Source organism: Neomonachus schauinslandi, chromosome 10, assembly GCF_002201575.2.
Source record: "Neomonachus schauinslandi chromosome 10, ASM220157v2, whole genome shotgun sequence".
NCBI lineage: Eukaryota > Metazoa > Chordata > Mammalia > Carnivora > Phocidae > Neomonachus > Neomonachus schauinslandi.
In genome coordinates, this window is record NC_058412.1 from 113,699,153 (window position 1) to 113,842,038 (window position 142,886).

The 142,886-nt window shown below is 44.6% G+C and overlaps 3 protein-coding genes and 1 non-coding gene across 10 annotated transcripts; 2 read left to right on the plus strand and 2 right to left on the minus strand.

The window, feature by feature from the left end:
- Positions 1-3,773: 3,773 nt before the first annotated feature.
- On the minus strand, positions 3,774-3,880 carry LOC123326046. The gene has a single exon (XR_006540836.1). It is a non-coding gene; the product is annotated as a U6 spliceosomal RNA (small nuclear RNA).
- Positions 3,881-21,838: 17,958 nt separating this feature from the next.
- Positions 21,839-101,948, plus strand: RALY (RALY heterogeneous nuclear ribonucleoprotein). Of its 5 annotated transcripts, none has more exons than XM_021688907.1 (10): positions 21,839-22,132; positions 57,011-57,093; positions 94,145-94,409; positions 95,561-95,633; positions 95,827-95,874; positions 97,812-97,978; positions 98,687-98,800; positions 98,959-99,137; positions 100,356-100,404; positions 101,597-101,948. In XM_021688907.1, exons 3-9 carry the CDS (start codon positions 94,154-94,156, stop codon positions 100,398-100,400), a joined length of 882 nt encoding a protein of 293 aa, XP_021544582.1. In that variant the 5' UTR covers positions 21,839-22,132; positions 57,011-57,093; positions 94,145-94,153; the 3' UTR covers positions 100,401-100,404; positions 101,597-101,948. The 5 variants fall into 5 exon arrangements, with proteins under 5 accessions (XP_021544582.1, XP_021544584.1, XP_021544583.1 ...); XM_044918483.1 differs by lacking the exon at positions 21,839-22,132 and adding an exon at positions 22,616-22,876 and having other exon boundaries at positions 101,597-101,942; XM_021688909.1 differs by lacking the exon at positions 95,827-95,874 and having other exon boundaries at positions 101,597-101,942.
- Positions 101,949-113,200: 11,252 nt separating this feature from the next.
- On the minus strand, positions 113,201-132,959 carry EIF2S2 (eukaryotic translation initiation factor 2 subunit beta). Of its 3 annotated transcripts, none has more exons than XM_021689037.2 (9): positions 132,745-132,959; positions 127,372-127,549; positions 125,798-125,901; positions 121,201-121,336; positions 120,293-120,393; positions 119,297-119,445; positions 116,593-116,649; positions 114,305-114,390; positions 113,201-113,673 (listed from the first exon to the last, which is right to left on the minus strand). In XM_021689037.2, the coding sequence occupies exons 1-9, from the start codon at positions 132,757-132,759 to the stop codon at positions 113,498-113,500; spliced, it is 1,002 nt and encodes a 333-aa protein (XP_021544712.1). In that variant the 5' UTR covers positions 132,760-132,959; the 3' UTR covers positions 113,201-113,497. The 3 variants fall into 3 exon arrangements, with proteins under 3 accessions (XP_021544712.1, XP_044775011.1, XP_044775012.1); XM_044919076.1 differs by having other exon boundaries at positions 121,201-121,327; positions 132,745-132,884; XM_044919077.1 differs by lacking the exon at positions 116,593-116,649 and having other exon boundaries at positions 132,745-132,884.
- An 8,628-nt stretch (positions 132,960-141,587) lies between these two features.
- LOC110579571 (homeobox protein NANOG-like) lies at positions 141,588-142,600 on the plus strand. The gene has a single exon (XM_044918910.1). It carries the CDS (start codon positions 141,588-141,590, stop codon positions 142,518-142,520), a length of 933 nt encoding a protein of 310 aa, XP_044774845.1. The 3' UTR covers positions 142,521-142,600.
- The last annotated feature ends 286 nt before the right edge of the window (positions 142,601-142,886 follow it).

A 142,886-nucleotide genomic window follows, 5' to 3' on the forward strand; every position in this document is an offset into this window, starting at 1 on the left:
CCAGTAAGAGCATTCATGAGTGCTCAGGGCTCATGGTGGATTGCCTCTTCCAAAAAATCACACCCATGGATATCGCAGTTACAAGCCCCACGACCCAGATCAGATAGGTTAGGAAGTGTTGTGAGGTCCCACTTCCTTTTTTTTTTTTTTTTTAAGATTTTATTTATTTATTTGAGAGAGTGAGAATGAGAGAGAGTACATGAGAGGGGGGAGGGTCAGAGGGAGAAGCAGGCTCCTCGCTGAGCAGGGAGCCCGATGCGGGACTCGATCCCGGGACTCCAGGATCATGACCTGAGCCGAAGGCAGTTGCTTAACCAACTGAGCCACCCAGGCGCCCGAGGTCCCACTTCCTAAACTCCACCATTCTTTCTCCAATTTCTGAAACCATAGCATAAGGTCAGCAGGTAACGGGGGCAGGGGCAGGTGATTATATTATAGTGCTCACCTTGAGTCCTGATCAGTAATAATAAAATCAGTTATAATAAAAGGTAAAAGGTTCACTGACTTTAGGATTTTAACTTATGTTAGTAAGATAACCCAAATGTTACCTGGGTTCACCAGTTTGCATGTTCAAGGGAAATCACATTAATGTCTTGTATCAGTTAGCTCTTGTTATAGCAACGCCACAGAACAATCAGCCTCAAACACTCAGTGGCGTATGACATTTGGTTTTTAGTTTTGGGTTTCCTGATCAGCTGAATGGCTCCCTTTCACTCAACAAGTTGGCTTGGGTGGCTCTACTCCCATGTGTCTCTCATTCTTCCCCTAAATCCAGGGGGCTAACCGGAACATATTTCCTTCCTTCTGAATTGTAAGAGAGCATGCCCAACTACACAAGTATATTTTAAGCCTATTAGCCGAAGGAAGTTTAACGGCCAAGCACAAAGTCAGGAGGTGAGGAGGTATAGTCCACGCACGGAGGTAGAGGGCAAGGGTGGAGATATTCTGACAACAATCTAATCTCTCATCAGTCAAAAGCCCATGGTTCCTCTTGTTGTTTTTTACTCACACAGGACCTCAAGCCCCCTTTGCAAAGCCTTCCCCATATTTTCCCTTCAATCCCAAAGTATCAGCATACAATTAAGCCTCAGACAATAAACATTCACACAGTGGCTTCTTCCCGCACCTTCCTGAACGGGCTTTAAAAACACTTACATTCACTTTTCTCAATTAACCAACATTTCTTCCCAATAATAAAAAAGAAATAAAACATTGGTGCCAAGTTTATGCTTCTAAGCGCCCTCCTCTGCCCACCAGGCTGGGGCCTGCTCCTGAAGGAATTGACAAATAACCCCAGTGCTTTCTGTTCAAGCTTTCACATGCACACAAGGCCTTCTGTTTGAGAGGAGATACATACACATTGTGCAGTTCTTCATAAAGAATGGATCTGTTCTAGTTTTTATGGCTATTTAAAGTTATAAAAGGGAATACATTAATTTAGAAATGCTTCAGAAAAGAGAGCGAGAATAAGAGTCACAACAATAGGTAGGGGCGCCTGGGTGGCTCAGTCGTTAAGCATCTGCCTTCGGCTCAGGTCATGATCCCAGGGTCCTGGGATCAAGCCCCACATCGGGCTCTCTGCTCAGTGGGGAGCCTGCTTCTCCCTCTCCCACTCCCCCTGCTTGTGTTCCCTCTCTTGCTGTGTTTCTCTCTGTCAAATAAATAAATAAAATCTTTAAAAAACAAAACAAAACAAAAAAAACAATAGCTAATGTGTCTAGTTTTTCTGCTGCCTTATATAGTTGGAACATACCTAGGAGCTGGGCTTTACAAGGGGGTGAGTAAGTACCTGACTCAGGGTATTCTGTTATGGCGGTACCTTTTCCTTAAAGCTCTTTTCCCCCTTTAGCCCTGGTGTGTGTGCGCGCATGTGTGTGACGGTGTGTGTGTGAAAAGAATTATGTATATTCCCCAGCAGGTATTTCCTATATGCTTAAAGACTAGCCATTGGCAGTCATCTCTATCTGGCCCCTCCTCTGTTGTCCTAGCCCCTGACTGTGAACCTCTGTTGCCTGGGAGGCCACCTGAAGGCTCCTCATCTTTTTTTTTTTTTTTAAAGATTTTATTTAGTTATTTGACAGAGAGAGACAGCGAGAGCAGGAATACAAGCAGGGGGAGTGGGAGAGGGAGAAGCAGGCTTCCCGCTGAGCAGGGAGCCCGATGCGGGGCTCGATCCCAGGACCCTGGGATCATGACCTGAGCCGAAGGCAGACGCCTAACGACTGAGCCACCCAGGCGCCCGAAGGCTCCTCATCTTTTCCATTGCTAGGGATGTCTGTATTAGTCAAAGAGTCTTTGTTGGAAGTGGTAGGAACCCAACTCTAACTAGTTTGAGCACAAAAGGGGATTTATTGGCTCACATGACCAAACCATGGACAGCACAGGGTAGAGCTGATCTAGTGATGAGCGGATTCAGATATCCAAATGCTGTCAGGCTCTTCTCTCCCTCACTTTTCTCCGCTGCTCTATGCTTGTTGGGGCCATTGTTGCTTATCACAGATGGGCTTTCTCCCCAGGGAGGGGAATGTGGCCTCTAGCAACTCTAGAATCGCAGCCTTTCAGCTTCAGCAGCTCATGGAGGATAAAGTCTCTCCCTTAGCTCTGGTGTAAGCAATTCCAGGAGATGTCTCTAATTGGCCTGTTTTTTGTTTGTTTGTTTGTTTTAAGATATATTTATTTATTTTAGAAAGAGAGAGAGAGCACACAGGGGGAAGGGCAGGGAGAGGGAGAGAGAACTTGGGGCCCGATCTCACAACCTGAGCCAAAACCAAGAGTCGGATGCTTAACTGTGCCACCCAGGTGAACCCCCCCTTTTGTTTTTTTTAAACATTTATTTATTTGGGGGGGGGCGGAGGGAGAGAGAATCTCAAGCAGACTCCGTGCTAAGCGTGGGGCCCAACACGGGTTTGGATCTCAAGACCCTGAGATCACAACCCCAGCGGAAACCCAGAGTCCGGTGCCTAAATGCCTGTGCCACCCAGGTGCCCCCTAACTGACATGCTTTGAGTCACATGCTCATGGCCTGGACTAACCACCAGGACTTCATTTCCAGAATAAAGGTGGGGAGCACTGCATGGCCACTGGGGAAACCATTGGGAACCGTGAAACCACTTTAGTTTGCATGAACTATAGTGCTCCTTATGAGAACTGTAAAGTTGGTAACAAACCCTTTCCTTAATCTGTACCTTAGGAAGCCCATCTATACACTGGCAGGGGGTGAGGTGATCTGGAAGACTTCCCATATGGATGTCCTGTGACCCTGTTATAAAATAACACACTATTCTGGAAGGCAGTTCTAGCTCACACTCCCTTTGAGGGCCCTCTGTATTTGATCTCTGTGGGTCACTGGCTGGGGCAGGTTAAACACCACCAGGGTAGCTGTCCTGGGATGTGAAACTGGACTGGACAGTAATTGCCCACCTCTTTGGGGTAGTGGTGCTGGGAAATATGGTTGCCCACTGTCCCTGGGCCCCTGGGAGGGCTCGTTCCTGGCCAGCTTCCCTGTAATCGTGACTGCTTGAAGCTTGGGGTCATTTCGACCTTAACATGAGGGTTGGAACTCACAGCCTTGAGTCCTAGAGCTGGCTCTGACATGCCGCCAGTTAATTCCCTTCTGTCATCCCGTTGCCTCTTCAAGTTCTCTCCAGGTATATCTCTACTCACCCTGAAGCCTTCGTGAGTAATGTTGAATTTTCTTTAAAAAAAATTTTTTATTAACATATAATGTATTATTTGTTTCAGGGGTACAGGTCTGTGGTTCATTAGTCTTGCACAAAAATATGGAATGCTTCACGAATTTGTGTGTCATCCTTGTGCAGCGGCCATGCTAATCTTCTCTGTATCGTTCCAATTTTAGTATATGTGCTGCCAAAGCGAGCACTAATGCTGAATTTTCTGAAGATTGGTCCTCTGTCAAAAGATTGGCATCTGGGGCACCTGGATGGCTCAGTCATTAAGCGTCTGCCTTCAGCTCAGGTCAAGCCCCGCATTGGGCTCCCTGCTCAGCAGGAGTCTGCTTCTCCCTCTCCTGCTCCCCCTGCTTGGTTCCTGCTCTCACTGTCTCTCTCTCTGTCAAATAAATAAATAAAATCTTTAAAAAAAAAAAAGATTGTCATCTGTACATTTATTTATTTTAGACCAAACGAAAATGTTTGAGGTATATATGTATCATATGTTATAATTAATCCACATTTGGACTAATATTTTTGATGCACTGATCAAATATCTGTCTTGACAGCATGAGATAAAGGGGCTTCTGCTATATTGGCTTATTATCTATCATCACCTAATATGACATTTAAAAGCAATTAAATGGATGGTGCCTTAGGGTTTGCTCATTGTAGACCTTGGGACAAGAATTTGAGACCAAGTAGTTAATTTGGGGAATGATCTCAAGAAACACTGTTGGTAGGGTGGGGAGCAAGACAGCGAAGGAAAGGCTGCCAATGAATTATGTGTGATCATGTAATTTACCACTGTGGGCAACTGGAGCTAATCCCACTGGGGAACTCTGGGAGACAAGAACACCCTTCTGAGTTGTCCCACATGATGGGTGAGGATGCTGGTAGCCATCAACTTCCCATCCGTAATTGGTTGAAGGATATTGGGCATCATCACCAGTAATGCTGCGTTATCTGGTGCGTGGGCCAAGCGTGCTCCTGTAACTGAGTCTTGGGTCATAGCTGTAGTAATCATCTTGGACTATGGAGGTGAATGCTGAGGAGATATGGGAGGCTCTGGCTTTTGGCTACGGATGGGTCTTCCTTCCTCTATGCCCTGGTATCCTGGGGTTTCCCACCCTCCCACTGAATCAGTGGGGAGGGGAGGATGGGCCACATATGGGTCCACATACTGTCTCCCGACCTGTTAGGTAACTGTCCCAGAGAATAGCACAAGGATCCATGTATGGACTGGCTGACACCCATATGCCACCTTGAGTTGAGGAAGGGGTAGGCGTCAAAAGAAAGATGAGCCCTTAACTCAAAAGATACTAAATACTTACATGAGACTGTTTTCAACTGGCAGAGACTAAGGTACTGTTAATAACCAAGTTTCTATTTTACTCTCTTAATAATAGGGGAGACACGAGAAAAAAATTAAGTCACTTATAAAAAGCAACATATACTTCTTGTGTGTGTGTGCCTATGAGTTATAGAGGGTAGATTTCAATCCTCCTACAAATATAATCTCCATGACGGCAGGGCCTTTACCTGCTTTGGCCTTTGCCATATTTATAGTTTATGGCACTGTGGCTGGCACATAAAAATGCTAATTAAATATTTGTTGAATGAATAGATACTCTATATTTCCCTACCGGTGTCCCATTGCCTTCTGAGATCCAAGCCATTTAATTTCAATTAGTTTATTGCAGCTTTGCCCAGAGCTGGGCAGGACTGCTGGTATTTTCTCTCGGACAATTAAGCTCTTTAGTAGAGAGTCAGTGTGAGGGGCCGCTCTCTGCACCCCACGCAAGCATAGTTGGACTTACAGAGAAGAGTGAGGCTGTCAGAGCACTGGCTGGTAACTGAAGAGCTATGTGCGTCCCTTCAATTTAATGCCCTCTAATATAAATAATGGCTGGGTTGTCACTTGCTGCCACTACATTTCTGTCTTCAAGGCTCATTATGATCAGGGATGAACAGCCTTCCTCCAGCCTCTATGTCCCCATAGTTATGGAGTAGAGCTCCATGGATCCCAGGCCCAGCCCTGCCCCTTTCTAGTTGGATGACCTTGGGCGAGTCATGTTCCCTCTCTGAGCCTTGGGTTCTTCATCTGGATGGGGCAGCAACCTTGAGGATGGTTCAAGGCTTTTTTCTTTGCATAGCCTCTCATCATGATGCAAATATATGTGACTCTTCAACATTACAGGCCACACACCTCTTCACCCACAGGGATCCCCTTAATGATGTGGGTCTGGAGTCATCCAGACATGGGTCCAAATCCTGGATTCAAATTTACCACCTCCTCCTAGCTGTGTGGCTTGAGACAAGTCACAACTTGTATGAGCTACATTCTTTTTTTCTAATTAAAACACACACACACACACACATGCACACCCCCCCCCCACACACACACACACATCCCCAGATGCCAGGCACTGCCCTAAAACTGCTGAGTTCAAGTCCTGGATCTGCTACTTGCTAGCTGTATGACCTTGGGCAAGTCTCTTAACCTCTTTGCTCTCAGTTTCCTCATCTGTTAGGTGGGAATAATAATAACATTTTCCTCCAGGGATGCTGTAAGGAGTGAGTTAATACTTGTGAAGCACTTAGAGCTGTGCCAGGAACATAGCAAATGCTGATAAATGTTTGCTGTTATTATGGCTACCCATTTCATTGAAACTTCATAACCCACTCTGGGAAGAGGTCTTTCTCCCTTCTAAACTGAGGGTAATAATACTCACAGCATAGAGGTGACTGGATGGTTCAGTCGGTTGAGCATCCGACTGTTGGTTTTGGCTCAGGTCATGATCTCAGGGTTGTGAGATTGAGCTCTGCATTGGGCTCTGCGCTCAGGGCGGAGTCTGCTTTAGAGTCTCTGTCCCTCCCACTCGCACTCTCTCTCTCAAAAAAATAAATAAAATCTTAAAAAATAATACAGCATAGGTGGTTATGATTATAAAAAGTAACATAGGCAAAATAACAAAGGTAGTGTTTATTGAGTACTACAATGAACCAGCTATGCTGTCTGAGTCAGAAGTGCTTGGTGGCAAGAAGCAAAAATCAGAAGTAACAGTGGCATGAATATATCGGGCTTCATTTATCTCGCATAAGAAGTCTGGAGGAACCCAGGCTCTTTCTGTTTTTCTGCTTTATCATTCTTATCAAGTCAGTCTTTGTTCTCAAGATTTCAGGATAGCTTCTATACCTCTGCATCACACCTGTGTTCTAGGCAGAACACAGGGTAAGTATGAAAGGCTGAAGAATGCCAGTTGTCTGGCTCTAAAAAAAAAGCCCACAACTTTTCTGGAAGTACACTTTTCGTGATGAGCACTGACTAATGTATAGATCTGTTGAATCATTATATTGTGCACTTGAAACTAATATAACGCTGTATGTTAATTATCCTTGAATTAAAAAAATACTTATCAGATAAGTAACACCAAGCAACTTTCACTTACATATCACTAGCCAGAACTCTGTCACCTAGGTTGTATGGGCAACCCTACCTCCTAGGGACCCTAGGAAATCAAGGCAGCCTTCCTGGCAAGGGAGGCTGTAAACAATTTGGGAGTAGCCAGCTCACCATATGTGCCACATATAATTTTTCTGTTTAATTCGCACCAAAGCCTTGAGAGACTGGAAACGTTAAGATTTCTGTTGTAAAAAAAGAGTAAACTGAGGCCAGGAGAGGCAAGGGATAAGCCCAAGGATACATAATTCACAAGTGGCAGAGTCAGGATTCAAACCCAGGTCTGTTTGGGTGTGAAGGTCTGGGCTCGTCACCATTTTTGATGCTGCCGAGCGTCTGCTGTAATGCCTAGCACACAGTTAAGTACTGAGGAGATGTTATTTCCCTTCTACTCCTAGCCCTCTACTGAGGTTCTACCCATTTTAGGCTTTGGAGGCTAGGCCTTTGCACCTCTTTCCCTGCAGCAGAAGTATGGGCAGGCTGGACTCCATGGAAGAACATGGTGGCCACACCCAAGGCTTTCTTGCTCTTCAGGCTCTATGACGCAAGTGGGATAGATGGAAATGTTATGTGTGTGTAGGGCAGAAGCAGGACAGGTAGGCATCTTTATTTGATGATCGTGTAAACTCTGGCAGGGCATTTTGGGTTGGTTTTTTTTTTTTAAGATTTTATTTATTTATTTGAGAGAGAGCGAGAGAGAGCATGAGTAGGGGAGAGGGGCAAAGGGAGACTGAGAAACACACTCTTTGCTGAGCAGGGAGCCTGCCGTGGGGCTTGATCCCAGGACCCTGGGATCATGACCTGAGCTGAAGGCAGACATTTAACTGACTGAGCCACCCAGGTGCCCCTGGCAGGGCATTTTGAAGTAAAGTGGTCAAAATTTCAAAAGAACAGCCCAAAGACTAAATGAATATAATTTTTTTGTTGTTGTTCCACATATATATATTTTTTAATTCAAATGAATTCGTAATATTTTAACATTGGGAAACTTCACATTATAACCTGCATTGGGCTCTGCAAATATCCATAGATATTTCCTATCTCTCCAAGGGGAAAAGAAATCAGGCAATCTGCCACACCGGGCCCAGATTCCACATGGTAACACTGCTGGAGCTGGTATGTGTGCTCACCGACCACCACAGCCCCAGCCTGGCCTGCTTCCCTTGTCTGTGATTTGCCTGGTTCCTATGAGCTTCTGAGTTTTCCCCTTCACTGAAACATTGGAAAGACTGAAGCTTAGACAGGGAAGTGATTTGAGTTGTCTAAGCTCATACAGCCAAGCAATTGTCAACTTCAGACTGGGCCACTGTGACTCCCAGTCCAGTGCTTCTTCTATATGACACCTCCTTCTGCTGCTGTTGATACATTTATCCATTTGGATAGAAGTTATTGCAGTGGGAAATGCAGTGGAAGGAGCTGACTCAGAAGTGTATGAGTGGGGGCGCCTGGGTGGCTCAGTCGTTAAGCGGCTGCCTTCGGCTTAGGTCATGATCCCAGAGTCCTGGGATCGAGTCCCACATCGGGCTCCCTGCTCAGAGGGAAGCCTGCTTCTCCCTCTCCCACTCCCCCTGCTTGTGTTCCTGCTCTCGCTGTCTTTGTCAAATAAATAAATAAAATCTTAAAAAAAAAAAAGAAGTGTATGAGTGAGGCAGCTCACTTTCTGCGTGGCTGGGGCTATTATTTCCCTTTTTTGGGCCTCAGCTTTCCCATCTGTAAAATGAGGTTATTAACACTCCCACTCTCTTAGGTGTGGGAAGGTTTTGAGAATTTTGTGGAGCTAAGAAAGGTTATTGAACATTATTGCTGATTTGATTGTCTATTGCTATGTAAAAAAAGCACCCCAACTTAATAGTTAAAAACAACCATTTTATTTTTTCATGACTATGCAGTTTAGGTTTGGCTCAGGTAGGTGGTTTTTTCACTGATCTTGCTGGTGATCACTCCGGTGGTTGTAATCAGGGGGCAGATTGGTTAATGGCTAGGATTCTGACTCTCCTCATTTGGTCTCTCTAGTCATTCTTACATTGTTGTTCAGGGCGCAAAGGAACGAGCATTCCAAGAGGATAAGCCAGTGTGAAAGCATTTATTAAGTCTCTGCTTGCACTGTGCTTACTAATGTCCCATTGGCTAAAGTTTATCACATGGCCAAGCCCACTGTCAATATGGGAAAAGACTATATAAGAGTGACCATTGGGAAGTGTGGCTCATTGGGGACCATCAAAGTAATGGCCTAGCATAATTATTTCATGGTGTCTGACCAATGGCTAGAATAGGGAGAGTGCGCTTTTACCTGCAGCATGGAATTTGATGGTCCATGAATCTCCCCACTCGAAATTCTCCCTCCTGATAAATTGGCCTCGAATCTTTTTTTTATTCTTAATAAATCTTTATTTAAAAAATACCTTCAAACCCAAAATCTTTATATAAGAAGAGTGCCAGCTTTTTTACATTGTTTTAGAGCATGACTGGGTTTTTTGGTTTTGTTTTGTTTTTTTGGGTTTTTAAAATTTAAATTCAATTAATTAACATATAATGTATTATTTGTTTCAGGGGTACAGGTCTATGATTCATCAGTCTTATAAAATACCTAGTGCTCATTACAACACATACCCTCCCCAATGTCCATCACCCATTTGCCCCACCCCCTTATCCCTCTCTGTTCCAGCAACCCTCAGTTTGTTTCCTGAGATTAAGAGTCTCTTATGGTTTGTCTCCCTCTCTGGTTTCGTCTTGTTTCATTTTTCCTCTCTTCCCCTATGATCCTCTGCCTTGTTTCTTAAATTCTACATATCAGTGAGATCATATGATACTTGTCTTTCTCTGATTGACTTATTTTGCTTAGCATAATACCCTCTAGTTCCATCCACATTGTTGCAAATGGCAAGATTTCATTTTTTTGATGGCTGAGTAATATTCCATTGTATATATATACCATATCTTCTTTATCCCTTCATCTGTTGATGGACATCTGGGCTCTTTCCATAGTTTGGCCACTGTGGACATTGCTGCTATAAACATTGGGGTGCAGGTGCCCCTTTGGATCACTACATTTGTATCTTTGGGGTACATACCCAGGAGTGCTATTGCTGGGTTGTAGAGTAGCTCTATTTTCTTTCTTTCTTTCTTTCTTTTTTTTTTTGGTGGGCAGCAAAGCAAGGTTTATTGAGCAATAGTAAAGTGATTGTACAAAGCTGCCGATGATGTGGGAGAGCAAGGTTCTTGTCTCATGGAGTTGAAGAATGAATCTCGCAAAGGAGAGTGAGTAAAGCGATAGAAGTTTATTAAGTAAGGATACTGAAAAAGCTCTCAGGAGTGAGAGGGGTCCCGATAGGGTTGCCTGGGTAGCTCTATTTTCAACTTTTTGAGGAACCTCCATACTGTTTTCCAGAGTGGCTGCACCAGCTTGCGTTCCCACCAACAGTGTAGGAGGGTTCTCCTTTCTCCACATCCTCGCCAACATCTGTCATTTCCTGACTTGTTGATTGTAGCCATTCTGACTGGTGTGAGGTGGTATCTTATTGTGGTTTTGATTTGTATTTCCCTGATACCAAGTGATGTCGAGCACTTTTTCATGTGCCTGTTGGCCATTTGGATGACTTTTTTGGAGAAATGTCTGTTCATGTCTTCTGCCCATTTCTTGACTGGATTATTTGTTCTTTGGGTGTTGAGTTTGATAAATTCTTTATAGATTTTGGATACTAGCCCTTTATCTGATATGTCATTTGCAAATATCTTCTCCCATTTTGTCAGCTGTCTTTGGTTTTGTCAACTGTTTCCTTTACTGTGCAAAAGCTTTTTATCTTGATGAAGTCCCAATAGCTCATTTTTGCCTTTGTTTCCCTTGCCTTTGGAGACGTGTCTAGCCAGAAGTTGCTGCAGCCGAGGTCACAGAGGTTGCTGCCTGTGTTCTTCTCTAGGATTTTGATGGATCCCTATCTCACATTTAGGTCTTTCATCCATTTTGAGTCTATTTTTGTGTGTGGTGTAAGGAAATGGTCCAGTTTCATTCTTCTGCATGTGACTGTCCAATTTCCCAACACCATTTGTTGAAGAGACTGTCTTTTTTCCATTGGATATTCTTTCCTGCTTTGTCGAAGATTAGTTGACCATAGAGCTGAGGGTCCATTTCTGGGTTCTCTGTTCCATTGATCTATGTGTCTGTTTTTGTGCCAATACCATACTGCCTTGATGATTACAGCTTTGTAATAGAGCTTGAAGTCCGGAATTATGATGCCACCAGTTTGGGGTTTCTTTTTAACATTCCTTTGGCTATTCAGGGTCTTCTCTGGTTCCATACAAATTTTAGGATTATTTGTTCCAGTTCTGTGAAAAAGGTTGATGGTATTTTGATAGCGATTGCATTGAATGTGTAGATTGCTCTAGGTAGCATAGACATTTTAACAATACTTGTTCTTCCAATCCATGAGCATGGAACATTTTTACATTTCTTTGTGTCTTTAATTTCTTTCATGAGTATTCTATAGTTTTCTGAGTACAGATCCTTTGCCTCTTTGGTTACGTTTATTCCTAGGTATCTTATGGTTTTGGGTACAATTGTAAATGAAATCGACTCCTTAATTTCTCTTTCTTCTGTCTCATTGTTGGTGTATAGAAATGCAACTGATTTCTGTGCATTGATTTTATATCCTGCCACTTTATTGAATTCCTGTACGAGTTCTAGCAATTTCTGGGTGGAGTCTTTTGGGTTTTCCACATAGAGTATCATGTCATCTGCAGAGTGAGAGTTTGACTTCTTCTTTGCTGATTTGGATGCCTTTTATTCCTTTTTGTTGTCTGATTGCTGAGGCTAGGACTTCTAGTACTATGTTGAACAGCAGTGGTAATAGTGGACATCCCTGCCATGTTCCTGACCTTAGGGGGAAATCTCTCAGTTTTTCCCCACTGAGAATGACATTCGCTGTGGGTTTTTCTTTTTTTTTTTAATATATATTTTTAAAGATTTCATTTATTTGAGAGAGAGAGAGAGAGGGAACACAAGCAGGGGGAGTGGGAGAGGGAGAAGCAGGCCTCCCGCCTAGTAGAGAGCCCAATGCGGGGCTCAATCCCAGGACCCTGGGATCACGACCTGAGCCGAAGGCATATGCTTAACTGCTGAGCACCCGGGTGCCCCTTTGCTGTGGGTTTTTCATAGATGGCTTTTATGATTTTGAGGTATGTACCCTCTATCCCTACACTGTGAAGAGTTTTAATCAAGAAAGGATGCTGTACTTTGTCAAATGCTTTTTCTGCATCTATTGAGAGGATCATATGGTTCTTGCCTTTCTTTTATTTATGTAATGTATCACACTGATTGATTTGTTGGATGTTCAACCAACCTTGCAGCCCAGGAATAAATCCACTTGGTCGTGGTGAATAATCCTTTTAATGTACTGTTGGATCCTATTGGCTAGTATTTTGGTGAGAATTTTTGCATCCATGTTCATCAGGGATATTGGTAATTCTCCTTTTTGGTGAGGTCTTTGGTTTGGGGATCAAGGTAATGCTGGCTTCATAAAAAGAGTTTGGAAGTTTTCCTTCCATTTTGATTTCTTAAAGCAGCTTCAGAAGAATAGATATTAATTCTTCTTTAAATGTTTGGTAGAATTCCTCTGGGAAGCCATCTGGCCCTGGGCTCTTGTTTGTTGGGAGATTTTTGATTATTGCTTCAATTTCCTTGCTGGTTATGGGTCTGTTCAAGTTTTCTATTTCTTCCTGGTTCAGTTTTGGTCATTTATATGTCTCTAGGAAGGCATCCATTTCTTCCAGATTGTCTACTTTGTTGGCATATAGTTGTTCATAATATGTTCTTATAATTGTTTATATTTCTTTGGTGTTGGTTGTTATCTCCCCTCTTTCATTCATGATTTTATTTATTTGGGTCCTTTCTCTTTTCTTTTTGATAAGTCTGGCCAGGGGTTAATCAATCTTATTAATTCTTTCAAAGAACCAGCTCCTAGTTTCGTTGATCTGTTCTACTGTTCTTTTGGTTTCTATTTCATTAATTTCTGCTCTAATCTTTATTATAATTTCTCTTCTCCTTCTGGGTTTAGGCTTTATTTGCTGTTCTTTCTCCAGCTCCTTTAGGTGTAGGTTTAGGTTGTGTATTTGAGAACTTTCTTGTTTCTTGAGAAAGGCTTGTAGTGCTATATACTTCCCTCTTAGGACTGACATTGGCCTAGAATCTGATGTTACCTTTGCTTTGCAGCTTTGGCCTGGCAAGACTAGGCTTTCAGAAACCAAATTAGTTTTCAACCCATGGTACCAATTCAAATAATTGATATGGTTGCCATGTGTGGAGAAGGATTCCATAGTGAGCATGGGGACAGAATGTTCAGGCCAGGGTCAGGTGCCATCACCAGAGCCAGGGGAATGGGGTTAGCCCATTCTGAACTAATAATAGTAATATTAATAGGAGATGACATTTAGTGAGTGTTTACTGTGCGTCAAGTACTCTTCTAAATACTTTAAGTGAATTAACTCATATAATCCTCCCAAGAACTCTGTGAAGTAGATATTATTCTCTGTATTTCTTGTATGAGGCACAGAGACATTAAGGAACGTTCCCAGGTTTCACACAGCTAGTAAAGGGCAGAGCCAGGATTCAAATCCAGTCTGTTTGATTTTTTTTTATTTTAAGATTTTTTATTTATTCATTTGAGACACAGAGATACAGAGAGAGAGAGCATGAGCAGGGGGAGAGGCAGAGGGAGAGGGAGAAGCAGGCTCCCCGCTGAGCAGAGAGCCTGATGTGGGGCTCAATCCCAGGACCCTGGGATCATGAGCTGAGCCGAAGGCAGACGCTTAACCAACTGACCCACCCAGGCACCCCAAGATTTTATATAGTGAAGATCATACTTTAAAGATGCCAGCCTGTCTACTGTTTGATAAATTTGGAGACCTAGTAGTAAGGCAGAGAGGAGAGCTAGGGCTCTAGGACTGAGCCAGTGAGGAATGAGAGACAAACAACCTTCCATTAACCTATATGAGAGCTTCCCCATAACCTTGAGCCACCAGTAGCAGGGGTGGGGACCATATGCTCCAGCCCTGCTATCTGCTGTCATGGGGGGGGCCTTCTGATTCTGCCACATGCACCTCCTCCCTCCCAGCTAGGATGGCCCAAAGCTGGTGGTCTCACAACAGCATGGATGTGACCTGAGCTCAGCACTGCAGTGGGATGGAGCAGATGGGGTAGAGATGGCAGAGCAAAGTTCAGGGGAAGGTGGACACTGTCACAGCTTGCCCACTTTCTCTCCTCCTCTTCCTTTCTAACAAAGGGAGTTCCTTTGTTCAGGAAAGATACGGATTTATGTTCTCCAAGAGAAGAGCCTCAGGAACAATTCTTTTTCCTTTGAAAAATCAGAGCTTTTTTTTTTTTCCCCCCCCAGAGCTCTTGTTTTTTTCATCCTCTTTATCATCAACAATCATTAGAAGAACTTACTATTTCTTGAGGACCTTCTATGTGTCAGGGACACTATACACATTATTGCTAGTCTTCCCAACTTTTAAGGTAAATGTAATTTTTACCCATTTTACAGAGAAGAAAATTGGGGGCTTAGAGAACCTGAGAAACTTGTCCAGTAAGAGGCAGTGTTGGGGTTGGAACCGAGGCCTGTTCATTTGATATCTGGCTCTATCTGGCTCTGATGTCATCAATTACTGAACACTAGGGAGGTTTGGGCTCCTGGCTAAGATTTGCCAATGGGTGCATCCAAAATGAGGTATCCCTTCTATTCTTTTCAGATGTCCCTATGGGCAAGGATTAAACACAGAGATTAATCTGCCCTGGACTAGAAGTCAAGATGAGCGGTCTCCAGCCCTGGTTCTGCAACTCTTCTGATGGACAGCTTTCAGCATTCATGACATGTGAGTTACCCTCTCTAGGTCTCATTTCTCTATCTGTAAAATGGGTGAGTTGGATTAAACACCTCCAAGGATCAGTTCAGTCCAATCCAATCTGACAGCACTTAGGGGGGCTTCTTGTTTGACTGTGTTGCAAGGATACAAAGATTGACAAGACATGCCTCCATTCTCTAGGTAAGCTGGATGTGTGTTCTCTAATAGTTATAAAGGGCAACAAAGCTTGGAGAGTGGAACCTTTCATTTAAACTTAGCTAGTGGCAAGACTGCATGGCAGGGGTGATGAGGTAAGCCTCACTGAGGAGAGAAATGCTCCTCCCCTTCTCTGACCATGTGGTTCTAATGGGGGCTGCCATCTTTTTATCCATCTCACATCCCTATTGACAATGATTGGTTACAGAGTGGGCACCTTGCTCAAGCTGGGCCAGTCACAGTACCTGAGCCCACCAGCAGTGGATAATTGGTCTCAGGATGAGCACCTACTCATGTTGGGCCAAAGTCCTTGCTTAAAATTCTGTCATTAAGACTGGAAGCAGAGGGCGCCTGGGTGGCTCAGTTGTTGAGCAACTGCCTTCGGCTCAGGTCATGGTCCCAGGGTCCTGGGATCGAGTCCCATATCGGGCTCCCTGCTCAGTGGGAGGCCTGCTTCTCCCTCTCCCGCTCCCCCTGCTTGTGTTCCCTCTCTCGCTGTGTCTCTGTCAAATAAGTAAAAAAAAAAAAAAAAAAAAAGACTGGAAGCAGAAAGCTTCAGGCTGTCTGATGGAGCAGCTGAGAGTTGCGAGTGCTGAGAGCTGTGGCAGCTGTGTCCAGCCTTGAGCAGAAAAGCTTACATGCAGAGAGAAGGAAAGACAAGGACTGGGGAGTTCTAGCAACATCTGTGTCCCTGGTCCTGGCACCTCTGCTCTCTGAGATCGCAGTACCCTCCAGATAAATTCCTTTTCTACTTCTGTAAGCCTGAGTTCATTCCCCACCCCCACTAGTTGGCCACCATCAACCCTGGCTATATCCTGGGGCTTTGGGTTAATGCTAGGGGGGCTACTTCTTACCCCAATCAGGGAATCACCAAAAGAGAGTTTATTCTCATCCTGGTGGACAGGAAGGAGGGAGCGCCATTCCTACTGGAAACTACATTAGCATGGAAGGCAGGAATCCCTTCCTGTCACTGAAACTTAGGCAAATTTCTATGCCTTCCTGAGCCTTAGTTTCCATATTTGTAAAATGGGACCTGGAATATAATGATGATTCTCAAACTGTGTTCTGTAACACCCTGGAATTTTGTGGAGGGACTACAGCTTAAGGAGGGTGGTTTGTGGCTGGGGGGCTGGGAAGGCCTAGTAGGCCAGACTCTGGGTTTCCCTCCCTTACTCAGAGCCACCTCCCTCCCCCATCTGTTTTAGTCACTGCCTTTCTGTGAAAGGTCTGGCTTAAAAGAGGGTTCTATAGCTTAATTGGTTTGAAACCCCCTGGACGAGATGTCTTTGAAGACCTTTCTAGTTTATCTAGTTCATGATTTCATGGGTTACAGGAAAACAAATAACCTTCACAGTGATGATAAAATTATTTTGAATGTTTGCTTGCCCTTGGTCAGGTACTATGCTAAGTGGTTTACATACATTTATTTTTAAAAATCCTTACAGCAACCCTCTAATGTGCGGAATTAATTGTCCCCATTTTGCAGATAAGAACCTGGGACTTCCGGGGCACCGGGGTGGTTCAGTCGGTTAAGCGTCTGCCTTCGGCTCAGGTCATGATCCCAGGGTCCTGGGATTGAGCCCCACGTTGGGCTCCCTGCTCAGCAGGGAGTCTGCTTCTTCCTCTTCCTCTGCCACCCCCCTAACCCCCTGCTTGTGCACACATGCTCTCTGTCTCAAATAAATTAAGAAAAATCTCTCTTAAAAAAAAAAAGGAACCTGGGACTTCAGAGGTGAAGCCATTTGCTCAAGAGCACACAGCTGGTAAGTAGTGAAGGGGGTTTGGACCAAAATTGATTAGCAGGCACAAACTAGCAGCTCACAGGCCGAACTCAGCCCTAAGGTGTGAGTCTTTTGGCCAGGACAGTGCTCTTTTAATTTTAATTAGGTGCCAGCACTTAAAAACCAGATGATTTCATATAAAAATCTGGACTTGCAGGGTTTTTTTTAAAATTGTTTTTGTTTTTTTAACACCTGGCAACTGGCAATAATCCTGGGCATCTCTATCCCACATGACTTGTGTAGTAGTTGCCTCCTCTAGAAGGAGCATGAGCTCCCCAGCTTACTACAGACCCTTTACTCTTTATTATCTTACCCACTTTGCTCATTTATGGTCCCTGCCTGGCCCTGAGGCATCTGACTTTTCAACCCCTGTTCTAATGACAAGCCTGTGTCTTCCTCAATGACTTCTTATATCCCTCCATTTCCATTTGCTCCTTCTCCACATCCTGCTGATTCTCCCTTACCACCTTCTCCCTCATTTGTCCCTTCCTCCTTATTCACCTGCCTTCCTCATCTGCCCTCATTCCTTGCCTCCAATGAAGACACCTGCTGGGGCCTTCTACTCTCCTATCTTTCACATCCATCTTCCTCATCCTAGCTCAGGTAGCTCTACAAACCTCATGGTCAAATCTTTGAAGAGAGATTCACCCATTCAGGGTGGGCTCACAGGGCAGAATTAGTGGTGGGGAGAGGAAGAGGTTGAATGTATGCCTTGGGGCTCAGCTGGCCCTGGGTTCAAATCCGGATTCCTTTGCCTCCCATCTGTGAGGCACTGGCAGTGTCACATTGAAATGAAGACAAAACAACTCAAAGTTGAATCAGATTACTTCTAAAGTTAGTTCTGATCTTGACACTTTATCATTCAAGCAACCTCTGCTCAAAACTTTTCAGTGATTCCCACTATCTACCAAGTGTAGAAACCAGTTCCTCTAGATACTAGTTCTAGCCTATCTTTTATATCTCATCTTTCCCAACTCAGCTCATACCTTGTGCTAGTTCTTACATTCCTGCCTTTATACTTGCTATTCCCCCTATCTGGAATACCCTTCAGCATTCTGTAAACAAACTCCCCATAAAAATGTGAGGCATTATACCTCCACCTGTTGAACCCTACTCATCTGTTAGGAAATTTGTTTTCATTGCAAGTTACAAAAACCCCAACTAAAGCTACTCAAACCATAAAGACATATTGGTTCATGGAAAAGTCCAGAGGTGGGTCAAGCTTCAGGTATGGTTTTATCAGGTCTCTGGCTCATTTTTTCTATGTTTTCTTAATCCTACCCTCCTCCATGTGATGGCTTTATTTCTCTGGCTGGCTTTCCCTCGTGGTGGCTGTGATAGTCAATTTATGTGTCAAGTTGACTGGGCTAAGGCATGCCCAGATAGGTGGTAAAACATTTCTGAGTGTTTCTGGAAGAGATTAGCATTTGAATTGGTACACTAAGATCACCCTCACCAATGCAGGTGGGTGTCATCCAATCTGTTGAAGACAGATTAGAATAAAAAGGCAAATTTGCTCTTTGCTTGAACTAACATCCGTCTTCTCTTGCCCAGGACATTGGACATCACTGCTCCTGGTTCTTGGGCTTTTGGACTTGGACTGAATTATACCACTAGCTTTGCTGGTTCTCTAGCTTGCAGATGGCAGATCATGGGACTTCTTGGCCTCTATAACCAGGTGAGCCAATTCCTATCCATCTATTCTTTTAAAATTTTTTTTAAAGATTTATTTTTTTGAGAGAAAGAGAGAGAATGTGCACACAAGCGGGAGGGGCAGGGAGAGGGGGAGAGAATCCCAGGCCGACTCCACCCTGAGCATGGAGCCCAATGTGGGGCTTGATCTCAAGACCCCAGATCATCTTCCTTCATGCTTTAATCTTCAGGGATTCTTCTAGACAACACAGAATATTCCTAACACTTCTCTGTTTAATTCATAGTCATTCATTCAACAAATATTCATTCTAGGGACAAGGAATGAGCAAAACAGACAAAATCCTGTCTTTGTGAAGATCACAAAAAGTGTAGTAGAAGGTGGAGACAGGAAAGAGACAACAAATGAACAAATAGTATTTCAGGTGGTAATAAGTGCTATGGAGAAAAATCCAGCAGGAAAGGGTACAGAGAAGTAGGGTATTGCTATTTTATTTTTTAAAGATTTATTTATTTTTAGGAGAGTGAGTGAGTGAGCAGGAGCGGCAGAGGGGGAGGGAGAGAATCTCAAGCAGACTCCGCCCTGAGCGCAGAGTGAGATATGGGGTTCAATCGCAGGATCCTGAGATCATGACCTGAGCTGAAACCAAGAGTTGGATGCTCAACCAACTAAGCCACCCAGGCACTCCAGGGTGTTGCTATTTTATTTATTTTTTAATTTTTAAATAAGATTTTATTTGACAGAGAGAGAGCAAGCACAAGCAGGGGGAACAGCAGGCTGAGGGAGAGGGAGAAACAGGCTGAGTAAGGAGCCTGAGAAGGGCTCAATCCCTGGATCATGACCTGAGCTGAAGGCAGATGCTTAACCGACTGGGCCACCCAGGCGCCCCATGGTGTTGCTATTTTAAATGTGGGTCAGGGGAGGCCTCTCTGAGGAAGTGGCATTTGAGTGGAAGCCTGAAGGAGTGAGCCATGCCCACATCTGGGAGGAGAGCATTTGAGGCAGACACAACAGCAAATGCAGAGGCCCTGAAGTTAGCAGTATGCTTGGCATGTCAGAAGAACAGCAAGGCCAATGTGGCTGGAGCAGAGTAAGAGGAGGTGAAAGCAATACAATAGGGGATAAGGTCAGAATGGTAGCGGAGGGCAGATCAGGACCTTTGAAGCTATGAATATAATCCTCAGTGCCAGCAGGAAGAGGATTATCACCTGCATAGGCAGGTTTTATAATCAAGGCTATGAACAGGGAGGGGTGAACACCTGGTGGTGGGGCCGATGGGAGGAGGAGGTAGTTCCTGAGCTGAGTTTTGAAGGATTAACAGGAGGCATCTAGGCAGAAGGGGAGGAGCAGTCCAAGTAGAGAATGCTATAGCAGAGGGTGCTGAGAGACTGGGGTGTATTCAAGTACACATGGTTTTAAGGCTGGTACAAAGGGAGGGAGGCCAGTATCCAGGAGTGGCCAGAAATAGAGCAGAGGAGATTGGCAGGGACCTATTCCTTAATTGGTTGATTGGCTGATTCATTCACTCAAGTGTTTACTGAACGTTAGGTCTATACCAGCCATTGCACCAGGTCTGGTAACAGTAATGGACTCACAACCAAAGATTTTTGGTCTCATGGAACTTACCTTCTAGTGGGGACACAGACAAAAACACACAAACAGACCAAAAAATGACAAGACTAAGAAATGCCATGAAGGAAATGAACAAGAGGCCAAACTAGAGAACATCTTTAGGTGGGGTGTTCAGGAAAATCCTCTCTGAGGTGATATTTAAATAGAGACTTGAGGCATAAGAAGGAACCAGAGTTAGAAGAGGTAGGGGAAGAACGTTCCTGGCCTTGGTCTCGGTGTCACTATCTAATTTGATTTCTCGTCCTCTGAAGGAAGACACGGAGGTCATCAAACAACACAAGCAGAGTTGTAACTGTTGGTCTGGCAAGGCCAGGATTCCATTCAGACTCTGCGGTTTTTAGGACTCGCGTCTCTTAGGCAGGTTCTGGAGGTAGCAATGTGAAAAATACAATCATGAAATCACAGGTCGGCTGCATGGAGAATCTGAACAGTTCCCAGCCCTCAAGGAAGTCTATAGCTGAGGACTGAAGGGCAACGGTCTCTGAGTACTCTTGGAAGACCCCTCCGGCTGTTCGTGGAGCCTGGAACACTGATTTGGGTGAGTTTCCGACAAGAGAAATATTCAGTAGAGAGGACCACCACCTAGATCGGGTTATAAAACATTTCCCGCACCCTAGAAAGGTAAAGGTACTTGAATTTAACCTCCTTTGTAGGTGGGAGTGCCACGTCCTCCGCAAACCCAACCCAACCGCGGCCTCTCCGCCCAGTCCTAGCCTAGCCTGCGAGGAGCTATCCTCGCCCAGTCCACGCACCTGGTTCCCTGAAAGTGAAAAGACCTGCAGCTCCTTCCTACTGCGTCCCTCACGCACTCCTCGGGCACCGCCCCCCGCCAACGTGTTTGGGTCCCATCTCCAGGCCCCGCCCACCTCCAGCATCAACCTCGCGACCCACCTTTGGGTCACGCCTCCTTCCGGCTCATCCCCAGAGTGGCCACCTTTGCGCCCCCTCCTCCCTGTTCTGCTTCCGGGCCCGCCTCCTTCTGTCCCGCTTCAATTTTTCCTCCCTTCTGGATCTCTCTTCGGCCCCATCTCCCGCCCCCTCCTCTAAGGGCTTCGCTTCTCCCAGTTTCGCCTCTGTCTCCCTCTACCCTTAACTCCTCCTACGGGCACGGCCTCCGTTTAGCCCCACCCACAGCCCCTCCTTTCAAGCGCAGCCCTGGCTCCTGGCTCCGCGCGGCCTCCACGGTCTTCCATACCTGCCTTGCGCTTCTCTCGTCTCTGGCATCACCACCCTGTCAGCCCTGCCCCGCCTTCGGCTCGCTTATTGGTGTAGGGGAGTCCCTCTCTCTCTCTTTTTCCCGACCTCAGCCCCGCCTCCCCAGGCTCCCTCCTCAGTCCCTCCTCCCTGGCAGGCCCCGCCCTGGCCCCGCCTTCCTCTTCCTCCCCGCCGAAGCTCTGGACCTTTCCAAAGCGAGGCTGAGGGGGTGGGGAGAACCCATGCGCTCGGGAAGTCGGACTGTGTCAGGGTGGGGCTGAGGACTCCTAGCGCTTGTGTCACTGTGTCCTTCTCTGGAGGCAGAGTCGGGGGTGTGGAGGGAGGGCCCGGGCCCGGGGCTGGAGCGGCGGGCGGGGCCAAGCTGAGGAAAGCCGTTCAGGGCGCCCCCACCCCCGCGCGCTTCAGTGGTGCCGGCCGAGGGAAGGACTCGGGGGCTGCGGGGCTCGCGCCGCTGTCAGTGCGGCGGGGCGCGCGAGCGGCGCGGGCTCAGGGCGGGCACAGCCGAGAGAAGCTGAGGGGGCGGCGGCGGGGGCGACTCCCGCGCGTGTGTTCAGCTCGTCACGCCGCGGCCGGGGCCGCCTTCTTCCTCCTTCTCTCCCTCCCTTCCGCCCCCGAGTGCGGCGGCACCGCCTCCTTCTGCGCCGCGCGGCTTCCTCCAGACCTCTCGGCGCGGGTGAGTGGGGGCCACGGGCGTCTCCTTGGGGGTGCGGGGGAGTGTTCCTTGTTCCTTTTCGGCCGCCCACCTCTTCGCAGGGGTTGCTGCCTATTTTTAGAAACTCTTTTTTCGGCCATTCTGGGCGTCCCGGGAGCGGGACTAACTCCCGGCCCCCTCACCCCGCGCACCCCCCCCCCCCTCCAAACCCCGTGTCGCTGGCCCAGCCCATCCGCGCCTGCCCCCGGCCGTCTGGCGTTCCCTGGCCGCTTCCTCCTCGCGGGCCGGGCCTGGGCCAGGAGTTGGCGGGGTGGGCCGGCGTCCGCTCGGAAGTTAGAGTCTTTGTGCTCGCGCCCCGCCCCGCCCCGCGAGGGGAGGAGGGAGGGGAGTGGAGGCCGCGCCGGGAAGGCCTGGGCGGGCCGGTCCCGGGCTCTAGCCCCGGCCCGGGCTTCTTCCGGCTCTCCCTCCCGGGCTGGGTCTGCCGGCTCCCCGAGGCGCGTAGAACTGGCCCTGCCTCGCTCCCCGCGGGCTTGAGCGCCGCCTCGGCCCCCACCGCTGCCGTTGCTGGGCTCGTTGCACTCTTGGGGCTCGGAGAGGAGCAACAACGCGCCCTAGAGCTGGGGCGGTGTTCCGCACTTCACGCATCCCCCTGTGCGGCGGAGCTTCAGTTTGCCCCTCTGTAAGATGGGGGAAAGAAAGTCGCTTCGCAGGATGTTTGTGGATTTAGGGAACTAGTTATGTGAGAGAAGTGTTTAATACCAACAGGTAACATTTAATGGACTTGACTAGGAACTTGTAAGCTTTATTTCATTTAATTCTCAGGATGGCCTTCTGGGGATTATCCCCCTTTACAGAAGCAGAAGTCAAGGCGCAGAGAGTTAAAATAATTTGCTTCAAATCACAGTAGCCACAGGAGTGTAAAGCCGTGGTACTAGTACTTGTTATTTATTTCTTAGTGTCAGCTTGTGTAATCTCTTAGTGCAGAGAGGATTTTGACTTATCCTTGGGTCACTCCGTTTTCCCTGACTCCTAGGCTAGTGTCCACTGTACTATGGATGAAATCCCATTCTGTGGATAGGGGAGGTCCGAGGGGAAGGAAATTACTATGAATTTCTTGCTAGTATTGCCCGTTAGAATTTGATGAATGTGGCGGACTCCAGATCTCAAGCACAACTGAAGTTCTCTGGGGTTTTGGCTCATGGAAGGCTTAAGTCATTATAACAGTGAGGTCTCTATTTTATTTACGGCATATTCTTTCCCCGCCCCCCCCCAACTTTGCGTGTTCTCTATAGTGTTTAGATTTATAGCTCCTACTTGGGGGAGGAGAAGCAGGAGTGGCTCAAGTCAACTGCTTCAACTCCCTGCCTTCAAATAGGGTTTTATTTTTCCCATTTCAGATAAGATCAAGAGGGGTAAAAGTGAACTAAAATTAACTTTGGCAAGTTTCTAGTTTTCCAGTGTGTTTGATCCCTATTGTGGGGAGTGTCTAAAAATCAGATAGAGTTCCTAGGCCACATCTTGAAGGAGTCTCCTAATGTTTGCATTAGTTCTTTGGAGTCTGGAGGTCTGTTGTGCTCTCTTTCCAAAATTCTGGATTTAGGAGTTGTGGTAGGTAGGACCTGGAAGGGGTCTTACCATCTGGTCTAACTTTTTTATCTGCCTTGTTCCCCCTATCCTGTTAACACTGGAAAGGGCAAGTACATTGTCTAAATTCACAGACTGCCTTAGTGACAGAATTAGAACTCCCAGTCTTCTGCTTAGCAGTCCAGTAATAGTTTTATTTCTGCCATCCCTTGCCACCTTTTGAAGGGACACTAAATTACTTATTCAGGCCTTAACAGAACAGGAATCCTGAGTAAATTGAAATCTTGAGAAAGTTGTTTAGTTCCAGCCACTCTCCATGCCTTAGGTTTAGCATTAAAAGGTCAGATTTTGTGCACAGGTGTACCCAGTTCTCATTAGTCATTACTTTTATCGTATGGTACTTTATGGTTTATAGTACTCTTCTGGAATCATCTGATTTCTAACCCAGTTCTGTGAGGGAGTTCTTAGAGTTTGCTTTACATCTCCTTTTTACAGGTGTAATTGAGAATTGAGACACAGCAAGGTTGGGGCACTTGCCTTACTTAGGTCACCAAATTAACAAGTGGTGGGGACAGAACACCTTTCCTGGGCAGAGGATTTGATGTAGCATCATTAACCGAGCCACTCATTGTGGCTCTGTGAACCTGTTTGTGTGGGGACTGTGAAAAATGGCTGTGAAAGTCTATTGTAGTAGTAGAAATAATAACTAACATTTATTAAGTACTTACCAGGTACCAGTTCTTGGACTAAGGACTTTCTGTGGGGTGTCTCATTTATTCCTCAGAGCCGAATGTATGAATTAGTTATTATCCCTGTTTTACAGAGGAAGAAAGAAACAGGCTTAGAGAGGTTATATGACTTGCTCAGGATCATGTAATTGATAACTGCAGACAATATAACTTTAAAGCCGGTGTGGGTTTGTTTTTTGGTAAAAATATACATGAGGTAAAATTTGCCATTTTATTTTTTATTTATTTTATTTATTTATTTTTATTATTTTTTAAAGATTTTTATTTATTTATTTGACAGAGAGAGAGAGTACAAGTAGGCAGAGAGGCAGGGAGAGGGAGAAGCAGGCTCCCCGCTGAGTGGGGAGCCCGACGCGGGGCTCGATCCCAGGACCCTGGGATCATGACCTGAGCTGAAAGCAGCCGCTTAACCAACTGAGCCACCCAGGCGCCCCAAAATTTGCCATTTTAACCACTTTTAAATGGACCGTTTTCTGGCATTAAATACATTCACACTGTTGTCCAACCATCACCACTAACCATTGTTGTCAAGAACTTTTTCATTTTCCGCAACTGAAACTCTGTTGCCCTTAAACACTAACTCCCTATTCCCCTCTCCCCCCAGCCCCTGACGACCACCATTTTATTTTCTGTCTCTGAATTTGACTACTTTAGGTACCTCATATAAGTGGAATCCTACATTCTTTTGTCCTTTAGGGACTGCCAAAGCTGGCACTTCTAGTGCCTCCCTTGAACTCAAGGTGCTTTGTAAGTGCAAAATGGTTAGTCCTCTGCAGTAGGGTGTGGCATGCAGCCCCACAGCAGGAACAGAGGCCTGGTTGTACCTCTGGCTAAGCTCTTTTCCCCCTTTTTCCTCTGCTCTGTGGATTGAAGTTCCTTATCACCGAAGCCTTTTCTGGAGATCTGTGCTGGCCCCTTTTGTGTCTTCGAAAGGGACCTCCTACCCTTGAAATAGAACCCAGAGGACTCTCCACCCTTGCTTCTTTGCACTTGCTTTTCCGACTATCCGGGGTTTGGGAATATCGGGCTGCAGTGATCAAGAATAGCAGTGCTATGACAGCAGCTCGGATCAAAACTACTCAGAGGATGATTAGATGGATTACCTTTATGAAATGCATTCTCTCTGCCCTCCTCTTTCCATAAAGTCACACAAGTAGGATTAGTTTTGGGTTCCTAGAGGGTGTTTATGAATACTCATTGCTTGCAGGTGGTTAAGATGGAGTTAAATGCATTTAGCTTTTCAAAACTCCTTTAGGTTTGACTGCTTCTGTTTCTGTATGTTTGGAAGGTGGTGGAATATGGTGTTTTTGAAGGGTAGTTGGAATTTTGTCCTGATACCAACAGGGGGTGGGGGTGGGAGGTGTTCCAGAGATGGATAATGGGGCAGCAAACAGATCTGAACACGTTGCACCTTCCTTAAAGATCTGATGGCCTAACATTGCCTAGGTATTAAGTCCAAACCCCTGAGTGCAAAGTGAGGTCTGAATGTGTTGAATTGTTTATTGGATAGAATCTTGTAGTTGAAGGGCTTTTAAAGTCCTGTCGACCAGCTAGCCATCTGGCCAACGTTTGAATTGGCTACTTGCTGAGATTCGGTTTCATTGGACACTTAATTATTAGAAAGTTTTCCGTTTACAGAGAAATTATTAAGCATCTGCCATGCACAGTCCTAAGCTTGGGGATTTGAGTCTGTACAGCCTCGTGGGGAAGGCAGGCAAGTAAACAGGCAATGTGAGAAGTGTTGTGAATAGGGATAAACAATATTACAGCATAGAGAAATGGTAACTAACCAAGCCTTGGAGGTTTCTTCAGAGAAGTTGGCTAAGCCCAGATCTCAAGAAAAACAGAGACATAAGGCAGGAGGAAAAGAAGAGATTTGGAGAGTTGAGACAAAGATAAGACTAGGCAGAAGGAATAGCAAGTCTATTGATGGTGGTGGTGATAGTTGAGACTTTTGGCCATTTCCTATATCAGGTGCTACTCTAAGCATTTAACATGTGTTAATTTTTTCCTATAACCACCCCGAAAAGTACATACTATTGTTATTCCCATCCTGTAGGTGAGGGGTTGCATTTAACCCAGAGGGGTAAATACATCTCTCACATTTCTCAAGATTTCTGGGTGGAGCATAAAGCAAAAGATGGGGGGATATGGCAAGAGATGAGATGAGACTGGTAAAGTAGGTAGAGCAGAAGCCAAGTCATGAAAGGGCCTTGTTGTCCCGGTTGACGAATTTGGACTTCATTTCCAGGTGAAGGGGGGGCCATGCTCCTATGGGCATTTTAGAAGGATATCTCTAGCTACCTGTTTGGGGAGTGGTTTGGAGGTCTAGAGCACCATGGGCAAAAAGACCAGTTAGAAGGAGGCTGTTGTGGTAATACAGGTAGGAGATGATGGTGTTTCCAGTGAAGGATGTGTATGTGTAGAAGGACTTGAGCAGTGAGACACAAAGATTACTGGTGTGGAGAGTCATCAAGGATGACTTCTAGATTTCTATCTGGTGCAGTTATAGAGATGGGGATGCTGATTATTGAGGTGAAGACATAAGAGAGGAGGTGGATTTCTCATGCAGGTTCATCTTACGTCTGCTTTCATTTACCTTCTAGTTATTGATCCTAGTTGTCCAAGGGGAGGGTTGGGGGTGGGAAGCATGGGTGAGGGACAGTATTGCACAACACATCTGGTAACTATTCCTGGCTAAACTGGATGATGTAAACATCAGTTTAGAAAAGGAGGAAATATTAGATCCCAGACATTTAGGCCCTGCATAGCCCTGAAGACTGCTTATGTTAAGCCAAGGAAGGCTTACATTTTTTCTAGACAACGCCTTTGGTGCTGAGACTCTCCATCTGCTTATGTGGCCCTCTGTAAGTCACCTGTGTTTACTACCTGCTAGGCACTGGGAAAACAAAGGTAAGTAAGCTGTAGCTTCCGGAGCTTGCATCCAGAAAGGCAGCAGATCTCAGTAGCTTAGATAACAGTGGTGGAGGTGGGGCAGGTCAGGGTGGGACAGGAGGGGGAGGGACCATGGGGGATTTTTGTTGGGACAGGAGTCAGGAGACCCTGCTCTGTACTCCAGTCTTTTTGTCAGGTGGCGAAGGTCCCGGTTTACTCATCTGAATAATGATAGAAAATAATGACTAGATGACTATGAGGGTCCCTTCTAGCAATAACATTTTATGATTCTAGATCATGATTTAGATAGTATATCTCTTGGAGAGGCATTTTCTTTCCTCCTTTCTCTCTTCCCTTTTTTTTCTTAGGCATTGGTAGGGGGAAAGGGTATATAGACATGAATGTCTATAAAAACCTAGTTTTTTTTTTTTTTCTCTTTTAGCTTCATGTATAAAATGTATAATTGGAAGGGGAGATGACTAGTAATGTTAGCCTGCTGACCTACAACTTCCCACTAGGTTCTGTAAGGAAAGTTTTAGACCCGAGGTGGCATACAGCTCCTAGACTCTCAGGATTAGAGAGAGGGGGGCAGTGGGATAAACTGGGAAACCCAGTCATGAGCCTGAGGATCATTCTGTCTGGTTCCTGCTACTAACTCAGTCTGTGGGCTTGGCCAACTCCTTTCCTTCTCTGGCCGGCCTCATTTCATCATAAAATAGTCTAAGACCTCCCTTAAGTTTTGTAAAAGACCAAAAGGGTGGGAGCCAGAGACAAAAAGGTTTGGAGGTCCTTCTCTACTCATTTTCGTCTCCCTGCTTACGTGAATAACTAGAGATAGGCATCTACCCAAGTATTAATTAGTTACCTATTTATTTATTTTTAAAGATTTTTTTTTTTTTTAAGATTTTATTTATTTGACACAGAGAGAGAGAGCACAAGTAGGCAGAGCGGTAGACAGAGGGAGAGGGAGAAGCAGGCTCCCTGCTGAGCAGGGAGCCCAATGTGGGACTTCCATCCCAAGACCCTGGGGTCATGACCTGAGCCAAAGGCAGAAGCTTAACCGACTGAGCCACTCAGACGCCCTATTATCTTTTGTTTCCACAGCCCCTTCTTTTTCTTTGGTTTTAGTGTCTCTTTTACTTCATAATGGACTTGATGTGAATAAGTGGGCTGTACCTCATCAGAGGAGGGGGGGGAGGGTGGAATATTATCACTGGGTTCTAGTTTATATTCCCAAAAGGTCATTTAGGCTGTCCACTGCCCCCTGCTCTCCATGCAGGGGTAAGGGTAGGGAGATTGTGGTTAAATATGTAGATTTTTCTGAGGCTCAGACACATGTATTTGGAGTGCTTCACTGACTGAAGTGCAAGTCTGGCCATTCTCCCCACATGCCCAGTGTGGTTCTACTGGCGGAAACAGCAGGCATTTGATGCTTGCCAAAGACATGTAATTATAATTACCTGATATTCTCTGGGATCTCAGTCTTTCTAAAACAACAGGGTTGGACTAGATAATCTTGAATGATATTTTTACCTCTTAATAGTATGAATTACGGTTCTCAAGCTGTAAGTGGCTTGAGAATTCGTCTCTGGAAGGAGCATTGAGAGTATGTCAGAGGGCTAAATTCTGGGTTCACAGATACCTTTCGGTATATAAACAGATGGATATTGCTTTTTAGAGTGGACAGATTGCTGAAAAATTGTGAGATGAATTTATCAAATTGTCTGCCGAGTTCCATTATAAACTTGGAGCTGTTGTCCCATGGACAAACTTGGAGTCTAAGACTATAAAAAATTATATTTAAATATGTAGCAAACTGTTTAAAATCATAGAATAAAGAGAACATTAAAAAAAAAAAAAAACAACACTATAAGATACCCAAACAGTACTAGGGCTGGAAAAAACACTAGACCAGAAATTTGCATTTCCTTAGAGCTTTAGCTTTATGAGGTAGATACCTCTGCTGAGTTTACCTGGCCCTTGAAATGCCGTCGGTAGAGAGTGAATAGTTCTGTTTATTTGTCAAGGTAAGAATCGTTGCTTTATTCCAAGTACGTATTCTGTTTTAGAAGGCCAGGCTTATAAGCTTAATATTATTGGCCAGGTTTTCTTCATTCCAGAGGCATTTATCTGGTATTTAGCAGTCTCCTGTTTGTTTTATTAAGGATTTTACTAAGCCTAGTTAAAGGTATTGTTTGCATGGTGTCTGTTGATCTGTTTGTCTAGTTTCTTTTGTAATTATTTGTGCCAGTGAAAGCAAGCTCAGCAGTAGATTTAAAAGAATCATTTCCATAACTCATTATTTCTCTAGGTCTGGGTTTCCTTTCTGGAAGTATGATCATGCTACACTGAGAAGTCAAATGTTGTTCCCTGCTTACACAGACCATTTTAAGACTTTGGGACTTTGTTCTTCCAGATAGCTGTAAGCTGACACTGAATGACGGTTTTGTCAATATAATAATTACAGTTATGCCTGAATCAGTTGAACACAAGAATATCTTTTCTTCAGACCTTAAAGACTCACCCTAAATTGATTTTCATACCAATTAAAAGACTAAAATTAGGGTCTTGGTAGAGTTACCATGCTAAGTAGGTTACCTAGTTGCTGTAGCATGATTATGCTCGGGTAGCTGCTTTCCATCCCAAAGTTCAGTCATTCATTTCCAGGTATTTGGAGTACCTGCTGTATTCTCTCTATGGAGAACATAAAAGCAAGCAGTACATAATTCCTGCCCTCAAATTATTTTCAGTGTTGAGAGGGAGACAGAGAAGTACAGTAGATCCTAGCTGCTGCTTATTCCTGCTTCCTTGGCCCAGATATTTGGGTTGAGGGTTCAGACTAGAAATAGAATTGATGGATGTATCACTAGGCAAGGAGACCTGTTTGAATGTGACTTCCAATGTTTAGAAAGAGTTAACTTATTTTAGAGAGAGCACACGCACACACACACACACATCTGTGAACCCAAAGTTCACTCGAGCAGGGGGAGGGGCAGAGGGAGAGAAAGAATCTTGAAGCAGACTCCCCACTGAGCAGGAGCCCAACATGGGGCTTAGACCCTGAGATCATGACCTGAGCCGAGATTATGACCTGAGCCAAAATCAAGAGCCCCAAAATCAAGAGCCGGGTGCTTAACCAACTGAGCCACCCAGGTGTGCCCTCCCCACCTTTATTTTCCCTCCCTTTATCCTCTGTTGCTGAGGTGTCCCACATGCAGTGTTTTGTAAAGTGAAGAATGTGAGGGTAGGGGACAACATTGTCCTTCAGGTTTGGGTGTCCAGACATCTGCCTAGTGCTTTCCCTGTTTTCCTCACATCAATTCTCTGGCTGGCTTCCAGAAAGATTTGATATTGTCTAGGTTCTTATTTAGGAAGGAAGAAAATTAAGTTTTATATTGAATTATTTTAAGTTTTATTATACTCAGTTTTGAAATAAGATAGTTCTCTATTTTGCTTGCAAGTGAATTATTTTAGGTGTGGTTTCTGGCATTTGCTCAATTTGTGACTTACTAGTTGTGATTAAATTGTGGTTCTTGAAGCCCACTGCCACTGTCTGTACCAGCCGCCTTTGACTCTTTGCAGCACAGATCCCTTAGGAAATGGAGGGACTGTTGAACTTACCCTGATCTTGAAGGGGTCTTCCTCTTTCCTGGTCTCTACACTCAAAAAAGTTCTTTGGGATGCTGTGTTGTGTTCATAATTTCTTCCAGCAATTAATTTAGCATTGCCTATGAGGTCTAGAAGAAGAGGAAATATGTCTGTGCCTGTTCTTGAAGATTGTGGACAATATTGAAATCAGTCATCCAAACTGTATGGAGCCCATAGGTGCCTTCTTGGTGCTGTGAGGGATGTAAACATGTATAGCATATTGTTGCCTTCAGGAAACCCATGGTCTCTTTGGGGAGATAAGATTATCATGAATATGTATCTGACAGTAAGGCAGTTTGGTGTAGATAGCTTGGTTTGGAAGACTAAGGTCTACTCTTGTTCCCTGGCACGAATTTGGCCAGGTAAACGGAAATAAGTCATTTTTCCTCTTGGAACCTCCTTTTTGTCATCTATAAAAGGGGATTAATACTCCTTATCTTAACTTCCTCACAGTGTTATTGTGAGGAGCAAGTTAGATAATGTTACTAAAAGTAAAAAAGTACATTATAAAACCAGATGATGAAATTTATATGTGAAGAATACATGGGCCATTTGTCAAGAGTTAATAGGTAAATGGCAGAGTTTTCCATAGAAGAGGAGATCTCTTTGGGCTGGAGTGACCAGGAAGAGTGGTCTGAATCAGCCTCTAGGATTGGAGAAAAGAATGATGGAAGTATTTAGACAGGGGCAGTGATGTGGCAGAAGGCTAGGAAAAACTTCAGGGGGTCAGGGGGGAGCAGTTAGTGTTCTCCAACCTCAAGCCACAGGGTAGGCGTATGTTCAGCTTTAGTAGTTACTGCCAAACACTTTTCAGAGGCATCCCAGATCACACTGCCATCAGTGGTATATGAGAGAATTCCTGTTGCTCCATGTCCGTGTCAACACTTAGCATTGTCTATATTTTTCATTTTAAGTCATGCTGATTGGTGCGTAGTTACAGAAGTGAATTTTAAGAACCATAATATGAATTCTCAGCAGTACCATAAAAAGGAAAAGAGATTGGGATTTCAGAGGGGGGAGAGACTGCTGCATTTTTGGGGGGGTGGTACCCAGGGAACATTTATGGAGGTGTGAGCATTTCACTGGGTTTTGTAGGATAAAGATAGTGACTGTATATTATCTGGGACCACTTCAGTTTTTTGTATTCTGTCTGTGCTTATAAATTGTGAACCGATATTTCTTTTCTATAAGTATATATATATTTGTGTGTGTGAACCAGTATTTCTGTGTTTGGACTATATCTCCCAGACTACTCAGAGGCAACACCCAGATATCCCTTCTCAGTTGCTGTGCCCCTGTCCCTTCTCCTCCCTTTTTTCCCAGAAAGTATGGTCACAGGAGATTTTAGGCTGTAGAGATAGAGGACATTCTGTATGTGACGGGAACATCTTGAACAGAAGCATACGAGTGACTAAATTGAGTGGCATCCCTATTCCTGCTAATGAGCTGAGGTGGAGGGGGGGAGGATGTGTCTCATACTTTAAGGGTGGGATGCCTTCTCATAGCCTTCTGGAGCAGGTGGAAAAGGTCTGTTCCCAAGCCAATTTGTATTTAAACTGGATAGAAGGATGAGAATGACTCTTTTCCTATAATTACATCATTTCAGGGAATAAATTAATCCAGTGAACAGTCCTACTTGAAGTATGTTGAGAGTTTGTCTTCTCTTAAAAGAAGGGGGAGGGGGCAAGATGGGAATGCCAAAACCTAAAGAGCTTAGTCTCTCTGAGCTCATCTATTACTTGTATATTTGCTCAGGGAAAAATTGCCATTTCTTTGTCAGCTTTTATCCTGCTGGGTCGACCCTAGCTGGGTGTTTATTTTCTGTAGTTTTACCAAATCACTTTGAAGGCTGGCATGAACATTGATCATTTCTTAGAGCCTTTCCTCTTTGTTCTGTCAGCAAATATTAGAAAATGTACCCTAAATTATCTGGTTGGGGGAAATAAGGTGGCCCTGCCTGCTCCCAGAGAGCAGCACTTCCATGTTAAACATTAGTCAGGTCCTGATCCTGTGTCAGGTCCTGGGGTATTTGTCAGGAGAGACTGGGGATGTTAGAGCTGCCACTGGGAACATTTTTGCCAGAGGGTATTTCGGCTTTCTGTCGAGGAGACTAGTTGAGTACTTGATTAAAAATCTGACCTAGGTTCTAAACCTAAGTCTGTGTTTCATATTAATAATTGCTGCCATGTATTGGGTGCCCACTCCGTTGAGATACCATGCCTGGTACCTTGTGTTCATACTAACAGGGCTGATGTTTATTGAAAGTTACTATGTGCTAAGTTCTTTGTGTATATAGAAATCTTTATAAATGATGTATTATAAGACTTATATGTGTAAATTTATATCATTTATGTGTTATATAATTTTATATGTCAAATATGGGTGGCTCAGTTGGTTAAGCGGCTGCCTTCGGCTCAGGTCATGATCCCAGAGTCCTGGGATCGAGCCCCACGTCGGGCTCCCTGCTCAGTGGAGAGCCTGCTTCTCTCTCTCCCTCTGCCTACTTGTGCTGTCTCTCTCTCTCTCTCTGTCAAATAAATAAAATCTTAAAAAAAAAAGATTTCCTTAAAAAAAATAAATCTGTATATATAAAAATCATATTTATTCTCACCTCAACCCTAAGAAGTAGGTTCTGTTGATCCTCATAGATGGGAAACTGAGACACTAGGAGGTTAAGAAATACGCCTATAGTCAACACTGCTAGTAAATGGAGTTGTCAGGATTTAAACCTAACCAATTATTTTTAATATGGAAAATTTTAAACATATACAAAGTAGACAGAGTAGGTTAATGAAGCATGATATACCTATCACTCAGCTTCAATTCACAATCATATTTTGTTTATACCCCTACCTACTTCTCCTCATCCTGCGCTTTAAAGAAAATCTCCGCTGTTCTATTTTGCCCTTAACTATTCCACAATATATTTCTAAAGGAAGACTTTAAAACAACCACAGGGGCAACTGGCTGGGTCAGTCAGGAGAGCATGTGACTCTTGATCTCAGGGTTGTGAGTTCCAACCCTATGTTGGGGTAAAGTTTATTTAAAAAACATGAAACAACCACAATGCCATTTTCATACCTTATAAAATTTAACAATTACCTTAATACCATCAAAATCCAGATTGTGTTCAAATTTCCAATTATCTCATAAATGTCACAATCTTATTTTTACAGTTTGTTTGACTTAGGATTCATATAAGATCCACACATTTTAATTGGTTGTTACATATCTTAAGTCTCTTAATTTTGTAATTTCACTTCTATTTTTGTTGTTGTTACCTTTATTTGTTGAAGTAACTGGGTTTTTCCTGTAGGGTTTTCCGTGTTCTGAATTTCCTGTAAATTGGTGGTTGTATCTAGGGGACAGTGTATGTCTTAATCCTCATGGCAACTCTACAAAAAATAGGTATTCTTTTTTTTTTTTTTTTAAAGATTTTATTTATTTATTTGACAGAGACACAGTGAGAGAGGGAACACAAGCAGGGGGAGTGGGAGAGGGAGAAGCAGGCTTCCCGCTGAGCAGGGAGCCCGATGCGGGGCTCTATCCCAGGACCCTGGGATCATGACGTGAGCCGAAGGCAGACACTTAACGACTGAGCCACCCAGGCGCCCCCAAAAATAGGTATTCTTATTTTGCAGATGAGAAAACAGACGGAGAAAGGTTGAGTTGGGTGATTTGCCCAAGGCCTCACAGCAACCTTGGATGTGAACATAGACCTTCTTGCCTCCAAAGCCCTCGTTCTTTGCTTTTTACCACTCACCCATTCTGTGAGCTTGGGCAAATCACTTTAAGTTCTCTGGGCCTTAGTTTCTTTGATATGTACACTGAGAACTCCCACAGGAGTGGTGGTTTATGGGTCTATGACCTTTGAGTGCCTACCATGTAATGGCATGGTACTAGATGCTGGGTGATACTCAGATGAATGAGACTGTCTTCAGTGAGCAGGTAGTCAGCTAGGGACTGTAGGACCATACCCTCTTTCAGACATGGAGCCTGTTTTGGCCATGGCGGGACTATAGGAGCTTCCTAACTAGCCTCCCTGCATCCTTTCTTGCCCTCTTCCATGCCATGCTCCTCCCTGCTGCCAGATGCCTTTTTCTAAAAACCATTTTTGTTGTGTTCTCCCCTGCTCATAAATCTAGTTTGAAGGACTTGGTAAATAAGAAACAAAATTTTTCCAGCAATAAACCTTCCTTCCTTGGATTGAGTTACTATTTCAAGGGCAGCTAGTCTTCTTTTCTGTTTGGCAAAGATGTTACTGCTTTTATGGAAATGCTGAGGAAATCTGGAGATGATAGAGTCATAATGGAGTAAAGCATGGGAATGCCATCTTGATTCAGGGGAGAGCATACATTTAATTTAGCATTGTACTGTTCACTCCCAAGGACATCTGACTGTAATGGGGCAGTTGTGCTCTTCTGCAAAGAAAACAGCTTTTAGTTGTTAGAGTTCAGGGACAGGAGTTTTAAAGATAACCCTTTTAGGGGGACCAAGCTGCTGAGCCTTCATTTTACTGGCTAGCCAAGCCATTAAAATCAATATGGTATAGGGGCGCCTGGGTGGCTCAGTCAGCTAAGCGGCTGCCTTCGGCTCAGGTCATGATCCCAGGATCCTGGGATCGAGTCCCGCATCGGGCTCCCCGCTCAGCGGGAAGCCTGCTTCTCCCTCTCCCTCTGCCTGCCACTCTGCCTACTTGTGCTGTCTCTCTCTCTCTCTGTCAAATAAATAAATCTTTAAAAAAAAAAAAAGAAAAAAAAAATCAATATGGTATATAGGATTGAATGTGGTATATAGAGAAGTGGTTTGGACCTCTAGTAATTTGGGTGGCAGACAGTCAGCACTGGGTCCAGGACGACATACAACTATAAGTAGTAAAGTCAAAAGTCCAGAGAAGTAAGGTTCAGGGCATTTGTATCCCTAGAGTGCCTTGCATGTAATAGGTACCTAATATCTTTAAATCTTTCTTTTAAAAAAATACTTTTGACAGTGGATTAAGCAAAAGAAGGAGGTGGAATCATGGGTTCTAAAGCTCAGGAGCCAAGTGGTGTAGGACCCTGGATAGCTCCTTGGAAAAGCAGTTCCTCTGGCAGAAGTTAGGCGTCCTTAGGGGACTCCTAAATCCTTCCTGTTTAGAACTAGTCAGAGGATCTTCTCTAGATCAGGGATTGCAAACTGGCAGCCCCTTGGGGTGTTTCTGGCCTGCATACATATTTTGTTTGACTTGACCTGCAGTGTTTTTCTGTTTTGTTTTGAGTTGGACGCCAGCCTGGGGATATTGGGGCTGCCTTTCAGTGGAGATACTTTGTATGAGATCAGAGGTCCTGGCATGTGGGTTGTGAGGGTGACTGATTTCTCCTGAAGAGGGAGGAGGATTTTTTGAGGAAGTTTCAGGGGCTGGAACAATTTTCGTATTCACAGACGTGGGAATAGCCCCCAGCGATTTCGTGGAAGGCTTCACTTCCTGAGCTCTCTACCAGGGACTCCCTGTATTGTGACTCCTTGTGCACTGGCCTGTCCAGGTTTAAGAAGCTTGTAGCTTGGCTTTTTTTTTGGTCTTTGGCACAGGGATATGATTCTGATCTTTGGACAAGTCTGCATTACCAGCTTAGTTTGGCAAAATGCTTTTGTTTAAAGAATCACGTTCTTCATTTCTGTTCATTTCACATACTGTTTCCTTATTGGCTGGCTTCTTTAGATAGGGCATATTTGTTCTCAAGTTTGTCGGAGCCCTCACCATTTCCTGTTGTCTCTGTGATCCAGTGCCAGTTGCCATTTATCACCAGACTGGCACTTTTTTCTTCGAAACACTTGGTCAGCTGTACTTATTTTTGCTACTTGCTTGGTCCGTTTGGGCCAACCCCGCTCTGGTTGGAACTCTAATATTGAAGGGACTTTGCCCAGTTACAGTGCTCTTAGTCCCCTGGGACTAGATGAATTATCTTCATTTTATTAGAAACTCTGGTGTCCCTGTTGGCTATTAAGTCTGTGTTTTGGCTTGTCTTAGGATTTCACAAGGACAACAACTAGTCAAGGCTCAGTGAACCTTGTCCTTATAAAATTAGCATTTTTCACAGTCTCTGACACAAGTTTGGCGGGGGTGGGGGTATGGAAGGTGGGTCCCAATGCCTCATGAAAGAAACCATGACATCTAATACAAAACTATTTTACTTAGGAATTAGTCCCTGGTCTTTCTCCCCACCTAGCTGCAATGAGCAGCAGCTCCTATGTGTGGAAAGTAGGTGACTTTTTCTGAGTGACTCTTCTTGTTGCCTTTTCCCTTTGGCTTCTGTAATTACTGTAAAATCATCTTGTATGTGGAGCACCATGGTAATTTCCATGATAACTGATCATGATTTCCCAGATAAAGGGGGGAAGCTAATAAGTATTAGGAACTCGAAAAGGATATTGGGCTAAGTTCTTGTGATGCTGGTAGAATTTTGAGCTGGAAAGGACTTTTCAGCAACAAAGGCCTAATTAAACCTTTTCCTTTTACAGATAAGTCCCTATTTGAGATCCTTAGCTTAGTGTTTCTTTGTGCTCCCTACTCTCTATAGCTTTTTCCCCATTATATCCTACTGGACCATGAACTCCACAAAGGTAGGAACCATGCCTGTCTTGTTAATTACTGTTTTCCCAGTGCTTACCATAGGACCCGAGTATGTTTTGAGTGAGTAGATAAACTATGTTGGAGTTACTCAAACTGGGACACATGGCTGCATATATGAAATCACTGGATAAAACATACCTTCCTGAAGTGTCAGTGTAGTCAGATTTTTTGGAGTTGAATTAGTTTAAATATTATAACTAGTAATTGAAAAGTTTACTCATATTAAATCATGTTAGTATGGAATTTTTTTTTTTAGATGAGAAGGTATCAGATAAGTTATAGGATTTCAGTAGGCCCTTTGACCTTTACCCCACGGGCTCTAGGGTTGCCAGAACTCTTGATTTTTTTTTTTTTTTTTTTTAAGATTTAATTTATTTGAGAGAGAGAGCACGCACATGTGGGCAGGGGCAGAGGGAGAGAAATCTCCAGCAGACTTCCCACTGAGTGAGGAGCCTGATGCTGGGAGCCCAAGATCACGACCTGAGCCAAGACCAAGAGTCAGATGCTCAACTGCCAGAGCCACCCAGGTGCCCCGAGAGCTCATATTTTTGAGAAGCTGGAAAATTTTCTAAAAACACGAGATCTGATTTGAAATGTTAGCAGTTAATTCAGAGGGTTTTTTTTTTTTTAAGATTTTATTTATTTGACACAGAGAACACAAGTAGGCAGAGAGAGAGGGAGAAGCAGGCTCCCTGCTGAGCAGGGAGCCTGATGTGGGGCTCAATCCCAGGACCCTGGGATCATGACCTGAGCCGAAGGCAGACGATTAACTGACTGAGCCACCCAGGCACCCCAATTCAGAGGTTTTTAAACAAATTTATGTGGGTCAGACAAAACAATTCTTGGGCCTGAGCATCTGTTTGTGACCTAGGAGATAAACAGGTCTGGGCAAGGGACTAAATTTTGGACAGTGCCAAATGGATAATAGTGTCAGGGACAGCTGCCATTCTGGGTCTGACTTCTCCTTGGCTTCAAACTGGCCATAACTCAGAGTGGAAAGAATGAAGTTATGACTTGATAGGTTAGGAAAATTCCCACATTACATGTCACCCTCTGTGGGAAGCAGCTTCTATAAATTCATAGACTATGCAGCCTCTAAGAGAGCTTCACCTTTACTCCCCTTGTTTTGCAGATGAAATTGAGGTCCCGGGAAGGAAGCAGAGCTTTTCTGGGGTCCTGGGCAGGCCCTGCTTCAAACTCCAGACCTTTGTTTGGTGCTCCTGCTTCACGCACTCTTAGGGCATGGGGCAAGGGGTTTTGGCTACTTTGGGGTGGTTGGTAGAGCTGGAGCAAACTCCATTTCTTGGCACAGCTCTATCATCTTGTGCAAAGGGAGGGTTGAGGTGGCAGTTAGTAAATGTGCTCAATCTCAGCACAAACGGTCTTTCTGTCGCTAGCATCAGATTGACCTTATTTTTTCTACCTAGAAAGATGTAGAGGACAGCTCAGCAACAAGGAACCTCAGTGCGAAGATCTGTCTCTCTGCTTCTTCTGTTTCCTCCCCTCCAGCTCCTTTCTCCTTGAGCCCTACTGCCCTCCCTTTTGCATCACTTTCCCCCACCGCTAATCCCCACCCTTTTATTCCTTATTTTTCTGACTGTCGCCTGCCCTTCTCCTCTGTGGGAAATTCTTATAGTGCTTCTGTAGTAGGCAGAGCCTGGGATTGGACCTGTTTCCAGGGTTTTTGAGGGGACTTGCTCTAAAGTAGGGCAACTAAAAAAAGGAGATTAAACATTTTAAAACAGCGCCCTCTTCTCCACCTCACCCCAGGTTGGAAAGGATAAAATCTCAACTCTGGGCTTGGCTACAAGGCTCATACAGTCTGGTGCCACCTCACTATGCTGCCTTCTGTCAGCGGCATGGTAACAGCCCGTTTCCCTGTGCTCCCACTCAGTTCAGCATGACTTTGTTGTTTGACTGTTCCCCTGCGTAGAAAGCTCTCAGCTCCCTGCCCCCTTTACCAGACAAGCTTCTGTTCATTTCTTCGAAGCATTCCAAATGCCATCTTCTCAATGAAGCATTCCATGATCCCTCCATGAGCAGAATTCTTCTTTACACTTTGCTTCTACTTCTGTAGTTGTATTCTGCTGTTGTATTACACCCAAATCTGCTCTCATTCATGAAATTGCGATCTTATGGGTCAGGGAACAGTGTACGATTTATCTGTTTCCTTTGTGTCTCTGTAATGGCCCTGGCACAAATAGTACTTGCAGAATAACAGAAATGTATGTGTACTGATACCCGTGGTATAAAGTTGAATGTTAAATGCTTCAGGTCAAATATGACAAAGTGCTGTGGAAGTTTTATGGGAGTTCTTGAGAGCTAACTTCTAACTGGGAGAAATCTTGGAAGCTTCTAAAAGCTGGTAGCCTTTGAAAAAGTTCTTGAAGATTTAGAAGTTCAAATTGGCAAAGATGGTGGGAAGAACATTCCTGATGGAGGGAATGGTTGTACTAAAAGCAATGAGGAAGTATAGAGATCAGGCCCTACCACCTACCTACTCCACCCATCATCCCCTTGGCTAGAAATCCTGCTATAGAGCGTGCTAAGTGCCAGCCTAAAGGAAATTCTCTCCTGTCTTTTCTACCTTTTTTCTTTCTTCTTGCCTTCCCTTCTCCCTATCTCTTGTAACCTACTTGCCTTTTATTTTTGTTTTTTTCCCAACCTTTTCTCTTTCATCTTCCCATTTCTCCAGTCCTCCCCCCCCCTTTTTAAACTTTGTTGTTTACCTTTCTCTACCTACTTTATTCTTTCTTGCCCTCTTTCCCAAGTTACCCAGGAAATCCAGTCCTTTGAGTTGAGATGTGAATCAGCTATACAATATTTAACTCCAAATAAACACCTCCCCTTGTGAAGCTGAGAAATAATCGTGGCATAATTGCTTCTTACATGTCTGTCGTGTTTTATTGGCATTGACTTTTTTTTAACCTGCCACGATGCTGGGGGGTGTGTTACCATTTTTCTTTTTTTTTTTTAGTAGTTGTCATAATGTCATTTTTTTTAAAGATTTTTTTTTTTAATTTATTTTTATTTGAGAGAGAGGGAGTACATGAGAGGGGGGAGGGTCAGAGGGAGAAGCAGACTCCCTGCTGAGCAGGGAGCCCGATGCGGGACTCGATCCCGGGACTCCAGGATCATGACCTGAGCCGAAGGCAGTCGCTTAACCAACTGAGCCACCCAGGCGCCCTCATAATGTCATTTTTAATGAGAAATTTCTGCAGACAGGCCTGCCCTTGAGTGGTACGAGCCTTTAGGCAAAGCTAGGGCTGGATGAGTCAGATATGCTCATGGATCTGTTTTCTTATGCATACAAGTGTCTAGGCCACACACACTCCCTCCTGTCCCTACAAGTTCATATGTTTTGCAATACATAGACACAAAATTGAGTCACAAAGGTGCACACATTGCTTCCTTTCCATACAAATCTGTATTATCTCCCTTACATCTTCAAGTTATCTACTTCCTCCTCCTGCCATGTACCCACACATTTATCCTCCAATATTCCCTGTCCACTCTTCTCTAACCAGGTGCTCAGAATTGTATGTGTTACGGAGGTACCTGCAAGCCTCAGACACCACAGTTTCCTTACGTATCCACACAAGGCCTCCCCTGTACACAGACAACATCTCCCCATTCCCCATGTCTCACACTCAGTACCACACCATTTCCCACAATTCCCTGCTATCCCCTCCTTGGGTATTTCTAATCTTTATAAGAGACATTTTAGTTTCAAACTAGTTTTGAAAGGAAATGTCTTTGCCGACAGCCACACTAGTGGACTGTTAGAAGTCTGAACCATTTATGACAGATACTTCTGAGGCCCCTAGAATAACCTTGTTATGGTTGGGTCAGACAACAGAGGGTTGCTTCTAAATGGCACTATTATGACGCAAGGTGGATTTGAACCTAGCTGCAAACTGGTCCTGTGATTTCAGGGTTCACTTTTATTGGAAGATGATCATCTACTTAGCAAAAGAGACAGAGCCACTGCATATGTTCCATATCAGGTTCTCTGGGGTGGGGCCTAGAAAACTATATTTTTAACAAGTTCCCAGAGTCCTTCTGTTGCGTAGCCAGGTTGGGAAGCAATTATCAAGATCTTTTTTGTACCACATTGGACAGATTCTTTTCTGGACCTCAGCTTTCTCACCTATAATACAACAAAGCTCATGCTCGTAAAGGACCCTTTCAGCTCTAAAATTTTATGCTGCTTTATGATGAGTTCAGTCTGGTATTCTTTTCTGCCACAGAAGTGGTGGTTCTCTGGGTCTACCCTGGTCAGAGCATTTCAGGCTTTGGCCAGAGGCCAGCAGAGGCAGCCTAGGCCCTGACCTTCTGTCAGAAGCACTGACACAGGTCCTAATTAGAAATGGATCGATAATGGGCCTGCAGCCAGGCCTGGGGAGCCTGGGAGGAGGCTATAGGAGTGCTCCTAGCTAAGGAGAATCTGATTCCCATGAAGTGGCTCTGGTTATACTGGTCAACACAACAGTCCCTCTTCCCCTGGACCCGGCAGGCAGGGCTGCCCTGAGCAAACAGAAATGGTTACCTTGTATCCCCCTTTGATATCTTTTCCTCACCTCTGTCAACTTATAAACATAATATGATGCTAGGTACATAGTACAGGTGCCTTCTTCAGATGGAAAAGTCATTTATTGAATACCTACTGAGTGTTAAATACTGGTTTAAATCCCCTTTGTATGTTTCTCCTACTGTAACCTACTGGGATAGGTCTGAAAAGGAAGCTGAAGCTCAGAGAAGTGAAATGACTTGGCTGTTCTATGTCACATTGCGTGTTCTTTATTGTACTACATTACAACATTTCTGAGCATTTGCAGCACAGATTCCAAGCTGATGAAGTGCTTTCTACCAGGGCCATCCTTTATCTTTCCGCAGGTTGAACTGGAGCTCGGGCCCTCTCCCTGGAGCTCTTCAAAGACTGGAGGAAATTCTTTAAAATCATTGATGAAGAGAATGGGGGGAGATGCTCTGCTTGCTTTTGCTTTCTCATCTCCTTTCCAAGGTCCTTAAGGAATAAGCAGGCTCTCATGGGAGAGATCAATCATCATTTGGGATCAGTGGGAGGACTTCCTCCTGCATGGAGTGCAAAGTCAGGTTTCTAAACTGGCCCTGTGCAAGGAGGGGGAAGGAACTCATGACTGGGTATTTGTAGGCATTGTAGTCCGTGAGGGCTTAACATGCTTAGCTACCAGTTGTGGTCAGACCCAATTGCCCCTGTTGTTGGTCATTCAGCAAGTATTTATTGAGTATTTCCGACGTGTCAGGGCTTGTGCTAGTGCCTAAGGATTCCCATATGAAGATCCAGTCTCTGCCATGAAAGACTTCACAATCTAGCATCAAGAGTCAAACAAGGAAACAAACCACAGTATTCTGTGTATGCCTTAATGGAGGCATGTGCAAGGGAATCTGGGATTACAGGCACGAAGGAGAGCTTTCCTGGGGAAGATAACTTTGATTTGTGCTTTGAAGGAAGAGGAAAAGTTGAGGCAGGCAAGGCAGGGAGCGTCGCTCTAGACTAGGGAATTAGCACAAAGAAAAGCCTAAAAATGTGACCAGGAACTCCTGACAAAGGGGTGGACATTAATGCATTCCCTAACATGTAGCAAATCAGATTGTCAGCCCTAAGCTCGTGCCCCTTGCCAGACTTGGGGCTGTAATAGTAGCTGCTGAATGGCAGTAATACAGGAGTAGGAGTTGGGGAGAAGGAGGTAGATTTATTAGCAGATGCTGACTGAAACTTAGTTTCAGGGAGGGAACTAAGGAAGAGAGCTGAAGAGCTTTCTCTGTCCTCCGGGCCAAGCCTGCACAGGTGTGTGCTCAGCGTTCTGGGCAGTGTTTTGAGAGCTCATCTGGCCCAGGCACATGGCTTCGCTTCTCCCATGGCAAAATCCTTTGCTCCACTCAGCCTGCCCCTCCTTTCTGTGTTCTTTCAAAAAAAGAAATTAATGGAATCTGTTCAAAATACCCCTGAAATGAAATTACATTTTTAACTCTAATTACCCTAATTAAAATTTGACAGCAGTAATCCTGGAATGGCAGATACGCTAAGTACCCCATGCCTGTGACAAGCTCACTTACCCAGATGGAATGTTGTTCCGTTCTGGGCTTAGGAGAAAAATTCTTTGTGTATTTGTTTTGTTTTTTTCCCATCAGCAATTTAGTCTTTGACCTCATAGCTTCCCCGAGCTAGGATAGCCGTACTTGTGGGCTATAGGCTTGCCCAGGACCTTTAGTCTCAGTAGAGATCCCTTTGCAGAGGTGATGCTCCTGATGATTCTTACCACATATTTTGAGTTTCCTCTTCATTTGAGGTTGGACTGCATGCCCTGAGCCTTTCCCTGGGTGAAACCCCCTGCCTTCAGGACCAGGGATCTGTGCTTGTTAGAAGGCTGTCTCCTGATCTAGGGCTAAATATGTGTCTGGGATCAGTTTATGGCTGATATTAAGGATACAGTTTGAGGTCAGGGCCAGAGGTTTGAAAATAAGATCCCTCTTTTCACATATCTGAGCACAGGCTAGAACCACCTAGTAAAATGCTTGGTTTTAACCAGTTACCTGGCCAATGCCGAGGAATACAAAAGGGAGGTGGGGGGCAGCTCTTGAAGCCGACTGAAGGCTCTGTTGATGCTGTGAGTATTCTGTTAGAAACAAAGGTCCCCATGTTCTAGTGACCTTCAAAGGGCCTAGAAACCAAGCCTGTTCAGTCAGCGGAGACTGGGTGCTATGTTAGGTACTGCAAAGGATACAGAGTTGACTATGACACAGTGCTTGCCCCTATGAGGCTGACAGTTGTGGGGGAGTGGGGAGGCGGTGGTGGGTGAGGGACAGCCATATATAGAGGGCTAATTAAGGCAAGCAAGGACTTTTCACAGGTGTTGCCGTTTGAACTTGTCCCTGAATAGGTATTATTGACAGAGGAATGGAGGGCATTGCGGGTGTCAGGGAATAGCAGGGGGGAAAGGTAGGAAGTTGCCGGGTGATAGTCTGCTGTAATTGGAGTACAGTGTGCAGGGGAACGATATGGTAGAGGGTGGGGGTAGAGTTTAAACTTTATCTTGTAGGCAAAGGGGATCCATGGTACAGGGCTTGCCATAGGAGTGTGTATGATGGATTGGGAGACAGGTTGATTAGAGACAGTAGATTAGTTAGAACAGGTGTCAGCAAACCATGGCCTGTGGGCTGAATCCAGTCTGCTGCCTCTTTGCATAAAATTGTACTGAGGTACAGCACACTTGTTTGTTCCTCTCTGAGTGTTTTCGTAGTACAGTGACAAAGTTGAATACTACAGAGACTGCTATAGCCCACAAAACCTAAAATATTTACTATCTGGCCCGATACAGAAAAAGTTTGCTGGCCTCTGAGTTAGAAGGTAATTATGAAAGTTCTGTAAGAGACTAGGCCTGAAATGAATTGGAGGTTTCCCAAATGAGACTTTTCAGAAGGGACGGCATGATTTAGCAGAAGTCACTAGCCCTGCCCACCTCTCAAAACTTTATAAAGGTCAAATTTGCTGAAAGTTACCATGGTCACAAAAGGACACAGGATACCAACAAGTCCTGGTTTGCCCTTATTAGCTGTGTGACCTTGGACAAATCACTTAACTTGTCAGAAGTTCAGGTGAATATGGTAAATAGGACAAAGAATTCTTCCACTTGGTGCAGAGCTCTGCCACTTCTCTGTGCTTCACTTGCAGTTTATAAGTCTGAGCTCCCTCTAATGGAAAAGACACATATCCTCAAATCTGGAACATAGTTTGAGTTGAGAAGTTGGGGATGGGTGGGCAAGAGGGTTTTGATCACCCAGAGTAGCTGCTAATTTGTTGGGAGAGGGGCTCATGATTCTTTGAGGACACTGTTTACCCTTTTTCTTCCTTAACTGCTCACACTTGTTCTAGCCACATTGAACTTCTGCCCTTCAGCTTCCAGAGCATATTAGGCCTCTGTAAAACCAAAGGCTGGATTTATTTCTCAGTTCCCTCTCCCAGCCAGAAACTGCATAAGTACCACTTGACATCCCTTATGAGTTGCTCCCTGTCACTACACTGTATCCCCTATGCCTCCCCTTTTTCTAGAACATTGTGCATCTGCTCTATAGGATAGAAAAAAACACTAGATGGGGAGACTGCAGTGGTGGGTTCCAGACTTACTTCCCTTTAGCTTACTATGTGACCTCGGCCGCTTTGTTTCATGTTTCTGGACCTTCTGTAGGCTCCAGTACAGATGACTTTAGCCACTTCTTGGAATTTGAGATTTCTTCTCTTAAGACCCCAACTTCAGAGCACACCTTCCCTCACCCCCCTCCCCCATGTTCCCTCCCTCCTTGCAATCTAAAATATTAGTATATTCCCACACTTCATCTACTTGAAATTCATTGCCTTTGACTGTGAGGAAAGTAGTCCTATCTCTAGCTGTTTTTACTGGCAGGTCCCAGGACCTGGCACTCAGTCTAATTACCGGAGTGGAACAGGCTCTGGAGGTCAGGTCCATGTGGTCCTAGAGGTTCAGCAAGGCATGGTGTCTCTAGGATGGGCAGTCTAGTTCAGTACAGGCAAACACTTGGCCCTGGGCATCCATGATACAGTAGAGGAAGGTGCTGATCCAGGCAATTTACGGACTTTTTCCTATTTATCTCACAACTCTGAGATCGGCGATATTATCCCTATTTTACAGACAGTGGGAACTTAGTTTTAGAGGATCATTCAGTAGACAGTGACTGACTCATCGAGGTTATGGGGAAACAAATATTCCTTGTTCCCAAGTAGGGGAGAGTGTTAGAGGACAGAGACAGGTAAACAGTGATGAGAGCTCTAAGAGGATACACAAGAGCAGTTAAGGAGCAGTGCCTAAGGATATGCAGTGTAGGTGACAGAGCCAGGGCTCAAACCCAGGTCTGTCTGCATGCTATTTCCACCGTACCATGCTGCCTTCCCTGCCGAAGGGTAGGGAGGGCAGCAAACTCAAGTGCAGGTTCAGGTTCCTAGGCAGTGTCTGGAGAGTGGCAACCGATGGGGAAATCTGGCCTGGGATTCAGAGCTAGGCTTTAGTCCTTGGAGGGCCTGAGTTGTTAGGTGACTAAGGCAGGGGTTACCACATGGACTTAGGCCCATTTATAGAATAGTCACGTGATTTTGTGACCTCTAGAAGGTGAAGTCTGGTGGTCAGCACTGGCAGTGGCCTGGAATAGCACAGGGAGCCCAGTGTCAACTCTGTGGTAGCAAATAGGGAGAAGGTGTTGATATCCAGGCCCTGTGGGTAGGGGATGGAGGTTGCAGCTAAGACTGATTTAAATATTTCCTGCCTGGAGTCAGAATTAGTTCAAGGACTGGATTGGAGTTGCTGATTCCTACTTGAAATGATAGAGCTAGGATAGACAGTGAGAGGGAAAGGAAAGAGGTTTTAGAGGCTGACAGGAGCTGGTTTTCAGGCTGAAAAAATAAGCCTTGTTAGATTCTACAAATTATTCCAGCCGTTTTCTTCTCAATGCAGCCGTTGCAAGTGCCGGCTCTTCCCAGAGACCCTGTCTTCCTTTTTTTTTTGACCGGGACTATCCAGGCAGGCCGTTGCTAGCTCTAGGCTGTAACATCCTTCACTCCTGCTGCTTCACCATGGGTCCTCTCCTCTGAAGCTTCCTAGATTCAGTTTCTTCATCTGTGACATACGAGGATTGGACTAGCAAGACTGAGGTCCAAGTGTACTATCCTCAGGACCTCCTTTAGCCACCAGACCAGAAGTTCATTTTTAAGGCTAACTTTGGATCCCACCCTTGGTATTTGTAGTCTGCACGTAACTGAACTGAATCCCAGCTAAAATGTACAGATGCTTTTTTTTTTTTTTTTTTTTTTAGATTTTAAAATCCTTTAAAATTTTTCGATAGAGAGAGAGAGACAGCGAGAGAGGGAACGCAAGCAGGGGGAGTGGGAGAAGCAGGCTTCCCGCCGAGCAGGGAGCCTGATGTGGGACTCGATCCCAGGACCCTGGAATCATGACCTAAGCCGAAGGCAGACGCTTAACTACTGAGCCACCCAGGAGCCCCCAAATGTACAGATTCTTTTTTTGCCTGACCACCTACTTGAGATTTTAATTTTGGGGTAAAATTGGCATTATATCTGGGGTAAAATTGGCATTGGCGCTGGGATCCTGCCTTTCCATCCCAGAACTGAGATTCTTGGGGCTGAGTCCCTATCTACAGAACATTGTTGTTGCCTTTTTTTTTTTTTTTTTTTTAAGATTTTATTTATTTAGTTGTCAGAGAGAGAGAGCACAAGCAGGGGGAATGGCAGGCAGAGCAGGCAGAGGGAGAAGCAGACTCCCGCCAAGCAAGGAGCCCGACGCGGGACTCGATCCCAGGACCCTGGGATCACGATCTGAGACGAAGGCAGCCCCCTTTACCGACTGAGCCACCCAGGCGTCCCTGTTGTTGCTTTTTAAGTACTTTTTCAAAATCATTATGTGTAGGGGTGCCTGGGTGGCTCAGTTGGATAAGCATCTGACTCTTGATTTCTGCTCAGGTCATGATGTCGGGGTCGTGAGCTTGAGCCCTGTGTCTGGCTCCACACGGGCCTTGGAGCCTGCTTAAGATTCTCTCTTCCTCTCCCTGTGCTCCTCCACCGCCCTCACCCCCACTCAAATGCTTGCATATGTTCTTTCTGTAAAAACAAAACAAAAAACAAAACCAGTATGTGATCTTGATACTTGGAGTTCCTGGCTCCACATTGAGGACACTTCCAAAGTCATTCTGTACTGTAGAAGTCTGGATGATGTGGGAAGTGTCCTGATTGGGAGTAGCAATCTGGCCCTTTCATGGACTTCCTTCTGTGACTTTGGACAGATCCTCTTGCCACTCTGGTCTGCCTTTTCTAAAATGGTGGGGCCTTTTCCAGCTCTGTTCTCATTGGGGACAGAAAGCCATCGTCTACACAGTTCAGTTGCAGAGGCACGGTCTGGCCCAAGCTTTGGTGTGTGGGTTACAGATTATAAAGCCTTAGATTCTCCCTTCCAGCTAGGGAGGTGGGGAGGGGAACCATCCAACTGTCTCATTAGCATGGAGAAAAGAAAACAGTAATTACTGGTGCCTCCCTTGATGATTCCTGCAGGGTTGGTTCTTCTAGGGAAGGAGGAGGGGGAAACTGGAGACAGCTTCAGCTGAGGAAGGAGAAGTGCTGTTAGCTGTTAAGAAAATTCAGAGGCAAGAAATGATTGTCTTGCGCATCTGTTGTATTCTCTGGACATTCCTCCAGGCAGCCTAGAGACTGCCTGGATTGAGTTTCATCTATTTATGGCATAAATAATGTTCTCATACACGGACATGGACTAAGCTCAGGAGCCCTAACGTCACCTGTCAGTAAGAAACCAGCTGCCCTTGAGGGCCTCCTTTTGTGATATGCTGGGCATCCTGACACCTGTCTTTGCTGGGGAGTAGAGGAGGGTTTTACTGAACTATTTTGTGACCTGGCTGCATTTTTATGATATTGTGAGTCATCTTTTTAGCCCCAGTGGCAAACCACAGCCAGTTGGTTAATTATGCCTGGGCATAGGCAGCCACACAATAGAGTCAGTCACAAGAGTCAATGTCAGGTATCCTTGTGAGTGGGAGGAGTCTGGTAGAACTGTAAGACCATGGGTTTAGGGGCGCCTGGGTGGCTCAGTCGTTAAGCGTCTGCCTTCGGCTCAGGTCATGATCCCGGGGTCCTGGGATTGAGCCCCGCATCGGGCTCCTTGCTCTGAGGGAAGCCTGCTTCTCCCTCTCCCACTCCCCCTGCTTGTGTTCCCTCTCTCGCTGTGTCTCTGTCAAATAAATAAATAAAATCTTAAAAAAAAAAAAAAAAAAAGACCATGGGTTTGGTCAAGGCGGGGAAAAGCAGGCCTCACAAGGATTGAGGCAGTTCATTTTGAGGCCAAGAGGTTAGGGTGCAGCTGGAAAAGAACTAACAAATAAATTGACAAGCATGGCTCCTAGGACAAAGGCTTTTTGCTCAGTGGCTAATCTTATATTCCCTGCTGGATGTGGGCAGTTGTGCACCCTCAAGTGCTGATCAGAGCAGAAGTGGGTTTGAGGCCACCTGCAGGTGAGCCCTGTCTGATTGTACTTGGAGCTGTTATCCTATGATTATTTCCTGGCGCTGCTCATTCTTGCCTTGGTTGCCACCCCAGAGTCCTAGAGAACCCAACTTCTATTTTCCTTCCCCTCTCCAGGGGAAAATATCACTTTTTTTTCAGTCTTCCTGTAGGCCTTGGAGAGTCTTCTTTAAACAGCAAGGGTTCGATAGGGACATGCTATTTAAAAAAAAAATTTTTTTTTTGGTTTACAAATGTAGGAGATGATTTCTTCTATCAAAATCTTTCCTTAGCCCCCTGAAGCACTCCCTTTTCTTGTCCCAGGCCTTTTGCTTGGTTCCCCACCCTCCCAAAAGCCTTTGATGTCTAGGACTCACTTCTTCCCCAGATCTTCTCTTAATTCATTTCCTGGCTCCTTTCCCCTAGTTGCAAGCTGTAGTTCCTGGTTTCTGTGTACTCCTGTAGAACTTGTTCTGGATGATGATGATGATGATGTTGATGATGTTGTTGTTGGAATGCTCCAAAATAATGGCCTGACCTAAGGAAATGAGTGCTTCTTTTCAGACTGACTTGTGGTCATCTGGGCCATAATAAAGTGCTTCCCAGAAATAGAGACAATTTGCAATGCAGGACACAGTACATACTGAGTCTTGTAAAGGTGTTCCTAGCATTGTGTTCCCTCCCAGTATTAGGTGTTTTGATCAGGTATTTGAGTTCAGCCCAGGCTGAACCTCTCATGGCTTCTTGACTGTTTGATATAGACTTAGAACATTATCCTTTTGGGTATGGTATCCCGTCTGGGAATAGTCCCTCTCTCCTCTCTTACTGCAACAACTGGCTGAGAGCCCCTTGGGAAGGTCTGGTAAGCCAAGGCCTGCAAGTCTGGATCTTGATGGTACGCTTGCATTCGACCCCTGCCCATCTTTTTCCCAGGCATGCAAAACCAGTAGTTGCTTCATCACGTACAAAATGGGAGAATTTGGTCCATTTCCTAAAATTTTATTATTGGTGCCTATATGTAGTGGCAGGGTCTTCTTATTTTTAAGCATGAGAAAGTACAAGGTATATAGTAGAAAGAACACAGTCTTTGGAGTCAGACCTTGGTTCCAGTAAGTTCTGTTTCCTAGCTGTGTGGTATTAGACAAGTTATTTCTCCAAGGCTCAGTTTCCTCTTGTAAGATAGGGATCATTTTATTGACCTCAAAAGGTTATTAGGAATAAATGAAAATAATTAAGGCTTTGGGCATAGGGCATGATACGTAATAGGTAATGGCAAATGTGCATTTCTTTTTTTTCCTCCTAGGCCTTTTTATTGCTTCTGATTCATCCTTTTGTGGTACTTACATGGAATAACAATACCTATCATTGAGTCACTTTTGCCAGGCTCTTAGGTGTGGGCTTTCCCATGCTGTCTCATTTATTTTTCCCAATAAAACATTTATGAAACAGGAACCATTTTTTAAAAAATTTATTTTATTTTATTTATTTGACAGAGAGAGAGAGCACAAGCAGGGGGAGCGGCAGGCAGAGGGAGAGGGAGAAGCAGGCTCCCTGCTGAGCAGAGAGCCTGACGTGGGGCTCTGATTCCAGGACCCTGGGATCATGACCTGAGCTGAAGGCACTTAACCGACTGAGCCACCCAGGCGCCCCAAAGCAGGAACCATTTTTAATAAATGAAGGAAACTGAGGCACAGAAGGTCAGTACCTTGCCTAAGGACACAAAGGTAGTTAAGAGACAGAGTAGGATTCAAATCCAGGTGTCTGATTCTAGAGTCTGAGCTCTTCACCACTGAATTGATTATTACTACTTGTTCTTTTCCTGAGCAATATGTGACTTCTAGTGGTTCTTGTTTTCTCTGTACTTGGACCTGTTGGGATTTACGTGCATGTGGTTCATGAGTTGTTTTAAGTCTTGGTTGACGCCTCTCATTTGATGGAGGTACGGACAGTGGCCTGTCTGCCACAGTTCTTCCTAATCCTTTCACTCAGAGCAGGCCCTTCAACTGAAAGGTGGTATAGCCCTTTTTCTTTCTTTCTTAAGAGACCATCCCCTCATTCTTTCTTTACCATTCATATAAAACCAAATAAATTTACTGTCCTTGCCAGTCTTCTTGATCCCTCAAAAGATTCTTCAGAAGAGTAGATGCTGGCTCCCTCATTTTACAGATACGGAAACTAATGTCCAGGAAGGCGAAAGGACTTGTCCAAGGTCACACAGCGAATCAGAGGTAGAGCTCGAACTAGCTGTTAGGTTTTCTGACTCTCAGCCCAGTGCTTTCTCTACTAATTTAGGAAGAAGAAGTATGAGTGTATAATTTGCAGATCAGACCTAAAGAAGGTTAAGCTGTATTAGGACTCAGGATGTAGAGTTCTGAAGGGACCTTGCTGCCTTCATCCACATCTTCACCACAATTTTTTCACACACATTTGAGGAACTCAGCAGAAAGGGAGTAATTCTTTTTCCCTTAGGGTTCAACAAAACTTTCATGACAGGGAGCTGGGGTGAAGCATCCAGAGGATGTCAGTGTCTCCTCATCCATAAGGAAGGTTGGATTCCCAAGGCTCACTAGCCTGGAATAACCCTTGGAGGAGGAGCAGAGGAGTATCAGAAGAACTGGTATGTCTTCTGACCTCTGCAAGCTTTAGCCTAAACCAGGTGAAGGTTGAGCTGGGGCAGGATAGTGGTTAAGAACTGAGGATTGGAACCCTGAGGAGTTTCATTGTACCTCCTCCTGGTAGATTTAGTCTGGGGTTTTGGACAAGCAGGTTCTCTTCATTTGAAATTTATAAAGAGGAATTCTTTGGCTGCTCTTTAAAAAACAAACAAATCCTTGGTTCTGGTACCAGAAAAGAAACCTTTCCCAAAGTCTGTGCCTCAGACAATTCCTTCCTTTTTGTCTCCTTCCTTACCTTCTCTCCTTTCACCCTTTTCCTCTCCCTCTCTTTTCTCTTATCCACCCAATTTCCCTTCTTATCCTTTTCTCTCCTCACCTCTCCCCACCTCTCCCTTAACTCCTGAAAACAAGAATGGAAAAAGGGAACCTTCAAACAACAGATTAGTAGATAGCTGGTATTAAAGATGCTGGGGCCGAGAGTCATAACGTGGAGCTTGAGATTTTGGACCTTACTTCTAGACCTCAGAACAAAGGTTCATGGGGAAGGTGCTTATTCACTCATTCATTCACTCACAGTGTCTTCTAAGTATAACCTGCCAGGCTCTGTGTCAGATACTTAGGCTATTCCAGTTAATAAGACCCTAAACCTGCCAATAAAATTATAGTCTTATGGGGAAGACATTAGCAGCAGTAGACCTCCTCCCCTATTCCCCCATTCAAATCATTGGATTTTTTTTTTCTAAGTTGTACTTATTTAAGTAATCTCTATACCCAGCATGGGGCTCAAGCTCATGACCCTGAGATCAAGCGCTGACCTCAAGAGTCTCATGCTCTTCTGACTGAGCCAGCTGGGTGCCCCAAATCATTGGATTTTTAAGGTAGAAAGAACTTTAGAGTTTATCTGGTCCTCTGGATCATAAAGTAAGTAAGTAAACGTATATAGGCTTTGGAGTAAAGTAAAGCAGGCTTGTGTTCAAATCCTAGCTCTGCTACTTACTGGCTGTTTGACCTTAAATGGTACAATTAACCTTGCCCATATTCAGTTACCTTGGATATCAAATGGGCACGCCATCACCTCTTCAGAGGGTAGTGTGAGGGTTAACCTCATAACAGCTAGCCCAGTGCTTGGTGCATAGTAGCATGTGTCTTTCTGTCATTCTGCATCAAGGCTTGGCTTAAGTCCTTGCTCCTGTGAAACTTCTGAGGCCACCTCCAGTCAGCCTGATTTCTTCATTTTTACAATACGTGGAGCACTCTTTGTACTGTTGGATCCAGCCTAATATTAGTAGTAGTCCTTTTGCAGGAAGTTCACATAGTCCCACACCCTGGAATGCAAGGAGCCTAAGGATAAGAACTGTTCTTACTCATCCCTGTGCCATCTGTAACCCCTAACTTAGAGCTGTGACCATGACCAACCACGCCCAGGAAGTATTTTTCGATTGATTGGCTAGAAGGCTTCTATAAATATGCTCAGTGTTTTGCAGTGAAAGAAAGAGCTATTAAAGACCTGGCCTGGAATCTCCCATCCTAACTCTTCCCCCACCTCCTCTTCTGTTACTGCAATGATTCTCACAAAATCCCTGTCCTATAATCAGGATGGGGATTGTATCTCCATTTTGTAGAAATCTGAGGCTCAGATTAGAACCAAGGTCCCTTGTTAGGTGATAGATCCCGAGTAAAGTAAGAGTAGCAAGAATGAGAAGAGAAATCTTAACCGAGTAGGTCTTCATTCTCTGGAACCAGCAGGAATCTTTACAAGAAGGAACAGAGGAACTGGTTTTGAGGCTTAAGCTGATGATGAGGCCAGAGCCAGGTGTAGTCACAGAGATGATTCAAGAATATGACAGAGAGTGGTGAGAAAAAGGGTTCAGGATAACTTTATAGATTTGCTAGGCCTTGGAAGATTAAGAAGGATTTGAATATGTACAAATAGACAGGCATTCCAAGTGTAACAACAGCATGGACAAAAGGATGAGAGCTGGAAAGCCCATGATAGAGGTAAGGCAGATGATGACCAGATGAAGGCATACTTAGCAAAGCTGAGGTGATTGGGAGCCATGACTTTTTTCATTTTTCTTTTCTGAGCAGGGGAGTGGCATTGGGAACATTAGTCTGGCAGTGTGCACTCAGTGGTTAGAGCAGGAAGGGATAGGGGTAGACTACTGAAAGACCAGAGAAGAGGCTACTGTAACAGTCTGTCCTTATAATGTCAGTAAATTTTAAGAAATATTCCAGCCTTGCAGGCAAGAGATAGTGAGATCCTGAATCAAGAGGAAGTTGTCACAGTAGGGAATAAAGAAGAACTGTTTGTATGTAGAGCTCTTAGAACAATAACGAAAAAACGCATGAGGACTTGGCAGTTGTGGGAATGGGGCATGAGGAAAGGAGAGGTTGGAGAGTATGAACATTTAGAGTCTCAGTACTTGTAAGAATGGTTATATCATTTGCTGAACTGTAGAGGAGGAGATGAGTTCAGTTTGTTGACATATTGAATTGGAGGTGCTCATAGTCTATTCCCCTTACTGCTCACCTCCTAGTATCTCTGCCTTTGGCCTATGACGTGGGCCTACAGAGATCCTTCAGTTCCATGTATTTGCTGCTTTGCCTCCAGGCCTGGAGCCCTGCAGAGACCCCTTCACCCATGTCTTGGAACAACTGTCACTCTCTTGTCTGAAATGAGATAGTGCATGTAAGATTCTTAGCCTGGTACCTAGTCTGTTTCAAAGGGTACATTCATCGTTAGTGGCTATTAAATGGCGATTGTCATGGTTATCATCGCTTTCTGCTCACAGTAGCTAGAGATTAGAGAAGTGTGTGGAACCACCCAACTGAGGGACTCAAGAGTCATTCATTTGATATTCAGTAGGAAGCCTGGACTGCAAGTAAATGGAGAGGATTTCAGGCTGGGGGTAATTGAGGCTCTGAGCCATATTGGCTATGACTAGAGAATGTTTCCTTTTTTTTCTTTTGTTTTTCAGAAGTTGATATAGTATGGTTAAGAGGGAAGGGCAAGCTCCAGAGGATGGACTTTCTGGGGTCAAGTCTCAGCTCTGCCTTCTGTTAGCTGTGTGACTTGGGGCAAATTTACTTATCTGTGCCTCAATTTCTCTAGTAGTAAAATGGGGAAATAACACAGCAACCTTATAAGATTGTTGTGCAGATTAAATGAGTTAATATAAAAAAGGGTTTACAACAGCGCTTGGCATGTACTACTGTTCTCCTTAACCCTGGAGTCTCCTCTATTCCACATTCCAGGTAATATAGCCATTTCTGTTTTTCAACCATCCTCACCAACAGAGGAGGGGATGAGTAAAGAAACCTGAGACCAGTTTTAGAGTGCTTGAAAGTTCGTCCCAACTGGGGTCCGGGTTATCTAAGCTGGAGGAACCTGGCCCAAGATCGAGACAGAGTTGTCTAGATGACCTGAATTCCATTCCCAGTTCTTTTTTTTTTTTTTAAAGATTTTATTTATTTATTTGACAGAGAGAGAGACAGCTAGAGAGGGAACACAAGCAGGGGGAGTGGGAGAGGGAGAAGCAGGCTTCCCGCTGAGCAGGGAGCCCGATGTGGGGCTCGATCCCAGGACCCTGGGATCATGACCCGAGCCGAAGGCAGACGCTTAACGACTGAGCCACCCAGGTGCCCCCCCAGTTCTTTTTTGTTAAGATTTTAAGTAATCTCTACACCCAATGTGGGGCTTGAACTCAAAACCCCGAGATGAAGAGTCGCATGCTCTACTAAGCCAGCCAACTGCCCCTCCATTCCCAGTTCTGCCACTGATTTACTTTGACCTTGGGCAAGTCACCCAACCTCTGAGCCTCAGTTTTCTCAGGTGTAAAATAGGGATCATAATTAATTCCTCCATATATATTTAGTATCTCATTCTTTATATCACCGCATTCTAGTTACATTGACTTTCTTGTTCCTTTAAGCATAACAAGCTTATTCTTGCCTATGATTGCTGCGGGGTCTTTGTACTTGGTATTCTCCCTCTCTGAAACAGTCTTTCTTCAGATCTTTGCAGCTCTTACTCCCTCACTTCATTCAGGTCTCTTTCTTGTGGTTACCTCTTGGAGAAGGTTTCCCTGATCTTTTTTTTAAAATTTTATTTATTTGAGAGAGAGCACGAGCAGGGAGGAGGGGCAGAAGGAGAGGGAGAAGCAGACTCTCTGCTGAGTAGGGAGCCCCATGCGGGGCTTGATCCCAGAACCCTGAGATCATGACCTGAGCTGAAGACAGATGCTTAACCAACTGAGCCACCCAGGTGCCCCAGGTTTCCCTGATCATTTTATCTAAAATAGGCCTCATTCTCACTCCTTGTCATTCTTTCCTCTCTTATCTGGTTTATTTTTCTTCATAGCACTTAGCATAACTTGAAATAATGTATTTAATTATCAACCTGTCTTTTTTTTTTTTTTTTTTTTTTAAGATTTTATTTATTTGACAGAGAGAGACCCAGCAAGAGAGGGAACACAAGCAGGGGGAGTGGGAGAGGGAGAAGCAGGCTTCCCACGGAGCAGGGAGCCCGATGCGGGGCTCGATCCCAGGACCCTGGGATCTTGACCTGAGCCGAAGGCAGATGCTTAACGACTGAGCCACCCAGGCACCCAATCAACCTGTCTTTTGCAAAGATGCGAGACATGTGAGAGCAGGAACTTGGAATGCCTGTGCTGACCTAAGTTCATGCCTGTCAGGACCCTAACTGACTTCTCTCTCTGTTTTAGGTGAGCCTTGTTCCCAGAGGCAGCTGGTACTGACCCTGTGACCCAAAAGAGAAAATTGTGGGCTGAGCTCAGCCTTGGTACTGGTGAGTGAGGGTCTTGGGCAAACTCTGGGCAAGCTTGGGCCAAGATACAGGGTAATTAGTTTGGGGCTTATTTTTATCTTTAGTACAGGTAACTTCTAGGCTGTTACTCTCCTACTCCATGTCTGAGAGACTAGCATAGGCAGGCTCCTGTACTGGGGGGAGAATTGAACTTGGCTTTCTTGGAACTGCCGTAAGATGGTTTGGGATCATTTGCGGTGAATAAGGCAAAGCAGGCTCAATTCCTTCTGGCTTCTGCCAGCTGCTTTGTCTTGGAAGTTATCTTGGACCTGGTAGCTAAGTGCATTCTCCTATAAGCTCTCTTAACATGACCTCATAGCCCTTAGAAACTTTCCTGATTGCAGTCTTGACTGTGACCTACCAAGCCCCTAGGTCAACTTCAGAAACCAGTTTTATCAGTCCTGGAAAATGTGGTTATGAATGGTGGTGAGGATGGAATGAAAGAGCTGGGGCCGTGTGAAAGGGAAGTCAGGGGAAACTTAGAGGGAAAACCATAGATAGTAAGATGGGAAGGGAGATCAACACATTAAGAACCAATTGTGTTATGGGTCTCATTTAATCTAGACAAAACCCCATTTTATGGCTGAGGGAATTGAGGCTCCGGAAGCTCCAATAATTTGCCTGAGGTTCGCATCTGAGAATCTTTTTTTTTTTTAAGATTTTATTTATTGAGCGAATGAGAGAGAGAGAGAGCACATGAGAAGGGGGAGGGTCAGAGGGAGAAGCAGACTCCCCGCCAAGCAGGGAGCCCGATGCAGGACTTGATCCAGGGACTTCAGGATCATGACCTGAGCCGAAGGCAGTTGCTTAACCAACTGAGCCACCCAGGCGCCCCCGCATCTGAGAATCTTTAAAGCTGATGTTAGATCTGGTCAGTCTGTTGTAAATACCATTGCTCTCTCTGACTTGGCAGGCTTTCCTTGGACTGCTAATCTCCCTGGAATCCTGATTTTTCTTAGAAGGTTCAAGAAGACAGACCTCCTTAGGGATTCAGGAAGGAGGTCTAGTTATTTGAGGGGCCCAGCAGGGCAGGCAGGAGTTGGGGGTCCTTTCTGAGGCAGTGGCATTTCTAGTGAGGGAGCCAAGAGGCTGATAGAGTTTTCTAGCAGTTAGAGGCCCAGGCTCAATATAACTAGAAGGAGAAGAAAACACCTGTAACACTTGAGATACTGTAAACACTTGGGCCAGCAGAGATAGGGACCTAGACAGCTGGACTGGGGTTGAGAAACCTGGATTTTTATCTTCTTTCTCAACATTTGTCCTTGGACAACCTCCCCTCCGCTATTTAGAAAATTGGAATGCTTCCCCACACCCCCACATGTCTATTGTATGTATACCAGCCTGCAGGATGTTGTAGAGAATCAAATGAGAAATGCATGTTGGAAAGCTCTGTGAATTGTAAAGCACCATGACTGAAATGAGAGAAAGTGAGAAGAAAGCATTATAAGTATCCCTGGCACCTTAGTCCCTGACCTATTTGCTACTCCACTCCCCAAAGGGAAAAGGGAAGGTTTTGCTTTGGAAATTTGTGCTGTAAATCTTCTTCCATGCCCTTTTTTTCCTCCTCTTGTGCAGATTCTCCCTGAAGCTCAATCTTTCCACAAAGGAAGGGATTCCAAGGCACAGAAACAAAGCCAGGCAGCATAGGCAGCATGATTTGCAGCAGGTGGGTTGCAGAGTGCAGGTTTAAATGCACTCACACTGCCTGGCTCCCAGGCCACTGCTAGCACAGATATTAAAGCACTTTTCAAGGGCCCATCCCCAGCATGTGTCTGCACTCACTAATTCCACATAGATCTTGCCTTGTTTCCTACTGTCCTCTCAGAAGAGGAAGGCTGTTCCTATTTTGGCCTTAAGTACCCTGCCCATCTCCATCCCTCACCCTCCCAACTACTAGTGGAAAAGGCACTTATACTATGGCCTCATAATCTTGTCAGAGGCCATGGTCATCCAGTTTTCCCACCAGCTCTCTCTTGCCCTTGGCCAGTGATCTAGGCCACTCTCTTTACATTCTCTAACAGTGACATTTTGTTCTTCTTTCTTTGTGAAGGTGTACAGAGGGGTCTGTCCCCAACCTGGTGCTCTTGGAATCCACATTAGCCAACCTTCCCTCCTACTCTGAATCTCCAGGCTCTTGCTGCCACCTCTTATTGTCTGGTTAACCTAAGTTCTGTAGCTTCTGGCTTTCCCATGGCCTCGGTGCCCAGCTTGGACCTTACTGTTTTTGTACCAGCTGCCCTCTGAAGAAGTTCCATCATTGATTGTTTCAAAATATGAATGATTCCATGTAAAAAAGTATCTTGCTTATTTATCTAACATACTCAAGTTTCTACTAAAAACAAATTTCAACTAAAAAGAAGGAAGCAAAGCATTGTCATCCTTAAGCCCTTGCACAGCACTAATTTATTCCTATTTTTATATGTTGTTGTAACAGGTTTAGCAATCTGGTTTCTAAACCCCCATAAGATTCAAAGCAGCATATCAAAAAGGGAGGAGGAAGTGCTATATTAACAGCAGCAAGAGGTGAGCACAGCTGAGAGCTAACAGTAAGGGAAGGATGAAAGAAGAATGATAAGAAAGAGAAGTTAAAATGAGTATGGAGGCCATTCAGTTTAGGGGCAGACATCTGTGTGCTTCAGTGAAGTGAAGTTGGTAATTTTGAAGGTAGTTCTAGGTTCCTCTTGAGACCGGGGGTATCAGAAAACGCTAAATTATTTATAATGTCTACTATATTATCAGATGCTATACTGAATGCTCTACATAAGTTGATTTCATTTTCATAGCAGCTTGGGAGGTAGGTGGTGATATTCTCATTTTAGAAATTACTGAGGCTTCGAGAGAGACAAACAGGCAGTGATTGGAAGAGCTAAGCTTAGAACCCAGAAGAATCCAGCTCTAGACAACCGAGTTTTTTCTATTATCCTATATTGGCTCTTTCCTATATATAAAGACCTGAAACCCTGGTCTTTCTCAGCCTCTTGAGCCACTGGTTTCCCCCTGCCTTCTTTTTATTCATTCTCCTGTATAAAACTTTATTTATTTTTTAAAGATTTTATTTATTTATTTGACAGAGACATAGCGAGAGAGGGAACACAAGCAGGGGGAGTGAGAGAGGGAGAAGCAGGCTTCCTGCAGAGCAGGGAGCCCGATGCGTGGCTCGATCCTAGGACCCTGGGATCATGACCTGAGCCAAAGGAGACGCTTAACCAACTGAGCCACCCAGGTGCCCCTATAAAACTTTATTTTTTAAGACATTCATTCAGTGAGTATTATTGTCAACCATGTGCCAGGCACAGCTTTGAAATATAGCAGTGAAGAAGATAGTTTTCTCTTTTGTAGTTTAGATTCTAGTGGAGGAAAACAGATAAACAAATGAATATGTATGAAGAAAAATAAAGCAGCAGGGTAAGGGAACAGAGCGGGACATTGCAATGAAAAAAGGCCTCTGTGAGAAAACAGATCTGTGCAGAAATATGCAGGATCTGAAGTAGTGAGCTCTGTGTGTATCTTGGGGAATAACATTCCAGGCATAGAATTCAGCAAGTTCAGAGACCCTGAAACCGTTGTATGCTTATTGTGTTCGAGGAGCAAAAGGAAGTCAGGTGGCTGGAAGTGGAGTGAGCAAGAGGGAGTGTGGAGTATGGAGAAGTCATAAGGGTAGACAGGGACCCAGATCATGCAGGGCTTTATTCTGAGTGAAACAGGAAGCTGTTAAATTGTTGTGAGTAGAGGAGTGATATAATCTGACATCCAGTTAAAAAAGAAAAAAAAATCCCTGTGCCTGATTGCACCAGTTAAGACCTCCAGCACAATGTTGAATAGAATTGGTGAGAGCAGACACTCTTACCTTGTTCCCAATTTTAGGAAGAAAGTGTTCAGTCTTTTACTATAAAGTATGGTATTAGCTATAGAGTTTTCTGTAGATGACTTTTATCAGGCTAAGTAAGTTCCCTTCTATTCCTAATTTACTGAGAGGTTTTACTATGGATGGATGTTGGGTTTTGTAGATTTCTGTTTTTTGTTCTTTATTCTACTAATATGGCACTACATTGATTTTTGGATATCAAACCAACCTTGTACTCCAGAGTAGATCCCACTTGGTCAGAGTGTATAATCCTTTTTAAATGGCGTGGGATTTGCATTGCTATTTTGGTGAATATTTTTGCATCTATGTTCATGAGGAATATTGTTTTTTTTGTTGTTGTTTGTTTTTTTTGTGATGTCTTTGATTTTGGTATCATAGTAATAATAACTGGCCTCATAGATTGAATTGGAGAATATTTCCCCTTCCTCTGTTTTCTGGAAGAGTTTGTGAAGGGTAGGTATTACTTCCTTTTTGATTGTGTGATACAATTTATCAGGGAGGCCAGTGTGGGCCTGGGCTTTTCTCTTTTGGAAGATTTTTAATTATTAATTTAATTTTTGTTTCTTGGGGTTTTTTGGGTTTTTTTTTGCTTATTGTAGGTCTACTCAGATTTTCTGTTTCTTTCTGAGTCATGTTTGATAATTTGGGCCTTTCTTGAAATGTTTTCATTTCATCTAAATTGACTAGTTTCTAGGTTTAAAGTCGTTCATGGAGGTGCCTGGTGGCTCAGATGGTTAAGTGTCGGCCTTTGGCTCAGGTCATGATCTCCAGATCCTGGGATTAAGCCCTGCATCTGGCTCCTGGCTCAGCAGGGAGTCTGCTTCTCCCTTTCCCTCTTCCTAACCCCCTGCTTGTGTTCTGTCTCTTTCAACTGAATAAATACAATCTTAAATACATACATACGTACATACATACATATAAATATAAAAATAAAATAAAAGTTGCTCATAGTATTCCCTTATAATCCCTTTAACTTCTGTAAGATCAGTAGTGGTATCCCCTTTTTAATTCCTGGTTTTGGCAATTTGTATTTTCTCTCTTTTTTTCTTGGTCAGTCTTACTTAATGTTTGCCAATTTTGTTGATCTTTTCAAAGAACCAACTTTTGGTTCTGTTGTTTTTCTGTTCCACTGATTTCTTTCTGTAATCTTTGTTATTTCCTAACTTCAGCTTTCTTAGGGGCTGGTTTGCTCTTCTTTTTCTAATTTCTTAAGACTTAGGGTTTTTTGTTTTGTTTTGTTTTTTAAGGTGCTTTGCAGCCCAAACAAGTGGTCTTCAGTATGTAGAGCTTCTGAGAGGGCCTGTCTCAGAAACAATGGGGTGGACAAGTTGTCTACATTGTATGTGTTACCCACTGGGAGGGAGGGGGCTAGGGCGAGACCCCTAGTGCTGGGCAGCCTCAGTCCTGCCTGTCCCACGTCAGGATTTGGGTCAGGCCTGAACTTCATGTAGGAGTAGGGCAGGTGACACACAGAAAGCCAGAGCTCCCCCGGCTTCTGAGGAGATTTTGCTGATACACGGAGTTGGCGGAGATAGCTGCGCGCCTCACAGACTTCAGAGGCTTCAAGATGGCTTTCGAGACCTGGCAGAATACCTCTATTGCTAGTTAATGACTGAGATTCTAAGCAGAAATTTAATTCTACTAAAGAAATAAGGCTTAAATGCAGATCCCTTAGGTAACATTGAGGTGGAAGAGCTCTGAGCAATGCCTGGGCTTGTTGGTTACTTATTTGTGGTCTTTAGTTCCCTCATCTGTAAACAAAGAATAACAACTTCTGCCATCGAATTGTGTCAGGCACATGTCAACTAAGTGCTGTATAAAACTGTTAAATACTGTACAAATGTAAGGGACTATTCATGTTAGTAATTCTGGCAATAGGGACCAGGGACAGAGTCTGAGAAGGTCCAGGGGCAGTAGCAGTGCATTATTATCCTTCAAGGTGTGGGATGAAGGTCTGACCAAAGTGGACTTTGTAGCTTAGTAAGGCACAGGAGGTTCCTTGTCTGCCAGTGTAATAATCAGATGGCTCCTAGAGAATTATGTGGAGAAAATCTGAGGGAGGCCGCCAGAGCAACTCCTATAAGAAGCAGCTGTCCCTGTTCTTTCCCCACATTCTATTACTCTGGTTCCAGAAACAGCCGGCTTTCTTGAGGGTTGCTGTCACAGGAAAGCAATAAGGTCCAGCTCACTTGGGGGGGAAGGAATACTATGTAAAGGGCTCTGGGCTATATTGGGCCTGTGTCTCCCTCCTTCCTTCTCTAGTTTTCATTAAAACTAAAAAGGATCTTTCTGTCCCACTGGGGCAGCAGCCAGACAGCAGAGAGACTGACAGGTCCTATAGGTCAGATCAGCTAGAGGGCAGTTCTAAGGATATGGCAGAGAGGCAGGGTCCTGAGCCTAAGAATAAGGCCAAGAGATCAAAAATCCAAGCTGGGAAACTGGGAAACAAGAGATCAGGAAACCAAGGTCTATAAGCAACTTGGTGTTAGAACCCTGAGATGAGTAGGGCATGAATTGAGGGGATTTACGATTTAATGGGGCAGATACAGAAAAATAACAAAACTATCCTACAAAAGACCCATGTTAACACCAAAGCAGAAATTGCTTCTTTTGCATTGTCATTTTGTATTGTCTGAATCTTCACTGCCCCCCTTCTCTCAGTGCCTCCCCCTCCCCCATCTTCCCAATTAGGATAATATGTCAAGAGTTACTGCACTAAGTGCATAGGGCAGGAGACAGAAGTTACCTACAGTATACACCTTTCTTGTGTACCTTTGAGCTGTAGTTTCCTCATCTGCAAAATGGGGAACAAAAATGCCTGTATGGTTATTGGGATGCTAATAGGAGATGATGAAAAACATGCCTGGGCTGGATTGGTGTTCAGTCACTAGTGATTGAAATAAATTCTGATACCATGTGTTCAGTGTCAGATTATAATGGAAGGTGAATATCCTGACCCAGGCTCTTAACCCTGTTTTACTAACTCCATCTTGGAAAAGCATTTAATCTCTCAGGGCCTCAGTTTCTTCCACTCTAAAAAGAAGGAATGAGGTAGAAAGTTGACCTATAATTGCTGATGTCCCTTCTAGTTCCGTGCCTCTAAAGGCACATGGGTCTGTGGTTCAAAGGCATCAAAGTCAAGATGAAACAAAAAGTCGAGGGGGTCAAAGAATCCTCACTTTCAGTCCTGTTCAAGGGTACAGCAAGGTCAGTTAGAAAGAGCCATTATCTGCAATGAGCAGGTGTTGGAAGTGTCTGGGAGTCTGCTTCAGGGGCAGTGACCTGCTTGTCACCCAGCATTTGGAAAGGAAATAGCAGAGCGATTCAGAATGGCCCAGAAGGTTGGAGACTGAGTAGATACCTAGTATGAGAGAGACCATGAGGCATAGGACGCAGTTTGTGCTCCATTACCTAACTCTATCGTGGTGTTCCCAGTCAAGCTATTTCTGTTTCTGTAGCCTTCATATCCCCATCTATAAAACGAATTAGGTGATGTATTCTCCAAGGGCTTCTTTAGGGCTCTCTAAAATTTCATTGTTCACTTTCTTCTGGCTCTCTGTGGTGTTGAGGATTTCATTTATATGTGAAGCCTTAACAAGCCAAGCTTTGTCTAGCCCTAGAGTATTTAGAATGCTCTTTGAAAGCACTGTTTCAGGCCACTAAGAATCAGAAATTTTCAAGTTGCGGAATGCCTTGGTCCACCTGGTCTAACCCCTCATTTAACATTGGGAGGTAATGCAGGAGAGTAGAAAGACTACAGGCTTTGACAGCAGACTTTGAATTCAAATTCCTACCAGTACCAGCTTAATCTTACAGAGCCGTAGTATCATCATCTGAAAATGATGACAGAGTGAGAATAGAGTAGGAGGCACAAGAGAATTACCTTTATTTGGAGGAGGAAAGAAAAAGCTGAGGACAGAGAGATAAAGTCACCTGCTCAGGGTTCAGCTCAGACCAGAACCTAAGTCTCTTGCGTCTCTGTCCAGAGTTTTCTTCTCTAGCGCCAAGGTCAGTTGTACTCATGTGTATGTTGTAGCAGAGATTAGAACTGAAAGCATGTCAGCTTTCTTAACATATTCGCCAGCAGCCTTCTCAATTCCCCTGTGGCGTGTGTCAATAACACAGCCCGCACTTGTTTTAGAAACAAGCGCTCCATAAGCACTTCTCTTTGATTTGCTTTGGCTGGTACAGGATCCAGATGCTCTTAGAATAGCACATCAGACTCTCCAAATCAGCCCATTCCCATTCTGAGCAACTCGCAGCTCTGATCTGCTGCTGACTGGGGTTTGTCCCCAAGTCCTCCCTACCTGTCATGTGAATCACATTCAGTCGTCTTTTGCTATTTGCCCTTTCGCTCTTGATGGGAGTAACATTTATTGAGGTGTCTACTATGTGCCAAATACTGTGATATGTACTTTAAATTGATTATCTCCCTTAATCTTTATAATTCATTAAGTTATTAATAGCTCCAGAGGGAAAAGCTGAGGCTCAAGGAAGTACATGAATTTGCTTGAGGTCACATACTTAGTCTGTGAAAGAGCTGGGTTTAAACTCAGGTCCTCCTAACCCCATAGATCCTATAGTAAGTTCTTCCCTGAGTACCATACTGCCTCTCTGGCCTTAGCCTTCCCCGAAGGTAGACTATTCAGGAGTGCCCAGGAATAGGCATTTAGTGGCTTTAGCATAATGGGAATATCTTCCATGCCTTCAGTGCCATTTTCCCATGAGTTTCTTCTCTGCTTGCCTCACACCAGCTTCTCCAGGACCCAGGTGTGTGGCCCAGAGATCCAAGCACTAAGCAAGAGGCCAGATTTCCATCTCCAACATGGAACACTAAATCCCTCATAAAGAGTGTACTCTGAATCCCTCGTAAAGAGTGTACTTGTCATTTTCGGAATTGAATGAGGGGAATATTTCAAGTATTGAGGCTTCACAGAAGGTGATATTGGAGTTGGACTTCAAAGATGAGGTATTTGACAGTTGTGAAACAAGTATTTGGTAATTGTGAAGGGGAGTCTGCAGCTTCTAAGCAGTGAGACAACAAATCTGAAATGCAGGGAAGGAAGAGAGAGGGTCTATATATCTCAAGTTTGATAGGCCTCCTTCAGGGGACCTGGCAGAAGAGACGTACACATGAGAGATTTAGGAAGAAGATTGTTCTAATAGGTCGTCTGACCTGTACTTGCTTTTCAGTTACAAAGCACTTGACTTGCAGAGATCTTACTATGAGGAAACTGAAGGCACCTGCCTTTATGTGATAGAGCCAGTAGCTAGAATCCAAATCCTTAGTCTTGATAAGGCCAGTGAGTCTGAGCCCTTCCTCAAAGGGTTCTGTCCCTGGTCTTGGGTCCCACCCAGTCTTCAGTTGCAAAAGGGGCAGACCCTTAGTCTCTGCCCTTTTCTGAGCCTTTTGCTATTTGTCCCCTTCCTCACCCGTTGCTACTCAACTGCTGGGGCTTCTTAATGAGACCCCCTTCTAATGATATATTTTTTAGGAATAGAGTAAGAGGATATATTTTTGGCTCTGCATTTTCCCCAGGATCATTTGCCGTAAAATGATGGAATTTTAAGATGTCAGAATGAGAAGAGACCTTAACTAACAGACATCAAGTTTACAGAGAAACCCTTTATAATTGTGAAATTGAGGCCCAGTAAGGGGCAATAAGTAATATGCCCAGGGTCACACAGTGGCAGGTCTCCTGACTTTCAGCCTGGTGCCCTTTCTCCTACACTGAGCTTTATGTCCTTTCCTAAGTGACCACCTGTTGCACTTGACTAACATCCTGTGCCTGGATGTCAGGCTTCTTGTGCCTCCTTGCATCTGGTTCTTTTGAGATAGGCAGACCTATGGGAGTTTGTACTTTGTCAGGGCATAATTCTCATACATACGGTGAGCATGTGTCAAGTTTTGTTTGATTCATGAGTATGGAAACCAGAAAGAGAATAGCTGAGAAACTGGATTTCATGTTGTTAGTGGAAAAAAGGATTGCTGAAATTAGATTGGTAAATTAGATTCAAAATTGATTAATGTCCTAATGAAAATGTAAACCTTGGCCTTATCTCCTCTGCTTACAAGTGCACCATCTTCGTTTTCTACATATTAACCTCCAACTTTGCAGTTTTAGTTTTCAAAACATTTGGGCTCTAATGGTAAGTTAAACAAAATTCCATTCTCCAGAAGTATCAGATGAGCATCAGATGACTCTGAGATGTATATTAAAAAATGTTCTAACATGACTTTAAAAGGTCACCCAGTCATCTTTTTGCCTTATTTCTAAGGTTTGGGTAATTTTCCTTAACCTACCACCACTGAAAATTATCAGAGCCTCTTGTATGTATTAAAGCTAGCTAGAGCTGTCCCAACCCAGGAAGGCACCTTTCTGCTCAGGGCACAGACTTTACTTCCTTGCTGAAGCTTCTGGTAGCAGTCATCAGTAAGATCTTGAGCTCTCTCCTACAATTCTACTCACTGGCTTGGAGCTTGGCCTTTGCTCTTCCTAGATTTGCTTCTTCCTCTGGCCAAGGAGGCTTTTTCCTTGCTCCTGGTTTCCCTCAGGGCCATCTTGGATGCAAAGAGGTTACATAGTTCCATCTGGAGGAAGTTAGTTTTGAGCACAGAGTTCTATTAGGGTGAAGTAAGTAACTGCTTTCATTATGTGGTTTTGTCTCTGAACATTATTGCTACCACCCAAGGCCAAATTTTAATCCTCTCTCACTGGGACTATTTTAATTGTCAATTAACTCCTCTCCCCACCTCCATTCTTTGCTCCTGAAGTGTAACCTCCTTTCTCTCTCCATAGGTTTTAAAATACATTTCTTATTCCTATTACTTCCTGCTTCTAAAACCTCTAGTAGAATAAATCCAATCTCCTTAGGCTGTCATTCAGGGCTCTGCAAAGACTCTTTCCAGCTGCTTCTCTATCCCCTTCTTCCTCAGGCTCTTTGTTCCAAAGGAGTTCATACTCCTTTGTGGGTAGAAATATTAGGGAAGCCAGTTTGGACAGTATGAAGGAAGATGGAGTCTACCAAAGAAGGTTAGGAAGTGTTCTTAGTTGTGGTGCCATGTTAACACCCAATTTGATAAATATTTGTGGCAGGCACAGGGATATAGGTCTTTAGGGATATGGAGAAGGCAAACGCATGGTCAAGGCCTTTGGAGCCCATAGTTGATTAAAGATGACAGGCAGGTAAAATAAGTAGACTACAGTGACGATCACTATAATGGAAGCATATACTTGTGGAGATCTTACTGTGGAGTGCTTTGGGAAGATGGAGGAGGGGGACACTAAGGGAGGCTTCACAGAAGGTGATATTGGAGTTGGACTTAAAAGATGAGGTATTTGACAGTTGTGAAAGAAGTATTTGGTAATTGTGAAGGGGAGTCTGCAGCTTCTAAGCAGTGAGACCAGTGAGGACAAAGACACAGAAGCTTATGTGTATGTCTCAGAGAAGGGTATAAACAGTCCAGTGTAGCCAGAGTAGAGGATATCAGGAATGGAGTGTGGTTAGGGTTAAGGTTAACAGTAAGTTGGCTAAATTGTGTAAGGTCTGATATTCCAGGTTAAGGAAATACTGTGTGTGTGTTGTGTTTCATACATAGCATATGATAATTATCTTTGAATTAAGTGATACGTATTTGTCTATTTGTGTATGTGTGTAGCTGTGTGTTAGGGTGTGTGTATTACATTTGGAGATAATTTGTGAAGATCCACTGAGGCAAAGTGAATGTTAAAAATGGAACCAGAAGGACAGGTTAGACCTAAGCTTACTTGGGCTTGAACTTCTGAGATGTTCTCCAGTTCACAGGCCATATGTTAATCATTGCATGCTAGAATTGGAATGAACTTTCGAGACCAGTTCATCCATTCATCCATTCAGTTCTCTATTCAGCAAATGCCTGATACTACTCGTGGAGCTGGGATATGGTAGTGAACAAGTGAACAAAACAGACTGCCTTCATGGAACTTGTAGTGGGGGAGACAGAAACTGAGTAAATCATTAGTTATTCTATCATTTTGTATGTGTTACGAAGAAAGATAAGCAGGAGTAAAGGGTGAAAAAATGGCCGGGAACCCCTTTCTGAGGAAGATCATTTTCAGCTGATAGAAGAGCAAGTGAAAGTCCCCAACGTAAGAGCATGTTTGTAGAAAAACTAGAAGGCAGACAGTATGGCTGGAGCAGCACCCTGAAGGGGAAAGAAGCAGGAGATCAGGTTGGAGAGGGAGCAGCTGAGGCTAGAACATAGAGGGCCCTGTGGTGCATTTGGCCCGTGAGAAAATGAGGCTGAGTAATCAATAGCCAGGGCCATACAGCAAGTTATCAGCAAGGCCAGGATTGCTACCACCCTGGTTCAGCTTCCCTGCCTTTGCCTCCCTGCTATCTTCTGGCTTTGACCCAAGATTAACTTGAATCTCATTTTATCCCTTCTCCCCTCCCTCACTCAGCTCTGTTTCTCTCCTCTTGTGCCCGGGGCTCCTGTCACACCATTGTGGTGTTTCATTTCAGGCTACGTTTCTTTATCACATAATTAGCATTTCCCAGACCCACCTTTGCACACATGACCTGGTAATGGCTTGCTTCCTGGAAGGTCAAAGCTAGAGAGGTCCTTGGACACTCTTTTATTTCAACCCCCCTGATATTAGAAACCCAGAGAAGGCAGGTGATTTGCCTAAGGCCACCTATCTAGTTAGTGGCAGAGCTTGATTTCCTTTGCCATCCAGTCTCTGGCTTTTTATTTTCTGCATGCTGCCTCCCTTTCTTAGTGTCCATCAAAAGGGAATCAAGTTGTGACCCATGTAGTTGGGAAGAGCAGCTAGCATTTAATGGCGCTCTGCTGTGTGCTCTTACCTTAGCTTTTTTATTTGGTCTTTGTCATGTGAATTTACTGTTCTGGCCAGTGTCTTTGAACTATCATGCTTTGCAAAGACAGCATGTTGCTAAATTCTGCATCCATGTTCATGATATCCCCACACTTGAATAAGCAGCCTGCTCTTATCCTCCAGTCTATATCCAGGCCTGTCTTTGAAGTCCAGCCCCAGTCTTATCTCCAAAGAAGCAATGTGGAAAGGGTATAGGGTTTGGAGTTGGCTATATCTGGATTTGAATCCCAGCTTTGGCACATACTGGGACAAAGTAATCTTGGATAAGTTACTTGACCCTTGAGAGCAATTTTCTTATCTATAAAATGGGGGATGTTAATACCTGCTTAATGGAGTCATTGGAAAGATTATTTATGGTATTATATGTGTACACCTCAAGGATTCTATAAAGAGAAACTTACTCTTCCTCTATGGTTCATCCTGGATGCTCTCCCTTTTTTCTAATTATCTAATAGCTAACACTTAGGGGTTTTCTGTGTGCCAAGCACTGTGCTAAGTCCTTTTAAAAAAAATAATTATGGCACATGAGTCTACAATTCTCTCAAAGTTAAAAAATTGTAGAAAGCATTAATTTCATTTTTTCCACTTGTGTTCTTTTTGTGTGTGTAGATAGATGTCAGGTTAGGATTCAGTGTGTACCTACGTTCTAGTGTTGCTGTTTTCTAGCTGTGTAAACTTAGATAAGACTTTTTTTTTTTTTTTTAAGATTTTATTTATTCATTTGAGACACAGAGATAGAGCATGAGCAGGGGGAGAGGCAGAGGGAGAGGGAGAAGCAGGCTCCCCGCTGAGCCAGGAGCCTGATGTGGGGCTCGATCCCAGGACCCCAGGATCACAACCCGAGCCAAAGGCAGACGCCTAACCATCTGAGCCACCCAGGCGTCCCTTAGCTAAGATTCTTGACCTCACTCTTAAATCCACCAGAGCCTTAATATTTCCTCCTGTAACCATTTGGAAACCTGACGTGCTTACCTGCTCACTTTGGAAAATGTGTTGATGACTGAGCAGTAGTAGTTGGGCTGGCCCTATATGACTTATGACTTGGAGAGGACCAGATGGGGAGGCAGAGAACTGGGTGCCTGGGAGCCATTAGATCAGGGATTGGCAACTCCTCTCAAATCAAATAAATCAAAAGATTTCTAGGGTAAGAGCCTTGGTATAATGTTGATGGTGACTCTGCTTGGATTATGTTCTGAGAATAAGGGGATTGCCAGCTCCATTGAATGAGAGGACCAGCAGTGCCTAGCCACCCTTGCTTGTGCCTGGGCAAAAGACAGTGTGTTGGTGGCAAGTGTCCCAGCATGGCTGTGGCTGCCCACAGACCATTTCTGTCATTCATGACATCAGCCCCTGACCTTGTGTTAGCCCCCTGGAAAAGGCTGCTGTGGTTTGATAGAGCCCAGTCTCTGAAATCACATAGATGTGAGTTAAAATCCCTGTCTGCCAATTACTAATTGTGTTTTTTAGTCTAATTCTTAGTTTACCTCTCAGAGCCTCAGTTTCCCTGTCTGTAAGATAGTGCTATTGATACAGTTTTGGGGTTGTTGTGAGGATTCAGAATACTTAGGTAAATAGGTGCCACGCAGTACCTGATACTTACTGAGCAAACAGCAGGTTGATCTGTTGCGATTAGCTCTGTGAAGACCAGTATCTTTAGGAGGTGGCATTAACGTCAGGGCTGCTCTGATTCTCTGACCACCTCCCCACCCTCCATGCCCCCCAGAAATGCCCTGGATTCCTCCTTTCCTTCCTCAAGTTCTGGCCCCAGAAATGTTGGGCAAGAAGGAGCCTCTCAGGCTAGTCTCTGTCTCCCCAGGTGGTATATCTGAGTAAGCAGAATTGTTACATAGCAGACATAGAGGACCAGGGCAGGTAGCTCAGGTGGCAGCTGATGAACAAAAAGGCTTCTCTCTGTTCCCAATAAATTGGTCCTTGGGGATCCTAGCTTTGAAATTCTAATTGACACAGGAAGGAAAAGATTCATTAGGCTCTGGACTCATTAAAATGCTCTGCTGCTCACCTACGATTTATTCTTGGCACTTCATCAGGAGGAATTAAGTAAACCAACGGGCTGGGAGGCTGCTGACAGCCTAGTCTGCTTGTGGAGTGGGGATGTTGGGCTTCCCATGTTATGGAGCACACAGTTGGCCTCTGAAGTTCCACACCCCTAGACTTAGCATGTGTCTAAGAGTGGGTATGCTGTCGGTCCTGAAAGGACCTTTTGAGATGATTAATAGATAATAATAGCTCATTGATGGATCATCCAAAGAAGGACTGGGGCTTACCCAAGATCACCGAGCACAGTAGTGGTAGAGCTGGAATTAAGAGTCATTTAGGCTTCCCGACTTCCAGGCCAGGAGTCTTTCCCTGCAACTCCTGTGGATTTCCAGATGCAGTATTTCATTCATTCAAGTATTTAACTTTTAGGAGATATTTTTGACACATCTGTGTGCAGGATTCTGTGATAAAACAGTCATGGGAGGAGAGGGAATACCTGACCCAGTATTAGATTAGAAAGGCCTCCAAATCTGAGGGGTGAATAGGAATTAGCTCAGTAAAGAAGCCAATGAGGAGTGTTTAAGGCCGGGAGACAAGCACACACAAAGGCCCAAAGACTCTCCAGGAATGGAAAGTTGAGTCTTGCTAGAGTGGGGGAATTGAGGAAGAGAGGAGAAGTTGAGTCAAATCTATGAGGTTTAGGCCACTTTCTCTCTCTCTTTTTTTTTAAAGATTTTATTTATTTATTCATGAGAGACAGAGAGAGAGAGAGAGAGGCAGAGGGAGAAGCAGGCTCCCAAGGAGCAGGGAGCCCGATGCGGGACTCAATCCCAGGACGCTGGGATCATGACCTGAGCCGAAGGCAGACGCTTACCATCTGAGCCACCCAGGCGCCCGTAGGCCACTTTCTCTTTGGTTATAAGAACCCTAGACTAGGCATCCTGGGTTCTGGATGTGTTTCTGCTACCACTGTTGGTCATCATTCAGGTAACATTTACTTAACATCTTTTAGGTGTGCCACGCTGAGCATGGAGGTACGAAAATGCATAAGATGTATGTAGTTCCCTGCCTCAGAGATATGTCGGTTTAATGAGGCAAACAAACTAATGAACAACTCCTATAATAAATTAATTATAATATATTACAATAATATAATATTATAATAAATCAAAGGAATTTATTCCTCTGCTGGAGGAAGTTGGAGTAGAGCTGAATGTTACTGTCATATTTTCTTTGGGCTTTGATTATCTCACCTGTCACCTGGTGATAACCACTGTTCTGTGTGGCTCATGAGCTGATGGGAAGGCAGCTTTGTAATAACTGGCATTTGTGTGGCATTTTGTGGGTTACAAAATACTTTTCCACCGTTAATTATCTTAACTATAGTCATCACTTAGGAAACTTCCTCCTGATTTGCAGATGAGGAAACTAAAATAGGTATTGAGGCTTGTTCATGGTTTCACAGCTTTTGTTTAACAAAAGCTAGGATTATAAATCCAAGTACAGTAGATCCGAATGAACTTTTGAAAGTAGAAAGGTGGTAACCTTTCTATCCCCTACTTGTGTGGCACATTTCCCTCTTCCATCACTGGAAAGGCAAAGAACATCTCCAGTGTGAGAAAGGCAGGCCTAAGTTGGTTGGGGAGAAAGAAAGGGAGCTTATTTCAGGTCTTTCCCAGATTGGGCTCTGAATTTTTTTTTTTTTTAAAGATTTTATTTATTTATTTGAGAGAGAATGAGAGACAGTACGAGAGGGAAGAGGGCAGAGGGAGAAGCAGACCCCCCGCCGAGCAGGGAGCCCGATGTGGGACTCGATCCCGGGACTCCAGGATCATGACCTGGGGCTCTGAATTTTTAAGACCACATGTGCCAGTGCTCCTTCAGTTCCTGCTATCCCATGTCACGCCATTTACAGTGTGTGTCTCAACCATTATCTAATTGGCTACACATACCACCTTATGGGGTAGACAGAGCCTTCTGTACAAATGGGTAAACTGAGGTCCACAGAGGTTAAGGGTTCACTGAATTATTCATGCCAGAACGAGGACTGGAATCCAGGGCTCCTGACACTAAACAGGTACTCTTAAATCATAGAAAATAGGCTCCTTTGATTCAGTTCATACAATTCTTGAATATAACCCATGAACCAGAGACTTTGCTATACAAGAGAGCCCCTGGTTAGGCTCAAAACATCTTGGTCCAGTGCTTTCCTTAAGAGCAGGGACTTGTATTATTTACTTCTCTGTCCCCAGCCAAGGCCTAGTTTCAAGAATGCTTTGCTGTTGGTTTTGGCCTTAGTCTGCCAGAAGCTGGAGGGAGCAGATGGCCATAGCAATGTGGATCATGAGGGTGTTATCCCAGGCAGGGCTAGAGGACGAGTTGAGAGCACTACACCCGTATACTGCTCTTTCTGTGCCTAGGTCCCTGCCAAGGTATTTTTCTACCCTAGAACAAGGTGAAGCCAGCCAACCCAAAGTGAAGGTCCCATCTCCCTTCACCCCGCCACCCCCCGCCCCCATACACCACATTGTTGGTCTCCTGGATATATTTCATACAAAGGCTTCTAGGACCTGCTGTCCCAAATGATCCTTTGGACCTATTTTACCAGGAATGTTCCAAAATGAGGTTAAGGAGTCTCGTCCCACAGCCATTCTGGCATCTCTTCTGTCTACAGGCCTCTTACCAGGCTCCTACCTACCCTGCTGTTTTTTACTCCTGACTCCTTACGCAGATTGGCTGCTTAATGTGACTTCGACAGACTAAATAGTAGTCGATGCTGAGAAATTAACATGTTTCCTATTTATCCAAAGTCCTTTTATTTTTCATTTTTAAATTTTATTGTTGTTGTTGTTATTATTATTATTATTTCTTTATCCAAAATCTTAACTGGAAAATTTTAAGGAGTGCTGTAGGGTGGTGAGTGACGGAGATTGGGACAGTTGACTTCCATGATAAAAAGCATATAATAACCTCAGGTACCTTATAAATCATGGAAGGAAATATCAACATTTATTCACAGTGTTTCACATGCCCCTCATATTCATATCTTTATACATTACAGAGCTCTTTCATGCATATTACTGCTTTTGAGTCTTAGAGAAACTTTGTGAGGGAAGCAGTGCAAGGATTAGCATTCCCATTTGATAGTTGAGACCAGGGAAGTTTAGTGACTGTCTGATAGTCATGGTGGCAGAGTCCTAAACAAACCAATACTTGAGAGACCAGTAGTCCTGGGTTTGAAATCCGGTGCTCACCACTTGCTAGCTGCATAACCAGGCAAGTTACTTAGCCTCTCCAAGCCTCAGTTTCCTTCGCTGTAATAGGAGAACAATATTTATGTCTTATGGTTATCTAAGGATTAAATGGTATAATGAATGAAAAATGCCAACAGGATATAGAACAAGTATTAGAAGCTCAGTAACTGCAGGTTTTCCATTTCAGTGTTTTAAGTTCTTGTATTCTGAGTCTTTGAAAATTAGTACTCTCATTACCGTAAAATGAGCTATATGTAATACATTTCTATTAACCAAGGTATCATTTAAGTGCCTCCCTGGGTTGAGAGAACTGAATTAGTTGGAAGCAGGGGTGCTGGGGCACACTGGCTAAGTACTTCTGATACAAATCACAGTGGGTTAGAGTGGATAGGGACCCCAGAGGTGTGTCCTAGAGTGTCTTTCTCAGAGGAGATGTTAATAAGCTGGGAGAAGATAGACCGAATAATGCAAAGTACATTTCTCTCCTGCTGACTTCTCAGGGCCTAGTGTGCACATGACTCTGGGTAGAGCGGTGTGTTGTGGGGAGAATGGAGTATGCCAACTTTCCTATTTGTATTTGACCTTGGAGCCCCTTTTGTGAGGAACTCTTTAACATCTTGAGGAACACTGATCTTCCATGGAATAGTTCATGCATCACTGAACTGATCCAGTTCCTCTATTTTCTGGATGAGGTGATTGAGGTCTGTAACCAAGTTTCCAGAGCCACTCCACAGTAGAATCAAGTTTGAAGTTCAGGATGCCTGACTCGCTCTTGGGCCACACTACTATTTGTACTCCACTCCACCATTCTTCCTCTTCTGGCCAACAAATCATAAAATTACAGAGGATTCTGCAAACCACTAATCAGAGTATTGTTAGAGCATAAAGCTTTCGGTTTTGATGTGTTTATCCCAGTAAACAGAAAGATTAGGGAACAACAGGCTTAATAGCCAACAAATGTTTCCAAACAGTTGAAGGACAAAGGGTTGGGTCATTAGCTTAGTGTCTGGAAAGGTTCCTCTAATCCAAAAGGTTTTAAGTCTGTTCTTGCTTTAAGAAGTTTCCATTGTATCCAGGGGCTCATTCGAGAGGCTCACAGTGGAGTTGTCAGTGATGAACACTCTGACACCAGGAACTATGGGGAGGATTCTGAGAGGGGTTTGAAGAGAATGTGTCAAATTTCTATTCCCCATTGCAGTCTCCACCACAGAATTCAGCAGGTAGAAATATGCTGCTGGATTTCTATCTAGACCCTGGCAGAGGGAGTTGTCCTTGACATTTAGTGGGCGCTATCCTTGCATTTTGCTAAGTCTTCTAGTTCAGATCTAGTTAAAAACATCACCTTTGCATTTGCAAAGTTGTACAGTAGACTTTACAGACCACATCTGATACTCAAAACAATTCTAGACAGAGGTTATCTTCCACCTGTATATGAGGACACTTAAGATTCAGAGAAGGGATAGTGACTTGTCCAAGGTTTGACAGCAAATTAGTGATATATTCATGGTTGTATTACAGTACAAGCCTGACATAGTAGATCCTCAAGAAATATTTATTAGATGAAAAGTTAGTATATTCTCAGGAATGAACTTCACGTCTTCAAACTCTTTGATCAGTGTTTTTTCCAGCAAGCCAGGATGGTGGGACCCAGTGGTTGGGCTTACTCAGGGTCACCAGATAATTCAGAGAGGGAGGGCTGGGTCTCCCTCGCTGTGTTGACTGCGGACAGGGATGGAGGTTTCTAGCCTTTGCTGCTCTCTGCTTGATGAGGACCTTGTACATCTTTCCCCACAGAAAGCCCAGATTCAGCAGTCTCTGGGCTGCAGCTTCAACCTCTCTCTCTTTCTTAAATTAATCTCTACACCTAATATGGGGCTCAGACTCTGGACCCTGAGATTAAGAGTTGGTTGCTCTACTGACTGAGCCAGCCAGGCGCCCCTCAACCTCTCTTTAGAGCCTCTGCTCTCTCTGGTCTACTGAACAAAGACACAGTGGCCCCCAGCTTCTTGCTCTGTCTCTCCTTTGTTTTCTCTCCCATCATTGTCTTAACTGTTTTTCTGCCATACTGATGGGTGAGGAACTTGGGCTCATCTCATGAGCACCAACTGTACAGTTTACTTTTAAGGAGCTGCCCTGTCAGGAACACTGGGAAACCATTTACTGAAATAGCACTCACCTAGGATTCTTTCACCTGTTCGTTAGCAGAAATTCTCCGAGCATCTACTGGCTTCCAGGGTAGCGCCAGAGGCTTGGATTGCGAAGATTAATGAAAGAGTCTCTGTCTTCAAGGAGTTCAGAGTCTCCTGGAGAGAGGCAGGTGTGTGAATACAAAAGTGCTGCAAATGTAGAGATCTGTAGAGGATACTGGGTTCCAGGGGAGGGGGTGACTGGATCTGCCTGGGGGATGGGAAACAAAGGCTTTTCTGAAGAGTTTTCATCAGGGCCATCACATCAGTGGATTTGTGCTCAGAGAACTCCTCCTTGCCCTAGCCTCCGTCACCAAATCAGAAATTGGCTCTGGTCCTGCTTTACTGATGAAGCAATCTCTTTCTTAACCTTACTCAACGATAAGAGTGTGATATTTGGAACAGTGGGGCCAATAGTACTTTAATTTAGGAAATTCCCGAGTGCTGAACTTTGTACATTATCTCATTGAATTCTCACAAAAACCTTATGGGGAAGATACTCTAATACTATTTCCATTTACAAATGAGAAAGTCATTTATCCAGGATCATAGAGCTGATCTATGGCAAAGCTGGGATGTGAACCCAGGTTGTCTGACTCCAGAGTCATTCTTCTGAAAGGGCCTCAGAAAGGGTTCTTGTGACCTTCCTATAATTCTTACCTTAAAGACTTGTAAGAATGAGAAGTAAAATACTTAGCAGTGCATCATCACATAATAAATCATAACGATCATTTATTACATTATAAAACAGACTTTCTTAAAGGCTGGGGTGAATTAGGCCCCTGCAGCAATGCCTCCTTTCTCTCTCTCCCGAGTCTCTTTTGGCTGTGTTCTCTGTACAGCCTGCTTCTTTAAGAGGCATGAATGGTGGCGGTGGCAGGGGCAATGGTACATGGAGTTCATTTCAGCAGATGCTCCCTGAGCTCCCCACTCTGGGCCAGGGCCTATCCTAAAAGGCAGAGGGGATGCAGAGATGAAAAGAGTGTGGTCCCTGCTATCAGGAATTCACAGTGTAGGAAAGGAGATAACACAGAAACAGACCATTTTATTTTATTTTATTTTATTTTTTTAAAGATTTTATTTATTTATTTGAGAGAGAGAGAATGAGAGACAGAGAGCATGAGAGGGAGGAGGGTCAGAGGGAGAAGCAGACTCCCCGCCGAGCAGGGAGCCCGATGCGGGACTCGATCCCGGGACTCCAGGATCATGACCTGAGCCGAAGGCAGTCGCCCAACCAACTGAGCCACCCAGGGGCCCCAGAAACAGACCATTTTAATACAGTCTTGTAAGATGGATATTAGCCAGCACATCAGATCCCACTGCCCATGACTCATACCACAACTAGCAGGGTAAGAATGACTTACTATTATATTAATTGTTGAAATAATCATCCTATTAATATCCTTGTCATCATTAAAGCAGCTGTTATTAATGTAGAAAGTAGGTAATACCTTAGAGAAAGGTCAGCAGCTACTCAAACGAGACTTTTAACATGCTCAATTGGAAAAACCTATTTTATTTTTATGAGGGGGGAGGTGGTGGTGTTCCAAAACTGCCAGCAGAGCTGAGGGAGTCCTTGGCTTGAGGAATGTACAATGGGGAAGGATTTATGTCCTTCAGCGCCCCCCCCCCCCCCCCGGCCACCCTTTGTGCTCCTTAGTTATCACATACTTTATAGCTTCTTGTACCCGGGCACATTTTTTTTACTGGCAGAATGAGCAAGAAGGGGGAGGTAGCTTTCTGAGGCAGGACAATTGCCAAGAGAGGCACTGACGGAGCATCTGCTGAGATTGGCAGGGGCTATGCCAGGGCAGCAAGGGCACTATGAGTTATGTGTATTATTGCATGAGGTAGCTCTAGTTAATTGATCCATGAGCATTATTGGAGTTTCTGCCATGTATCTAATTATATGCTAGGTGATGTGAAAAGTACCCCAAAAGTTTTATGGTGCTTGGTGAGAGAAGACTGATAACAGACAAAAAGGAGTCAACACTGATGGGATGATCAGGGAGTTGACTTGTGTGGTTCAGACTCTCAAGAGCTGTAGGGACTTAGGAGTGCCTCCTTACTGAGCACTGTCCTGCGTGTGACGTAGGAGTGGGTCATGGCTTCCATGAAGTCCAGGTTCTTCAGCGGCCCGCAAGGCTCTTTCTGATCTGGCCTCTGCCAGGCCCTCTGCTTTCCTTGCATTCCAGCCAAACCATAGTACATATTATTGTTCCCTGAATGTGGAAACTCTATTTAGCTTCCACAGCTTTGCTCATGTTCTTCTTTCCTAAATGTTCTCCCTCTCATTTGTGTGTGGACTTACTTCACCTCATCCCTCTGGACAGGATCAGAACTTCTTGATGAGTCCTTTCTGACTTTCTCCTCTCTCTTCTCTCCTGTCCTTTGAGTTTCTAAGTCTTCCTGTCATAGCCCTTACCGAGATGAAATAAAAGTTGTTTTTTTCTACCACTGGACTGTGAATTCCTCCAGGGCAGAGATGGTACTTTGTTCATGTCTATATTTTGTACAGTGTTTGGCAGTAATACGTGCTCAATAAATGATTTTCTTTTTCTTTTTTTTTTTTTTTAAAGATTTTATTTATTTATTTGACAGAGACAGACACAGTGAGAGAGGAAACACAAGGAGGGGGAATGGGAGAGGGAGAAGCAGGCCTCCCACCGAGCAGGGAGCCCGATACGGGGCTCGATCCCAGGACCCTGGGATCATGACCTGAGCCAAAGGCAGACACTTAATGACTGAGCCACCCAGGTGCCCCAATAAATGATTTTCTGATAAATGAGCAGATAAATAACTTTTTCAGCATATTACCCTCTGCCTAGGAACCTATAATAACTTATTTGTAACATTTAAAACTCTATAGACTCAAAAACTAATAAACACAGGACACTGTTATCTTCACATATACATGAAAACAACAATGAGGATTTGCCTTTTTCCTCCTAATTAACCCCCCACTCCCCCGGCATTGTAATACACAGTTCTGGTGAGGTTGCCCTGAAAGTGGCACTCACAGGGCACCTGGGTGGCTCAGTCGGTTAAGCGTCTGTCTTCGACTCCGGTCCTGATCTCAGGGTCCTGGGATCGAGCCACAAGTCTGACTCCCTGCTCAGTGGGAAGTCTGCTGCTTCCTCTGCCCCTCACCCCCTCATGCTCTCTTGCTCTTTCTCTCTCTCTCTCTCAAATAAATAAAATCTTAAGAGAAAAAGAAAGTGGCATTCATTGGTGATAGCAGTGTAAATTGGTACAGCACTTTCAGAAAGCAATTAGGCAGTGTATCTCAAGAGCCTTAAAATGTTCATACATTTTGACACAGTAATTCTGCTTCTGGGAATCTGTCCTAAGGAAATAATCAAATATATAGAATAAACTTTACCTTAGATGTTATTTATAATCATGAGAAATTGGGAGAAGCATAAATGACCACCTGACACCTGGTCTACACTATAATAAGTTCACTCAGGAGAAAACTGTGAGTTATTAAAAACGGTAGTTCTAAAAAATGGGGCTTATTGAATTTGGGGAGTGGTAGTAAGAGTGGAGACAGGGCTACATTCTAAAAATCTTTAGGAGGCCACATTAGCAGGCCTTGGTTTACTATGTGAATGAGGGGATGGATGATTCAGTATATGGGGCGAGTATATACTAGTAGAGAACATTGGCTCCGGGGAGTTTCATGACTTATCCAAGGTTACACGGCTAATAAGTAAATGATTGATCTGGATTTAAATCCTGGTCTTTCTGTTCCATTACCCATGCTTTTGCTCCCACAGCTGAGACCTCTATTAAAGTTTTGGGTAAACTTTTTTTTTTTTTTTTTACCGGCTCTTGGAGTGTAGAAACTTGTTTAGTGTAGTGTCTCTTTTTTGAGGGGAAAAGGGACCAGAAAGGGTTAGTTAATTCTTTCTAAGATGATGACGGGGGAAAAGACCCTAGCTGCTTCTGTCATGATCAGTTGAACTGACTAGAAGTTCCTTAGGTATTGACTATGCTTGCTTTGTTGGACTCCCCCCCCCCCCCCCAAGTTGTTGTGGTTTGTTGGTTGGCTTTTATTTGATGCTCCTGGCATCAGCGCCTCTTGAGCTTAGGTATGCAAATGTGTGCCATATTACATGCAAATGAACATTTTGGTCATTATGCTAGGTTTATTAATGATGCTGCAGCTGTGAGGGTGGAAGAGGTCAGATTGGCAGGCTCCAGCAAGGGACAGTGTCTAGGCAGCTCCCTGAAAAGGAAGGGTTTGTCTGAGCCAAATGATGCCCTGTCCCCACACCTGTCTCATACAGCCTTGTCCAAGAAAAGGACAAGAATTTGATACCCAGCCCTTCAGAAGAACCCAGTTCATGTCGACTTGCTCACTGTATGACCATGGGCAACTGGCTTTGCCTGTCTGAACTGGGGTTTACTCATTGGTAAAGTGCGTCTGTGACTTACAACCCCTTAGAGTATTGTTGTGTATGGATTTGATAGCCTTAACTCATGAAGGGGCTTCTAAGCCACATTAAAGGAGTTGGACTCGAATCTTGGTGGTGGGAAGGCACTGAAGATCTTAAATAGGGGGTGGCAGGAACACACTTGATTTATCACTCAAGAGACAGATGCTTAGTAATGTTTGTGGAGTTAATTTGTTACCAGAGGGACAAAGGCAGAGTGGCTATGACTGTGACATCATTCTCAGTGGTCGTCCCGTTTGGGCCAAACATATGGCACTGTGGGGTCATGCTTAGAGTGAGCTCTAAGATGCGTTTAGATCGGCACCCTGGAGAGAGGTCAGCTTTATTCCTTTCTGTCTGAATGTAGGAAATTAGAAAAACATATATATGTCAATGCATATGCTGTCTGCAGGATCAAGATTTTGTGGGGCCGTGAGGGGTGGCATTCAATATTTTCAAGGAGAAAGATTGTTGTAATGAGCAAAATATTGATTCCACATGCAAGGATTTTAATCAACTGTCCTTACACCCGAGGGGCACAGTGCTTGGCTGCAGTGCCAAGTTGTGCACCATGTACCCCCTGCTTCCAGCCGACTGGCTTCCTGCCCAGGTCCCTCTGTCTAGGAAGACCTGTAGTAGCAGTCCATCCAGGCAATATTCCTGCCCATATTTATGAAGCACATTTCATGTAAAAGAGTACACTCCCATATGTTATCTCCTTTGACCCTCACAACAGCCTGCATTGCAAGTCGGCAGAGCAGGGATTTTTATCCCATTTTACAGATGGGGAACCTTCAGCGAACTCAGGGAAGTGAAGTACCTTCCCAAGTTCACACAGCTAGTAGAGGTGGAATTCAGGACCCAGGGCTCCACAGGCAAGCAGAAATCCAAAGCTAGTAATTTCCTATTGCTGTTTTAACTTAGGGCAAGCCCTATCTTGAGAGGGGTTAGGCCTGCCTCTCTATGCTCCTCAGAGTCCCTTACTTCTTCTAAGGTAGGCTGGAAAATGGGGATACATGCACTACCATGGCACAGCCTTCTGCAGCCTTATTCAGAATAGGGTAGCCACAGGATGTGGAGGTCACATCAGAGATACAGAACAGTGAGCAGTAAGTAGAGGTTTCTTGCAGTATTGGGCCCTGGGGCCCTGTTGCCCAGAAGAGAAGCCTTAACCTGCCTTCTGGGGCCTTAAGGTACAGAGAGGCCTTTAGTTAGGGAGGGACCTCTTCCTGACCCCCTTCTCAAGTTGTATTCTCTCGCAGGGGAGTGGGGGTAGGAGGGATGCTGCTTTACTCTAGATATTCATTTATTCATACAACACTTTTTTTTTTTTTTTAAGATTTATTTGAAGAGAGAGAGACAGCATGAACGGGAGGGGCAGAGGGAGTGGGAGAGAGAATCTCAAGCAGACTCCACACTGAGCACGGAATCTGACTTGAGGCTTGATCCCAGGACCCTGAGATCATGACCTGAGCCGAAATCAGAGTCTGACGCTTAACCAGCTGCGCCACCCAAGCGCCCCTCATTCAACACTTAATGAGTGCCTACTCCTGTGTTTCCTTTTATGTTCAAGACACATTTCCAAATACTAGAATTTTGGTGACACACTTGAAGAAATTATTGCATCCACAGTGCTAGTTTTCTTCATCACAATTCAGTTCTGGGTGACATTATCACAGAATTCACCACTTTCCCTTTGATACTCACAAGGAAGAGTTCTTGTAGGCTCCAACAATAACGATAGTGGCAGCAGTTGCTAATATTTGCATACTTTGTAATGTACCAGACACTGTTCTTATAACACATTAAGTTTTATTTTCCAGCAACCCCAGAGATATTTATTGCTGCCCCCACTTGATACCTGAAACATTAAGAACTTAAGACACTACCCAAAGGTCATGTCACACAGCTAGTTCAGTGACAGAATGAAGGCATTTTGGCCTCAGAGGCTGCTCTCTTGACTAGATTACATGGCCTCTTATGTGGGAATAAACATGCAGGCTTTGGCTCCTGCTTGGTGACGGACCCCTCCTCACAGCAGCAGGTTATACGCCTCTCTACACTGTATCATATGATCCACTCTACTTTGGTTTATGCTGAAAGATAGCACGACATAGGCTCAGAACAGAAAGTTTTGTACAGTGGTTACAATTTGGCCGTGCACCTGGAAGATTTCAAGGTACACTGTTGTGTCTTGGCTGCTCATCTGCTTCAGCCAGTCATACTCTTGGGTATATGGTGGTATTGGAAAATGAATCTGTCCATATTACTTTTAAGAAACTCCCTAGGGGGGAGGGGGTGGGGGGATAGGTTAGCCTGGTGATGGTTATTAAAGAGGGCATGTACTGAATGGAGCACTGGGTGTTATACGCAAACGATGAATCATGGAACACTATATCAAAAACTAATGATGTAATGTATGGTGATTAACATAACATAACAGCAAAAAAAACCTCCCTAGGATAGGGAAGACTACAGTGTAAGCAGCCATGATACAAGACTGTGAAAGGTACAACGTGCCTCCCCTTCCTGGCTAGTTTCCTAATGCCACGTAGTGTCAGGGAGAGAGGGTCCAGAAGTACCAGCCTCTTCAGGAATATACCCTCCTCTCAGATCCGAGGTCTCAGGAAGGTTGTGGCATTCTTGGACAGCCTTAGATCATCCTCCCTTGTAGGATATAGCATGACCTAGAGTAGGTGACCAAGATAAATCACCTCCTGAAGTGTTTGGTGGCAAGTCCTTGAACTTATAATCGTTGGCCTGCTTACCCTGTTCTCTCGTTCTTGAGAGAAGCAAAAGGGAAAAAGATTAGGATCGTTTTTGTAAATTGGCCTAACACCAAAGTCTAAAAGAATTGGGCTAAAAGGACTTGAAAGAAATGAAATAAACTGTTCTTTCTTTGCTTTGGTTTTCATAGAGGGTGACGGGTGGGTAAGAGATGCCTAGAGCTGTGCTTCTCAGAGTATAGCCCACTGAATGGATGCAAGTCTGCAGCTGTTGCAGGGTCGTGGTAAGTCTAGAAATTGAGAATAAGTGCCCAGAAACCAGTAATTTGACATTTTTATTGTATTTTACAGATGTATTTGTAATGGATTGGAAGTTTAAAAAGCAAAACAAAAAAGTGGTTCTTCACACAGTTTTGAGAAACGCTGGCTTATTTAGTGTGGCAAAGTGAAAAAGAGCTTCAGTCTTCTTGTCTGTAAAATGAAATTAATAATACCTACCTCAAAGAGTTATTTCAGGAATTACTTGATGATAAATAATATTTTGGGATACTTAATATGTGCCTGTCATCATAACTTGTATTATCTTGTTTAATCCTCACCACAACTCTGAATCCCATTTTTCTGAGACTTTGTTAAGGGGCTTGCCAGAAGTCAAACCTCTAGTAAGTGTGTAGGTGGGACTTGAATAAGAGCTGGCACGCTTTCTATTTTTAAGTTTTTTTTAAAGTAATCTCTACACCCATAGGAGGCTCAAACTCACAACCCCAAGATCAAGAATTGCATGCTGCTCTGAGCCAGCCGGGCGCCTCAGGAGCTGGCACTCTGAACTGTTGTGCCATGTTCTGCATGAAAAGCATGGCACATAAGGAGGCTCCCTGTCTCCACTTTTTCTGTTTCACGAGGGGTCTGGAGACCTACTTTCTTATTCCATTACTGACCCTAACTTATCTTTAAGTCACTTCTTTAGACCTTAATTATCTCATCTACCTTCAGTAGCAGGGACTATGTTTCATTCATCTTTGGTTCCTCAGCATTTGCTGGACAGGGCTTGGCATATAACAAGTATCGAGAACTGAGGCAATTGATCACACTAGATAAGGGCCCCTTCAGTCACTACTTTCTTTGAACATCCTCAGTGTCTTGTCTTCTGTCCCTCCTGAGCATCGTCGTATTCCCCACCTTCTCCTGGCAGCATGATCTTATTTCCTCATGTCTGTTTGTTTAGGCAGTCTTGATCCTGGGTACTTTGAGACAGCCCACATGGTACCCATGTTTTTACTCATTTGCAAAATATGTCTAGGGTAAACCCACCAGGGATAACACAAGTAAGGGATAGTAAGGGCTGGCTCACAGAATCAGAAACATGCTCTTACTCCATCTTACCCAGTGGGGCCTGGGCCTAGGGTAACCCTGCTGGCAGTGCTGCCAGGCCTGAATAATGGCCGCAGCATGGAACAGGGTTTTTCCATGAGCTCCATCGGGGTCTCCAGTAATTGGAACATGGCACCTTCCGACTCATAATGGATGGCAGAACGAGAGGGGCATTTGTCACTGCCTGACTTCCCTGCGGGAAAGAGGCTCATAAGTCACAGCTGACAGACCCTTTGATGACTTTTAAACTTCATTTACAGAAAAGAATAGCTATAATCAACCAACAGCAAGCAGTGACTAATCTTGCCACATTATCACTGTGAGGAGCTGGCCCCTTAAGGTGTAGGAAGGGGGAGGGGGACCACTCTCCAAGCTCACAGCAAGTGCTTATTGGCTCTTGGACATGAGAGTATGCCCTCAGCAAGACCCCATGCATTTATGCCCAAAGGATCAGAAAGTGTTAGAAGCTGACCTCCTGGCAGGTACAGGGTATGCTGAGCATGGAAGCCATTTTGGGCCAAGCTTAGAGCACCAGCTCTGGCTCAAACAGACTGATTGCAGCTCTGCCATTTCCTGGCTTGTGTAAGACTAAGCTCTAAACTTTAGGCTCCTCATCTGTGAAATGAGCACAATACACACCATCACCTATCCCATAGCAGAAGACTGAGTGCAGTAGTAAGTGCTCAGCAAGTGTTGGTAATGATTATCACAGTCACATGGTTAGCCCTGAAAGGGCCCTTTGTGGTCACATGCTCCAGAGCCTGAGGTCATGTAGCACATCAGCGGCAAAGCCAGGATCAGTCTTCCTATGGGAAGAGGGGAGGTCAGTGGGAGCAATCTAGTGGAGTAGGAAGAGCACAGGCTTTAGAACCAGATAAGCTTAGGGTCTTTTTATCCTAATCATGCATGCCACTTAATGTAACTGGGGACAAATTATTTAAGCTGTCTCTGAGCTTCAGTTTCTTCATCTGAAGTGTGAGGAGGCTAGTACTTATCTCATTGGGTTGTGGTCAGGATTATGAGAGATTATGCCTGTAAAGCTTCTAACACAGTGCCTGGTATAAAGCTGCTGCATATTGAATTGTATATTCCCTTTTTGTTCTTCCTCAAGACAAGAATTAGTATGCAGCTATCAAGGAAGAGGAGGCAGCACTGAAGAAATTCTCTTATTTCAAACATTTATTTCCAGCCCTACCCTGCATATACTTACAGGGGGAAGGGCAGAGCAGGGGGCAGAGAGGAGAAAGGGGCATGGTTTGTGCATTGTTACTGCAGTTCCTCCGCCAGGCATAGCCTCTCCCCACATCACCACCCAGTTGGAATTCACCTTCTATAGTGCTCCTTTCCATTCTCTGATATCCTGGACTGCTTTGTTTGGGCAGCTTCTGGGGCAGTGGACTTCAGCCCAGGGCACATGTGCTTTGTGGTCATGGAGGATGTCCCCTTGATGTACTGGTAATTCCTTGAGATCAGGTACCAGACCAGTTGGTGGATGAATGAGTTGGCTCGGTGAGTATTAGGATAGCTATAATTATGATTGAATGGGTAGGTAAGTGCGTGGATGACTTCCTTTGACAAAAATAAAGAGGTTGACAATTTTTTTAGATCCCTAATTGTAATTTAGTATTGGGGATTGTAGGCCCAGGGCTGTACCTACCCAGTCCTTGCTGCCTGTCCCCACATAGTTAGAAGGGCTGCTTGTCACAGATGCTAACTAAGCCTCAGCCTAAGGCCACAGTCGGGGTAGAGTTAGGGTGCAAGATACAGGGAAGATAGCGTATATACCCAGACTACACTGTGGGGAAAGGTGACTGAGGCCCCAGCCCCGCCTCTGCTTTAGGGTCTCTCCTCCGCTTATCAGATGCTGATACATCAGAATGTTATAGTATAGGAATAGAAATCTCATGGTATAGCTGAGAAGTGAGTCACTGGCTCAGAAGGCCTGATACCCCACCCAGCTCCTTATAGTAGTGCCTGTCAAATCAGGCATGAGTTGGGGGCACCTTTATGAAATTTCTAGGTTTGGTTCCAGACACTAGGACAAGGGGGAGAGTTTTTCCATCCCTACCCTGCATATACATAGGCCGTCTACCCCCTGACTCCCCTGTTCTCAGGCAGAGTATGGAGCACTGGGAGATGACAGGGGTAAAGAACATAGGGCTGGAATGTGGATGATCTAGAGTTTTCATAGGGCCCAGGGCATTTGAGTTTCCTCCGTAAATACCTACTGGTCCCAGCCATTATATCAGGCACTTTATACCCATTATCTCTGTGGGCGTTGGTATAATTCCCATTTTGCAGTTGAAGAATCTGAGGCTAAGTGAGTTTAAGGGACATGGTCCAAGTTTACATCTCCTGTTTCTACTATTTTAGGTGCATTTTTCCCTTTGTTGTTAGGAAACAGTTAAGAAACAGGTTCCTGGAAGGAGGGCTTTGTTGAAAAGGAAGTAGAAGACAAGGCCTGTGAGCACTCTTGCCCACCATCTCCACAGGGCCAGCGCAGAGGGGAATACTTAAGAAATGTTTGAGTGAGTGAAGGGGATAGGAGTTGGGTAATAATAGCTATATTCCTCTTATCTTTCAGAGTATGTTATAGATGCAACAGAGCACTTTCACATTGATTAACCTATTTGATTTTATATGAGATCTGAAAGGTAATCAGGACAAAGATTCCTGTTTTCAGAATAAGGATGATAAGGCTCAGAGAAATTGTATGACTCTTTGCAGGTCACACAGCAGAGCAGGGGCCAAGTCTCCTGAACCTATAGCCTGTACCACCCCCCCCACCCCCCATTCTAGGTGCCCTCAGTATTCACATATTGGGAGCTGGGGTTTCTCATGGGAGTGGGAATTGTCAGGAACTGAAGAGCATTCCTTGGAAAATTAGTCTTGTCTGGTCAGTAATGATCATTTGGGCAATGCTAATGAGCTGGGGCCTGGTGAGTTTAATGAGATTAATAGACGTTCTGTCATCCTTGGCCGCTTGTTAACCAGGAGCCTCTGGACCAAGGAGGCCCCGGGCACTGATCAGTCTAATTGCTTGGCTTTCTCCAGAAATAGCCTCACCATCACTGACTGCTATTTTCCTTCAAAATCACCCAGTATCTCCAGGGTTATCTAAGGGCAGAGGTCTAGCCACAAGCTGGTGTGACCCTCATCTGTACACTGGAGAGGAGAATAAGGCCAGAGGTATTGAGCAGTAGTGGCCTAGACAGAGGCTCTAAATAGTCACTGGGGGGGCATCAGGACCAAGAGCAGCAGCTCTTCTTTTGAAATTAGTGTTTGAAGAAGAAGAGATCCAGTGCCAGGGAGGAACTAAAGAGTTGGGGCAGTGGGCATTCTGATGGCTAAGTACCTCAGAGGTCATGCTGAAGACTAGACTTGAACCTGATAGCCAGGATTGGGAGGGCATAAGGGCTGACATGGCAGAGTGGGAGGCCTGGGATGGTTCCTGAAACAGTGGTGTGTAGAAGCCTGGATTCAAGTCCCCTAGCTATTCCCTTTACTAGGCTGGATGGCCTTAAGTCACTTACCTTGCTGATCCTCAGCTTTTCATCTGTAAGATGAGATTGACAATGTCTGGATTAAGGATATACACTGGTTTTGTTCACTAAAATCCTGTGCAAACATGAGATGTTATTGTAGAAAGGGGAAGGGGTGAGGACCAAGGAGAGGCTGTCATTGACTCAGGGTGACACGTTCTCTCACCTTGGCAAGCAGTACCCAAGGCATCTCTATGAATAGGCTCTATGGAGTCAAACAGACTTGGGTTCCAGTTCTGGCTTTGCTGTATTAACCAATAACTTGGCCTCTCTCAGTCTTCCTTCCCCTATTTAAAATACCTCCTCACAGGGCTCTTGTGAGGATTAAATATGGTGGGGAATATAAAGTCTGACACTGGTAATTAGAGGCTCTTCTTACCTTGATGGTTCGGGGGGGAGGGGGGTGTCTCATTTACCCAGAGTTCAGGGTTGGTCGTACCTTTTAGGGTTTTTCTACCTGTACAAAGCCCTGTCACTTGACCACATGTTCAGGCTTGGCTCTTGGCTTTTAAAACACAGTTTCCATCTGAAATGTTTCAACTGGGAAAAACTTTGTTTTTGCCAAATTTCCTCTGTTCTTACTACCTTGGAGAAGTGAGCCCATCCCTTCCAGCTGTAAATTGCATTTCAAAGCCTGCGTCTCTTGTGGGTTTTAATTAGCTTAAAGGCCCAGCTTTTATGCAGCAGTTGTTCCTCTAGCAGGTAAGGGTGAAGATACTTGGGAGCCAGTCCCTAGTTTTCCTTAAAAAATAGCGTATCTGGATTGCCCCCTCCCAGCTCCTCACTGTCTGAGGGTTGTCTCTCACCGGCCCAAAAGGAAAAGTGGGATATAAGAATCCTAGACTTAGAGGACCCATGGGGTTCTTGGCCCTGCTCCTCATGGGCTGGGTCATTGTGGTCAAGTCCATTCCCCTGTGTTACTCAGAGCGAGGGGCTTGTTCACTGAAGTCCCTGCTAATCTGACACTGCAGAAATCTCTGGAAATAAGTCTGGTTCTTTCTTCCTCTCTCCACCACCATCTACCCACCTCTCCTTGGCTCATTGCTAAGCATGGGGCCTCTAGGGGCTGCAGACACCTTGCTCTCAATTACACAGCTAATCTGTGAGGCAGAGCTTGGCCCAGGGGGAAATAGCTTATCAAGTCAAGCAGCTTCTGCTGAATAGGATGTCAATATTTTCTAGGGCTCCTACTCTAAGCTAGGGGGAAGCCTGGAAAAACCAAGAAAGAATTGTGTGAGGAAAATTGAATTGGGGTTGGTTGGTCTGTCGGGGGAAGGGGGGTGTTTGGGTCAGAGACTCTAGTCTTTTAATGAGATGCCTGGGCCCTCAGCCCCCAGTGGTGCGTGCACACCCCCCACCACCCCCTCTTAAGGTAGGGCTATGCTCCTGGGACATTATTCTTACTGTTTGCTCCCTAATATTTATTGGCTACTTACTGTGTCCCAGGCTTCATCAGGCTTGCCTCTAACATTTGCAGGGCTGAACAAAGAGTACAGATGGAGACTTTACATACTATAAGTCTAAATATTTGAAGGTTATAAGTGAAGCTAACAAATTTTAAGGTTCGTAACAACCTGGAAGACCATGTCTGAATTTAGAAATCTTGACTCTTTGGGATTCTGTACCTGAACCTAGCAATTCCAGAAGAGCTAGTCTGGGCACACTTTTCATTTCCTACCCCCAACTTGATCCCTCACTTTCAGGAGTCTCATAAACATGTTTAAACACGGAAGCTTTTCTATATCTCCACAGATAGCTATCCCTTTGGGTTTAGGGAGTATGCACAAGAGCAGCACAGACTGCCCTTGGAGACTGCCATTGAAAGCAGATTAGGGCTGATTAGATAGGGAGTATAGGGCGGGGTTGGTGCCTGGAGTGGGCTTCAGGTGGACCTTTCTTGTGGTCTTGCAGATGCCTCACCCAGAATGGCCACAGGCATACATTTTCCCTGGTCTCTTCTCTGTTGTAGCCTTTTTGTGACATGGCTTCTGGCTGCCTTTTCTTGGCATTGTTCAGAAGGTGCTCCAGTCTGACTTTGACCGTCATTTAGAATGAGCCTCATCGATGGCAGTTTTACTAGAACAGAGAAGTTCAACTATGGATTTGTTGAACTTCTGGGAGTGGGCCAGGAAGTGGCTGGGCCAGGAAATGTAAGTACCAGTACTTAATGTTAGGCCTTTCCTGTCCTTCTGGAGCGGTCCTCTGATGTAACCTGTCCAGGGTCAGGGGTAGGAGATATTTGTACAGTCCCTTGAGGTAAAAGACATCCCTACAATTATATGCAAATTTCTTAAGAAATTCGCAAAGTCCTTTTTATGTACATTGTCCCAGACCCCAAGCGACAAGAGAAAAGACTGAGTATGGCCAAACTTGAAGCTACTCACCAGCTAAGGAGTGAGCGCTGACCCTGCTGTATCACTAAACACAGGTGTTAGCAAATGCTTCCTGCTCAGTTGGTGGTAGAGGCTCCTGCCAGAGGTCTGAGGGAACCCAGCAGCTGTCATGTCCCTGCCAGGTCAGTGGCAGAGATAGTAGTCATCAACAGGTCTAAACCATCATCCCCCTGTCTTTCTCTCTTGGTCTACACCCCAGGCCAGTGGTTGGTTCCCTCCAGCCAAAGTAGGTGGCCCTTCCCTGAGCAAAAGCTTCATGGCTCTGAGCTGAACCAACCAGGAGAGTTATCTGATGGCCACGGAGGAGCCCCACAAACTTATTTCTTATATCCATGGATGGACAAGAAATTAACTTTTGAATGGGTTGTCATCCAGGTAGGAGAGGGATTATCAGAGAGGACTGTGAGGAATGGGGGGCCCTGGGGAACCCACATACATTGAGCATTTTTTACTGCACATGGACAGTATTAAGTGTTTTCATGGGTGATATCTTTTGTGTTCCTCACTGCTTAATAAATGATGATTGGATGCAAAAGTAAACTGAGTAACAAAAAAGAGTCTGTCCCTTCCAGACCCTTTCCAGAGCTGGCACCAGTCTCTTCATCAATAGCAGTGCCTTCTTAGCCCCTGTCTTTTACCTCGGATGGCGCACACTTGACCCCAGTATATCCATGGAGCTACTGCAAGCCCACCATAGGAGTAGGTTTCTTCCTCAGAATTATTCTCAGGGCCAGCCTATGGTTTCCTTGCAGTCCGTGCCATCTGCTGGTCAGAACATGCCAGCTTCCAGGCTGGAAGGATTGAAGAAGAAAAGGGTCTCTTATGCTAGTGGAACAAAAGATAAGGCTTTTCCAGTTTATACTCTGCACTGCTCTAATTCTCTGACAAGAAGCTCCCTCTACCCTCAGATACTAGGTTAGTAGGCAGGTATTTACTGTTAGCCTAGGCTGATGAGAATTTTTATACATACTGCTTGGGGTCTTTAGCACCTTCTCTAGTAGCTCTCAGCAGGGGTATTGAAATAGTGTTCTAAAAAGGAGTTGTACAAATCCATGCCAGTGAGCAGAAGGCTGGGCCAGGAAGTGTAAGTACCAGTACTTAATGTTAGGCCTTTCCTACTGTCATCAGGCCTCCTTTTCTGTTCTTTCTGGAGCTGTCCTCTGATGTAACCTGTCCAGGATCAGGGGTAGGAGACATTTGTACAGTCCCTTGGGGTAAAAGACATTGCCAGAGTGTGGAGAGCAAAGAGTAGGTACAATATGATCTCTAAGCAAACAAATTTGAATGAGTCAGTATTAAAAGTGGTACTAACTCAAAAAATTAATTTATTAAAAACAATTCTCAGGTAAATATGTTTACTTAACTGTAGTTTTTAAATTGGCTTTAGCTCTGGGAAGGAAAGTGATAGAGCTGGGGGGCGGGGTGGAAAAAGGGCTGTAGGGACCAGCTGACGTGGGTTTGAGTGCTCATTCCTGGCAAGTTAAAAAACATTTGGGGGCTGTTTTTTGGTAAAATATGAACAATAGTAATACTATTTATAGGATCTTGTGATTACTCAATATTACATGCCACCCTTAGCCTACAGTGAGTGCTCAGTGAGGCTTGTTTAGCTCACCTTTTTAAAAATGGTTGGTACCGGGGCACCTGGGTGGCTCAGTCGGTTGAGCGTCTGCCTTCAGCTCAGGTCATGATCCCAGGGTCCTGGGATCAAGTCCCACATCAGGGTCCCTGCTCAGCAGGGAGCCTGCTTCTCCCTCTCCCTCTGTCTGCCGCTCCCCCTGCTTATGCGCTCTCTCTGTCAAATAAATAAATAAAAATCTTTAAAAATAAAAAATATAAAAATGATTGTACCAGTAAAGACAGCCAAAGCTAGGTCAATGTCTGGATCAGACTGAGCAGTTTTCATAATGTGGTAGAGCAGGTATTACTTGGGAATTTCCATGTGACTTCTTTGCCATGGTTCTACATTAAAGGAACAGAAGAAAAATGATGGAAGATCTTCAAATTTAGATCTGCATGGGGTAACTTATTTCACATAAGCATTAAAGAAGGAATGGGTTTAAAAGAATTAGACTCAAGCAGACCAGGGTTCAAATCTTAGCCCTGTCGCTCACTAGCATCATGACCTCTGAATGTGCATTTTCTCCCTTGTGAAATGGCCTGGTTCTACTTGTCATGTCAGTACCAAATGAGGGAACATATATAAAGCACCTGGCCACAAGGTCAGCAATCCGGTAAGCTATAAAAAGGGGAGGCTGGATGCTGTAGAGATGTATGTATAGCAGGGCAGAAAGCCATCCAGGTTAGCCATGATGTGGGCCGTGGGTAGCCCTTGAGCCCAACTGGGGGACCCAGCTTCATAGTGGCTTTCTCTCTGCAGGTGGCCATCATGTCCTTGAAGATCCAGACAAGCAATGTAACCAACAAGAATGACCCCAAGTCTATCAATTCTCGGGTCTTCATTGGAAACCTCAACACAGCTGTGGTGAAGAAGTCGGATGTGGAGACCATCTTCTCCAAGTATGGCCGCGTGGCCGGCTGTTCTGTGCACAAAGGCTATGCCTTTGTCCAGTACGCCAATGAGCGCCACGCCCGGGCAGCTGTGCTGGGAGAGAATGGGCGGGTGCTGGCCGGGCAGACCCTGGGTAAGCGTCTCTCCTTGGCCCTGCTCCTCGTACTCTCCTGAGCGGGTTCCAGCCTTCACTTTCTGGCTTCTCTCTTAGGCCCCTTTCTGTTTCCCTTGCTACTACCCACCACCCCTATCTGAAATGTTAATCGCTATTAAGTAGTTATAAAATTTGCCTGTAGGGAGTATTTTAGGAGCTTCTCAAAATTGCCTCTGTCTTGTCTTTGCTTTCATGGTGACTCTTAATGACAAGCTTTATGGTTCCAGTTAAAATGCAGATTCCTAAGAGAAAAGGAACAGTGGACTAGCATAGCCTAGAACATTGGGCTACGGATGGTTTAGGTTAGAACTCTTTATGAGAGCCAGGAAGAGGGGCTGGGAGCACAAGGTGAAGCAGGTGCCTTTGGCCATGGTGCTATACGTATATATATGATGTGACCATGTGGCAGTCTACCTTGGAGTGTGTACAATGCACCTACTTCTGTGTATATGTATGTTCAAGAAGGGATATCTATGTGAAATGTGGATGTAACTAAGCATGTGGAGAACATGTGGACACATCTTTAGTACATATATATGAAAAATGTGTGTCAGAATATGCTAGTGTGTGTAAGCAGATATGCATATTTATTTATATAAAATATTAATTGAGACCCTGTCATATGCTAAGCATCATTCTAGGTATAAACATGTTCGGTAGAACATTTGTTTGAATGTGCAGTGGCTCATCTGTATGCGGACAGTTCTGTATATGGACATCGGCGTCAAGTACTTGGGAGTATATGTGTTATTTTTGTGTGTGACTTGATTACCTGGATACATGAACATGTGTGTGAAGATACGTATTTGAAGTATTTACGTACGTGAGTGTACTTGAGAATGCATGTATGTGATGTCCATGGCATGTGTGTGTGAGTGATATGTGTGTGAGTGATAGTCTGTGAACATGCATGCAGGTGTCTGAATGTACATGGATTTGTAAATAGGCCTGTCTCTGTGATGTGTGGGTATGAGTCTAATGTGTGGAGACCTCTGTTGGTTAAGTTAGGACAGTCCATGTGTACCTTACGTAAGCAGGTAGAAGTCGCTGCTCACGTGCATGAGGGTGATGTGTGTTTGGGTACCCTGCTGTGCTACCAGCGTCTGACTGTGCCTCCTCCCTCCACACAGATATCAACATGGCTGGAGAGCCCAAGCCCAACAGACCTAAGGGGCTAAAGAGAGCAGCATCTGCCATATACAGGTGGGGCGCTCTGTCTTGTCTGTCTCTCTCCATCTGGGTGGGATTGGTCCCTCTTTGCACAGAGGGAGAGAACACTGGTTGGTGACAGTGTGCCGAGCCTAGAATCTGGGGAGGCGTTTGGAGATGAGGGCCTGTGGAGAGTGGGCTGAGTGGCTGTCCCTAAGCCCCGGCCCTCTCCCCTTTGTTTCCCCAGTGGCTACAGCTTTGACTATGATTACTACCGGGACGACTTCTACGACAGGTGAGCAGGGGAGGGGCGTGCCCAGGCATGAAACAGCCAAGCTGGAAGGGTCCTGAGAGATTGCTGGTGCAGCCCACTCAGTCCTCCAAGTGGGAACCAGAGCCCAGAGGTGTGGACAGGCATCTGCCCAAGGCTGCTCCACAGATGGGTGGCAGAGCTGGAACTAGGGTCTAGTTCTGCAGGTTCCCAGGTCAGAGCTTCCCCCAACCCACACTGTCTCCTGCTCTCTGACTGCCCTTCCTCCTCCTAGGGTGGGACTCAACGGGACTAGTCAGCAAGGGACGTATAAACATAGCAAGTTGGATTACAGAACAGGTTACAGGAGTAGGTACAGGGAGTTTGAGCCCTCACGCTCCTGCTGTTCAGTCTCCTTTCCTATTGGAGGTGCTCAGCCAGGTGGAAGGGACCTCAGAGCTCAGTATGAGCCCCTTGGCCTTTCATTTATAGCCAAGGTCAGCGGTCCTTTGGAGGTCTGAATTAGTCCCTGCTAGGCTATGGCCCACCCTTCATCAGACCCCAGCCTTGAGCTATGGGCTCCATTCCATGGCACCAGCCACATTCTTGAGTGGAAATCATGATGGGGCTGTTCCAACACCCCCACCCCCCCACCCCCAGCCTGTGGGAAGGAGGAACAGAACCTCTCTGAGCCTCGGTTATCTCACCTCTGAATGGTTTCAGGAGACAGTGTGGTGTAGTGGAATGTGCCCTCGCCTGGGAGTCAGAAGACCTGGGTGCTAATCCCAGCTCTGCCACTGAGTGGATTATGTGACTTTGGGCAGATCCCCTCCCAGTCTCTGAAATGGGCTTGCGCCAAGTGATCCCTCAGGGCCCCTCCAGCTCTGGGATTCTGTGGTTCAGTGATTCTGACCAAGGCCAGAGCCACCCCCTCCCCTTAGGGGCAGAAATGCAGGGTCTGGGACTGGATCCATTCCCAGAGACTCTCCATCTCCAGCCACCACCACCCCAGGGCAGGGGCTCTCTGAACAAAGGAGTGCCAAGCCATGGGGCATTGAACTGCCCAGTGATGGCATGTTTCCTGTCTGTCACCAAAGTGAGCCCATAGTGTACCCCTAAGGCTCTGTTCCCTGCGGAAAGGTAATAGTAGCAGATGGGGTGTGAGAGACCCCTACTCAGCCTACAAGCTTCTGCCTGATGAGCAGGAAAAGAAGCCCTCTTGGAGAGGGCTGCGTGTTGACATTGGGGCCAGTACATAAACTGGGAGCCCAGGGTTCTGATTGAGCTGCCTAACCTTGATACGCTGCTGATCTCTTTCCCTCCATCTCTGAAGTGGACTAAGAGGGCTGGGATGATTAAAGGGGTCCCGGCCCCTGAAATCATAGGCTCCTGGTTTGAGAGTCTCAGTATCCTATCACACCTTTTAACACGTGTGTTTTTAACCAAGTTTTTTCATTCTCTGCCCTCACAGCAGCCTTGGGGTGTGGTGGGGGGTTGGCACAGAATTGGGGTAGTCGTCATCATGAAGCAGATAGGAAAACTGAGGCTCAGGCAGACAGGGATTCCAATCCATTCCCACATCTTTCTGTTCCCAGCTGGCGATTTGCGTTGCTTTAGGGACATTGGCAAACTGACCAGTGGTTGGGGTGGCAGTTGACTGAGCAGAAGCCAGGTCAGGTAATACAGCAGACCTAGGGAAGGCTTCTTTCTTGGGCTGGTCTCCGTTTGCTCCTTTCTTGAACTGGGGCTATAACCATTACCACCTGCCTTACCCAACCTGGCTGGTGGGAAAGGTGGATGGAATGAGAGTCCCAGAAGCTTTTAAGGTCGGAAAAGCCATTTCTCTTCACCCCCAGGGCTTGTTGGGAGCAGGCAGAGGTGTGTAGTACAGGCTGCCCACCAGCCACATGTTGGTCTAGAGTCACAGTGCCCTCTGGTGGCCACAGGCCATGCTGCAGCCTCTGGCCCATTTGCCCCTACAGGCTCTTCGACTATCGGGGCCGCCTGTCACCTGTGCCAGTGCCCAGGGCAGTCCCTGTGAAGCGACCCCGGGTCACGGTCCCCTTGGTCCGGCGCGTCAAAACCACCATACCTGTCAAGCTCTTTGCCCGCTCCACGGCCATTCCCGCCGGCTCAGCCAAGATCAAGTGTGAGTGACTAGATCTTCCTAGATCATTTTTATTTTTTTCATTAGCAAACTAACAGAATCACATATTTCTACATTGGAAAATAGATGAAGGAGCAAATCTCCCACAGTTCTGCAGCTCTAACACTACCAAGTGAGTATTTTTATTCATTTCTAAGAGGAAAAGGCTGACCTTTGAGGAGGAGGGGCTTGGGTCGGACACAGAAATGTCCAGTGCTGTGACATGGAACCCAGGGAGGAGGAGGTGTCATCTTTCCTGCAGTAAGGACAAGGCAGCCCAGGCCCACTACTCCACATGCTCTCTGGTGTACACATGCTGCAGTCAGGACCCCAGGAAATCTGATGGTCAAACACCCACGTTTATACACCTGCAATTAGGGCATCATCCTATAACATGAGGAGAAACACATACGCTTGCTCAGGTGCACACCGCACCTGCATTTTTATCCATCTCCAGTGCATTTCAGGAGTTGAGCGGTCAGGGGAGAAGGTCCCAAGTTCAGAAAGGTGGGCTGGTTACTGTAGGCATGGCCTCAGAAGTCTTGGGGGAAGCCACGGACAGCTCCAGCCTTTTTCCTGGCCAAAGAACCGCAGATGAGGACAGTTCCGGCCACTGCCTGCCTTTGTAGTTGACAGAATGGGGCTAGGGTCTTACGTTAGAGTCAGGCTCCTAGCCCCTGGGTGACAGCCCTGTACCCCCTTCACTCCCAGTAAAGAGCAGTGAGCTGCAGGCCATCAAGACAGAGCTGACACAGATCAAGTCCAACATCGACGCTCTGCTGGGCCGCTTGGAGCAGATTGCCGAGGAGCAGAAGGCCAACCCAGGTCAGCTTCCAGGGGTCCTCACCCAGCTCAGTGAGCAGGGGCACAGGGCAGAGTGTGGGGAGGACAGTGCGCAAGGCAGAGAGGGGCTTAGCTTCTGCTACGGTAACTGCCCTGGGCAGCCTTCTTTATTCCCTTCTTCCCACTCCTTTCCCCTCAAGATGGCAAGAAGAAGGGCGACAGCAGCAGTGGCAGTGGCGGGGGCAGTAGTGGTGGCAGCAGCCGGCCGCCAGCCCCCCAGGAGGACACGGCTTCTGAGGCAGGCACGCCCCAGGGAGAAGCACAGGCTCGAGACGACGGCGATGAGGAGGGGCTGCTGACACACAGTGAGGAAGAGCTGGTGAGGGCCCAGCAGGGGAGGGCTTGCAGGAGGGCAGCAGGGGAGGGGGAGCCTCTGAGCTGGCTGGTGGCCCTGTGAGCTCCCTCCTTCCTCTTTTGGAAGAGCACGGGAATGCCTATTTCAGCTGCCAGTCCGAAGTCCCACTGAGGACCGAGGTAGACCTCTCTTTAGTCCAGGGCCCATTCTAGATTCGGTTTCCACGTGGGTTGGAGGAGAGCATGGGTTGGAGGAGAGAAGAGTCAGGGGCTCAAGGGAGCACATGCGGTCTGCAGAGTTCCAGGGGGCAGGACTGGGATTGCCTGGGGAAGCCACGGGGAGGTTGGGTATCCACCCTACCCAAGGACTTTCTAAAAGCCATTACTACCGAAGTACACAAGAGGCTGTCTCATGAGGGAGGCATGGAGGGAGTTCTCTGTTACTGGAACTCTTCAGAGTGCCAATGGGAAGCCATTGGAACAAGGAGCTTAATATTGAGTAGGAAGGTAGACCACACTCTTGAGTATGTAAGGTAACTGTTGTGTGCTTATCCATTTACCTAACAGGCACTCAGTGAGCACCAGGCCCTGTAGTTTCTAACTTCATTTAACCTTAACAACAGCCTTGCACTGTGCAAAGTATTACTCTTCCCGACTTTTACCCAGTGAGGAAACGGTGGCTCAGAGGAGTAGAGTAACTTGCTCAGGGCCTTATAACTGATAGGGGCTGAGCCAGAATTAGAGCCCAGACTTCTTCACCAGGTTTGGAACTTTCTCCTTTTCATCAAAGCTGGGGTTCTGGCCCAAGGACAGATGGGCCCATGGCCACCATACTTATGAGGTCCTCCTCCTCATGCCCCCAGCTCCTCTCTCTTTTTTTGACCCAATTACTTTCTTAGGCATAGTAGTCTCCATAAAGACCCTAACCATGCCCCAAAGATGGGGAGCTCACCAGCCTACTAGGCTTTCAGCCTGCTACAGTCTGAGAAGGTCTTTCTATGCAGAAATGTGTCCCCTGCCAGACCTAGAACATCCTTGACTGGTCCCTTCTCTCTTCTGGAGGGCCCCCAGATCATCCTGTCAGGATTCCAAGCCAGCTGTGTTGAGACTGTTCCCATAACCGTTCCCCTTGGCTGTCTATCCCTCTGTTGGAGTTTGGTCTCCGGATGTGCTCTGGGCCGCAGGGATGACTCAGAGTTGGTAGTGAGTGATGTGTGGTTTCTCGTTGCCTCCTCCCTATCAGGAGCACAGCCAGGACACAGACGTGGAGGATGGGGCCTTGCAGTAAGCAGGTACGGGGGTCCAGGTGGACGGGGTGAAGTGAAGCAGACCTGGCAGGTTCGTGCTATGCCCAGCGAGGAAGGCTCCCCCATCCTCAGCCATTCTACTGTGCTCCTTGTGGTGAGAGCTTGGTAGGCTGTGGGAGCAGGAGCCGTGGATGGGCTAGCCAGGCCAGCCCTGCAGGGATTCCCTCGGCGCACTCCGAGCCATGTTGCCCATCTCCTCCACCCTTGAGGAGCTCTGAGTCTGATGGAAGAAGGCACAAACCATGACCAGTGTGAGCCTGATGATGGGCCTGGAGAGCCGGGTGGTCAGAGAGGGGTGTGGTGGAAGAGCCGATAATACGTAGTTGAGCCTGTGGAGGGTTGAGGGAGAGGCACCTTCTGAGGGAACAGCTTTAGCTCAGCACAGGGGGCTCTGATGGGCGTCGGTATATGGGAGATGACTAGGAGCCTCCAGTAGCGGTAGTCGCAGCCCTGCGTGGGCAGGGAGAGTTCATCATCAGCGAGGGATGGTTGTGCCGGGCTTAGGGGCTGGAACTTGATCCTGCCCGGAGGAAACTGTCCCAGCCCTGCAAGGTTGTGATGGTGCCAGCCTGGCGGATGGGGGAACGGGGGCGGGGGGGGGGGGGGGGAGCAGGGTGGTAGCATGTATCTCACCAGTCCCAAGGTGGTAATTGGTGGAGCCTAGGTTTGAGTCCGGTGGTATGTGGCCTCACAGCCCAGTGTTCACCACCTTGCTCTGCCCCATTCCTTTGGGGGCCATGTTCAGGGTAAGACAGGCTTGGGTGGAGGAAGGCCTCAAAACAGCACACGTGTCTTTACATAAGACACATCCATGCTGTGAGCTGTTCTACCAGCAAGATCTTCCCAGACAGTTTAGGAAATTCTAGATCTGTAGTCTGTCTCCTCTGGGAGCTTCCTGGTTGGTTTTACGAAGGAGGCTAAGTTTGACCTTGTGAAGCCAGTTTGCAGATGAGGTGCAGGGCTCAGGTGAGGAAATGGGAGGCTTAGGGGGAGAGGGAGAGACCCACCAGAGGTTGCGTGGCCAGAAAATTAGAAGGCCAGAGCCAGAGTGCAGGCCTGTGTCTGTCTGCAAATGGCAAACACCTTTCTCCCCTTTGTCTTCCCAACCCCAGTTATCAAGAGTACCAGGGGCTCTTGCTCTCAGCCTCAGTCTTTCCTTTGTCTCTCTCTTTCTCAGCCTGACAGGAACGATGGCCACCGGCAGGAGAAGGGCGTGCACTGTACCAGGCCTAAAGCTGGGCACCCGCCCCTGGAGACTACCCCCAGCGGGTCCCAGGAGAGCCGGCCGCAGGCATCTCCTCCCGCACACATCCCAGCCAGTGCTGCATCCTCTGCAGGTGGAGTTATTGGCCACCCTTCCCCTCACGCCCTCCCTGTTGGCACCGCCCAGGCCAGAGGGCAGCGCACAGAGGTTTCCCCACACTCTACCTCCCCTCCCAGGACACTCCCAGGCTTGGGGTTTTTCTATAGGTTTGGAGAGGGGAGGGTCCCAGGGAGGGTACCCTGACAATAAAGAGATTGGATCCCAACTTGCTCTGAGATGGGATGGTTTGTGTTTTCTCAGGGTGCCCGGGCCCTCCTGCTGAGCCAGAGTCTGGTCTGGTCTGTTTCACTCCATTCTTTTTCCTCCCTTGCACTTGCCAGCCAGGGAGCACTGTCCAGGGTGCATAACACTGGTCTGTCTCTGCTTCCACAGCTAAAATGGGGATAAAAATGGCCAATAGGGTTGTTGGGGAGGGTCACATATCCAGGTCCCCAAGAGACTACTTCGGTGGCTAAAGTGTCAAGCAGTTGTGACCCACTTTGGTTAGAACGTGGTAGGTCCAGGTCTTAGCTTCTTACTGAGTCTCGTTTTTCCCAGCTCTGAGATGATTCTAGAATCCACCTCTTCTTCTCCTTCCCTGTCCTAGTTTGGGACACTGTGTTTTTTTCACTCGGGCTTTATCCTCTCACCAGCCTCACAGTGTCTAGCGTCTCTCTGCCCCATTTCCCACTAGACACCACAGTGCTTTATCTGAGTCATGTCTCTTCCCTGTAAAACCCTTACCTGACTGCTCACCATCAGGACAAAACCCCAACTCCTGTACACGATCCTATATACCCTGGCCTCTCTCCCTTGTTACCACCTCTCTTTACTGGCCCACTCAAAACAGGTCCTTCACTCTCCTAGGCGGCAAGGAATGGAGCTCCAGTCCATTTGACCTCAGGCAGTAGGAGGTTGGCATCAGAATATCTGTGCCTCCCTCTACCTGTCTTGGGCCACCTATCTAGGTGTTTGCTCTGTTCTCTGACAACTGGCGACATTCCTTCAAATTTCCACTTCTGTCTTAACTTCACCCCACAAGTTGAGCGATTTCCCTGTGTTCAAATTCCCAGGAGAAATCACCTGCCACAGCGGATCTTTTTGAGTCACTCATAGGTTAAAAGTACCTTCCCCAGTCCTGTGAACTGGGTGATAAATGTGTGGCCACCTGGGCTGGTCTCTCTGGTATGGGGCTTTGTTCCAAAATGTAGCACGTACTCTTCTTGCTCCTACTTTCTCCACCTGAGAAATACCCACTCACCCTTAAGCTGCTGTTCTAGTGTTGGCAGCTCTGAGAAGTATCAGCTTACTGCTTTTCAGAAATTGTTCATTCTCTCCTAGGCAGCCTTCCCCAAGACAGGAAATTCGGTCCCATCATCACAAAGGGGTTTGGGCTCTCCCTCCATCTTTACGTGTTCCTCAGGGTCCCAGGCCTACTAGAATCCTTACTGAAAATCCCAGTTCACACTAGCAGTTCTCCAACATAGCCTCCATCAAACCTCCACTGGGCTTTGGCTCCAGGTTTTGGTGGAGGATAGAGGCTGGGCTTGAGACAGTGCTGAGGCTAGGTTACCCTGAGTATGGAATCACCCAGGGAAGTCTTTGTCGTCTCATGGCTCCCTCCCTGGGCAGCCCTCCTGACTGCCGGCTAGCAGTCTGAAGCGCGAGTGCAGCTCTGCATTCCCAAGCTGTGCAGGGGCCTGACTAGCCAGCCCATTAGGGAGCCAGAGTTCTGGACCCACAGCTGGGCCAAATGCCCCCATCCCTGCTGGCCATTGCCTCTTGGTGTGATGTGGAGCAGTGTTTCTGCCTTTTTGGAGGTTTAGCTGCCCAGGGGGATCTCAGTCCCCATATGTGTGCCTACCAGGGACCCTGAGCAGCAGAGGGAGAGAGGGTAGAGACTGAGGCCATCAGTCTCTGAGAGATTCAGACCCAGGGTGGAAAATAGTCGCTGGGAACTTACTCAAAACAAAAGGCTCAGTCTGGAGAGCTAAAGAAGGTGTCCAGCGGAAGGGGCTAGGTCCACTGGGAGTGTCCCATCTCTCCCGAAGAGCCCTCAGTGGAACATACCCCTCTAGTCCCTGAACTCACAGTCTGTCCTTGCTGCTCAGAAGGCCAGAGCCCAGTTCTAGCCGACCCACTTGCTTCATGTCCCTGCCTGGTACACCACCCCGGACTAGAACTTGGGCAGAGTGCAAAGAAGGGGTTTTGGACCTTGGTGGACTTCACACTGAGGGCTGGCACCGGGTTCCTGCGTCCCAAGAGCCTAGTGCTCTGTGCCCATTGCACTGTAATAACATTTTCAGACTCTACAAGGCCCTTACTCAGTAGTGCTTGACCGAGGCACTCACTTTTCAGTGCTTGGGGGACAGGTAGAACAGGAGGGGCTGTGGGCCTCTGTAGTATGTTAGGCAGAAGAGCATGGAAGACCCCTTCCAGGGTAGGAAGCATCTGCCCTATGCGGAGGCCCTGTGTAATCACCCTGCCATCAGGATATATCCTAGACAGATTGAGAATCCCCATCCTGGCACCCCAGAAAAGCTCCTGAACTACTTAGCCCATGGGAAAGCTTGAGTGGGAAATTCACATCCACAAAAACCCTGCACAGACCTGCCCATCCTCCCCATGTCTGGGGCAGGAAAGACCTCCCCCATTCCATTGCTCATCAGTTTTTGTTAATCTGTTCAACTTCTGAAAACCAAAAGGAGATGAAGAAATGTGATCCCACATTCTGCCCAAAAGGACTAATATTCCCTAGATGTTTTGAAGATCTGAAGCCTCATTTGTGATCCTGGCAGCTGTCTTGAAGGAATATTACAGCCAGTGGGTTTACTGGATTGTGAGCCAAGGCTTTCCTCCCTGTACTGCTACCCATAAGGTTTGTGACCCTGGGCAAGTCTTGTTCCTTCCTAGGTCTCTTGTTTCCTCATCTATATGAGAGGTTGGCCTAGATCAGGGATAGTAAATGGGCCTTATATCAGTTATTAACTTGTATAACAAACCCACTCCAAAATTTAGTACCTTTAATAAACATAAGCTTCTGGTTGAGTGGCTTGGCAATTTGGGCTATGCTCAGCTGGGCAGTTCTACTTCTCTCATCTGGGCTTTGATGTGGCTGAAGTGAGCTGGCAGATCGGCTGGGGGCCCGTGGGTCCCAGAAAACCTCACCCACTTGTCAAGTGGTTGGCGGGGCAACTGGGCCATATGTTCCCAGCATCTAGCAGGCAAGACCAAGTAAGCCCCGAGATGCAAGTGCTCTTCAAGTTCCTGCTTGTGTCATGTTTGTCAGCTTCTATTGGCCAAAGCAAGTCACATGGCCAAGTCCGAACTCTTAATTTGAGGAGCTTCCGAACAGGGCCACGGTTTGTTCTTAATCCCTCTCAGACCTTATTTCATTTGCCATTCAGAATGTTTAGTAGCAGCTGCTGGAGTGCTTTTTGAGGATTTGGAGTTTTTAATAGTTTTTAGACTCTTAAAGAAATAGTAACATGTTAATTTGATCATTTTTTTTATGGGTGAGGAGTTGAAAATGTGGGTATATGAGTGTCCAATATTAACCAACACTGGCCAGGTCATCTCTTGTCCCATCAGGATGTTATCTACTTTACAGTAGATACTTTACAGTTCTCACCATCTGGTGAGAACACAGAAATATAGAAGGTAGAGCGGGCAAAAGATTCTGATCAGGCATCCTGGGCTTGAATTCCAGTTGGGCCACTGATTAAACTTTGGGCAAATACAAATCCTTCAGCTGTGGCCACATAACAGTAAACCACTTCCTGAATATCTGCTGTGTAAAAGGCACATTGTATATTTAGTTAATCTCTGCAACCACCTTTTTAGGTGTACGTAATACAAACTTTTGGTTACAAGTTGTAGAAACTGAACTCGTATGTGCTTAAGCAGGAGGAAGTGTATTGTTTCGCATATTTAAAGGTCCAGGGATAATCCTTCAGACCCAGTGGGACCCAGGGGTTCAGGAGTCATCAGGCATCTTCTTCCCTATTCCTCAGCTTTGCTTCCTCCGTGGGCCTTGTTCTCAGACAGGTCCTCAGTGGTGGCAGAGCATGGCCACAGGGCCTGAGTGTGGAGGGGGAGGGGAGAATCTCCAGAAGGAAGACAGGAGTTCTGTTGCTAGAAGAAGGGAGGTTTGGGCTGACAAAAACAACAGGTCTTCATCATGTAGTTGTGCCCATTTTGTAGATTTTATAGATGTGAAGGTTCTAAAACTTGGCCCTGTTGACAGCTGGTGTCTATACCCTCTCCCCTTTATCTGGACTCTGGCTGTTTGATCAGCAGAATACGGTGATGGTGATGCTGTGCCAGTCTCACAGTTCTCAAGAACCAGCAGTTTCCACTTCTGTGTCTTAAGACCCAGCTACCATGCTATGAAGAAGCCCAGAGCACATGGCAAGGCCTGACAGCCCCATGTGCCAGCTGACAGCCAGCAGCCGCTGTCAGACAGGAGAGATGAGTCCCGCCCAGCCACTGACCTGAGAACCCAAGTAAGAACTGCCTAGCTGACCCCAGTCAATAATCAGTGATTGTCATCCTTTTAAGGTACCAAGTTTTGGACTGATTTGTTCTCTATCAGTAGACAACCAGAACACAAACTGAGGCTCAAAGAGGTGAAGGAGTTTGCTCTACTTTAGGGGGACTGGGTTAAGAGTATAGACTTCGTGTTGAACTGAGTTCCAATCCAGATTATTTGTTGTGTGACCATAGGCAAGTCAGTTAACCTCTCTGAGCCTTCATCTTCCTCATCTTAAAAGCAGAAGAGAGCACATTGTTGTTATGACAATACTTAATAAATTTTGAGTTCATTTATTATTACCTAATCCAGATTCAGGTGATTTTTTCTGAAAAAATAAGACTATAATTTCTTTCCTCTTTTTTCCCCCTACTCACTTTATATTCACTTTGTTCCAAAATGTATTTCAGGCAGCTTACAAAGAGAAAGTCAATAGAGTATTATAAAATAGAATATAAAAAGAAGGCAAAGGAAAATATTAGCAAGTTTTTTCCCCTATATCTGAGTTACTGCAGTCAAGAGTAGTGTGTCCATCTGGTCACTAAGCCTGTGGAGCAAGCCCAGCTGGCCCTCCTGTGTATACGAATGAATGGACTCCTGCCTCCTCTGACTGGTGAGTGGGCCCCTCGTGCACACGCCCCCCTCCCTGCACCCCTGCCTCAGTCTACCTCCTGAGGGAGCCCAGATGATGAGGGTGTCCTACAAAGGTGCAGCAGCCAAGTCTTGTTTGGGCAAGTGCATGGGTTTGGCTTTTCCAGGTGCACAAAACAGAAACTTGACAGGGTTACCCACTAACACTTTTTTTTTTTTAAGATTTTATTTGACACCAAGAGACAGCGAGAGAGGGAACACAAGCAGGGGGAGGGAGAGGGAGAAGCAGGCTTCCCGCTGAGCAGGGAGCCCGATGTGGGGCTCGATCCTGGGACACTGGGATCATAACCCGAGCCGAAGGCAGATGCCCAACAACTGAGCCACCCAGGCGCCCCCCATTCCCACTTTCTGACCTGGACCCCATTTCTTGCCCATCCTCCAGTCCCCTCTTACCTCTAAAACCTTATCTCTAAAAACGAGTGTTTCCTCTACCCCCTGCACAGTGTCCAGTTCCCTGACCACACTGGGAGCTAAGACCAGAGACTGTCTCATTCATTCTTGCCCATAAGGGTTTTAAAAAGGGATGTGTGACTTGGTCAGTTAAATAACTGGAGATGCACAGTTCAATCCAGCATCTACCTTGGTGGGTTGGGGTTTTTTCTTTTTTTTTTTAAGTAATCTCCACACCCAACATGGGGCTCGAACTCATGACCCCGAGATCAGGAGGCACATGCTCTTCCAACTGAACCAGGCAGGTACCCCTACCTTTGTGTTCTTAATTATACGCTCCCCACCTGCAGCATTTGACTCTGTAGAAAAAGGGATATAACACACATATGTTAGCATTTCCTGCGTGCTCTGCTAAGTTCTTTAACAGGGATTGCATTATTTTACTTAACTCTCACAATAATCCCCCAGAGTTGGAGATACTCATCCCAAGTTACAGGTTGGAAAATTGAGACCTTTGGTTGAACAGTTTGCCCAAGATCATGTCTTGGCAGTGAATCTTGTCTTTGAAGAGGTAGAGGCAGGATGCAAACCTGGGCAGTGCTTTCCCACATGCCCATCACAAACTGACCCTGAAATTCCTCTCCTGCTTCTTGGGACAACAGTCTCTCCTGGCTCTTCCTCCTGTGTACACGGTTTCCTTTGCTGATTCTTCCTTGTATGCCACAGTACCTCTCCATCCTTTTTAATATTTCCATACAGTTTCCTGGCTAACTGAATCTGTGGCTTCAGACTCCACAGTAATGCCTCCTCATCTCCACCTCTAACTCAGTACTCCCCAAGAGCACCAGGGGATACATATAATTGCCCACCTGATAGCTGCACTTGGATGTCCACAAGGACCTCAGTCAAGCCCTGCCCTGTCGGGCCACCAGTCTTTTTCTTCATGAGTCCTCATCTTGGGGAATGGCACCACTATCCACCTACTGCCCATGTCAGCATCTTCTCCTAATCATCAGGTCATGGTCATTTTCCATCCCACTGCCTTAGGTTAGGCCCTTCCTTATATCTTACTTGGACTTTTACAGTAACCTCCAGCCTAGTCTCCCTGATGCTTCCTTGCCACGTAAGTCTTCACTGCCATCAGTTATTCACTGCCCAGTCCATAGATTCTAGACCCCTTCCTTTCTCTTTGCAGCTCAACATCTCCCATCTCCCAGTCTGACCCCTATTGTCAAGGCACAGGGAACTAATTGTGGAAAAGAATGATCTGGCTTTTGTGCCTTCACAGCCGCAGTGCTCGTTCAGACCTGAGTTTGCACTGGCCCTTCCAGTCCTGCTAGTTCTATCACCACCCCTCTTACCAGATTATATTTACAACTGGTTTGCTCATCTGTCATCTTCACTAAACTTTAAGCTCCAGGAGGGTAGGGGACTGACTGCCTTTTGCTGCGGGCATTCAGGTAATACTTTAGAAAATATGACACCATCCGTGAGAGGCAGAGCACAGGCTTTCGAGCTGAAATGCCTGGACCTGCAGCCTGGCTCCCCGCTTACCAGCTGTGTAGCTCTGGGGCAAGTTGCTTATCCTTTCTGAGTCTATTTCCTCATCTCTAAGATGGGGAGAATAGTGTACCTTCCTCAAAGGGTTGCCGTGCTGATTGAATTAATGAAAAAGAAAAACTAGAACAGGGCCTGGCACAAAGTTAGGACTTCGGTAGTACTAACCACTTACCTAAAGGATTATTTAAGAATATTTAGGAATAGCTCAGAATTATTTAAGAATATTTGTTATTTAAGAATATAATAAAACAAAAAAGAATAGGGGTGCGTGGCTGGTAGAGCCTGTGACTCTCAGGGACAGGAGTTCAAGGCCCATGTTGGGCATGGAGCCCTTTAAAAATAAATGTTTAAAAAGTAAGAATACCCCAGATTCCTGGCCACAGTAGTCATAGTGAGTGCACGGATATATCTGGGACTGAAAAATCACTCATAACTGTTTTTTGGCCTCAGAGTTATGATACTGAAGTTGTTGCTCACGATGATAGGATTAGGTTTGGCCAGCTTCCCAAATAAGATTTTGGCTGTGATCTTGTTGCTGGTTCATTATTTAAAAAGCTCATAAAAATCTGCAGCTGATAAGAGTAATTTTAAAAGATGGCTATTAAAATGTTAGTGTTTAGGGCGCCTGGGTGGCTGTCATTAGGCATCTGCCTTCGGCTCAGGTCATGGTCCCAGGGTGCTGGGATCGAGCCCCGCATCGGGCTCCCTGCTCCGCGGGAAGCCTGCTTCTCCCTCTCCCACTCCCCCTGCTTGTGTTCCCTCTCTCACTGTGTCTCTGTCAAATAAATAAAATCTTTTTTTTAAAAAAAGTGTTTAGTATGAAGAATATCCATTAGTACTTATCCTTTATAACAGCTTGTCCTCCAGTAACTTCCAGTGTTGTATTAATAAAACAGAACCCATGCTTAAATCAAGGGGCAGCGATGGGAAGGGTTCAGGAATATTTTATCAGGGAAGGTTTGAAAGGACAGGAGCCATGGCAGCCACGGGGCACCCAGCAAGTGTTTGGTCTTTTCTTCTCAAAAAGCACCATCAAGGCAACAAAGCTCCAAGGGTGATGCCTCTGTTGCACGTTGTTGGGAGGGTTTGATGCCCCTATGGCCAAGGGTGGCAGGGTTTATCAGGATCTGAGACAAACCACCATCCCTCCCAAGAGCAGTCTTCAATGGGAAGTCAGTAAACCCACCACCACCATAGAAATAGAAGTGATACCTACAGTTTTCACTTAGCTACCCTAAAGTCTCCTGCCCACTGACCCTGGAAATTCAGTCTAAGGGAAGTATTCCACAGAAGGAAAACAGTTCCAAGTGCCAGGCAGGGTTAAGCACTTTACATACACTATCTCACCATCTTTTTTTTTAAAGATTTTTTTATTTATTCATCTGAGACACAGAGATAACAGAGAGCATGAGCAGGAAGAGAGGCAGAGGGAGAGGGAGAAGCAGGCTCCTTGCTGAGCCAGGAGCCTGATGTGGGGCTGGATCCCAGGACCCTGGGATCATGACCTGAGCCGAAGGCAGACGCTTAACCATCTGAGCCACCCAGGCGCCCCATATCTCACCATCTTTGAGGTAGACATTTTCCTATTTCATAGGTGAGAATACAGGATATAATCAGCAGAGGATTGCCACTCCAGACTGCTCAGAGTCCATATTCCTAGCAGTCTTAAGAATTAGCAAATACCCATCCAAGCACTGATTTAATAAACTATGGTATAATATGGATGGACCTCTTTTCAGTTTAAAAAAATTATGAAAATTGTACTAACTTGGAAAAATGTTGATAGGATTATGGGAATTAAGTTTTTAATTATAAATCCATCTTTTCGGAAAAAGACCACATGCTACAAAGCCCAAATTCTAAAAACACATTGCAAAATCTAATGTTCTGTTGAAATCTGAAACCTTAGAATTGCCAAAGCAAAGGATCTGGGTGGGGGAAGGTCAGGTCAGAACTGGGGCCTCATATACCACAGCAGTATATTTTTCAAGATGTCCAGCCAAACACTTTTTTTTCCTGTAGAACACTTTACATTGCAAGATGTCTGTGGGGGAGAAGGGGCTATAAAAGTCTACATATTTTGTGCCTTTTTTTTTTTTTTTTTTTTTTTTTTTTTTTTTTTTTTTTTAAGTGCAAGAGAGAATAAGCATGAGCAGGAGTGTGGGGGTGAGGAGAGAATCTTAAGCAGGCTCCACGCCCTGCATGGAGGCTGACGCAGGGCTCAATCTCATGACTGAGATCATGACCTGAGCCGTAATCAAGAGTTGGACACTTAACCGACTGAGCCACCCAGGCACCCCCATTCTAAAGTGCTTCTTTTAAAGAAACTCATTCAAGGGGCGCCTGGGTGGTTCATTCGGTTAGGTGTCTGGCTTCGGCTCAGGTTGTGATCTTGGGGTCCTGGGATCGAGCCCCACATTGGGCTCCACTCAGCGGGGAAGTCTGCTTGTCCTTCAGCCCACCCGCCCATTTGCTCTCAAAAATCTTTAAAGAACTCAAGTCTTGGAACACCTACAACTTGCTAGGAACTGCTTGCTCTCAGTAGTTAGGGGTGCATGAGTGAACAAAAACCCTTGTTCTCAGTGCCTATGTTATGGTGGGCTGGGAGGGGAAACAATATTTTACATGCAGTGGGAAGGTGGAAATGCGGGAGTGAGCCAGGATGGGGTCAGAAAAGGTTTTTCTGAAGACTAAAAGATCTAACTGCACATTTATGTGCTCATGAACATGCACATCAGCATACTAAAGACTTACGCATTCATGGAACCTGTTTAGTCTCAGACTTTTTTTTTAAACCACCAGTGGAACCCTTCTTTTTTCCCCTTTGCATAATTAGAAACACTCTTCAAGACTGTTTCCTAAGACACTTTGGAAACGATCTTGTTCCCTTCTCACAACCAAACCTGGCTCTTGATCAAAAACCCTCAGGGTGCCTTTTGTCATCCTGTAGAAGGTTCCTTGCAGCCGAGCTGGTTGGTGTGAGGTAGTAGAGACAGATGAAGCTGATGCTACTGTGAATGGGTAACTTAGGGCAGCCCAAAAGTGAGTGGGTTAATAGTTAATTCCATTTTAATCAGTCTTAAAGGGTTCTATCAGTCCAGAAACTGTTCTGAGAATTAAGTTAAAATTGGGTTGAAACTGCAACAATTGTGTGCCAACCTGTCACAAAGGCAAAATGGTAAAATCCCGTCTTCCCTAAGGGGTCCCACTAAAGTAAAAAACGAATGAAACACATAGATACACACAAAAGCAATGGAGTGCTAATTACACAAGAGGCACTAATCCTTGCTTTTATTCACGTAGTAACATTGGACACTGGGAATTGTGTGGGCGTAGATAACAAAAAAGACGGTATCATAAACAGTTGAGTTCATCAGGGCAGTGGTGGCAGCTCAGCCAGTGTGTGGTCTCCCTGGGACCTACTGGGTCGAGGGACTACTCTGCTCCGTCCAGCACTTCATGGCCAACACTGGCCTGTACTTTAAGAGTCACAGTGATTAAAAAAAACATGGTTAAGACATTGAGGGCTGAGTGACGGCTCCTGGGGCCACTTAGCCATTGAGACTGTGAGGAGCAGCATTACGCCCTTACCATCTTGTGCTAGGCAGATCACAGCAAACACATGAAATGATCTTTCTCCCTGTGCTGAGTGGAGAAACAGCCTTTCAGCCAGATCATCAGGCGGCAGAACTCGAGGCACCAAGAGCACCATCACCTCTTGGTTTCTCATGGTCACACTGAAGCTACTTTTAATATAGGAAACAGAAAAGCATTTGTAGTGGGTCTTTTCAAACCCAGAACCGAAGCTGGGGAAAAGAAAAGCTTTCTCTAGCATCATAGTTTGCTCAGTTCTGTGTGGTACGACATGCCGCACTGCTTCCTCACCAACAGACGCCCAACTAGGGTTTTTCTCAGTGTGCTGGTTACAAGACATACTTAAAGACTTTATTTCTAAGATTTTTTTTAGTGGCCAGTATAAGAAAGAAAAATTCGGAGGGAGGGAGGGAACCCAGCACCTTGTGTTCCCCTCACGTGGTAACAGCTGGAGGACTTGGCAGTGAGGTAGTAGCAACAATCCTCACATAAGTAAAGGAATTCAAGTGTCCCTGGACACTGAAAACAGGCTGTCCTCCCAGATCTCCTGTTCCAACCACCCTCTCACGTGAAGCTTTATCTCGAGACAAGCTGAGAAGAGAAACAGCTGCCCAGCTGAAGCACCTGCCAATGGCCGGTTTCTCAGGATGAGGATATAGAGACCTCACCAGAGGCCAGGCACCAACTGTTTTTGCTGAATTCATTAAGCATAATTTTTATAGAAAACTGAAGGACAAAGCAAATTGAAAGGATCACTGTTATAATAACTTTAATTTATCTTGCATTTTACATAAGTCTATGAACGATTTTAAAAAAGCACCGCCTTACCCCATCACATTTTTCTGACAGTTGTTAAAGTAGGCAATGAGTATGTCAACAGCTTGAGCATTGGCATCTTGCAAGGATTTCAGACCAACCAGCCACACGCCAAAGAACCTGGCAAGCTTTTCTATCTTGTTTTTTAATACAGTGGTAGGTCCACTCTGATGGTAAACCTGTCCAGCCAAATCTCCACAACACACTTTGCAAAATCAGTGGTGGCCAGCCAATTAGTTAGCTTTGGCACGGAGCTGTGCTCGCTTGCCTGTGACAGCCTGGAAGCCGGTTTTGATGCTGGCAACAGAGCATCGAGAATGACAAGTTTCGCACTGTAAGAAATAGAGTCGGGTGTCCTTTTGCAGGATTGTGTCCGGTGATCGGCACGTGTGACAGGTAACGTATTCCTCTGCAGGAAAAGCAACATACAGAATTACCTGGTGGCTGCAGTGAGCCAGAGGTTTCTTCCCTCTGAAACATCTTCTACCATGAACTCCACAAGCCCAGGCTGGCACCGAGACCAGGGAAAGCTTTAGCTTAACTTAGATATTCTAGGGATAAAAAGACACAAGCTGTTTGCTGTGACGCTTCAGGTACTAAACCAAGGTTCGAAAAAAGACTCCAAATGTCCAAGGAGGCAGGGATGCTTGCCAGATGCCATTCCTGGTTCTATCTACAGGAGAGCCACTCAGAACTCATTAGCTTTCCTAGGTGGGAATACACCTGCCAATTTTAAGTGATCAGGAAGATGATAAAAGGCAGGCCAAGCCTGATTGCTAAGAGATTTCCCTGACTTGGCCTTCAGCCTAGAACCAAGCAGCATCCTTGATCTGCTGGGCCTTAAGAAATCAAAACCCTTCTTCTCTGTACCTGTAAGCAGCTACCAAGAGTAGCTGTCCCATCTTCCCATCATTTTCCCTCATCTTTGAAGGCGAAGGCCAGCCTTTCTAGCTTCATTAAAAAAACCTGTAGATCTCCCCCAAAATATTACAGTCTGATTGAGAACATTTCAGAATGATGTAATTAAATTATACACTTACTGATATATCTTCTCAAAACATTTTCTATCTGTTTCTGTTGGAATCTTCCTTTGATTACAAGTTGATTATTACCATCTATAGAACCACTACGAGAGAAAAGAAAAGTATCTCCGTTATTACTGTTTCCTGTAAGAAACCAAATTCCAGAGCCTATTTAAAATATATTCAATGGCACAGGACAAGTTCTAGGAGCAGTGCTATGCTACCTGATTTTTCAAAATTTATTTTTAAGTAGTTGGTGCCTGATGACGTACTATTTCCTAACACTGAATCCAATTTCAACCAATTACATCTCCAGTGACATAATTAGATTTATGATTAAGCCTAACAAATTGATTCCTTAACTGTGTGTGATAGCTTATTCATCCAACAAAGGAAAAAGACACTTCTACTGAATGTATAGCATGTACAAGGCAGTGAGGGGGGTCTATATAAAAACAGGAAGGGAGGGCGCCTGGGTGGCTCAGTCGGTTAAGCGACTGCCTTCGGCTCAGGTCATGATCCTGGAGTCCTGGGATTGAGTCCCGCGTCGGGCTCCCTGCTCAGCGGGGAGTCTGCTTCTCCCTCTGACCCTCCTCCCTCTCGTGCTCTCTGTCTCTTATTCTCTCTCTCGCAAATAAATAAATAAAATCTTAAAAAAAAAAAAAAAAAAAAAAACAGGAAGGGAACTATATCTTTAAAAATCCTAAGCACCAAATGTTTTGATTCAGTCACTGAGTTGATGAAAATATGCTTAAATGGGTTACAGTAATGGTTGTTCAACTATGTCAGCATACTAAAAACCATTCGTTCATTTAAATGTGTGAATTGTATCTCTATAAAGCTGTTACCAATAAAGAAGTACAGTTGAAATCACAGGTCACATGTTGTCAGTGGTGCTGACGAGCACTTTTGATAAGGTAAAGCTTTGCCCTAGACGTTATCGTCTGTTACAAATCACAAAGTCAAACAACAAAATTCAGCCAGGTAGCATTAAATTTATATTTGTTTTGCATCTCATAAAACTGACTTTTTTAAGAAGCTCTCCTGTGATTTTCCTTTAACTATAAAGCTTTATTATCCTCCATGGACTGTAACCCTTAATCTCCAAGCTACGGTGATTCTAATGCTTGATGTAGGAAAATTTTTTCCATTCACTGTCAAAAGATACTGAATTTTCTCAACAACCCCATAATAGCCCACTGACCATAAGTTCACTGGTTACAACAATCCCACCTCTACAAAAACGAAATTATTCCGAGAAGTAGGACACCGCTAGTTTTTATTCCTTCATTAGTTTATGCAAGTTAAGAATAGTGTAACAAGTTTACATTTAAAACATTCTTCTACAACAGTCTACATATCTACCACTAGTCAAATAAATTACTCCTTAACCCCACAGTGAGTGTAGTCAGTTCCAACAAACTGAGTTTAAATAGGAAGACTTTTGAGTAGGAAGACAGCAAGACACCTTAGTTATCTCTATAAGCCTTTTAAGAGCTCAAGCTCTAGAGACAGGCAGAGCTGAGTTTACTATCTTGACTATGCTAGCTATGTGACCAACTCACTGTTTCCAAACCTGTAAGACGGGTAGTATTAATTTCCACTTACAGTTCATGGGATTATTATTAACGACTGAGACAGTACCCCTAAAAGTGCTTGGCACAGTACCTGGCATACAGCAGGCACTCAGTATGTGTTACTCACCATTATCATGCTCTAAGTCTAGGTTACTTATTTTTAAAGGGACTTTTGGATTCCTGGTACTTATGGTCATACTCATTAGGATGGGCTCCGTGGGATACTGGTCTCCCTGAATGGGGATGGACTGGCTTGGTGCCTTCAACACGTGAGCCCTGAAGACAGGGAACTAATTATAGATCCCTGTTTCAATGTTTTCAAATCCCATGCCACTTGTCAGCCTATTTCTTTGATAGCCTATTAACAATTTAGAAAATAAATTCTGACCTAAGAAAATGGTTTCCTCTGAAGTCTAATATTTGATCCATAAGACGACCCAAGAATTCTAATGACAGGAACACCAGCAGGCCTGTATGGATGAGCCACTTTTAACTCTGTTCCTTATTCCTAAGCAGCTAAGTTCTCAAACGATTTCCCTCCCTCACTGGCCTAAAAGTTCCTCTAATTAGCATTATGTGAATGTTTTTTCTTTTTCTTTTTTTTTTTTTTTGTGAAAGTTTTTTCTAAGGTTGTTATGTTATGTACCCTTTTCAAGTTATGAGAAGTTCCTCTGAAACAGCCAGTACTACTATCTATAATTGTATATAAATGTGAATATAGCTTCTTACCTTGTACCCAATTCAGCCAATAAAAATGCAAGGAGATGTTTGGGCTGACGATGTAATCTAAAAAGAAAGTGAAATATATAAGCTTTATCCTTCACTGGAAATCTTACCGATTATCTAAAAAAAAAACCATCCTGCTCATTGTTTTTATCTGTAATTACTCAACTATTTGGTGATTTTTAGTGCCTAGCTCATCAAACCCTGAAATAAAGATACATAGATACCATTTATTTACATTTTACAGCCCATAAAGCAACATGTTATTTATAAATACATACATGTGAGTAAATGTCTAGAAACATGTTCAGGAAAGGTAAACACCAACTTTAGAGGTTAACCTCTTTCTCTGAGAAGGAAGGTGAAAGAATCAGAAACAGATACATAGATGTCCTTGATTGTAACTGTAAAACCCTCTTTTTAAAGAAAAAAATCTGGGGGTGCCTGGGTGGCTCAGGGTTAAGTGTCCGACTCTTGATTTCAGCTCAGGTCACGATCTCAGGGTTGTGAGACTGAGCCCCGCATCGGGCTCCCTGCTAGGCATGGAACCTGCTTGGGATTCTCCCTCTCCCTTTCTAAAAAAATAAATAAAAAATAAAACCTTTAAAGAAGAAAAAGATCTGATGCACATGTATCAACAGGTCAAAATACAAGAAACCTAGGCAATGGGACACTTGGCTGTTTGTTCTGCTAATCCCTATGTATTTCCTTTTTGAAAATCTTCATTACCAAAAAAAGGGGAACAATATATAGAGAAATACCTCATGGTACCACAAGAGCAGAAAAACTGAAAACAGCTTAAATATTCACAAGTGAGGAGCAGTTAAATAAGTTTTGGTACATCTATTCTATCCTGCTTTTAGAACAAGGCAGGTCTCTAAATACCCTCCCCCGCCAAAGTACACATAGGAAAAAGCAAATACAGAGCAATGCCATTCAGTATTTAAACTTTTTAATACTATTCACTTGGGGGGCATCTGGGTGGCTTAATCAGTTAAGCATCTGACTCTTGCTTTCAGCTCACATCATGATCTCAGGGTCCTGGGATCAAGCCCCGCATTGTCAGGGAGTCGGCTTCCCTTCTCCCTCTGCTTCTGCTCCTCCCCGCCGCATGCACACTCTTATCTCTCTCTCTAAAACAAATCTTTTCTAAAAAATAATTCTATTTACTTGGCATTGTTTGAACTTGTTCCAATAACCAGGTACTACTACAATTTTAAAAGTTATTCTTTCCCAAAGTGTAGTAAGTGAGGGTTGGTGAAAATATAATAGAAAGGTAAACTCCTACATTGCTAGTGGGAGTATAAATTGGTAGGAGCTTTCTGGAAAGCAATTTGCGAACATCTGCCATGAAAATAACCCATTCCTTTTCACTTGGCAGTTCCATTTTGGGAATTTGCCCTAAGGCTCTATTCTGAGTTACTGTCAAGATACGTCTATTAGGATGTTTCCTAAAGCTTTGCCACTGATCATGAAAACTCGGAAGCAACCATATCCAACTAAGGAACTGTTAAAACGTGTTGCTACTCAAAACATTTCTGAAGACTACTTAATGACATGGGTAAAAGTTTTGTGATATATTAAGAGAAAATTCTGTTGAAAACCAGTATGATACTAATTTATTTAAAAATATCTACATACACAATACTAAACATAAAAGTATTATGATTATCTCTTAATGGTGGACTTATAGATGATTTTTCGTTTTCTTTAGCATGTCTGTATTTTCTAGTTTTTCTACAATAAGAATATACTACTGTTGTCATCAGCCAAAAGTCTAAAGCCTTTTAAGTAATGCCTATAATGAAAACAAGTGATTATCTCAGGGTGGTAGAATTTATAGTGTTTATTCTCCTTTTTGTTCATCACTGTTTTGCCTTTTATCTGCAATAAGCATGTATCATTTATGAAACTGAGTAACAAACAGTAGATAAATAAGGTCAGTTGCCCTAAAGAGCCTGTCAGAAAAGATGCAGCTGAGCTATGAGAAGTGCCAGGCCCAGAACATGACCTGGGGGGGAGGTACACATGGGAGGTGATCATTAAGAAAGCTGAAATCTCATGGGGCGCCTGGGTGGCTCAGTTAAGTGTCTGCCTTTGGCTCAGGTCATGATCCCAGGGTCCCGGGATTGAGCCCCCAGTCAGTCTCCCTGCTCAGCAGGAAGCCTGCTTCTCCCTCTCCACTCCCCCTGCTTGTGTTCCCTCTCTCGCGGTCTTTCTCTGTCAAATAAATAAATAAAATCTTTAAAAAAAAAAAAAAAAGCAAGCAAGCTAAAATCTCATGGACCATGTCTTGGCAATGACCATTCAAAGAAGAGGCACACCAAATAAAGCTGCTGTCCCGGAGTTCACTTTTGCAGTTTGGCAGGCCCACCCCAGCCTAATGAGTTTTTCCACCTCTCTGGGCTCCCCAGGCTCCTGTCTGAGGACTACATTCAACCTCCTCCCTCTTCCCTCCATCTGGTTAAGATCCACTCTCATGGGTCAGCATGAGTTGGCTTCTCTCACCTCTGGATGCCTGATAAAGCAAGCCCTGAGACCTAGAACAGGAAGAACTGACAGACTTAAACTGTGACCTCCCTCAAACCAACCCCAACACTTGTGCAATCTTTCCTTCTACCTGCAACAAAGTGCACAATAAGGACATTTAACATAGCCCCCATGGAGTATCTGGTATTTGGGGTGGAGGACTCTCCATTAACCAACTTACAGTTTACAGATATCTGTAAAGTTGACAAAAGAAGTTTTCTTTGTTCCTACTCGGACGACCTGTGGAGGTTTCATGACAAATTTCCTTTTCTCTCCAGCAACCATATCTGGATTCTTTTCCCTCATAATGTTGAATACTCTATTCAGTAGCTATAGAGAAACAATTGGTATTCACATACATTCTTATTAATAGCAGCAGTATAAAATTCCCACTCACTCTGTTTTACCTTCAAGCAAAGCAAACATCACTTTTTGCTAAACACAGTGCTTGCTTTAGCAGCACATACACACTTCTTGCTAAACACACACACTTATCACTACGTGTTCTGGCATTGCCTTAAGAGCAGGACTCAATCCTCAACCAGGATCTGGTCAATTAGGGATGCTCAGCAATACTCAGTTCAAAGTTGAATGAAGGAGCCCTACTAATTTTGCTGTTTCTAGGGAAAGTATGTGATACGTGGAAAAGTATGATTCAGGAAAGCCCAAATAAACTCGAATGGCCCTAAATTAGTCACCCCCTTCCTCTATACTGCTGTCTCAATTAAGGGGCTCCATGTCCTCAGAAGTTCATGGATTCAGATGGAACAGTGAATACCATAATGACTGCTGAACTCTGGGCATTTGAGGGTATCTGGCAACACTGCACTGATTGTGTGACCTCTCTGGGTCTGTTTCAGGATCTGTTCTTCGATGGCCCTTCCAATTCAGTATAAAGATCTTGCTCTTCAGGTGCGCCTGGGTGGCTCAGTTGGTTAAGCATCCGACTCTTGATTTCGACTCAGGTCATGATCTCAGGGTCATGAGATGGAGCCCGGGCTCCGCACTCAGCGGGGAGTCTGCTGGAGGTTCTCTTTCTCTCTGCCTCTCCGCCCCCCACACTGTGCATGCTCTCTCTTGTGCTCTCAAATATTAAAAAATAAGTAAATAAAGATCTTGCTCTTCTTTGAATTTGAGTGAACATCTTAGCCCTTTTTCGTAACAGAATTTATCTTACCTCCTCATATGTGTAGTCTCTTTCTGAGCCCGCCCAAGCAGGACCTGTCTGGTTACTGAATGAGATACCATCATCTTTTTTGCTGTCTTCATCTTCTAAAGCTACAGATAATAAAGACCGTAAGAATGAGGGGTAGGCAGTAACAAAGTGAGGGTGGGGGGCGGACACAGATCTAGAGAAATGAAAGCTTCAAAGACATTTGTCTTCCCTTCCGCATAAAAGCATCAAGGCTCACAACCAACCTAGTACTTCTTCAAGACAGGGATGTTACAACTTTCATAAATAACCCTTAAAAGAGACCTCTCTAGGAATTTGTGGTAACAGACACCGAATTATTTCTTGATTTAACAAACACAAGATAACATAATGCACTGGGATAATTAGACAAAAAAAGTCCAGATGTTTTGAAGCGCTTAAGAAACATCCACATCGGGCGCCTGGGTGGCTCAGATGGTTAAGCGTCTGCCTTCGGCTCAGGTCATGATCCCAGCGTCCTGGGATCGAGTCCCGCATTGGGCTCCCTGCTCCTTGGGAGCCTGCTTCTCCCTCTGCCTCTCTGTCTCTCATGAATAAATAAATAAAATCTTAAAAAAAAGAAACATCCACATCCATTAAAAAAATCCATCTGCTAACTACACTAAAGAACTTTAGCACTTAGAATAAAACAGCACTTTTAGCCAAAAAAAAAAAAAAGAAACATTTAAACAGTTACAGTTAGTGTAATCCCAACTGCCAAATTTTTCCCCATGAAATCTTGAACTGTCATTATCAAGTTAGATACCCTTTCCTTTCAGTTTCCAGTATCAGGCACTGGAAATAAGTAGAAGGGAAAAATAAGAAAGGTCATCAAAGAGACCAGGCCAAAGTTTTGAGTAACCTAGAAATGAGCTGCTGAGCCCCAATATTACCTTCATCTTTCTCTAATATTTCATCCTCATCTGGGAACTTAACATTCTTCTTTTTCTTCTTTTTATTGCCAAGCATAATGTCAAGGTCATCCTCTGGTTCAGCTGGTTCTTGAATATCACTTTCAATCTTAAGATCCTAAGAAATTGAGATAAGAATCAACATTTTGATACTAGGACTATTTTTTTTAAATGACATGGGCTGACATCATTTTGGAGGAAAACATATTCACAATTGAAGTTATAGATAAGCAATGTCTCTCACAAGTGAACCAAACTGGCTCAGAAAGTCTGTCATTTAGGGGCACCTGGGTGGCTGAGTCAGTTAAGCATCTGACTTCAGCCCAGGTCATGATCTCGGGGTTCTAGTATCGAGCCCTGCGTCAGGCTCTGTGCTCAGTGTGGAGTCTGCTTGTCCCTCTCCCTCTGCCCCTCTCCCCACTTGTGCCCTCTCTCAAATAAATAAAATCTTTAAAAAACAAATAAATAAGGGCACCTGGTTGGCTCAGTCATTAAGCGTCTGCCTTCGGCTCAGGTCATGATCCCAGAGTCCTGGGATCAAGCCCTGCATTGGGGTCTCAGCAGAAGGCCTACTTCTCCTCTCTCCCACTCCCCCTGCTTGTGTTCCCTCTCTCGCTGTCTGTCAAATAAATAAAATCTTTAAAAAAAATAAAAATAAAAACCAAATAAATAGGGGCGCCTGGGTGGATCAGTCAGTTAAGCGTCTGCCTTTGGCTCAGGTCATGATCTCAGGGTCCTGGGATGGAGCCTCGCATCTGGCTCCCTGCTCAGCAGGGACTCTGCTTCTCCTTCTCCCTCTGTGCTCTCTCTCTCTTGCTCACTCTCAAGTAAATAAATAAAATCTTAAAAAAAAAAAATTAAAAATAAAGTCTGTCATTTAAACTGGAAGTTCTTTAAGATACCTTGTTTTTTAGAGGCTCCACACCCATGTGGGGCTTGAACTCACAACCCTGAGATCAAGAGTCACATGTTCTCCTGAGTCAGCCAGGCACCCCTCTTTAAGACACTTTCGTGGCATCTTTTCCTTTATTTTATCCATCAGCCTTGAGATCTTGTAATTATTGCCCATGTTTCCAAACCAGGCCACTGTCATAATCACCTGGGAATCTTTAAAAGATTCCTGTATCAGGGCACCTCAGTGACACAGTCGGTTGAGCATCTGACTCTTGGTTTCGGCTCAGGTTGTGATCTTGGGGTCGTGAGATCGAGCCCTGCATTGGGATTTGCACTCAGTGCAGAGTCTGCTTGAGATTTTCTCTCTCTCTCCCTCTGTCCCTCCCGCTCATGTGGTCTCTCTCTTTCACTAAAACAAAATCTTAAGGGAAAAAAAAGAAAGATTCCTGTATCTTTTGGTTGACAACTTTAGCAGGAACAGGGTTTAGGAGTATTTTAAAGAAGTTTCTAAGTATTCTGATGCAATCAATGGGAGCCATTTTTCCTCCTGACACCAAATACGTGGTTTTTCCCCACAGCTATCGTCCAACTCTCTGACACTAACTAGGTGGCCTACGATTAAATTCAATTCTGACACTACTCAGGCTCAGTGACAGATTCCACAGGTTTAATGGCTCAGTCTCACAAGATTGTCCCAAGCACAGACAGGGTCCCCATGTCTTACCCACACTTAGTCTGACTTGACTACAAATTCAGAACACCGCCCCCCCATTTAATAATCTGCTAGAACGACTCAGACTCAGAAAAACACTTAACTATTACAAGTTTATGATAAAGGATACAATTCATTAACAGCCAAAAGGAAGAGATGCATACAGCAAAAAAAAGGAGGGGAGGGAGGCAGGTGCAGAGCCTTCTCTGGTTATACCACTTGCCCAACAGTTAGTGTTCACTAACCCTGAAGCTCTCTAACCCCCGCCGTTGAAGGGTTTTTATGGAGGTTTCATTATGTAGGCAGGATTAAATCATTGCCCATTGGTGGCTGAACTCAATCTCCAGTCCCTTTCCCTGGAGGAGTGTGAATGTGAAAGTTCCAATCCTCTCATCACGGCTTAATCTTTCTGACAACCAGTCCCCCACCCTAAAGCTATCCAGGGGCTCACAGCCACTAGTCATCTCTCAAAATGATACTTTTATCACTCCAGAGATGCCACGGGTTTTAGAAGCTGTGTGCCAGGAACTGGGGACAAAGACCAAATATTTATTTTTTATTATACCACAGTCAGTTGGCACCAGATTGTGAAGAGGTCTTTGGGCATCATTTCAATAGATGACATCATGAAAGAGGGAAAAGGCAGAATCCAGAGAATTACAGTCACCTGATGAATGGATGGAGACAAGGTACAGCTTGATCCTAAGGTTGGCTGCTATAGTCATGGATGTAAACAGGGCACTAGAAATGAGTCATACACACCCCAGAAGATCAGAAAAGGCCAGTCTCAGTCTCTAGTCTTCTAATGTCTCCATCCTTTTCACCAGCTTATCCGGCTTCCTACCCTCAAGTATGCTGTCAATATTACCTTATCAACATCTATTTTTACATGCCTACATCCTGAAAAACTCTGACATTCGCCACTGTAATTTCATAAATCTTAGCAGAAAAACTGGAATAGCTGGGAGTAAATGACACTCAGCCTTGAGATCCCAAATCCAGCTATGTAGCCTAAATGCCACATTTGGCCATCAAAAACCAATCAGCTCATGTGTAGTAGCTGGATAACACATACATGAGAAAGCAGATATTTAGTCTCTAAAATGACAGTCATTAAACGAGAAACTTAGATATACTGATACAAATTAGCACACAACAGCTAATTTCTAGTCCTATACTATTTACTTCATTCCAGCCAGATCTACTTCCAAACTGAGGCAAAGACCCAGTGAAACACAGAAAATGGCAGAGTGTTTTTCAAGATTTTTCAAAAGCCCTGTGATGGTCTGAAAATTCAGGTGGACGAGTAACCCAACACCCAGAATCTTAAAAACACTTTAGTTTCGAGTTAAACTCCTTGCCTTGCCTGATGAAGATACTTGTAGTAACAAGCTATGTTATGCCTTCAATAGTAGAGAAAAAAGTATTTAAACACTTAGTAGGAGCAGAGCTTATAAGTGACTCTTCAGGACAAAAGCTACTAGAGGAACTGACCAACAAAACCTTGTTAACCAAGACCTTCTGTAGCACATCTGGTATGTCACCTTGTTACCCAGGATATTTAAACCTCTTTTGTTCAGTATAATCTGAATATTTCTTTCACAGTTTCCCTACAACAGTAGGAAGAGAAGAGAATCTCCCCAAACAGGGAGAGAATAGGTAAATCCAGGTAAAATCATCTTGTTCTAAAGGAGTCTAAATTATTCCTGAACTAAAATAATCTCTGAAAAGGAAAAATATCTTATTCATTTCAGTACCTTAGCAATTAGCACACAATGCCTGACTCACTGTAATTACCAATACATATTTGCTGAATTAACCAAGCTATCAAAATTGTGACATTGTTTCCAAAACTGAACAAATTACTGTATACATTTCCTATTACATGTGCGACACACCTTATTTACTTGAGTTTGAGCAAATAAACTATTTACCAAAGAAAAATTGGGGTAGAAAGCATAAAATGGGACACTTAATACATGTGTATGTGTGTTCTCATGCTTGCTCCTTCTCACTTGTATATACATAAAATTGCTATTACCCTGGATTTTTGAAATAGATGTGTGGGCTCTGCTCAGGATTCCTGGACAGGGTCTTTAAAATAGTAGCTCTAAATAAGGGAATAACAGACTTTCAGCTCCTTCTTGATCCATCCTCCTACTATTTACCCACCTACCCACCTATTTATCCATCCTTGTTCAGAAGAATTTTGAGATATTTATATTGGAAACTGATCCAGTAACAAGATAATCACAGGGCCTCATGTCCCTAAAAGACGAAAGAACCCCAAAATACCAGCCTAAATGCTCCTGTTCTCCTACAGGCCATAAAATCATCAGCCACCAACCATCACAAGCTGGGGTTCATTTTTTGCTGCTCAAAGGAACATGCGTAAGTTTGTATCTTCAACATGCTACCAAAAGTCTCACAGAAGAAACCATACGGGGCGCCCGGGTGACTCAGTCGTTAAGCGTCTGCCTTTGGCTCAGGTCATGATCCCGGGGTCCTGTGATTGAGCCCCACATCGGGCTCCCTGCTCAGCCAGGAGCCTGCTTCTCCCTTTCCCACTCCCCCTGCTTATGTTCCCTCTCTCACTGTGTCTCTGTCAAATAAATAAATAAAATCTTAAAAAAAAAAAAAGAAGAAGAAACCATATGAACATATGCTCCACAGGATTTCTCATTTACAGAAATAGCTCTCCTCAGCCAATCTCAGTGTGGTTAATGACCAAGGGCATTTTGTAATCATCTTAATGGCACTGCAATACAATGTGTAAAACTCAACTTATATTCCTTTAAACTGTTTAATCCCTTTAAGATACCTAGTCAGACACACTCCCAAGAAAATGACCTTAACACTGATCAAGTACTTAATAACAAAAGCAAAGCTATTGAGACAAGACAAAAAGAAACATCAGCTATTAGCAACCTTTCGAGAGGTCAAATTTTACCTTCAATAAGAAAGCAATACTACCTTTACACCTTCTTCAGCTTCATCAATATCAAATATCTTTTTTGTTTTTTTCTTCTTTTTCTTCTGATTAAAGAAGTTCAAGTCATCTAAATCATCAGAAGCATCTAAAAAGACAGATAATTAAGAGTATTAACAACTAGCAGAAAGTACAGCACAAACCGAGTTAAACCAACATTTCAGCTATTGATTAGTCAAGTCACCAGAATAGAGAGACTGGATATTAGTTAGTACAGTGGTATCTCTACAACCTAAGGTTATGGTTCTGAAAAACTCAATGGCAGGTCAAGTCAAAGCTTTGTAGGAAAATCCTGGTTAGGGGACCATGTTGGGAATATTTACTTAGTAATCTGACCATACCATGCCTCATTATTCTTATGGCAAAGTCAGAGTTCTAACACAATTTCTAAGGGTCTCTAGTTTTATCTCTCCATTTCTGCCTACCCTCTCATCTACCAACCCTTAATTCCTGGTTCCAGTCCAACTAAACTACTTCCACTTCTTAGTGTAGTGTGTGTGGTCTCTTACCTAAGCCTCCTGTCGGCCCTCTCATATTGCACTTATCTTCATCTCACTGGATCTTGGTTAGAAGTAACTACCACCAAGAAGCCTTCTCTAAGCCTATCCCCCAACTGGGTTTTAAGTGCCCCCCTAAGTGTCTTGAAAGAACCTTCTGTTACTCCAACAAAGGTACTTACTGGCTTACCTATCTCCCTACTGGCTACTAAGGTGCTATACTTTTTTCATCTAAATCCTAGTGGTTAGCTCATTGTTACTAAAATCAATCAACAAAGGGCCTTATAAAGTATATGACATTTGTTAAAAAAAGGCTACAATTTGAAACTTTATCCACCATTAGTAATAATGGGTTTATTCAATAAGTCTTCCATTTGTCCTGCCCTATTGTACACTAAGAATATTTTAGGATCCCTCTGCTACAAAGTTTTTCAAGGAGCTGTTTATGAATTCATTTTGTCTTATTACAAGAATGTCTTACTTTTCACGTTTTTTTTAAAACATGTACAAGATGCTTAGCACATGCTAGATGCTCAACGAATGTCAGTTCTCCCCATCGCCAGCAGTGTCTTATGTTTACTAGACATGAATCATGTTTATTGCATCACTTATTTCTAGTAATCAAATGGTGTCTATGTTAGAGCACAAGAGGGAATAACTAACGCTGGTGTCTAAATCCAAACATTTTAGGCTATAATTTTAATCTCTTTTTATAGATTCTCAGGTTTGCTAAGATACAAAACTGCCTATTTTGCTCCAATGTCTTTCTGCCTACACTCAAATACAACTACAATTAAAATTCGAAGAGACCTGACAGGTTAGACTGGAAAAACCAGGCCTGGAATGATGAGGTTTTGTCATCTCTGCAACTTGTGGATTTGGTAGGAATTTCTCTGGAACAAGTCTATCAGAAATCTGGCAAGATCCAGTGCACACAACATATTGATAGCCTCAACTTCACTTACCTGGCTGAGAGGTCACTGTGCACAAAATCCAAAACACTCACAGAAGAGAATCAGGTCTCACAGGACATCACTGACTCTTTCATATCTACAACTCACCCTTTTTCCTACTGTCCTCTTCATCGGCTTCTACATCTTTATCCTCAGTTGGCTCTGGTTCTACTTCTTTTGTTTCTGAGGACTGGGTTTCTTCTGTCTGGGCATCCCCTTCCTCATCTAACATAAAAGGCTTCTTCTTCTTCTTTTTCTTCTTGCTCATAGTAGGATCAAAAATCATCTGTTTAAAAAAAGAAAAAGGAACCAAGTGATTGTTTTTAAAGACACTCACATTCCAAATGTTGTATACTCAAAAAGTATACACTTGAAAGTACAATATATGGTGCATTAAAGTACCAAAAAGGATTTTACAAACACAAACAAAAAGTCCATCCAACAACCTTCCCTTATTAGTAAAGGGGTGGGGGAGGGGTATGGTTCGGAAACACATGCACGTCTTGAAATCTGTAAATTCTACAAGATACTGCAACTTCACTTTTAAATTTCACAAGCAAATTTGGAGACTTTATTTACGGATGGTAACCTGGGGTTGCTATGCCAGGAGACCTGGCCTGATAAAAAATTAAAACAAGAACTGCCCCCCCCCCCCACCCAAGTTCAGACAAATCTTTAAGAAAATCCATCAGCAACCCTTCCTATAGCAAATCTCTGAGTAAGAGAAACTTCCATACAACCTTTTATTTTGCTTTTTGTTTCCGGAACATTAAGTTTTCTTAGTTATTTTAAATCTAATGTCCACTAGAGAGTAAGTGAAAAACTAAACTAATTTATAAACAACTTGTGCACACTGATCTCTTGGAAAAAAATATCGATCATTATTTTAGACACAACAGTTTAACAACATATAGAATAGATGCCTGGTACAATGTAAAGAGGTCTTTGAAGTCAAGCAGAATTGGATTCAAGTCCCAAGTATTTTTCTCTAAGCCCTTACCAATCTTTGTCCAAATTCTACCATGCTTAAATTTAGGATTTTGCCCAATGATCTGAGTGACAGAGAAGTATTTGAAAGCACAAGTCTGGAGTCCAACTGACTGAATTCAAATCCACTCCGGCACTTACTTGTGTTACTCCAGATAAGTTCTTGCCTCATTTATAAAATGGAGATTAGTAGTGGAACCAAAAACAAACCTAATAATGTTATTGGGAGGATTAAATGAGTAATTAAATATAAAACACTTCGCACAGTGCCTAGCACAAAAGTACTCAATGAATGTTAGCAATTATTATAATTTATGTAATGCTTTATAGTTCTGACAAAGCATATCTCTTGATTCCTATCACTGAAATTTCATCAACTCAGGTTGATTAAATTTCCAAGACATATCATGAAACTCTCAAAAAAAATTCCCAAAATTGATTCCAATTTACTTACATTTCTTTATGACCCAAGTACATTAGAGAAATTGAGCTACACTGAAACCAAACTAGGGTCTGTAATAAGGTAGGTAGATATCGTCCTCACCCAATAAAGAAGGCTCTGCAAAACATTCTGGAAATTGATACAGCCTCATTTCAAAGATTTCCTCTGCCACCCTCACAAAGATTTAATTGTGTAGCAAATGAGTAATTCTGAAATGCAGTCAATCTGAAGAACATTACTGAGCAAACTTAAAGAAGATATAAAAAATAAATAAATAAAAAATAAAGAAAATAGGAGAAACAGGAGGAAGTTCCCCCCGGCTAATCTATTAGGTCCTGGGTCACTGTACATGGAATGTTGCAATCTATTCCAGGGAGGTATCCAGTTTATCCTCATTTACTGAAAACGGAGATTTGGCAAAAGGACAGCATACTAGGCACTAGAAATTTGGTTGTCTGGCAGGGCTTACAATTTATTGCATTCTTTCCCAAGTATCCAGTTCCCTGGAATATTAATTATCTTTTAACTATTATTCAGCAAGACAGACCAAAGATAGGAGGGATTCTTAAATCAGAGGACAGCACTACAGTTGTCTTCTTACCCTCTGAATAGCATTTATACTTAAGTGTACAGGCAAACAGTATGCTTATAGCCTTGTAAAGAGTAATAAACATGCAGGAATTATATACTGAAGTAATTACATCTCTCTGTTACTGTCTCTGGATACTTAACACATAAAGTCAGTGCCTCATATACTCACACCACATAGGAAAGTAGAGTTTAAATATAAGGAAACCAGGGATCCCAAAGTGGTGCCCAGAGCAGGACTCCCCCAAAATACAAGGCCATGTCAGTCCTGAGTAAAAAAAGTTTTTGCCTTTTTTTTTTTTTTTAAAGATTTTCATGTCTGACTTACCAATTATTACATTCAAAATGTTTTATGAGACTAGTTTGGTTTGAGAAGCAAATAGTTGCTGACAGTACACTTAGGAAAAACCACAGACTCTCTTGAGCCTTTTTTTTTTTTTTTTTTTTTTAAGTCCACAACAAAGCTTTCAAAAACAGCTTCCCACTTTCAACTTTCCAGGTTGGGTTGGGTTGGAGAATGCTAAAATGCTTCATGAAAGTGGTAACCTACTCTCATCCATCAGAATTTACCCGAGATAACTTTATGGCCACACCACACCCAGGAGGCAAGTGTTAGTTACAGAAGAACCTAGAGAAGCAAGGTGAGAACAAATGCTAAATATTGTCATCCGTGGGTGATGGGATCCTGGGAGATTTTTATTTCTTTGTATTCTTCTGTGCTTTGTAAACTCTGTACAACACACATTCCATTTTTTTTTTAAAGATTTTATTTATTTGAGAGAGAAAATGAGGGAGAGAGAGCATGGGAAAGGGGAGGGTTAGCGGGAAAAGCAGACTCCCTGCTGAGCAGGGAGCCCGATGTGGGACTCTGTGGGACTCAACCCCGTCCTCGGGACTCCAGGATCATGACCTGAGCTGAAGGCAGTCGTTTAACCAACTGAGCCACCGAGGCGCCCCCCACACATTCCATTTTTAATCAGAAACTTTTTTTAAGTTTAAAGCTTCTTTTGTAAAACATCCTACCATGTTGCGTGAAAACCTAATGGTTCTGACACCCTGTAAATGGGGCCTAGTAATAAGCAGTAATCTTACCTATTGACAGCACTAAAAAAAATGGTCTGAAAAATAATGAATGCCTGCAGATTAGGATATTTTTCCAGAATTCTACAACACTGCTTTTTAAAGGTCATGGTGTTCCACTAGGTTAAAAAAAGTTATATTTTGGTGAGTTTCTGGCTTACTTACTAGGTTTTAAAAGAAATGTATGGTTTATTTTATGTCAACTATACATCAATAAAGTGTTTAAAGAAAGAAGGAAATGTGAAGAAAATAGGAAAAAAAACAGGTTCTTTAACCCTCTATCCTAGCCCAGAACTTCTACTCTTGGGGAGACCCTGGCAGTTTATAAATCATTTTCATGTACAACTTTTCACTTGATCCTTACATGTCTGTAAAGTAGTCAGAAGTTAAAGACTGGCCTAAGAATACTAATCTAGTCAATAGTACTAGAGGAACCAGACCCTGCACATACCTCCAGAGTTGAAGCCAAAGGCTGAGTTTCTAGTCCCACTAACTTGCTGTGTGATCTTGGGCAAGTTAACCTTCCCAGGCCCTAGTTTCCTGCCTATAAAATGAAGTTGGACTGGTAGACCTGTGAAGCGTTAAGCTGCTTACTACTTTATTGGCTTCCAAAGCCCTCTACTGGAATGCTGGTTCTGCCATTTTTTGCTGGCAAAATCTTGTTCACCCTTCAATAATTTATTCACATTCCACTTCCTTCAAAACTTGATCCCACTGCTAAAACTGAATCCTCCAGCTCCCCAAATCACTATGTTGAAATGGCCCTATTTCTTCTCCTGTAGCTACTAGAAGATCTCTTAACTCCCTTACAACACTTGTACTTTACCATAAACCCCATACACAGAATAGTACCCCACAGACCTACATAGGCACTGTTAAAGATTATGAAAAGCTGAGAAAATGGGTAGAAAAGAAACAAGCATGAAACACTGCCACTCTCAGAACTTCTGAAATACAGTGGCCAGAGCAATGTCTTGGAGTTCAGAGCATGACCTCCAAGCAAGAACCACCTACTTCATTTAGACTCTGTTTATCTCCTAACAGAGCAAGAGCTTCCCAGTTACCTAGATGGAGGCAATATTGCACAGATCTGGAATTCTACTACTGGCTCCGCCACTTACTACTTAATCATGGGCATCATACAACTCTCTAAGCCTCAGTTCTCTCATCTCTAAAATGGGCATAATAACAATGATACCAATTTTACACAGTTATTGTGAAAATCAAATGTGAGACTGGAGTTGCCTCCTCCAGAATAAAGTCCAAATTCCTTAATTTGGTCTTCAAATCCCTCCAGGAATTAGCCACCACTTACATCTCAATGGAATTAACTCTAAGCAAACTGGAGAATATCCTTTCCGTGAGCACATGTACTTGCCTTCTTAACCACTCCCTCTACCCTGTGATCAGGCCTTTCCACTACTGTGGAAATTCTAAGCATCGTTCAGGGTCTACCTAAAAAAACCAACGCTCGAGGAAGCCTAGATTTTTTCCTCCTCCTCCTCTCCAAGGCGCTATAGGCCAAGCACCCCAATATTTACAAAGTGAATTATAAATTCAAGAGCTTTTTTTTTTTTTTTGGCGGGGAGACCTGGCCGGTAAGCTGTAGCTTTCCCTCAGTCAATACTTACAGCACTTAAATTAAATTTCATTTTAAGCCGTTTGATTTTACATGAACGGGTACAAATCTGGCTAAAAAGGATTTGAGAAAATTTGCTGAAGTACAAGCACGACGGTGGAAAAAGATCCAGCCAGCTTCGCAGCCCGATCTTCCCGCTCACGTCGCTGTGAGCTCTCTGTTCAGGGAGGCTCAGGGACTCCCGCCCTAAAACTTTCCGAGATGAGTCACTTTTTAAGGCTGAAGGGTCTTTTCCTCTGTCCTATCTCCCTCACCCCTATAATGCTCAAGATGAGAATAAGGGCGGATACCGGCCAGGACAAGCCAGCCTGCGAAGTTGAACGAGGGCGCTCCGCCGGAGCTGAGGGAGGCTCCTTTCACCACTCCCGGCGCCCAGCGAGGAGAGTTGGAGCCGCACTGTCAAATCGAAAGGAATGCAGGGGTCGGCAGCCCCAATCTCGTTCTTTTGGGGCATTACCCGGGCATTCAAGCCCCCTTCTGGGAGGGCGGCTCAACGAGCTCAAAATTCCGGAAACGCCGGCCACAGGAGGACGTAGGCCTCGGCGCCGCCACCCTGAGGAGAGCCGGGCGCGACCAGGCCCGCGGCTCCGAAGTCCTCACCGGCTCTATCGCTCCCAGCCGCTTAGGCCCGGGGGCCCCACATGGCGGCGGCCGGCCGCTAGGCCGCAGGCCCGGTCTCCCACACCGGGGTGGGTTAGACTCTCCGCCTCAGTCCTTAGCCCTAGAACCAGGCTCAGGCCCTCACCTCGTCCCCGGACATGGCTGCGGCTCGAGTGGGCTCGGCACGGACGGGAAGTCGGACGGGTCAGCCCCAGGCCCCGCGGGCTGCACTGCTCCTACCGACACTGCTCCTACCACCGCACTAGGCTCTTGCATCAGCTAAAGGGAACGACACCCCGCCCTCTCCTCCCAGGCGTTGGAAATACGCCTGCGCAGAGCCTGCCAAGGCGCAGGCGCACGGAGGAACCGCTCTGGAGCGCTCCGTCTGGTGCGAGTTACCAGGGGACGGCGCGGCGGCAGGCAAGCCGGGACTTGTAGTCCGCCCAGAAGAGGCGGGCACTTACAGGACGGCCGCCCAGCGTTCCGTGCGCGTGTGCGACGTCTAAGGAAGCCGGACGGAAGGTTGGCTTTTGCAGTTGGCAGCTGTTACCTCAGTCTGTTTCCGGGCAGAGGTTTCCCCGCTGTTGGGCAGGGCTTGTGGAGCGAATTCGGGGCCATTTCTCCTGGGTTAGGTGGTGGGTGGGAGGCTCAGTAATATGAACCCGTTAGGGCTTTAGGTTCCTTGCTACTACCTACACTATGAGCCCTTGAGGTGTTCCAGTGTTTGAGGAACTCAGAAGTTGGAGCTAGGGGCGTGCACCTCACTAAGAGGTTTTACTTAATGAGAAATTTAATCTGACATGCTGGATTCCAGCTTGCGAGGTCGGAAGCCAAAAGTTTTGAGGAGAGATGTCCCCTGAGAAGAAATGGACTGCCAGTAGTCTGTCAGGAAGCCTGAAAATACTTGTTCATGAAATCTCTGCTTGAACGCTCTGGGTGCCTCATGCAATTCCCCTTGAGGCATAATAACAGCAGTTAACCTTTGAAGGGGCTCTCACGATTGTGGATGGCCTCCAGCTGAAGACCGCTGACACCACCACTAAAGTTGAACGAAGTTGGCCTTATTGTCTCCTTGCAAGGAGGGAGACACATCATGAAGGACGGCGGCATTTCAGGAAGAGGGTGCCTGAAAGAATTTACAGGATTTGGACTTGTGTTAGGTAACCTCTAGGTGTGTTCAAGGAAGCAGGCCTTCTGTCTAGACTGGATGCTTTTAGGAGGTGGAGGTAATTCTATGACGGGATATTTTAATAATTCTTATAAAAGATTTATTTTTTTTTAAGATTTTATTTATTTATTTGACAGAGAGAGAGAGGCAGGGAGAGAGGGAACACAAGCAGGGGGAGCAGCAGAGGGAGAAGCAGGCTTCCCACGGAGCAGGGAGCCCGACACAGGGCTCGATCCCAGGACTCTGGGATCATGACCTGAGCTGAAGGCAAATGCTTAACGACTGAGCCACCCAGGCGCCACCAAAAGATTTACTTATTTTATTTTTTTTATTTTTTTATTTTTTATTTTTTAAAGATTTTATTTATTTATTCATGAGAGATAGAGAGAGAGAGGCAGAGGCAGAGGGAGAAGCAGGCTCCCCGCGGGGCAGGGAGCCCGATGCGGGTCTCGATCCCAGGACCCCGGGATCATGACCTGAGCTGAAGGCAGACGCTTAACCGACTGAGCCACCCAGGCGTCCCAGATTTACTTATTTTAGAGAGAAAGAGTGAGAGGGTGAGCATGTGAGAGAGAAGCAGACTCCCACTGAGCGCAGAGCCTGATGCACGGCTCCATCTCGCTACTCTGAGATCATGACCTGAGCTGAAATCAAGAGTCGGGACTTCACCGACTGAGCCATCCAGGTGCCCCTTTAATTCTTATCTAAAAAAGGGAGAATAACCAAGAGAAGCTGAAGCTATGCTTGATTATGAAGCAGCAGTCCCTCATGTTGGCCAGGAGAGGGGCATATTTGTTTTGTGTGTGTGATCGGGACAATGTTTTTGTTTGTTTGTATTCAGACATGGTTTTGGAGTGGTTTTCGTTTTGTCTTCATCCATCCTGGTCAGAGTGGCTTTGATAATTGGTGTTCCATGAAATTGTTTATATTTAACAGGGCAGCACATCCCAGTTTATGGTGCCAGCCTAATTCCCACTATCAGGGGCTGCTTTTCTCCTTTTCACTGTGTTTCATATCACCTAAAAATGTGCTATGCTTTAGGCCTCAAAAGAACTATGTGAGACAATCCACAGATAGTTAGTACTCCCCATTGGCTACTAGTCCCTAATCTAAGCATGGCAGGTAAAATTACGTCCCTGCCTCCAGGAAGCTTACAGTTTATGAGAATACTTTATTAGCCCCTTTTTCCAAATGAGGAAACTGTGCTTTCATGGCATCGAGTAATTAGTCCAAAATCATACAGCCAGCAAAACAGGGAACCTGGGGATCCGAGTCCAAACAATCTGATGTCAGTGGCTGTCACTTTACCACCTTGAGAGTTTGCAGCCCTAAGGAGGCTGCAGTACCTCCTCAGTAATCTTCAGCTACTGATACCTCTTCATACCTGGGTTTCTCAATAGCAGCATTATTGACCTTTGGGGCCAGATAATTCTTTGTTGTTGGGAGCTGTTCTGTGCATTTTAGGATGTTTAGCAGCATCCCTGGCCTGTATCATGTCAGTGGCACCCTGCCCCTCGTTGTGACAATCAAAAATGTCTCCAGACTTACCAAATCACCCATGGTTGAGAGCCACTGGTGTATACCATTTATCTCCTCCTGGGTGTTTGAGAGATAACAAACATTTGCAGCATGAGAATCCCCAAACCACATTGAATGGGGAGATCTTGAAGAGAGAGAGACTGTGTGGCCTAAAGTTCTGAAAAACCTGTTCAAATAGAAAAATGAAGACTGAGGGGCGCCTGGGTGGCTCAGTCGTTAAGTGTCTGCCTTCGGCTCAGGTCATGATCCCAGGGTCCTGGGATCAAGCCCCGCATCGGGCTCCCTGCTCCACGGGAAGCCTGCTTCTCCCTTTCTCCTGCTTGTGTTCCCTCTCTCACTGTCTCTCTCTCTGTCAAATAAATAAATAAAATCTTGAAAAATGAAGACTGAGACAAAGCATAGACAAATGAAATGGGAAGAAACAAAGGGAGAAGAGCAGTGATCAAAGTGGAGAGGAGCTCTTAGGAAATCACCCTTAAGTTATTCAGTTTATACTAACAAAGACACAAAAAGTCTTAATGAGGCCACATAGTACCTCTGCTCCCTGTTTGGGAAATGGTATTATGCTTAGCAAATAGTCTTAGCCACTTTTCTGAAAAGACTTCTTTTCCTTTACAGCATGGTCCCAGGTCTGACCTCCCTGAACTGGCTACTTGCAAGAGACTCTTCAGAGATTTCAAGCATCCCCCAAGGTAGTAGTTTGTTTTCCAGGAAAGCCAAGATTCCTTGGGGAGCTGGCAAAAGTCACAAAGCAATGATAGCTAAGCTTTTGCAGGTTTTCCAAGAGACGATCCTACTTAGACTAAGCTAATAAGAGCATCAACACAATCACTTGTATCTTCCTAACCTCTTTCATCTAGGAATCTCTGCAAAATATATAGTCATCTATTAATTTTCTTCTCATAACAGTGAGAGAAATCAATGTGATTTTTCTGTTTTTATAGATACAAAAGCCAAGTCATGGAATCCACAAAAAAATAGTAAGAAATCCAGAAATAGAATTGGAATCTTCACTTTGGGCCATTCTTTTTTTTTTTTAAATTTTATTTATTTGACAGAGCACAAGCAGAGGGAGAGGGAGAAGCAGGCTCCCCACTGAGCAGGGAGCCTGATGTGGGACTCGATCCCAGGACCCTGAGATCACGACCTGAACCGAAGGCAGCCGCTCAACTAACTGAGCCACCCAGGCGTCCCTGGGCCATTCTTGATGCTCAGCACCACTCCAGGTCTCCCACTACTCAATAGTAAGGTAATGATAATCCTTCAAGTGTATACTAAATTTTATGTTTTCATAGGCTTTAAAATAACCCATAGCCTCTTAACTTGACCCATAAAATAGCAGGCCTATTTTAATAGAGGCTATGAATTAAATAAAATAATTAAAATAGAGGCCATGAATTAAATAAAATTAAATAGTGATAGTATTTGAACTGGAACCCAGATCTCATGATTCTTAGTCCAGTACTCTTTCTGCTTGGTAAGCAAGCCCATACATATATGTAGTAATACTTAATTTATGAAGAACAGAAGATATTCTAATCCACATAGAAATCCAAACCTATGCAACCCTTTCATCTATTTGTACCTCATTATGTAGGGTCTTTTAAGAGTTAGCTTTGAAGAAAGAGAAAAGTCACTGAGATATTAATGAAGCATCTGGTAACTCTCAAATTAATCTTTGGATTGACATAATAGGCAGAAGGCATAGTGAGGCTCCCCCCAAAGAAGGTTTGAATAGAGCTAGCCTTTAGGAACTAAATTAGTAGGAATGAATTCTTTTTTTTTTTTTTTTTTTTAATTTTAATTTTTATTTATTTTTTATTTTTTTAAGATTTTTTATTTATTTATTTGACAGAGAGAGACATAGCGAGAGTAGGAACACAAGCAGGGGGAGTGGGAGAGGGAGAAGCAGGCTTCCCGTGGAGCAGGGAGCCCGATGTGGGACTCGATCCCAGGACCCTGGGATCATGACCTGAGCCGAAGGCAGACGCTTAACAACTGAGCCACCCAGGCGCCCAGTAGGAATGAATTCTTAATTATTTAGCCATATGTAAAAATGACTTATGAGATAATGTGTGACTGAAGAGATCTAGGAATCACCAATTCTAAGCAATTTGACCAGGCTATAGTCTAATGAAAATACTATCTCTACATACTGTCATTATATTAATGATTCCCAAATTCATATTTACAACCCCAACCTCTCTACTGGGTTCCAGCCTCACATATCCAAGTACCTACTTCTCTACATTTCCTTGTCTCATAGAGATCTCAAAGTCACTGTATTTAAAACAGAATTCTGGGTATTTCCTACTGCATGTCTTCCTCATCTCATAAATTAAGGGTACTGCGCTTTACCCAGTTGCTTAAGTCAGAAACCTAGGATTCAACTCAATTCCTCCCTTTTTCTCACCTTCATCCAATTCATTATCAAATCTTGTTGATTCTATGTCCAAAATAAATTTCAAATCCAACCACTTCTCTCTATCTCCACTGCCACACTAGTTTGGTCCAGATGACTCTCATGTCTTTCTTGGATGCTACATTTTCCACTTGACCTTTTCCTTCATAACACTTAACACAATTTGTTTTATTTATTGGTCAGTTGTTTACTTGTGATTTTCATAGTCTCACTTCACTTCTAGAATGTATATAAATTCCTTGAGGATAATTTATTGAATTAATGGATAAAAATCTAATAGTGTTAAAATTTTAACATGATTGCTTATAGTGACATAGTTGAAGTTGGAGCCTTTATTTAATCATATATGGTAAAAAAAAATTACTGGAGCTAACATAATGAAAATCAACTATATTACAACTCAAAATGGATGAAAGACCTAAATGTGAGACAGGAATCCATCAAAATCCTAGAGGATAACACAGGCAGCAACTTCTTCGACCTCGGCCACAGCAACTTCTGGCTAGACACATCTCCAAAGGCCAGGGAAACAAAGGCAAAAATGAACTATTGGAACTTCATCAAGATAAAAAGCTTTTGCACAAGCAAAGGAAACAGTTGGCAAAACCAAAAGACAGCCTACGGAATGGGAGAAGATATTTGCAAATGTCTTATCAGATAAAGGGCTAGTATCCAAAATCTAAAAAGAACTTATCAAACTTGGGATGCCTGGGTGGCTCAGTTGGGCGGCTGCCTTCGGCTCAGGTCGTGATTCCTGCTTCTCCTTCTGCCTGCCACTGCCCTGCTTGTCCTCTCTCTTTCTCTCTCTCTAACAAATAAATAAATAAAATCTTAAAAAAAAAAAAAAAAACTTATGAAACTCAACACCCAAAGAACAAATAATCCAGTCAAGAAATGGGCAGAAGACATGAACAGACATTTCTCCAAAGAAGACATCTAAATGGCCAGTAGACCATGAAAAAATGCTCAACATAACTTGGCATCAGGGAAATACAAATCAAAACCACAGTGAGATACCACCTCATACCAGTCAGAATGGCTACAATCAACAAGTCAGGAAATAACAGATGTTGGCGAAGATGTGGAGAAAGAGGAACCCTCCTACACTGTTGGTGGGAATGCAAGCTGGTGCAGCCACTCTGGAAAACTGTATGGAGGTTCTTCAAAAAGTTGAAAATAGAGCTACCCTGGGCACCTGGGTGGCTCAGTCATTAAGCGTCTGCCTTTGGCTCAGGTCATGATCCCAGGGTCCTGGGATTGAGCCCCACATCGGGCTCCCTGCTCCGCAGGAAGCCTGCTTCTCCCTGCTCCGCAGGAAGCCTGCTTCTCCCTTTCCCACTCCTCCTGCTTGTGTTCCCTCTCTCACTGTGTCTCTCTGTCAAATAAATAAATATCTTTAGGGGCGCCTGGGTGGCTCAGTTGGTTAAGCGACTGCCTTCAGCTCAGGTCATGCATGATCTCAGGGTCCTGGGATCGAGCCCTGCATTGGGCTCCCTGCTTGGCGGGAAGCCTGCTTGTCCCTCTCCCACTCCCCCTGCTTGTGTTCCCTCTCTCGCTGTCTCTCTCTCTGTCAAATAAATAAATAAAATCTTTAAAATATATATATATATATAATATATCTCTTTAAAAAAAATAGAGCTACCCTATGACCCAGCAATTGCATTACTGGGTATGTACCCCAAAGATACAAATGTGGTGATCCAAAGGGCACCTGCACCCCAGTGTTTATAGCAGCAATGTCCACAATAGCTGAACTATGGAAAGAGCCCAGATGAATGGATAAAGAAGATGTGGGGTGTGTGTATACACACACACACACCCCTACAGTGGAATATTACTCAGTCATCAAAAACAATCTTGCCATTTGCAATGACGTGGATGAAATGAGAGGGTATTATGCTAAGCAAAATAAGTCAGTCAGAGAGAGAAAATTATCGAATGATCTCACTGATATATGGAATTTGAGAAACAAAACAGGATCGTAGGGGAAGGGAGGGAAAAATAAAACAAGAGGAAATCAGAGAGGGAGAGAAACCATAAGAGACTCTTAATCATAGGAAACAAACAGGGTAGCTGGAGGGGAGGGGGTTGGGGTAACTGGGTGATGGACCATAAGGAGGGCATGTGATGTTATGAGCACTGGGTGTTATATACAACCAATGAATCACTGAACTCTACCTCTGAAACTAATAATACATTGTATGCTAATTAATTGAATTTAAATAAAATAAAAATTTAAAATACCCAATCATATTGCTCCCCTGCCTAAAAATCAGTTAATTCTCTGTTACCTTAAGATTAATAGCTATCTGGGGTGCCTGGGTGGCTCAGTCATTAAGCATCTGCCTTTGGCTCAGGTCATGATCCCGGAGTCCTGGGATCAAGCCCCGCATCGGGCTCCCTGCTCGGCGGGGAGCCTGCTTCTCCCTCTCCCTCTCCCACTCCCCCTGCTTCTTTTTTTTTTTTTTTTTAAGATTTTATTTATTTATTTGAGAGAGAGCACATGAGAGGGGGGAGGGTCAGAGAGAGAAGCAGACTCCCTGCTGAGCAGGGAGCCCGATGCGGGACTCGATCCAGGGACTCCAGGATCATGACCTGAGCCGAAGGCAGTCGCTTAACCAACTGAGCCACCCAGGCGCCCACCCTGCTTCTGTTCCCTCTCTCGCTGTGTCTCTCTCTGTCAAATAAATAAATAAAATCTTCAAAAAAAAAAAAAGATTAGTAGCTATCTGCAGTCTACCTCTCCAGCTCTACCACTCTACTCTCTATCTCTACCCTTCTTACTACTCCCTACTCCCTTACTACTCCCTATCTACCCTTCTTACTACTCTACCCTTCTTACTACTCCCTTACTACTACCCTTCTTACTACTCTCTATTGTAAGTTCCCAGCCACACTAAATCACTTAATATTTCCTGAACATGCCATTCCTCTGGCGAGAATATCCATTCCTTCTCTTCCCAGGTGAGCTCCTGCCATCCTTTAAGATCCAGCTTATAAGTTACTTTTTAAAAGAAGCTTATGACTTCTCTGGAGGGTGAAAGCGATTTCTTTTTTTCATATTTGTTTTCTCTCATTACTCTACTACAGCCCTTTCATATTATAGCTGTCTTTGAGATCCTGGAAGGCAGGATCTATGTCTTATTCATCTTTCCTTGCTTCCCCAATGCCTAGCACATGTTTGTGAATGAAAGGACCCGTATGGAGTGTGGAGAAAGGACCCATAAGTATGAGTGCTGATAACTAACTTGCAACAGCCTTAGCTTCTTAAACACAGTCTCTTTCCCAAGGGAAAATGGGAAACTTCTCAACTGTATTCCATTTGAAACAATTGGATATGGGCATAATCTGGAAAGAAATGTGCTTTACATCCTCTCTCTATGAGTCACCATAAAAAGAGATTATCAGTCTTCTTGACATATCAGCAGTCTCTTAGAAAGAGTGATTCAGTGCACCATGTATACACTCAGCACCTTGGATTGTCACTACTCATTGCATATCTTACTCCCTTGCTCTTGGGAGACTTTGTAAGCCCAACACCTGGCTCAGTTTCTAGCACTTATTGGGAGCACAATAAATGTTTATTGAAAGAATATATGAATTAAATGAAATTTAAAAATTAATTTCCTCCTCTCTTGGATAATTTAAACCCTCCCTTTAAAAATGTTTGAGGTGCGTTCGGCTCCATTGGGCTGGTTGGCTCTTACTGTTGCATTGGTGACGCACTTCATCCTTTCTCAGACTCTTAACATCTGGAGATCTTTCTACTCTTCTCAGCTCTTCCACCTAGATCCATAAGCCTGGGCCTTTCTTACAATCTCGCTCTTTCTTTTTTTCCGTCTACCCTCAACTCACCAACATGAGTGCACATCCAGCTCTGCCCCTATGCCCACCTGGCCCCGAAGCACCCAGTTCTAGGGACTCTTCTCCAATGCCTGAGATTTACGGGCCTGAAGAAAATTATGCATCCCTGCAAATGTCATCTGCTGAGACACCCCACGCAGAGACCGTCTCTCCTCTTCCTTCGTCCATGGATCTGCTTGTTCAGGACAGCCCCAACTCCTCCACCAGTCCCAGGGTAAAACCACCACCCACTTCTGGAGAGGAGAGAACAGTGAGGAAGGAAGATACGGCCCAGGGCAAGAAACAGAAGATCCGGACTGTGTTCTCTCAGACCCAACTCTATGTCCTCAATGATCGATTTCAGAGACAGAAATACCTCAGTCTCCAGCAGATGAAAGAACTTTCCAACATTCTGAACCTTAGCTATAAGCAGGTGAAGACCTGGTTCCAGAACCAGAGAATGAAATGTAAGAGGTGGCAGAAAAACCACTGGCCAAAGGAGAGCAAGAGTGTGACTCAGAACAGCACAGCAACCGCAGAATACCCAGGCTTCTATTCCTACCACCAGGGATACCTGAGGAACACTTCTGGAAACCTTCCAATATGGAGCAACCAGACCTGGAATAACCCGAATTGGAGCAACCAGACCTGGAACAGCCAGTCTTGGAGCAACTACTCCTGGAATGGCCAGTCTTGGAGCAACCATTCCTGGGCCAGTCAGACCTGGTGCCCCCAAGCCTGGAACAATCAGCTCCAGAACTGTGGAGAGGAATCTCTGCAGCCCCAGATCCAGTTCCAGCAAAATTCCATCAGTGATTTGGAGTCCATCTTAGAAACTTCTGGGGAAAGCCATAGTGTAATACAACAATCTGCTAAGTATTTTAGTACACAGCAAATAATGGATTTGTTCACAAATTACTCTGTGAACATACAGCCTGAAGATGTGTGACGAGTATATTATTCGGTCTCAATTTGGGTGGTGGCTGTTATTCTCCTAGGCTTTGTCTTTTAGGTCCTATATATCTCTGCCTCGATATTCTGTTTCCCACTATTCTTACTGTGTCCATTGAGGGGATACGATTGGAGTCAAAGAGGTTTCAGTAGCGTTGGCTCTATGGACAAAATGATAAAAGGTGTTTCTTGCTATAGATAACTAGATACAATACTAATGTGGATATCTTTAGGCTCTAGAATCTAACCTCAAGAATAGGAAGTGAAGATACAAAGACATGTGATGAAGGATAATTTGTATTTTCTGAGATTGTGAGGCTTTTCTTGTTAATAACTTCAATTATTAACGATGAAGGGTTAAGCT

Bases quoted from the DNA above. Each gene is read 5' to 3' on its own strand.
- RALY (XM_021688907.1), top strand. From the start codon at position 94,154: ATGTCCTTGAAGATCCAGACAAGCAATGTAACCAACAAGAATGACCCC. The intron at 95,875-97,811 runs GTGAGCAGGGGA...TTGCCCCTACAG, and splicing joins CGGGACGACTTCTACGACAG to GCTCTTCGACTATCGGGGCC. The intron at 98,801-98,958 runs GTCAGCTTCCAG...TTTCCCCTCAAG, and splicing joins GGAGCAGAAGGCCAACCCAG to ATGGCAAGAAGAAGGGCGAC.
- EIF2S2 (XM_021689037.2), bottom strand. The intron at 119,446-120,292 runs GTAAGATAAATT...GTTTCTCTATAG, and splicing joins GAGACTACACATATGAGGAG to CTACTGAATAGAGTATTCAA. The intron at 116,650-119,296 runs GTAAGTTGGTTA...CTTTCTTTTTAG, and splicing joins TTTACAGATATCTGTAAACT to ATTACATCGTCAGCCCAAAC.
- LOC110579571 (XM_044918910.1), top strand. From the start codon at position 141,588: ATGAGTGCACATCCAGCTCTGCCCCTATGCCCACCTGGCCCCGAAGCA.